At 35.9% G+C, this 144,179-nt stretch overlaps 6 protein-coding genes across 10 annotated transcripts; 5 read left to right on the top strand and 1 right to left on the bottom strand.

Moving 5' to 3' along the window:
- Positions 1-26,884: 26,884 nt before the first annotated feature.
- LOC132185353 (ankyrin repeat-containing protein BDA1-like) lies at positions 26,885-27,559 on the top strand. The gene has a single exon (XM_059599139.1). It carries the CDS (start codon positions 26,885-26,887, stop codon positions 27,557-27,559), a length of 675 nt encoding a protein of 224 aa, XP_059455122.1.
- Positions 27,560-49,019: 21,460 nt separating this feature from the next.
- On the top strand, positions 49,020-50,853 carry LOC132185352 (ankyrin repeat-containing protein ITN1-like). Its single transcript, XM_059599138.1, has 2 exons — positions 49,020-49,613; positions 49,948-50,853. Exons 1-2 carry the CDS (start codon positions 49,020-49,022, stop codon positions 50,851-50,853), a joined length of 1,500 nt encoding a protein of 499 aa, XP_059455121.1.
- Positions 50,854-62,770: 11,917 nt separating this feature from the next.
- LOC132184165 (probable protein phosphatase 2C 8) lies at positions 62,771-77,290 on the bottom strand. 3 transcript variants are annotated; one of them, XM_059597680.1, is made up of 11 exons: positions 77,135-77,290; positions 76,748-77,012; positions 76,319-76,427; positions 74,137-74,173; positions 73,958-74,002; positions 73,382-73,434; positions 70,628-70,789; positions 69,617-69,698; positions 64,005-64,096; positions 63,832-63,879; positions 62,771-63,206 (listed from the first exon to the last, which is right to left on the bottom strand). In XM_059597680.1, exons 2-11 carry the CDS (start codon positions 77,005-77,007, stop codon positions 63,096-63,098), a joined length of 999 nt encoding a protein of 332 aa, XP_059453663.1. In that variant the 5' UTR covers positions 77,008-77,012; positions 77,135-77,290; the 3' UTR covers positions 62,771-63,095. The 3 variants fall into 3 exon arrangements, with proteins under 3 accessions (XP_059453663.1, XP_059453665.1, XP_059453664.1); XM_059597682.1 differs by lacking the exon at positions 64,005-64,096 and having other exon boundaries at positions 63,832-63,881; XM_059597681.1 differs by lacking the exon at positions 74,137-74,173 and having other exon boundaries at positions 76,327-76,427.
- Positions 77,291-82,632: 5,342 nt separating this feature from the next.
- On the top strand, positions 82,633-96,322 carry LOC132184137 (2-oxoglutarate and iron-dependent oxygenase domain-containing protein CP2). Its single transcript, XM_059597650.1, has 9 exons — positions 82,633-83,200; positions 84,417-84,464; positions 84,928-85,104; positions 85,205-85,355; positions 85,459-85,545; positions 86,779-86,903; positions 89,145-89,263; positions 90,869-90,980; positions 95,959-96,322. The coding sequence occupies exons 1-9, from the start codon at positions 82,886-82,888 to the stop codon at positions 95,992-95,994; spliced, it is 1,170 nt and encodes a 389-aa protein (XP_059453633.1). The 5' UTR covers positions 82,633-82,885; the 3' UTR covers positions 95,995-96,322.
- A 3,702-nt stretch (positions 96,323-100,024) lies between these two features.
- On the top strand, positions 100,025-106,637 carry LOC132183768 (nuclear poly(A) polymerase 1). The gene is made up of 12 exons (XM_059597179.1): positions 100,025-100,770; positions 100,867-100,944; positions 101,222-101,329; positions 101,461-101,523; positions 101,620-101,781; positions 103,208-103,321; positions 103,425-103,487; positions 103,569-103,898; positions 104,127-104,291; positions 104,408-105,379; positions 106,029-106,096; positions 106,343-106,637. Exons 1-12 carry the CDS (start codon positions 100,654-100,656, stop codon positions 106,383-106,385), a joined length of 2,283 nt encoding a protein of 760 aa, XP_059453162.1. The 5' UTR covers positions 100,025-100,653; the 3' UTR covers positions 106,386-106,637.
- An 890-nt stretch (positions 106,638-107,527) lies between these two features.
- On the top strand, positions 107,528-110,877 carry LOC132183599 (uncharacterized). Of its 3 annotated transcripts, none has more exons than XM_059596952.1 (3): positions 107,528-107,789; positions 109,657-109,847; positions 110,509-110,877. In XM_059596952.1, exons 1-3 carry the CDS (start codon positions 107,628-107,630, stop codon positions 110,552-110,554), a joined length of 399 nt encoding a protein of 132 aa, XP_059452935.1. In that variant the 5' UTR covers positions 107,528-107,627; the 3' UTR covers positions 110,555-110,877. The 3 variants fall into 3 exon arrangements, with proteins under 3 accessions (XP_059452935.1, XP_059452934.1, XP_059452933.1); XM_059596951.1 differs by lacking the exon at positions 110,509-110,877 and adding an exon at positions 109,926-110,373 and having other exon boundaries at positions 107,529-107,789; XM_059596950.1 differs by lacking the exon at positions 110,509-110,877 and having other exon boundaries at positions 107,530-107,789; positions 109,657-110,373.
- Positions 110,878-144,179: the final 33,302 nt, after the last annotated feature.

The raw sequence follows: 144,179 nt of genomic DNA, 5'->3' as shown, positions 1-144,179 counted from the left end.
ATTGAATTTATAGGATTTACATGTAAGTCCTACAAATCTAATGGTGAATTTGAAAAAGAGATAGAATGGAAATGAGAAAAATGAGATGGTGCAATCTAACACAAAAATAATACATTCAAAATGGAGAAGATTAAATTGGCATCTCAAAATCTTAGTCTAAAAATTTCAATAGTCTTGAGCAGATGCTTGCTAGAAACATTTGAACACAAAGTATATATATATATATAGTCCATTCATCATACAAAGCATAAATCTTTTCCTTTACTCTGTTTTCAAGTAAGTTGGGCAAGGGCCTAGTCCTAGAGGACTAATTTAGGATATAATTAATATATGATTTTTTTTTTCTAAGCAATATTTAATTTATGAATATATTTGTTTCAATTATAGAACTCTTATGAAAGACGTGGAATGTTTCATGAACCTCTACAACAGCTACAGCAACAATTATATGCAATTCCACAAGATTTCCTCTTCTACCACATGAGAAATTAAACATGTGCTTTATATGTATTAAGAATAAAGGAAAGACAGTGAGATGGATCAAATAGTCTTTAATTTGTATAACTTATTATAATTAATGTAAGAGTTATGCCTCTTTTATCCTATAATGTCTACAGCATATATTTATTTCTCCCCTATGGTTATTGAAGAGTCTTGCAAGATCATAGCAATATTTATGTTTGAAATGGACTATGTAATTTGACTATTCCCATGAACAAAATAAGCCTTGAAATAAGCAAGATATTGCAAAATCAAGAAAATATTTAACAATGAAACTATTTTGAATCTCTCTCTTTCACTCTTCCCAAAAAAGAGAGGGCAATCCCCAAATGATGCTTAGGTTCATAGCAAAATGATGCTTGGTCAGTCCAATCCTCTCTTTGAGTTATGATTCTGACGCCGGATAGAATTAAGATTTTCGGGCGTAATTAAGAATTAAAGATTGAAAAGAGAACTCAGAAAGAGAAAATACTAAATAGGAAAGAAAAATAGTTTGACTTCTTAGTTAAGATACTATGTGCTTATAAAAGGTTCTCTACTACTGTGTATAACAATAAAATATGTTCATTATAGCATGAACTCGAGATGTATGAGGATTTGAGAAAGCATACCATGTAAGTAAATACTTACTAGCTAGTTCGATTTCTCAGTTAGGATCCTATGTGTTTATAATAGGTTCTCTACTATTGTGTCTAACGATAAACTATGTGATAGTAGGAACTCGAGATGTCTGAGGATTTGAGAGGACGTACGAGGTAAGTAAATATTTACGACGGCTTTCCATAAAAACGTAAGATATGTCAACTGACTGAGTACTCGTATGTTATGAGCACAATTACTTTTCATGTAACTGGGTAAATTCTTTATTAATTTATTAATAAGATGCATCGTATGACATGATACACCACTATGTGTGATATAATGGTCATGAGCTTACTATATGGACTTGATTCATTGGCCAATGTGTGTGTGTTTATATGGGCCTTATCCAATAGATGTTTGTGACTAGCGCACATATTTGATTGGTGTGTCACTACAAAACGTACATCATTAGTAGCGTGGGAAATCTGAGGTCAGACTCAGTAATATGGATGGTAGCATGCAATATTCGGGGCATCAATATTGTATTACATGTCACGCAGGACAGAGCCAACCTTGCTGAGAATGGGTAATATCTCGAATAAATCATGCATGATAGTTATGGCCTAATTATAACATTAGTTTGTTTGCATCAAAACTTACAAGCAATTGTAGGTAGGATTACACCTACGCTTTTTAAAAACCAAAACTATACTTTTATGGTGTAATGGCAAAGGCAACACCTATTATATTTGCGACCATGCACATTTACTTCTACATTATAATGGGAGCTCATTCCATAATCAACTATGAGATTTACTTACTAAGTCTTAGACTTATGCAGTATCTGTGGTTTGTCAAGTTATCTACTTTAAGAGGACTTTCTCGAATGAAAAATTCAGAAGTTTGTTTTGCAGTACCAGATTTGATTAAAATGACTATTTGGTTAGAAGCTCCAAGCCTATGATTGATGGAAACTCTTGCATACTTTATGATTTTTAGATATCTTTGATCTTTCATTTTCACCTTCCGCATGTATTTACTATGAGTTGGATAGACGGACAATTTCTTCATGAAATACGATTAACGACTCCAAACACACCTAGAGGGGGGGTGAATAGGTGTTTGCCAAATGTAATGTGGGATTAAAACTTAGATGGCAATAAGCATGCAATGACCAAACAATCAATCACCAAAATGAGCAAAGCATTAAAGTAAATGAACACAATGATTTTGGTGAAGAAGAGGAAATCTTGCAACAAGGAAAAACCTCTCCGAGGTAGCCAAACTTAGGATTATCACAAAGAGAAAACTACTCAAGAGATTACAGACACGAGACACTTACAACCCTAGCAAGTTCTTGGCTCTATAAGAATCAACAAGCAACCCACTTGTCTTCCAATGCTCACGAATCTTCTCTACAGTGATAAACCTTTACCAAACTCCTTTGGTTAGGCTTCTTCTTCTTCCCAAATGATTACACAAGTAAAGCTCTCAAATACAAATCATAAACACTCTAAGAGAGTATGGCTCCAACGCACATAAACAACAATCTCTCTTAGCTCACAATGAAGCAAACACTCAAGCTCTAAAGATCTCTCAATATACAGCTCAATATCATATGGTTTGCTTAACAAAATCGTGTGCCTAAGTCTTACTTAAGTAGGCACAAAAGAAAGGATTAAGACAGCATCAATAAGACAAATAATATAAGCTGTCAGACAGGGGACCGATCGATCAGTCAAGGGTGGGCGATCGATCGGTCGCTTCTGGTCGTGGCTGATCTGGCCCTCCATTCACTTCTACACGCGAGGGAAACTTCTCCAACGCGTTCCCCTGCACTATAGGACCACTCTTAAGTTGCCATATGTCCCTGATAAGCACCCATGTGCTCATGCCAAGCCCATGCTCCAAATAAACAATGAATAAAGAGCCCATGCTCAAATAAATGAATCTTCATGCTTCCACAAGCCCATGCCACATTAAATAAATCCCATACAACATAAAACATTATTTAAATGGGAATCCACAAGACCCAAGGCAGTCAGATAGCTCAGAATGGCAGATTAAACAATTCTGGCCGGGGACCGATTGATCGGTTAACACTGAGCATGTTTCAGGAATTCTTCACACATGGACCGATCGATCGGTCTTCGATCGCTCTTTGATTGGCCAACACTGACCTCTTTCGGAATTCTTCTCTATGCACTGATCGATCGATCGGGCTGCGATTGGTCAACACTGACCTCCATGCATTTTTCTTCTTTAAGCCAGGCGATCGATCGGACTTCGATCGGTCTTCGATCGGTGAACACTAACCTTCAAATTTGAGCACTTTTGGAACCGAATTCGACCAACACAAAATACCAACAAACTCCCCATTTGGCAATTCGGTGACAAAACATATTTAACCCGATCCGATCAAAGAGCAAGGGCAATCAGGTTTCTCCCCCAAATCAAATAAACAATTTCTCCCCTTTTTTTTCACAATTGACAAAGGACACCAATAAGTTCTCCATCCAATCCTGAACTTACTAACAAACACATTAAACGTATGGAGAATGGGAGAGTCCAATTTTACAAGAACTTATCAACAAAAAAATAGAAGCATGAAGCATACAAAGATACCAAAGGGCAATGCACAACAATGCAAGAAAAACAAAAACTCCCCCTCAAAATATGATATCAATGAAGATCATCAAAGTGTAAGGGCAAAGCTCCCCTTAGGGTATGACAACAAAAACAACAAGAGACATAAAACAAGGTTTCTCCCCCTCAAGAAGTCAACAACACACAAGATAAACACATCAAAGACTCATGTTTGAGAAGCAAGGAACAATCCAAGATATCCAAATATTCAAAATATACATGAGACTTGACAAGACAAGGACATTATCTTGTTTTACACAAGCAACGAAAAATGTTCCATTTTACAAGTGCTTGAGTGAGTGTGTGTATAAGCCAATCATTGAGCAAATACCAACTTACAAAAATGAGGAGTAAGCTCCATCAAAGAAGAGGTTTGAACAAGTAGATCACATCAAAAGTCAAACCTTATTATATTAGGGCCTAGCCACTCTCATCCAATACATCCCTTGTTTAAAACATAGAACAAGTTTTTGACGCGAGTGAACATTCCTTTGTAATATGATCTTTTGATCTTTTGGTTCACAAAAAAAACTCTCTTCGAGAAAGTGTCATTTTAAACAAAATATTTGGTGCTTACCACAATTGGAGGGATGGTAGAATTTTTAAGCTCTAGGTTCAACTAGCAAATGGTCAATTTGATAGATACAACTAGTTAAACCTCATCAAAAATAGTTACCATGCAACACTCACATTCAAGGTCAAGAATAGCTCAATTTAGGCTTAAGAGTGTGCAAAGATCAAGCATAAGTAAAATGTACCACATAAGCTTAGGCTTGAGGTAACCACAAAGCATGTCCACATCAACTGAACATCTCATGCATACTAGGAACATTCTAAGACATAATGAATCAAGAATGATACATGAGCAAGTAATGGACAATCAAGGTGCATATGACAACACAAGAGGGATGCACCTAAAAACAACATATTTTTAACATTAAGAATTTATGAAAACAGAAATGCAAAACCAAAAAAAAAAATGCAGAACAAAACAACACAAAAATAACACGCACTAGGATAAGTAAAACAATGCAAGAAGAGCAATTCTAGGCATGAGAGAGACTCACCTAACCGACGGTGAGCTCAAGACCACTCCTCCTCAATGGGTGAGTAGTATCAACCTTCTTAACCCAACATTGGGTCATCCTAGGTCCAGAATTTTGATTCTTTTCCTTCTCATCTAACCTAGAGAGAACTTTCTCCATCATAGAAAACAACCCATCATGATCTTTCCTAGAGTAGGAGTTCTCATTTTTATGCACATGGGGCTTAAGATGAAAACACTTGGGTTGAATGTGACCAACCTTTCCATAATGATGACATGTAGGCACAAACTTTTGAGAGGGTACATGTCTAGGATGATGCATAGCTCTAGGCTTACAGTAAGGTGCATGAGGCTTAACAAAAGTTGGCTTACCTTGCTTGCCTTGAGGAGTAGGAACAACTGCATTATTCACTTCAATTGAAGGTTCTTCTACATAAACTGGTTTAACAAAAACAGTCTTGGAAGTATAAGCAAAGTTAGAAGAACTAGCGGCAATTTTATCAAAACCAACTCCAGATTTATCACCAAAATTTTTCTGAGCATTCAACATATTATTAAGCTTAACACTAGAAATTTTTTTCAAGTGAAAGCTAGAAGCATTCAGCTCATTTTGAAGGCATTCAACTTTAGCATTTAACACATGGTTTTTAGATTTCAAAGAATTACAAATATCATGTGCATCATTCAAAGATTGAATCAATTCATCCCTTCCAAGCTTAAGAGACTCAATGGCCTTCAAATTTTTTGAGTTCTCTTTTCTCAACACAGAAAAATTATCACACAAATTATTGTATGAAGATTGACGATTTCTTTCCTTTTGAGATTCACTATCAGAGGAGAGCTGCAAATCAGAATCATCATCAGAAACGTAAGAGACACCAAAAGCCATATAGTTTTTATTTCCATTAAAAACAATTTCTTCCTCATCGAAGTCACTTAAGATGACATTGAAAGCTCTTTTTTTATTTTTAAGATTGGCACAATCCTTGCGCAAGTGTCCAAAGCCAGAGCATTCAAAACATTTAGGTCCATGAGAGTCTTCATTATCTTTTCTCTCATGAGCAACTTGCTTTTGCTTGCCAAACTTTTGGAGAATTCTAGGTTTATACTTATAATACCTTTTGGCAATAAACGCAAGTTCCTCATCATTTGGAGAATCCTCATCAGAAAAATTATCAAAACTTTTCTCAACAATTTTAAGAGCAAGAGATTTGTCTTTCTTAGGTTGAGACAAGTTCTGCCATTTTCATTGTTTCAAGGTCTTTACTCTCTTCAATGGCAGTGAGTTTCATTTTAAACCTCTCAGGAAGAGACCTCATGATTTTCTTAACCATCTTAGTGTTTGAAACTTTCTTTCCTGACTAATCATGGAATTTCAAATTTCAGTAAGTTTTCCATAATAATCATTAAAGGTCTCATCTTCAAGCATGTGTATAGACTCAAATTGAGATACAAGCATTTGAAGTTTAGAGGACTTAACAAGAAGCGTACCTTCATATGTTGTTTCAAGGATCTCCCACACTTCTTTGGCATTATCACAAGTTGAAATTCTGGAAAATTCTCCTTGTGAAACTCCACCACTCAAGGCATTCATCGCCTTGTCATTTACCTTGCCCGTTTGTCTTTCTAGAGGGGTCCATTTGGCAGTAGGCTTGGCTAGAGCTGTCCACCCTGATTCAATGACAAACCAAACTTCTATGGACTTTAAGAAAGTTGCATACGTGCCTTCCAATAGCCATAGTTAGTTCCATCAAATTGAGGCACGAGATTAACAGTTTGATTCATCAAAAAAAATGGAGTCTAAGATCACACTTAGGAGTTTAATCCTTTACGGAGTGAACCTACTCTAATAACAATTGAAAATGCGATTAACGACTCCAAACACACCTAGAGGGGGGGTGAATAGGTGTTTGCCAAATATAATGTGGAATTAAAAATTAGATGGCAATAAGCGTGCAATGACCAAACAATCAATCACCAAAATGAGCAAGGCATTAAAGTAAATGAACATAATGATTTTGGTGACGAAGAGGAAACCTTGCAACAAGGAAAAACCTCTCCGGGGCAGCTAAACCCAGGATTATCACAAAAAGAAAACTACTCAAGATATTATAGACACGAGACACTTACAACCCTAGCAAGTTCTTGGCTCTATAAGAATCAACAAGCAACCCGCTTGTCTTCCAACGCTCACGAATCTTCTCCACAGTGATAAACTTTTACCGAACTCCTTTCGGTAGGCTTCTTCTTCATCTCAAATGATTACACAAGTAAAGCTCTCAAATGCAAATCATAAACACTCTAAGAGAGTATGGCTCCAACGCACATAAACAACAATCTCTCTTAGCTCACAATGAAGCAAACACTCAAGCTCTAAGGCTCTCTCGATATGCAGCTCAATATCAGATGGTTTGCTTAACAAAATCATGTGCCTAAGTCTTACTTGAGTAGGCACAAAAGAAAGGATCAAGACAGCATTGAAAATTCTAAAACGACTCCAAACGACACCTATCCAAATGTCTAGGTGTTTCACAAAGAATATGCCAAAATAAATCTAACCTAGCAGTTAAAAATCAACCAAATACAAATATAAAATAAGCAATCAAGAACACAAATATTTGGTTACGAAGAGGAAACCATTTAGAGAACTCTCTCAATGTAAAACTTCTCCGGGGCAGCCAAACTCAAGAAATCAATCCACTATAAGAAGAATAAGGAATACAAGAAGAATTACAAAACCTTTGACTCTTCCTTGCACACGACAAGCGACCCACTTGACTTCTACCGCAGTAGCCCTTTCCAAAACATCTGGCACAATTCTTCTAAAAGATTTCCTTTCACCGGAACTCCGATTGGCTTCACGTATTTTCTTTTCTCAAATAATCTAGAACAGTATTTCTCACTCTAAGCACTCTAATTTTGTTCACCAAAATACGTACATATAAATGGCAAATTAGTTTGCTTAAATAGAAAATAAAACCTAATAAAGCAGCCATTTCCGGACAGGGATAATCAGGTGTCCGGACATGGCTAGGGTTACATGATCGTAACCACATGAGGACCGGACACCCAAGTCATGTGTCCGGACATGCTATTAAAAAATTGGCTTGGGGTCCGGACCCAGCTTCTGGCGGTCCGGACCTCCTCTTCGGAACATGGTTGCTGGATATGTGGTCCGGACCCAGCTTCTGACGATTCGGACCGGCCTTTCTAGAATCAGATTTCTTCACATGTTAAGATGCTTCATTTTCACCAACTTTACACACAAATCGAATGAGCCAAATCATAACCCAACAAACTCCCCCTTTTGGCCATTCGGGGACAAAAAATTAATGTGTACATGAAAATGACGCATCAAATCAACTCCCCCCTTTTTGTCTCGGAAGGACAAAAGGAAATATACAAAAACAAAATTCTAGAGTTTTAAACAAAGAAACCAACAACCCATGAAAAGTAAGTAAAACCATTCAACAAAAAAACAATTATTCTTGACAGAAAGAAAAAAAAAAAAAACAAAAACAAAAACACAAATAGGAGGAAAAAAATTATTCTTGCCAAAAGCTTTCCTTGATAGACTTCACATCTTTCTCCAAATTTTTTTAGGCAAGTGTTGATGGCTTCAATGCTTTGGCCTTGAGTTTGAAGTAAGTCAATTATTTTAGTTAATTGACTTGAAACATCTGATGATCCTGAGGAAGACGCAGCTGGAGGATCTTGAATAATTTGAGGCGCATGAGCAGCTGGAGCTTGAAGCCTAAGTTAGGCGTTGGACTTCATCATAGTAGCTTTGCCAAAATAACCTTCTGGAGCTTCCATATGTTCATTGGCAGCTATTTTTGGCAAGGTGGTGTGCAAGATCTTTGTGATGAGATCGCCATACCGTAAGGCAATTCATGAAGCTCGATCATAGTCAATACTAGATGAGTGCATAAACAAAACTCAACACGGTTAATGATGCCATAAATCATCATTGCTCGTTCTATAGTCACATGACTATGTCGAGATATGGGCCAAATATTCTGCAACACAATCCAAGTTAACAGCCTCTCTGGAGCCCGTACATAGCCAATCGGAATTTTGTTCAGGTCTTCATCCCATACAAGCTGCCGACTTGGATTAAGAACCGCCATGATTTCAGCTTTTGTTGGTTGGGGATCTTCTTCCAGAAATGGAAGCGGCTTCTCATTAGTCAATGGAATCCCAGTAACTTCACTGATCAACTCAGTAGTGATATTAAGCGTTTTCCCAAAGACCTTGGTCTTGAATGACGGGGGACCAACCAAGTCAATATCGTCGATGTTGTAGCAGAATTCCTGAACTAACCGAGTGTAGGCATTCACAGGAACAAACAAGGATGTCCATTGATTTGCTTGGAATATGTCATGAATGAAACGAAACGGTTCCACTCAAAGATCATTTTGCTCTACTCCACCTCGATCACAATTTTGCGAGTCAAAATCTTGTATTGTAAGACTGATTTTTCTTCTCGAGTGCGCTTCCTCCTTGATGTGGATTCCGAAATTGGATACACCATTTTCTGCATTCATACCCAAAAAAAAAAAATTGAAAAAAAATAAAAGCACATATGATGCATGGGAAACATCATTGGAACCAATATTTTGATATGCACTATGTTGAACCCACAATTGAGATAGATGCCACAAACACAAATTTTAAATGTTGATCATACCAATAAGAACCTTTTTGCAAGAAGATAAGAAATATAAATGAAAACAATTTCATTTAAGCATTCTATCAAACATGTAGTAGGTATTGAAATATTAATGATCACATGAAAAAAAATTTGCATGAATATTGAACATATCTCTCCTAGAAACTTCTCAACCATCATCTAAAGACCAAACACATTGGAATAAAACCATGTAATGTAAAGAAATTGAGAACAATCTCAAACCAGAGTCTTTGAGACATTGTAGCAAACACCTAGTATGCAGAAAAAAATTTAGGCATGAAAGATATATGTGAAGATGAGAAACCCATTCCTAAATACATGATTGTGTATGGATTTTGCACTAATGATAAGAAATAGAAAGAATGCACAATAAGAATCACAGAATCAAGTAAGTCTAAAAGGCAATATTAAACCCAAACATTCACGGTCGAGAATTGATTTTGAAAACAAAAATAAAAAGAAGAAGAAAAGAAAACATACCTAAGATGAGGGAATGTGGATACAGGACTGTGAACCAAAGAAATCAGATATAACACAAAGAAAACAAAAAAATTTTGAGAAAGAGATGGTGTGGCCGAGAGAGTAAGAGGAATGAAATTGGAAGAAATGCAGGGGTTTTAAAAAAATTGTCGATACAACCAATGCAATGGGCATGTTCGGACAGGTAAGTGTCGTGTCCGGACCACAACAAAAAATAATAAAAGACAAAAAAATAAATTCGTCATTTTTTATTTTTATTTTTTTTATATTTAAAAAAACAAAAAAAAAAAAACAAACTGAACTTGTTTTGATATCCAATAACCCATGTGTGTCCTTATGAATATCTTAACAATTCGGAGTGATCAAAAAATTACGTTTACACCATAAATGTACCATATGCAAGATACAACCTTGTTCTGTGAATTCAGTCAAGTAGGCAATAATCAGAAATCTCATGTGAAGGTGTAGTGTGTGAAAAACTCTCATTAAATAAGATTTCATTAGTGAAAGGTAAATCTAGGCAGACATTTTGTAAAGGAAGACAAACAATCTGATTCAAGCCACAGCAAAAGCTTATAATGTTAGGACCTAGATTCCCTCATCCGATATACTACCCCTGAGACTAATCATTCGCTTTTACCATGTCCTTTAGTAATCATCTATTTCAACAATGATTTGATCACTGATTCTTTCTTTAGGGACATATAGAAGCAGAACTAAGTCATCTGAGCTTATTTTATGCCCCCACTTTTTTTTTTTTTTTAAAAAGAAAATGTTTGAATTTTTAGGAGCTAGGTTCAACAAACGAGTTGGTCAAGTGGATAGAACTGACACTACTTATCTTCCAAACAAAATGTTTGCTCCAAATTCCCAAACACATAACAGAAATCTAAACCTAATGGGGGCAAAAAGTGCACAATTTCGAACATGAGAAAAACTTACTCTTACTCCCTTAACAATTTTCAAAAGAACAAGGTATATCAGAAACATATAGAGTAGTAGATGTAAATTGCAGAAAGATTGACCCCACTCATATGTAAAATATTCATTTGAACACAAGACATGAGAAACTGACTATCCAACAAATAAAAACAATTCCAAAAATAAAAGAATCAAAGAAAATAAAGATAAATCAAACAAAAACAATCAAAAACAAACAAAAATGCCCTAGAACAACTAGACAAATATCAATATGTTCAATTTCTAGGCATGTTCTATGTATACAATCATGAGAGATCGCATACACCAATAGCATTCCTAAGATACTCAAACCTAGATCCATCTAGGGGTTTTGTAAATAAGTCAGCTAATTGGTGTTCAGTAGGCATAAATTCAAGAGATACCACCTAGGTCTCTACCAAATCACAGATGAAATGATGACGAATGTCAATGTGTTTCGTGCGTGAATGTTGAACCGGATTCTTTGAGATGTTGATGGCACTCGTATTGTCACAGTAGACAATCCTTTTTCCTTGATCAAATCCATAGTCTGCAAGAAGTTGCTTCATCCAAATGAGTTGTGTGCAGCAGCTCCCAGCAGCTATATATTCGGCCTCAGTAGTAGAAAGAGAGATGGAGTTTTGTTTCTTACTCATCCAGGCAACCAAATTTGTTCCCACATAAAAGCATCCGCCTGATATACTCTTTCGATCATCAGCATTACCAGCCCAGTCAGCATCAGAATATCCTGCAAGTTCAAGATTTGTATTAGTAGCGAAATAAATTCCAAAATTGATTGTGCCATTGACATACCTGAGGATCCGTTTAACTGCTGTCAGATGAGATTCCTTTGGATTAGATTGGAATCGAGCACATACACCCACACTGAAAGATATATCTGGTCGACTAGCTGTAAGATAAAGGAGACAATCTATCATGCTTCTGTATAAGGTTTGGTCAACGGATTTCCCAGCCACATCTGCACTCAGCTTAATACTCGTATTCACGGGTGTGCGAGCATGACTTTTTCCATCCAACCCAAATCTCTTCACAAGATCTTTGGCATACTTTGGTTGAGACACAAAGATACCTTTTTTTGGATTGTTGAACTTGAAAACCTAGAAAATAGGTCAATTCACCAATCATACTCATTTCGAACTCTTGCTTCATTTCTGTAGAAAATTGATGAGCCTGTGAGTCGACCGTAGCGCCAAAGATAATGTCATCTACATAAATTTGGACAACGAGAAGTTGACTGCATTTCCTATGGATGAACAATGTACGGTCAGCCTGTCCTCTGATGAACCCATGTGCAAGAAGGTATGTTGTCAGACGTTCATACCAAGCTCTGAGAGCCTGTTTCAATCCATAAAGTGCCTTTTTCAACTTGTAAACATGATCCGGATAAGTTGGATCCTGAAACCCTTTTGGCTGAGCTACATATACTTCTTGTTAAAGAATGCCATTAAGAAAAGCACTCTTGACGTCCATCTGATACAATTTGATCTGGAGATGACATGAGATGCTCAACAAAATTCTGATAGATTCCAATCTAGCTACCGGTGCGAACGTCTCATCAAAATCCACTCCTTCAACTTGAGTGTATCCTTGAGCAACCAATCGAGCTTTGTTTCTTACCACTGTACCATGCTAGTCAGACTTATTCTTGAAGATCCATTTAGTGCCAATGATATTCTGATCTTTTGGTTTTGGAACCAAATTCCAAACATCATTCCTAACAAACTGATTGAGTTCATCATGCATAGCCGCAACCCAACTCTCATCTTCTAATGCCTCATTCACCTTCTTTGGCTCAAACTAAGAAAGATAGCACGAATAAGAGACTTGATTTACCACCCTATTTCGCAGTCATAACCCTTCATTAACATTTCCCAGCAAATTTTCTCTAGGGTGATTAAGTTTGACTCTGGAGGATGGTGCATGAGAGACCAAATTTGAAACTAGTGAAGGAGTCATGTCTTCTACAGCTGAAGGTATTGATGTACGGACTGCTAAAACATTCGGACTAGGAGGCTCATGAGTTTTATCAGACATATCAACTCGCTCCCCCTCAACCTGAGGTTCTTCTTCTGTAAAATGCTCCTTGGTAGTTTCATCATCAATGACAACATTTACTGATTCCATTACTGACTTGGTCCTTTTGTTATACACACGACTGGCTCGACTTGTATCGGAATATCCAAGAAAAATTCCTTCGTCACTCTTTGCATCAAACTTCCCCAAGTTCTCCCTATCACGAAGAATGTAACATATACTTCCAAACACTCGAAAATATTTGACAGTGGGTTTCTTGCCTCGCCATAGCTCATATAGTGTCTTAGTAGTTATTGGTCTGAGAAAAACTCGATTAATAATATGACATGCCGTATGGACTGCTTCTCCCCAAAAATGTTGTACCAAATCCTTAGCATGTATCATGACTCTAGCCATTTCTTGTATGACTCGATTTTTCTGTTCGACTACTCCATTTTGTTGAGGAGTTATGGGGGATGAGAATTCTTGTTTGATACCTTGCTAAGCACAATAATCTTCAAAACTTGAGTTCTCGAATTCTCTGCCATGATCGCTCCGGATTCACTTGATGAGACAGTCTTATTCATTTTGTATCTTATGAAACAAGGTCCGAGCTTGTTCAAAGGCTTCAAATTTCTCTCTTAACAAAATTACCCATGTGTATCGAGGAAAGTCATCTACAACCACCATAATGTATTTCTTGCCTCCCAAACTGGCTGTCCGTGTAGGGCCCATGAGATCCATGTGAAGAAGCTCTAAATTTCGAGAGGTAACAATACCTGAGATCTTTTTGTGAGGAGTTCTAGTTTGTTTCCCCAATTAACATGGGCCACACTTTCCTTTATCAGCCTGATGAATCTTGGGTAAATCAACTATGGCTTCTGTCTTTGAAATTCTGACCAGATCATGAAAATTCAAATGCCCCAGCCATTGATGCCACAATTCTCCAGTGTCCAAGGTTGCCTCATTGCAGTTTATTGGAGAAGTTTAGGAAAGACAATAGCAGTTGTCAACAGTGCGCTCTCCTCCCATCAACCATTTTCCTTGAGAATCAAAGATGCTGCATTCTTTCTTAGAAAACTGGACCACTAGATCATAATCACAAAATTGACTAATGCTCAATAAATTAGCCTAGAGTCCTTCAACATACATCACTTCTTGTAGAGTAGGAGCACCGAAAATTTCCACAATTCCTTGACCAATCACCTTCGATTTGCTGCCATCTCCATAAGTGATGCTTCCACCTCCTTTGCCTTCTTTAAGCTCTTTGAATAAAGACTTATCACCTGTCATATGTTTTGAACAACCACAATCCAAAAACCACAAACAAGAGTTAAGCACACTTAAGGCAGTATGAGCAACAAGGCATAGATGATCTTTCTTTTTAACCCAAACCTGTTCCTTTTGAGGAGGAATTTGCACATTCTTGTCAACCAAATTAGACATATCTTTTATATCAATAGAATTTGACAAAACAACTAACTTTTCACTAATAAGTTTCACTTGAGTAGTTAAAACTTTTAGTTGATTCCCAATTCCAGGTTCATCTAGTCTAAGGATATTCTTCTATGACCAAAGTTGTTTAGCCCTAATTTGAAAACAGTTTGGTCGAGTATGACCTTTGACACCACAGTGAAAACAAGTAGGGATGAAGTTAGTTCTTACCGGAACTTTGAATTTCAACTTATTTTTCTTGGTCACATCTTCTGAACTTTGTTGAGGTAAACAAGACTTCTCAATTGTCACATCTTTCATTTTAGATTTCACAAACATGATCTTAGGAGTGGTTGCAACATTTGAAGAAGATGAATTAACATGTTTATTAAAACCCAATCCAGTCCTATCATGTGAATGTTTCTGATTTCCTAACATTTGATTCAATTTATCATTAGAAAATTTCTTTAAATGATCATTCGAATCATTCAAGTCCTTTTCCAGAGATTTCACTTTAGCAATCAGCTTGAGGTTTTCAGAAGTCAAAGTGTTTCAAATAGCTAAACATTCATCCATAGATTTCATTAATCTTTCTTTCTCAAGTTCAGCTTCTTTCAGATTTTTCAGATTTTTCCTACTCAGCTTGTTCAATTTATCACATTCCACAAACAAGTTATCATAAGTAGTTTGTAAATCCACCTCATCATCAGATTCAACTTCAGATTCATTTATCATATGAGGTGAGTTAACAGTCTTATAATAATTATCATAAGAAGCAGTAAAAGCTAAATAATTCACTCCTCCTTCAACTTCTTCTTCGGGTTTTTCATCATCCGATTCATCACTCTGAGTGACATTGAAAGCATTACCTTTGGACTTTTTCAGATTAGCACATTCAATTCGAATATGACCCCGAACCCCACATTCATGACATTTTCGTCCACTAGTGAACTTATCCTTCAGATTAGTTTCTAAGTTCTCACGTGGATTACTTCTAAATTCACCTCTAGGTTTCACAGGAACTTTTGAGTCACGATTTTTAAGCTTTCCATTCACGGGTCTAAAGAATTTTCTAAATTTTTTAGCAAACAAGGCAAATTCTTCATTATCCCCAAAATCCTCATCAGACGAACCACAAGAATTGACTTTAATATTTTTTGCTTTAAGAGCATTGTTTTTAGTTTTCTTGAGTTTGGGGAGAATTAGCTCAAAGGTCTGAAGGGAACCTACAAGTTCTTCTACTCTCATAGTATCTAAGTCCTTGCTCTGTTGTATAGCAGCAATTTGGGGAATAAACCTCTCAGGCAAAGATCTTAAGATTTTTTTCACAACTTTAGCATCATCCATTTTCTTTCCCAAATTAATAGTAGAGTTTCTAATGGCACTAAGCTTTGAATAGAATTCATCAAAAGTTTCATCTTCCTACATTCTAATTTCCTCAAACTGAGAAACCAACATTTGAATTTTTGAAGTTCTAACAACCTTAGTTCCTTCATGTGTGATTTATAAAGTTTCCCAAGCTTCCTTAGCCATTTCACATCTAGAGATTCTAGAAAATTCCTCATTTGAAACAGAGATGTAAATAGCATTTATAGCTTTGTCATTTGCAGTAGCATTATTCTTTTCCTCCGTTGTCCATTCAGCTATTGCTTTATCTGGACGTGTCCATCTAGATTCAACAATATGCCAAACATTAATGGATTTAAAATATGCTCTCATACGAATTTCCCAAAGCGTATAATTTGTACCGTCAAAGATGGGAAGAGAATTAGGAGCAACAGTAAGAGACATTTGATATGGAGTCTTAGATCACACTCAGGAAAGAATTCCTTCACAGAGTGAACCCGCTCTGATACCAATTGAAAATTCTAAAACGACTCCAAACGACACCTATCCAAATGCCTAGGTGTTTCACAAAGAATATGCCGAAATAAATCTAACCTAGCAGTTAAAAATCAACCAAATACAAATATAAAATAAGCAATCAAGAACACAGATATTTGATTATGAAGAGGAAACCATTTAGAGAACTCTCTAAATGTAAAACCTCTCCAGAGCAGCCAAACCCAGGAAATCAATCCATTATAAGAAGAATAAGGAATACAAGAAGAATTACAAAACCTTTGACTCTTCCTTGCACATGACAAGCGACCCACTTGACTTCTACCGCAATAGCCCTTTCTAGAACATCTGGCATAATTCTTCTAAAAGATTTCCTTTCACCGGAACTCCGATTGGCTTCACGTATTTTCTTTTCTCAAATAATCTAGAACAGTATTTCTCACTCTAAGCACTCTAATTTTGTTCACCCAAAATATGTACATATAAATGGCAAATTAGTTTGCTTAAATAGAAAATAATACCTAATAAAGCAGCCATGTCCGGACAGGGATAATCAGGTGTCCGGACATGGCTAGGGTTACATGATCATAACCATAAGAGGTCCGGACACCCAAGTCATGTGTCCGGACATGCTATTAAAAAATTGGCTTTCTGGAAATGGGGTCTAGACCCAGCTTCTAGCAGTCTGGACCTCCTCTTCAGAACATGGTTGCTGGATATGTGGTTCGGACCCATCTTCTGACGGTCCGGACCGGCCCTTCTAGAATCAGATTTCTTCACATGTTAAGATGCTTCATTTTCACCAACTTTACACACAAACCGAATGAGCCAAATCATAACCCAACAAGCATCAATAAGACAAATAATATAAGCTGTCAGATAGAGGACCGATCGATCGGTCAAGGGTGGGCGATCGATCGGTCGCTTCTGGTCGTGGCTGATCTGGCACTCCACTCACTTCTACACGCAAGGGAAACTTCTCCAACACATTCCCCTGCACTGTAGGACCACTCCCAAGCTGCCATGTGTCCTTCATAAGCATCCATGTGCTCATGCCATGCCCATGATCCAAATAAACAATGAATAAGTAGCCCATGCTTAAATAAATCTCCATGCTTCCACAAGCCCATGCCACATTAAATAAATTCCATACAACATAAACAATTATTTGAATGGGAATCCACAAGACCTAAGGCAGTCAGATCGCTCAAAATGGCAGATTAAACAATTCTGGCCGGGGACCGATCGATCGGTTAACACTGAGCATGTTTCAGGAATTATTCACACATGGACCGATCGATCGCTCTTCGATCGATCAACACTGACCTCTTCTGAAATTCTTCTCTATACACTGGCCAATTGATCGGGCTTCGATCGGTCAACACTAACCTCCATGCATTTTCCTTCTTTAAGCTAGGCAGTCGATCAGACTTCGATTGGTCTTTGATCGGTGTACACTGACCTTCAAATTTGAGCACTTTTGGAACCAAATTCGGCCAACACAAAATACCAACACTTCAGTTAGTTACCAATTAACTAAACTTGAGAAATTGCTAGTAACGCTACCAAAATGATTTAGCTCAGTTTTGGGAGTGTTACACATAGTCAAGACCCGGTTGGACTCGCCAGGACCTAGCTTGAATATTATCTTAATTTAAAGTTTAATATGTGAAATCATTTTTCTACCCAAAAAAAAAAAAAAAAAAACATTTTATGTCGAAACAAACAGCGCCTTAATAAGTAACTTTTTATGAAAAGTCATCTAAATTAGTTATTTGTATGAACATGTGAAGAGTTTCAAACTAAAGCTCACAATGTATTAGATGGAACTACAATCACTAAAATGAAATTGTCCCTATGACCTTTGAAATGTGTGATTTCCTTTAATGTATTGTGGCCTTTTGATAGGCTTTTTGTACCTGTTCATACGTATACTAACCTTTGGAGTTTTGATGATTTTTTTTATATAAGTTATGTATTAATTAAATAATACCCTTTTTTTTAAGGTCATAACCCAAACTCTGGGACAATATTACTTTATACCATTCAAAAAATAAAAAATAAAAAGATGGCCAATTAACTTGTGATCTATCTTACCATATCAAAAGTTACTTTTTAAAAAAACAACTTTCCATTTAAATAAACGTTATTTTTGCAATGTCAAGTGATATGATATTTTTCATTGCTTTAAGTACTTTACATCCTTGATCAAATTGATTTACTATATTTAACTCAAATGTCTCTTTATCACTTACATAAGTCCTTATTTTTAAAAAAAAAAAAAAAAAAAAAATTATTTATTTCATGGAAGTACATAAATTAATATAATCATTACATTCTAAATATTCTAATATCCATATTTATTTTTATTTTCAAATCAATTTAAAATAATAATAATAATAAATTAAAAAAAAAAAAATTGAAAGGGTGTCTTGATGTAATTTATTGTGATTGAGGGATCATCTCTTTCTCTTACCTATTTGAAATAAATTAAGTTCTTACAAATACACATGTATTGTTAAAAACCACAAGTTAACATAAAAACTATTTCAAAACAAACCTTGAACTCCCATAAAAAGATATTACTTAATCCAAAAGGCACTTAACTAAAAAATGGTCATAATTCCAAAAGTCACAACTATTAAACAATTATTCTTTGAATAAAATTAATTTAAAAGTAAAAAAAAAAAATTGGTACACTATATAAGGGCAAAGCCTCAACATCTTTTGATTATACATCAAAATAAAAAGTTTCTAAAGTGAAGAAAATACATGGCTTGCAAATGTATTAGAAAACTAATGCTAGTGATGGTGGAGTTGCTAATCCTTTTTCTCCTAAAAGTGTATGCTAATGACTTTGCCCATATCTCTTTCCATCCCTCTTCACCTCCCACTCCAGTCCCTCATTTCTCTAAACTTGATAAAGTTCAAACTAATGACTTTCTATCTACCTCTTTTTCTCCTTCTCCACTTCCCATCTTGTATCCTTATTCCTCTAAACTTGATAAAGTTCAAGGAATAATGGGTACATGCATTGAAGATGAAATTAACATTTGTGATAAAACATTTTTAATTGAAAGTTTTTCTAAAGTTGACTGGCTTCTCTTTAAAAAGTGTCTTACTATTGGTTTTGCAAGATGCCTGGAGAAAAATACTCGACCTCAAATTGATTTCACTGCCCAACACTTTCATTGTGTAGAGAATTGCATAGAACATCGAAGTGATCTTGCGACTTGTTTAACAGAATGTTATGAAAAGCCTATCAACAAGCAATCAGATGTCATTTATGCACAGAATCCTAAGTGAAAGATCTGGTAATTATTTCTTAACTATTCTCCATACTCCTCTCTCTCTCTCTCTCTCTCTCTCTCTTTGCTATTTGTTGGTCTCCAATTGATTTCCTATAGTGCAAAGATGAAATTAAGTTTCTTAGAATGTTTATCAATTTTCATATATGATACAAAAGAAGAACTTTTAACTTTTATATATTTTTACGATATCAATAGAAGCAATTCTCAATTGTGCCTCATTTCAAATAATATTGTTTGAGTTTTGGAATAATGTTCATTAGGGATGTTGTACTACTTAGATTGATACATCTGTGTTTTTGAGATTTTAAGTTGGACCATTTTGGACCCTAAACTTTATCATTTGAGTGTTGAGTTTTATATGGGATTTGTGATCTTTTTTAATGTTTGGACATTTTAGATTTTCCAGGTGATGTAGTGAGACGTAAAAAATAATATATTGTTTGTATATGATACTATATAAATACTTGTTATTATTACTCTTGGGATCAACTAGTGCATCACATGCACAGCGGAATAGTACTAGAAATTCAATTACTTGAAAGAAAGAACAATGCTAGATCATGTGATGTGGTCTTTGTTTAAGTAAAAAGATATCAATAATAAATTACCACTCGCAATGGAACAAATCCTTGTAGGATAGGGCTATATAGAGGATGTCGAACCTCAAGAACTCCAATTAACCCATTAAGGGAGCGGGTAGTGAGCGAGCCACCCCCAAAGGTGGCTAGGAGTGGTTTGCCGCCTCCCTCAGCCCATGGGAATAGCACGTGGCCACACCCAGCCACCTCTAGGGTAGCTCGCATGCCACCCCTAAGGTCGGAATGGCCTTTGAGCCACCTTAGATCTAGTTGGGGGTTGGTTGAGTGCCACCCCAAAGGTGGCCGGGAGTGGTGTGTGGCCACCCCTAGCCAGTAAAGGCCACCCCAACTCAAGGGTAGCACGCGAGCCACACTAGAGGTGGCCGCACACCATGGTCGCCACCCCATAGGTCGAGGGTGGCGGCGAGCCACCCCATGCCACTTTTGGCCACCCCTTATTTTTCTTTTTTCTTTTTTCCTTTTTTTCTTCTTTAAAAAATTAATTTTTAAGTTTTTTTAAGTTTTATATATTTATTTTTTTTTTATTTGAAGGTATTTCTGTTTTTTAATAAGATTTAACGTCTAAAAGATAATATTCCATCCAATTTCACGAGGTTGAATGACAAAGGATGTGTTTGGTAAGTAAATTGCAAAATGTGGTCACGTGGTGAACGTGGTAGTTCATAGGATATATTGAAAGCATTGTAATTCATAGGGGAAAAGAGTAATTACCCGTAATATTTTTCTTTTTCACACTTCTTTTTTTTTTTTTTTATGGAGGCTATGCAATGCTTAATTCTAGGGCTGGCAAAACGAGTTCACATGTCGAGTTCGTGTCAACTCGGTTAACCCACCAACCCGTTTATGCCAACCCAAACATGACACGTTTATTAAACGTGACCCGTTAATGACACGAACCCATTTAACCTAAACCCTAACCCTAAAACTACATGTTGTGTTCGTGTCAGGTTTGTAGGTCGTGAGTTAAATTGTCAACTCTAAATTAAGTTAAACTTAAAATTTACTTTTGAAAAAAAAAAAATTTGTATAAATGTGTCAACTGCAAACCCATTTATGTCAAACCAAACATGACATATTTATTAAACAAGTCATAAACGGGTGACTCATTTATAACCCGAACCCATTTAACCTAAACCCTAACCCTAAAATTAGGTATCATGTTCAGGTCGGGTTCGAGGGTTTCGAGTTAAATTGTCTACCCTACTTAATTCCCTAAAGCATTCCAGTTGACCCATGTATCAAGTATTAAGCCAATGACTCTCAAACATTAGAGATATTGAGAACATACATAATTGGTTTTAGTTTTCATACCTCACAGATTATATCATGTGTTCATAACTTTAACCTCATCAATAAAATGCAAATCATAATTAAAGTTTAACAACATTCTCAAGAATAAGATAATCAAGAATTAAAAACAAAAAATTAATTAATTAATTAAAAAAAACAAAACAAAAACAAAACAAAACAAATTTAGAGCGGTATTGTTCCATACCCCCAAACTTAAATCACACATTGCCCTGAATGTGTAAATGAAAGAACTACTAGGATCGTGTTCTACCTCTAGCAACCAAATATTTCAAAATAAGAGACTAAGCAATTTCATCCAACACAAAAGGTGCACAGTGGAAATAAAAAGAACAATACAATCACAACACAAAATTTGTTTACAAAGTGGAAAACACTTGAACACCTCAAGGTAAAAATCACTCCGGTGTAGCCAAACCCAGAAAATCACTAAATGAATATTCATAGTTATAGAATAGACGATACTCACTCCCTTAAAGACCTCTAAACTTCGTAAGAACAACAAGCTTCCCAGGTTGTCTCCATCGTGACCATCTTCAAGCAGTGACTTTCCTTACCGACCCTTCGGTAGACTTCATTCACCAAGCATCCAAGTAGCAATCTTTATGTAGAAGAACGAACAAGGCAACAAGACAATCAAGAGAAAACAGCCGCTCCAAACTATAACATGTCTCCTCTTGCATAAAACGACACCACCGAGACACAGCTCCCATGGAGAAAAATTGAGACTTCAATGAAAGGATCTCACAAAAAATATTTCCAATGTCTGAAGAATGAACAGTGACAGAAATCCTTTTATAGTGAGACATTTCCGTCGTCAAGTCTTAACAGGAAACTTTCTCGTTATGACGTGAAGGCCAAATTCGTAGATCTGAAACAACCCAACAAGAAAGCAGTCCCTTCCTGACGTGAAGAAAAAATGTCTCATATCCATCACTTGTCTTGTCTTAACGCAACCGCTAATGAAAAAATAGTAGCTTCGGCTATGGTATCATTACATGTCCCATTCTAACGGGGTTCGAGACAAGAGAACAATAGCTTCAGCTTCACTCTCATTACATGTTCCGTCTTGACAAAGCTCCTAACGAGAAAACAGTAACTCCCCGTTAAATGTCTAGTCCTGACGGGAAACCAGTAACTCCTCATTTTATGTCTCATTCTGACTAGCCTTCTGACGGGAAAACAGAGACTTCTTCCACCAAGCTCGAAGAACCTAAACACTATTACCCAAATTTTTAAACACTCAAAAAAAGATAACAACAACGGAACATTACAAGACAAGTCATTGATTTAGGCCAACCTAAAACCTAACAGTAGATATAACTGAAAATATATATATATATATATATATATATATATATATATATATATAGAATACCTGATTTGGAAAGAAGGAGTGGCATACTAGGGCTGGCAATTTAATGTAATGCCCACAAATCTAGCGTTGACCAGTCTGATAAGGTTACTGGCAATTACCCCAATATAGCTAACTGGTAGCTAACTAGAAAACCACCCATCTAAGCATTATTACAGTTAATGCATAAGAAGATGAAATAAATCTGATTATTCTAATAACCATAAAAGAAGTATATATTATCTTTGAAATTTAGACACTGAGCAACTAGTAGAAATAATAAACTAATCAAAAACACTTGTCCTGAAAAATACAGTAATACTCTAACCAAAGAATAGTTAAATGCAACACACTATTGTCAAAACACAATAAATAATCCAATTTTAAAAGGGAACAACAATAGAGAAAATAAAACCAAGATGGAGATCCCATACCTTGGTCTGGGCAACTGCGCTCGAAAGAGCTGAGGCTACGCTAGTACGCTTAATCACAGTGGCCTGCTGGAGGGCTCAAGCACATAGGGCCTACGCTTAATCCCTTGAGTCTAGCTTGTTAATCTAGATCTGAGTTCCAAAGGATCTTTCCTCAATCCTTCAAAAGTCCAATCAATCCCTTCCAACCCCTCCTCTTCTGCACAATGTAACACTCCACAAGAAATAATACTCCCCTCATCACCACAGAACTGCTCTTATCGACTTGCACACTTTTGGGGTGGGATGCATAGAATTTCAGCTTCCCGGGACAATTCTCCATGCATATCTCCCAAAAGGGGTCAATGATCAACCTCTCCTCTATAATGTGTTCCACTGTAATGAAATCAACTTCATTAACATCTAAAGTAAAAACTTCTCCTTTGAGGCTTTCATTGGGCAGATGAGTACTTGAAGAGTGAGAGCATAGACACTACGCTGGGAGGAGTGTCATCAACAGATTCCACTACGCTGTCCCAGGAGAAACATTCACTCTCATGCGGTGGTTGATGTGCGACATTGAAGATGTTTAATTTGGCTTTTATATTCCCAAATGATAAAGCCATCACCCCAGTTCTATAGTTTATGTATGCAGCTAAGAAAGGTCCTCCAAGGATCACAGGAATGAGCTTGTGGGAATCTAGGATAGGTTATGTTTCGAGAACTATGAAGTCGACTAGAAAGTAGAACTTGTCCGTCTTAATGATGACATCTTCATTCATTGATTCCACGAGGATGCTTAGGAATATGACTCCTAATCTTGAGCTGCTAAGTGCACAAGTCCTTGAGTGTAGGAGGGAGTTTGCTTGATAGCATTAAGGAGAGGGAGGTTGATTTTGATTTGCTTGAAGACCTCCATCATGTCATGGGTCTTCTCTCCTTGTTGCCCAAACTGAGAAGACTCTTTGAGACATTACATACACACATCAATACAAACATATATAAAAACATGTGGCCTTAATTTCAGCACAAATGCATAAGGTAAACAAGAACATTACAATCTCCCCAAGAAAGAGATTTTCTGAGTCCTTTCTTTCCCTTTCCTGGTGTTTTAAAAAAAAAAAAAAACAACCACCGAATTAATGTTTGATAAAAATCCAAAAAAGAAAAACAAATGAAATTTTAGCCAAAGCAAATAATACCCAAAACAATTATTGTAACACAGAAGAAAATATCAATCAGAATACACAAAAAGAGTAGTGAAAATTAGAGCAATACGATTACCATCAAATTTATGCTTTTGTTGATGAGGCTGTAAATGAAGAATGCTGCCAAGCAAATGGATAATTGTGCAAACCGAAAGCGACCCAGTTTTAATTGGGTTCGGGCATATGCTGTAATGGGTTTTCGTCTTACAAGTTTCGGTCCCACTTCCAAATACCCATTGCCTATTGGTCCCTATAAAGATAGAAATAAAAAGAAAAATGAAAAATTAGCACTCTCTCTCTGTCTCTCTCTCTCTCTCTCAATATGTAGAGTGTTAGGTTTTTTGTGTTGACAAATTCAATATCAAACTAATGAGTTTGTAAGTTGATTATGAAGGTGTAAGTTGGTTATGGAATTAGAAATTTGTGTTGAAAATATCAATTCTAGATGCCTCCAGTCAATGCTCGGTCAATAGGCGGTCGAACGCAGGCATATTTCACTTCAAAGAAAAGAGGTTTTCTCACAATAGTGTTGTTGCACGATGACTTAGAGAATTAAGAAGTCTTCTCTTTTTTGTAAGAATAGATTTTGGTGTATTGGTCTTCCGGATTTTGAGTAGTTTTTTTTATACTACTCTTCATACTTTATTTTTTGATAGTGAATTTTCTTCTAGTCATATTTGCTTATAAATATGTAATTGAGTTATTTTTATTCTCCTCTTTTTACTTCTTTGGAGATCCTAAAATTATTTAATTTGTCACAATACCTACTACCTTCCAACTTGTCTAACTTGAAACAACATCTTTAATAATGTAGATAAGATTCTCAAATTCAGCCTTAGGTGGGGTAGTCTCTCTATTAAGCTCCCTGGACCTAAGCATATAACAATAAGGTTGAATGTGACTTACTCTACCACATTTGTGAAGATTATCTCCTAGGAGGGTTTACACCCTCAACAACAAAAGAAGAGAGCCTAAGGAAGAAGCGACCTACTGGTCTTTCGACCTTAACCCGAACGGAAGAAGTGACCCACTGGTTCCCAGTCTGGGACCAAGCCAGCTTATAAACCCTTGGTCGAAGACCCAAAGCTCGGTGATCCTAGCCACTTCTCAAACAGTCAAGATAAGGTCCACAACTGAAGAATAAGTGCTCTCTCTCCCTTCAACACATGCCTTACAAAACAAACAAATATGATGAGCTTGAACATTTGACCTTGATCGGAACAGTTAGATTGAGTTAGGGAGGAAGGTTGGGACTTCCATTTTCAACAATATAATATTTAAAAAATCCACATGAGAATAAGGAATTTTTTATTTTTTATTATTTAGCAAAGGTAGAATAAGCTTAATTATATAATTTACAACAGCGGTATGAACTTCGATTAGCAAGTAATTATTTCTTTAGATAGAAAGAAAAACAAAAGTAATTATTTTTCATAAACGACGGTGTTGATGGCGAAGTCCTTCAAAAGTATTTCTGGAAAAGATGGATCATATGATATGTACGGTTGATATTTAAGTTTTTATATTCAAGTTTGTTTAATATTTCCTTTTTAATTGATAATATAGTTAATCCATTTAATTTTTCTTGTGACATTGTTGATCTTAGCTAGGTAAGACTTTACCAATTTTAATTTTGAAAAACGTTTTTTTTTTTTTTTTTTTTTAAGCAACTATAACATGTATTGTCAATAATAAATCATGTGGATAGATAATACATGCACAAGTATAATAAGCTTAATTAAATAAGAGATACATGCATTTGAAAAATGACCAAATCTTTTTATATAATTTATGCATTTTGGCGAAGTCTTTCCATATTCACCTCACGATTCAGATTCACGATGGAGCACAATGTTGGAGACAAAGATTTTCCATGTTGACAATTTAATTGAATTGATGTTGCTACATTAGAGAAAGTTATGCACACTGAACTTTCATGAAAGTGGAAATGGAAAATTAAGTAAAAAATTTATATACATTGAAAAAATTTATGACGTTGGGGCTTTAATTATTTTATTTTATTGAAAAAGGGGTTCTAATTATTAACATGCATGGATAGTTCATTCTATATATATGTCAGTCACACACACACACACACACACACACACATATATATATATATATATATATATATATATATATATTAATTGGAGGTCTAAATTTATTGGGGGCTGTGGGCGAAGTTTCCTCCCTTTTTCCTGTTGTTTTGACTTGGCCATCGTATTATAATTTTTTTTTTTTTTGTAAGTTGTTATAATTTTAATTGAAGTTTCTTCTCTTTTACCACTTTTTTTATTATTATTATTATTGTTTGTTTCCAAGTTCCTACGGGGGCCACCATTGCTTTGACTTTCAAATGTCACATTTCCAAAGGTAACCCTTTTATATGTAGTGCATGCAAAGCACCAAACTCTAATAAGTTCAGAATTTCTTGTTGAGGTTATTCAATTCTCACATTCATTAAGGAAGGCTTAAACACTCTATGATGAATACAAGGCATGTTGAAGAAGACAAAATGCATGGTTGAAGAACTCTATGAATCCTCACAGAAGGGGTGTGCAAGCATTTTGACCACATTGATCCAAAGGGATGCACTCATTCTTCGTGAAGTTTCACTGACGTCCCTCAAGGATACTCCCTTACATATAGCAGCTTTGCATGGCCATCTTGAATTTTGTAGACTTCTTCTTAGCAAGAAACCTACATTTGCAAAAGATGTGGACGCGTTGGGGCGAACTCCTCTTCACTTGGCTTCTGCTGAGGGCCACATTAAAATAGTACAAGCATTGCTGCAAGAAAATACAGATGTTTGCTTAGCTTCTAATCGGGACGAGAGAATTCCTCTCCACTTAGCCGCAATAAGAGGACGAATAGAGATCGTAAAAGAGTTAATTTCTGCTCGACCAGAGTCTATCAAGGTGAATCTCAATGGAGAGAGTGTTTTACACTTGTGTGTTCAATATAATCAGTTGGATGCTCTAAAATTGTTAGTGGAATCGGCTAGTGGTGATGAATTATTCCTCAACTCCAAAGACCACAATGGCAACTCCAAATTGCATTTAGCTATGTTAACAATATATCTTCTACCCCATCATCAGACTCTAACACTATCTCAACAACCAAGCTGTAAGAGATTTGTTCTGTTACTTGATATATTGCAGTTGCTGATATAGTGCAGAAGATAATTATTCAAATATTATTGTTATAGTTTAAATTCAAATGTATATATAGCTAGAAATTATTTGATTCACTGTACGTGTATAAATATACACATTTGATTGTAATACAAATCATTCAATCTCAAAAGCTTTCATGGTATCAGAGCTACTAGCTCACGCAACTAAATAATTTTTTTCCGCTCCTTTCTTATTTTTATCTCTATGGCTTCTGCCTTTATTCCTCCTAATCTTGGTCAGCTTGTTACTACCAAGTTGGATGGTCCCAACTACTTAGTGTGGCTGAATAAGTTTTCACCTATTTTGAAAACTAATGATTCGATGGGCTTCGTGGATGGTTCTGAGCCGTGCCCACCAAAGTTCCTTCTGGATGTTGAAAGAAAGGTCCCTACTACTATCACTTCTGAGTTTCAGTTATGGACTAAGAAGGATCAATTCGTATTGAGTTGGCTCACTGCCACTCTGTCCGACAAGGTCATTCCTTCTGTTTTTGGTATCCATGCTGCTCATGAAGCCTAGTTGTCTCTCGCCAACCGTTATGCTTCTAATTCGACATCTCGTATCCAGCATCTCCGCCATCAACTTCAGAGTCTTCACCAAGGTTCTCAAAGTTGTACAAAATATGTTGAACATGCCAAGCATCTTGCTGCAGAACTTGGTGCAGTTGGTAAAGTCATTGACGATGATGACCTTATTGCATTTATGGTTAGTGGACTTACTCCAGTCTTCAACCCCTTTGTTACTTCCTTGTCCTTTGCAAGTTGCCATAAATCTTTATCCCTTGAAGATTTCCAAGCTGAGCTCTTATCCTTTGAGCTGCTCATGGAAAACCAGAATCAGTCCCTCTTGGTTCATAGCAACCAATTTGCTATGTTTTCCTCTAAATCACATTCACAACACTTCAATCGTAAACCAAAGTTCTCTAGAAAGTCCCAACCTCTCTCCTACTCCTCTCCACGGCCTGTTGTCCCTCACTCTCCACCAAAATCCACATCAGCTCCACTTGTCTCACATCCACCAAAGTCCCCCTGCCAAATTTGTGGTAAACCAAGCCACAAGGCCCTAGATTGCTTTCATCGCATGGATCATGCTTATCAAGGACGTCATCCTCCTGCTCAATTAGCTGCCATGGTTGCCCATACCAATCCCAATTATGAAGCAGATCCTTGGTATGCTGATAGTGGTGTTAACCAACACATAACATCAAGTTTGGAAAATCTCTCATTGCAGTAGCCATATATAGGTACTGATAATGTTGCAGTGGGAAATGGCTCAGGTTGGGGGATTCAAAATACTGGTTCTCTTACTTTTCACACTCCACATTCTACTTTACACCTTTCTAAAATATTCCATTGTCCTCAAGCTCTTGTTAATCTGTTATCTATTAACAAGTTTTGTCGTGATAATGCGTGTTTTTTTATTCTCACGGATTCTCACTATTTTGTTAAGGATTCTCAAATGGGGATGACTCTCTTGGAAGGAAAAACTGAAGGGGGTCTCTATCCTCTTCATCTCAGTTCTTTTTCAGCTAATAAACGGAATGCCTTGACTGCCCTCTTAGGTGTCAAAGCTTCTGCGGCTGTGTGGCATTTTAGATTGGGCCATGCATCCTCTCCAGTTGTCTCACACCTCCTGCATCAATTTTCTCTTCGTTTCTCCGGTATGAAGCAACTGGAAGTGGTCTGTGAACCTTGTCAACTTGGCAAAAGCAAACAGCTCAGTTTCCAACCTTCTAGCCGTGTTTCCTCTCATCCCTTGAAACTTTTTCATTCCGATGTCTGGTCTTGTTCTACCAAGTCGGTGGGAGGGTGTTTATATTATGTTTTATTTGTTGATGACTTCTCCAGATTTACCTGGTTGTATCCCATCCATAATAAATCAGATTTCTTTCCTGTTTTTTTGAAATTCAAGTCTCTTGTGGAAAATCAGTTTTCTTGTTTAATTAAGCAATTTAAATCTAATGGTGGTGGTCAGTTTGTTTCCAACGCTTTCAAACAATTTCTTGATACACATGGCATTCGTCATAGGATTTCCTACCCTCATACGCCACAACAAAATGGCTTGGCTAAAAGAAAACATAGACACATCGTCAAGATGGGTCTATCTCTTCTTGCTCAGTCCAACTTGGCTCCTTTGTTTTGGGTAGACGCATTTCTTACGTCGGTGTTCATTATAAATCGACTTTCCACCCATGTTTTGGACAATGTTTCACCGTAATATAAATTGTTTAACAAAAATCTTGATTACATGACATTTCGGTCCTTTGGCTGTGCATGTTTCCCCCTTTTACGACCATATACAAGTCACAAGTTGATGTTTAGAAATAAGCGTCGTATTTTTTGGGGGCATAGTTCAGTTCAGCAAGGGTACCATTGTTTAGATCCTATTTCTCGTCGTGTGTATATGTCTAGAAATGTAGTCTTCTTTGAAAATGTTTTCCCTGCTAAAGAAGGTGCTCTCATATCCTCTGTTCCATCTTCTACTGGATCATCTCTAAAATTTGTTATGCTTCAGTCCCCAATCTTCTCCTCTTCTCTCATTGAGTCTACTCCACCCGTGTCAATTGCATCTCCTGTTTCTCCTGCACTTCCTATGCTTTCTTCTGATTCTCTTATGTCTATATCAAAGTTTTCCTCTACTCAAATCCCTCACATGCCTCCAGATGCGTCATCCATAGTCTCTTCCCCATCCTCTGCTTCCATTGCCCCTTCATACGTCTTAATACCTGAAACAGCTCCTGCCATTCCAGCTTCTACCTCTATCAATGATATTCCTCCTACACACTCTATGGTCACCTGTTCACGTACTGGTCATCTCAGACCACGATCTTACCAAGGCTTTCAAACGTTTTACTCTTCCCACCATGCTGTTCTTGCCCCCACCAGTATTACGATTCCTCCTGAACCTACATGCTATTCTCAAGCTGCACTATCTCCTGATTGGTGTGCGGCAATGGGTGAGGAATTTCATGCACTTATTGCAAACAGTACATGGTCTCTCTGCTCTCCTCCTCCTAATCACAATATTATACGTAATAAGTGGGTGTACAAGGTAAAACAAAAGCAAGATCGTACTATTGATAGATTTAAAGCCCGGTTGGTGGCTAAGGGGTTTGATCAAGAGTCTGGGGTGGATTTTACTAATACATTTAGCCTAGTTGTTAAATGTTCAACAATTCGGGTTCTTTTGGCCTTGGCAGTGCAGTTTGATTGGGGTATTTGTCAATTGAATGTATCCAATGCATTTCTTCATAGCAATTTATTGGAGGAAGTATATATGGAGCAACCTCGGGGATTTGTGGATTCTCAATTTCCCAACCACGTGTGCCGATTACACTTGTCTTTGTATAGCCTCAAACAAGCACCCCGTGCATGGTTCACATGGTTATCTGAGGCTCTTACGGATATTGGGTTTGTCCAATCTTCAGTGGACTCATCCTTATTTATGTTCCATCATAATGACATTCACATTTTTATCCTGATTTATGTTGATGATATACTTGTTATGGGTACTCATCCATCTCATTTTTTTGGTGTTATTACTAAATTACAGCAAGTATTCAAGTTGAAGGATCTTGGTCCCTCGGGTTATTTTCTAGGTGTTCAGGCTCATCGCTCATCTTCAGGATTGCATTTTCACCAAGCTAAATACATCACTGATCTCTTGTCTAGGACGAAGATGTTGGGTGCCAAACCATGCTATTCCCCATGCCTTGCTGGTTTTAGATTGTCCACAACTGCTGGTGACCCGCTTTCTTCCATAGACATCACTGAATTCAGACGAACCGTGGGTGCCTTGCAATATTGTACAATGACAAGACCGGATATTGCATTTGTTGTTAATCAATTATGCCAACATATGCACAATCCCTCATCCCTTCATTGGACTGCTGCAAAACGTGTGCTTTGCTACCTTAAAGGGACTATTGATCACAGTTTATGGTATACAAAGGGTCATCTTTCTCTCCAAGCATTTTGTGGCTCCGATTGGGCCGGGGATCCTGATGATCAACGATCTACTATAGGTATTGGTGTTTTCTTGGGCTCTTGTCTTGTTTTGTGGATGGCAAAGAAGCAACTTGTCATTGCTAGATCGAGTACGGAAGCCGAATATCATGCTATGTCGATTGCTACTACTGACTTGTTTTGGTTACGCCTGTTATTCAAAGAAATTTGCATTCCATTATTTTCTGCACCCATCCTATGGTGTGATAATATTGGTGTTCTTGCTTTGGCTTCTAATCTGGTGTATCATGCGAGAACAAAACATATCGAGATCGATTATCACTTCATTCGAGATAAAGTGATTAATCGTGATATTTCAATTAAATTTATTAGCACTCACGATCAAATTGCCGATATATTTACTAAGGGTCTCAGTTCTGTCCGCTTTGGCATTCTACGTGACAAGCTTATGGTATGCTCTGCCCCCATGGACTTGCGGGGGGATGTTAACAATATATCTTCTACCCCATCATCAGACTCCAACACTATCTCAACAACCAAGCTGTCAGAGATTTGTTCTATTACTTGATATAGTGCAATTGCTGATATAGTGCAGAAGATAATTATTCAAATATTATTGTTATAGTTTAAATTCAAATGTATATATAGCTAGATATTATTTGATTTACTGTACGTGTATAAATGTACACATTTGATAGTAATACAAATCATTCAATCTCAAAAGCTTTCAAGCTGTGATGCTCAAGCAAACAAAGGTGCGTTAACAATGTATATGAATACCCTTTTAGAAGAGAAATTTCTTTCTAGTATATTTATAGATATAAAGTAGCATGTATTATCCATATCTTTGAAATGATTCTACGTACTTCTTGACCACGACTTTTAAACATCTTTTTATCCTTTCATTTTTCATAAGTTTGTCTTTGGTCATAAAGGAGGGATAGATTTTAAAATTAAAAGAATATATATTCGTACAAGAAAGAAGAAATTAATAGAAGAATCGCGATGTTTTTATTCAAACCCAACTAAAATAGGAAAATATCCCTTCTTTTGATACTGTTTTTATGATGATCATGCAAAAAAATAGAAAATGAGCCCAAGACAGATGTGTTTGAATTAAATTTATTGGTGTTTGCTTTATCAACGGCTTTTAGATTTTATTTTTAGCTATAATCGGATGAAACAGTAGATTGTTGTCTTTGTGCAGATCATAAAATATTTACATTCAGTACTGAAAATAATAACGGAGGTTAATGCCAAGAACAAGTTTGAAATCCAAGGCATTCTAAAGAAAGCCGGTGTTAAAAGATCTCTAGATCCAAATTCTTCCCGGCTAGAGACATCAAGCGCTATTGGTCTTAATGCAGCACAACCGACGCAGTCCGAACCACCAGCTCGATCAAGGTTTAAGAGGTGGTGGGCCTACTTTCTTTCGTCATCATTAGTTAACCAATTGAAGTACCAGGATAATTGGATGGAAGAGACACGTGGCACATTGATGGTAGTCGCTACTGTGATTGCAAGCATGGCTTTCCAAGCTGGAATCAGCCCACCAGGTGGCGTTTGGCAAGAAAGTAAAACAAAGGGTAGTTTCGATTGTACTCAAGATTTATGTCAAGCCGGCACAACCGTTTTAGCTTATGTCTATCCAAAAGACTACCTAAACTTCTTATTTCTCAACACCACCTCTTTCTTTGCATCTTTGTCCATCGTACTTTTGGTCATTAGTGGATTTCCTCTTACGAGCAAGGTAGCTACATGGTTTTTGACTTTAGCCATGTCTACCGCAGTCACGTAATTCATGGCACTTACCTATTTTTGGGCAGTGTGTTTGGTGGCCCCACATCATTTTTTTTAAATAGTTTATGGAAAGGCATAAATATAAAAAAGGAAAAAATATAAAACGCCCCTTAAATTATCAGTGATTTGTGATTTAACCCCTTAATATTTAAAATGTAATAAAGTAATTATAAAACTATCAATCAGTTGTAATTTGGTCGCTCCATTATTTATCACTGTCAAATAGGATGAAAAATTTTATACGACATTGTTTTTGCAAAGTTAAATTACTAAAATGCCTTTTTGAATAAATAAAAAAGATCGATTTAAAAAATGCCTCAAAAGATGTCGTTCGGCAAATCCTAAACAAAAATTAAAAAAATTAATTTTAAAAAAATAAACGACGTCGCTCGCCAATGCCCTCTGCAGATCCAAGCTCCTCTTCATCGCCACCAGACCCACCATCAGGGCTTCCCCACCACTATAACACCCCACTTGGGCCGCCTCTTCCACAACCTGACCAGGTGAACTCGGAATCAACTCGCCAGACTCACCTCCCTCGTCTTCAATTATTACAAATTCACCGCCAAACCGAACTTGTTTCACAGCTGAATCGTCGGTGGACTCGATTGGGCACACTGGGTCGAGTTTAAACCCGTCATCGTTGAAGCTCAACCCACAGACCCTTATCTCATCATCGCCATTGTTATTTGTCTTCAACTTGTTGATGGCCTGACTCCCTCAGTGTCTTCACAGCCAGGTACAAAACTTGAATCCTGAAACCAACAAAGCAGCACAGATGACAGAACTAAATTATATGCGAATGAATGCAACGAATTGGTCCAGAGGGTGAGGGAAATTTGAGTGTTACCATCCGGCGAAAACGGTCCAGTTATAGAGAGGTATAAGCGTCTGGCCAGGGACAAAAATCCTGCAATTGGAGAAGCATATAGTCTATATAGAGGACCAGAGAGAGATGAGCCACCCCCATGGCCTGGGGTGGCTCGCCGGCCACCCCATATGGTGGCCGACGAGCCACCCCTAAACCAACCCGTCTTCTATTTTTTTTAAATTAATTTTTTATGTTTTTTTTAAGTTTGCCAAATGAGGTCGTTTGGGAGTTATTAAAATTGATTTTTTTTTTTTTTCAAACGGGCATTTTAATAATTTAACCTTATCAAAACGACATTATATTAAATTTTTTATTTTATTTAACGGTGATGACTAATAAAGCGGTCAAATTACAATTAGTTAATAATTTATGAGCTATTTTATCACTTTTTAAGCATTAAAAAATTAAAATAAAAATAACTGATAATTTAAAAAGCTAAATTATATTTTTCCCTAAAAAAATATATTTGAATTTGACTGCTCGTGGTTGGTGTGATTCTCACAAATTCGCCTACTCTCTTGGGTGATGAACAACTTGCAAAATTTCAAATGCGGGTCAACAATGTGTCCATCTAAAGACGACCCGGCTATTGTCTAAGAGGGCTAAAAGGTTCATTTCAAATTGTGGTTCTTGTATATATGATAAATATCCATAAAAGTTGAAATGATTTGGATTTTCTTTTCTCTTTTATTTTCTTTATTCTCGTTCTATTACCTCCCATCTCTGTGACCTCTAGAGTTAATTTTCTTTATTCTCATTCTATTACCTCCCTTTTTTAGATATGGGACCTAAAAATTGATAGTTTGAGAGATATTGACACAATTAATAGTTTAAAAGTACATTAACAATGTAGTGGTAATTTGAGGGAATATATGTATACTTTTTTTTTCTAAGAGCACTACCAGCAAATACCCTATAGCCAACTTTCTTCACTATATTTAGGAAAAAAAAAAAAAATTTTTAAATATCACAAAACCTCACCGTTTCCTAAATTTAACCAATACCCTTTGGTAGCTACAGTATTTTCCAATGTGTAGGGAACCAAAAGTGATTTCCTATACATTATTTTAATGGGTAACTTCACTAAAAATCCTTGAATTTTTACCCGATTTAACAAACTCCAAACTTCAAAATCTCTCAATTTGGTCCCATGAACTTTCAATTGCTCTTAATGTGAACACCTCTATCAGATTTTAAACGTTACATGACGTTTATACCTCTGACTTTGGTATAAAATTTCAACTTTACCCTTAATTCCAAAACCTTTTTTATTTTTTTAAAAAAATAAAAATGAAAATTAGGGATATATTGGTTTTTTTTTGGTATTTCTAACGGCTAAAATTGACGGCGGGGTCCACATTAAGAGTAATTGAAAGTTCAAGGGTCCAAATTGAGAGATTTTGAAGTTTGGAGGATTTGTCAAATCGGGTAGAAGTTCAGAGGTTTTTAGTGAAGTTACCCCTTATTTTAATATACAAATTTCTATTTACTCTCATCTTTCATCTTTTTGTCTTTCATTGAGGATTGTGTTGGGATTTTGTAAAAAACGTGAGGGCCGGTAGGGAACTTATATTTTGTAAAGAAATAATATTTTAATGGTATATAAAAAGTGAAGCTATTGTGAAATATATTTTCATATGGAAGCAAAAAGTAGTTTTGTTTCCTAAACTTAGAAAAAACCAAAGGTGTTAGAATATAGGAAATATATAATATATTTTCCGTATATTCCATAATTATGTTGATATTAACTATTCTCTATTTATGAGCTGATTGTAATCAAATATTGGGATTGTAATCAAATCAAGGGGATTTGATTACTATATTTGTATTTAGACATTACCCAATAAATAGGAATATTTGTATTATAGACAAATCAAGTTAAGGAGCACAATGTAGCCCTTAGGGATATTTCGAGTGATGGACGTAAGTGTCTAACACCGAACCACCCGTAAAGTTCTTTGTATTTATTTTTTATATTGCTTCCGCTATAATTTTCGCATCATCATTATTTCAACATGGTATCAGAGCCACTTTCTTGTGGCCTTCAACGTCATTGACGTTTCTCATTGTTCCACTACACCCAAGTGTCACACTTCTCCAAGCGTCGCCACTAGTCATCCATCACCGCCTCTGGCCACCACGTGTCTCCCACACCTTCTGCCCATTCAGCCACATGCCACTAAGTTCATCCAAACACCTCACCGTTCCCACCATTCAAAGATCATACGCCATAGATTTCATAGCTGCCAAGATCAGCCAAAACGGACACTGCACGAGCTCCCATGCGCCACCTATCACTGTGCACGTGGGATTCACGCACCTCCACCCCGCAATTCAACTTGTACTGGAGTCACACAAGATCACAGCTCGCGAGTGCACATGAATGCGTTGCACTAGATTGCAGCCCACTATTCCACTTGCATTCAGCCATAGGGAATGCTTGCTCATCAGCCAAGCTCATAGTCCTATACTGCAACTGCCCACACCAAATCCGGATTCGAAAAAAAAAAAAAAAAAAAATTAACCACATCACACGCGCCACGTGCCGATCAGGTTTGGTGCGCCAATCTAATAACCACCCAAGTGGGCCCATGTTCTTTATTTTTTTGGCCCAAGTCGGCCCTAGCCCATAGTTAGCCATTTTTAAGTTTTGGCCCTAGTTGGCCTTGGCTCATTGTCAGCTCTGGCCCATTGTCGGCCCCTTTTGAATTTTGGCCTGTCGTCGGTCCCTTTTGAAGTTTTGTTCATTATTTGCCCTAGTCCATTATCGGCCCCCTTTTTTGAGTTTGGCCCGTTGTCGACCATTTTTAAATCTACATTCACCAGCCACCTGCCAATGTCGCTGGCCGCCCGCCACCGCCGAAATATTCCACTTTGAGTTCGAGGGGGATGTTAGTAGAAAATATTATATATTTTCCGTATATTCCATAATTATGTTGATATCAAATATTTTCTATTTATGGGCTAATTGTAATCAAATATTGAGATTATAATCAAATCAATGAGATTTAATTATTATACTTGTATTTAGACATTACCCTATAAATATGAACATTTGTATTATAGACAAATCAAGTTAATGAGCACAATGTAGCCCTTAGGGGTATTCCGAATGGTAGACATAGGTGTCAAACACCAAACCACCCGTAAAGCCTATTGTGTTTATTTTCTATATTGCTTTCGCTATAATTTCCACATCATCATTATTTCAACAAAATGGAAGCTGCTGCTAGTGATCTAATAAAAAACTATTTCTAATATGAATAGTGAATATGCTAAAGAGCCTATTTAATATTTATTGTTCACATTAGAAGAAAAAATGTTATTTTACCTATTCTGTTAGAGATAAATTTGACTATTACGAACCATTTGGCTACTTTCTTAGAGATGCTCTAACACGTTATAATTATATATTCATTGGAAATGCTTTCGCCCAACATTTTTTTTTCTTCATATTTTCCTCATTATTGATTGATGCGACTCACTAAACAGGATTGTTTGCCAACATAGATAAAATATTGATATGATTCTTCATTAATCAATTGACCTTGGATGTAACACCCATGCTCCAAATGGTATGATATTGTCCGCTTTGAGCCAAGCCCGCACAGTTTTTATTATTCGGTTTACCCCCAAAAGACCTCATACCATTTAAAGAGAGTATATTTCATATAAACACATCATCTTTTTCATGCCTAAGCAATGTGAGACGTCACAATCAGCCCCTCGTAGAACCAACGTCATCGCTAGCAACCCTCATGAGCTTGTGCACGCTCCTCCCATTTCAGGCTGGGCTATGGCTCTGATACCATATGTAACACATCTGCTCCAAGTGGTCCGCTTTGGGCCAAGCCCGCACAGTTTTATTGTTGGGCTTACCCCTAAAAGGCCTCATACCATTTAGAGAGAGTATATTCCAAATAAACACATCATCTTTTTCATGCCCAGACAATGTGGGACATCACAATTATGTAACACCCCTGCTCCAAGTGGTATGATATTGTCCGCTTTGGGCCAAGCCCGTACGGTTTTATTATTGGGTTTACCCCCAAAGGGCTCATACCATTTAGAGAGAGTATATTCCATATAAACACATCATATTTTCTATGCCCAGGCAATGTGAGATGTCACAATATGGTATGGTATCAAAGTCATAGCCCAGCCTGAGATGGGGGGAGCGTGCACAAGCCTATGAGGGTCGTCGTGAGGACGATGGGTCCTAAGAGGGGGTGATTGTGACGTCTTACATTGCTTGGGCATGAAAAATATGATGTGTTTATATGAAATATACTCTCTCTAAATAGTATGAGGTCTTTTGGGGGTAAACCGAATAATAAAAACTGTGCGGGCTTGACCCAAAGTGGACAATATCATACTAGTTGGAACAAGGGTGTTACATAATTGTGACGTCCCACATTGCCTGGGCATGGAAAAGATAGTGGGTTTATATGGAATATACTCTTTCTAAATGGTATGAGGCCTTTTGGGGGTAAACCCAATAATAAAAACCGTGCGGGCTTGCCCAAATCGGACAATATCATACCCACTTAGAGTAAGGGTGTTACATTGGAGCTTGGATATGTTAGAGTATATTTAGATTATCCTAAATTTAAGAATTTGATGAGAATTTAACTACCTAAATTAAGGCATTTGTTTCGATTTAAATAAATTTAAATTATTTGTAAGCTTTATAAATAGAATCTTTGTACACAATCATATTAAATAATAAAGGCAAGAATGTAGTCCTTTGAGCTCTTCTCTGATGGTATACGTAGGTGTCTAAAACCAAACCCCCTTCTAAAATCTCGTCTCAATTTATTCCACTTTATATGTAATTGTCCATTAAGTTATGTTATACCTTATCTTAAGATTCAAGCTATTAAGGTGAAGCCATTAGGTTGCGGCTAGGGATGTTCCCAAATTTTGACTTCTGCACTTGTACTTTTGTGTATGTGATCTTGAAATCTCATCTCTATAAACTATAAAGGACACAATAATTTTTTTTTTTTTTAATGAATGAGTAAAGAGAGGGCCCCTCATTCCAATAATCTCTCAAATTCTTTTAAAAATAAATAAATAAATTTTTAAAAAAATTAAAAACATTAAAAAAAAGGTAAATTAAATTAATTAAAAAAAAAAATTGTTTCGAAAAGGGAGTGGTCCAACCACACCCAAAGGGCCCATGAGCCACCACCAAGTTGCAAAATGGGGGTGGCCGAAACCACCCCCATGGCCCTTGGGGGTGGTCCAGCCACCTCCATGGCCCTTGGCGATGGTTCGGCCACTCCCATGGTCCTTGGTGGTAGTTCGGCCACCCCTAAAGGTCAACTCTATTTTTTTTTTTTTTCATTGGCCTTTTGGGGTTACCAAACCACCACAAGGTAGTTCAGCCACCCCAGATCTACCGGCATGGGGTGGCGGAAACCACCCAAGGCCAAGCAGGGTTGGCCGAGTGACCCCCAACAGCCTTGGGGGTAGTTTCGGCTACCCCCATTTTGCAACTTGGGGGTGGTTTGGCCACCCTAAAAAACGGCCCAGAAGCCACCCCTTTTCCAAACATTTTTTTTTTCAATTTAATTAAATTAAATTTTTAAAATTTTTATTTTTTTTAAATATATATATATATATATTACTTAGGTATATAGACACGTGTCAAGTTTTTAGGGGCGATCACGTGGATTTTCATCAAATTTTGTACGAAAGTTGGACAAAGGTACTATCTCCGTCTTTATGTATACCCGAAGTACCTCCGGTGATAAAAACTAAACCCTAAAGGGTAAAAAATAAAGTTATTAAACCACAAAAGGCAAAAAAGTATTGAACCCCTGTAATAAATGAAAACTCTTACAAATAGGGGACATGGGGAAAAGCCTACTGCACACAAACTATACTATTGCAGAAGGACCAACATTAATTCAAGCCTATTGCAGACAAAAGTGCATAACATAAGCCATAAAGAGAGTAAAGTCACCAACTACAAGCCTAAAATATTTAATTTCAGTTTAAATAACAGAAACACCTCTACCTAGGGCAGAAATCAAGATAACGAAGTGGAAGAAAAAAATTGTGATATATGTTGGGTTGGGTTTCCCTATTAAATGGAGGATGGCCCAAACTTGTGTGGCCCATGTGTGTTTTTTATTAAACCCATATAGAGAGGCCCATTCGGAATAGGGTTCGCTAAACCTAATATCATTTGTTGTTGCAAAGAGAGAATAATACGAAAAGAAAAAGATACAAGCAGCCGCCAGAGAAATAGAAGAAACGAGGTCCAAAAACCAATTTCAGAAAATTCCGTCCAGACTTGATCAACAGCTCTGATTGATAAGCGTTTGTGGTCCGATTGATCTGAAATTTTGCAGGGATGTTCATGACACATTACTCTTCATTTTGAATTGTGGAGATTAGATTCTAAGTATTCTGTTTCAGTTTTTTGAGCCGATAAACAGTAGCCTCTATTTGGGTGAGATCTTTCTTTATTTCTTGTAGAAGTTGATTTGTGCCAAGAAATTTTATTTCTTGAAGGATAGCTGCTGATTGTATGCCTCTAGTTGAGACTATAGAAGACTCATGTATTCCCGTTATTGTTGATAGTGAAATTGTTTGAGTGGACTACGGTCCCGTGGTTTTTCCTTCTCACACAGGGAAGTTTTTCCACGTAAAAACCGTGCGTCTTGTGCTTTGTGGTGTTTGGATATATATTTTCCACATATATATTGCTCTATTTTATAATTTCCTACAGATTCACACAAAGAAGGAGTTTGTGTATTGTTTTTTCTCCCAACAATATCTTATTCCCCCAATTTCCTCCCATCTAATCTCATCCATGTCTCAAAACCCTAAGCAAACAACACCAAAGTAAAACAAATTATGAAAACTAGAAAAGAAAATTTTCTTATTTGTATGAACTACTCTTTGGAAGATGGGTTCAGCCATATTTTTTATAAACCATGTGGGTTCAGCCATAATTTGTGTTAGTTTTTAGGTTGGTTAATTCGGTGTCCAAAAGTGTAATTTCTTCTCGATTGAAACTTCGTTTGCATGAGCGTTCACTAGTGTCCGAACGGCTACGTTTCCTATTGAAACCCGAGAGCTCTATTCACTACACGTTCACTGGGCCATCCAAACGTGGTGAGTTACATAGTAAAACCTGAGAGCTTCGTTCGCTGTATGTTCGCTAGTCCGTCAGAACATGATGAGTTACATAGTAAAACCCGAGAGCTTCGTTCGCTGCACATTCCCAAGCCCGTCCGAACGAAAGTATATTGTTGCCGCATTAGGGTTTTTCAAGTTCAACTTGGACTTCTATAAAACCCTAGGTCCATTCGAACGTGGCCACCAGTCCGCACGCTACTGTGGATTTTCCTTAATAATGTTTTCTTCTTTAGCAAGAAAACCTAATTCTCAATTGATAGAGCACTATTTTTCTAAGCAATTGAGATGGTAAATTCTATATTGTGCTAAGAGTGGATTATCAGTATTCAGGGCTTTAAAGCTATTTTCTCTTAAAGTGTTTCCGTGGTTGAGAAGTCGTTTTGTTCATCAACGATAAGAAGTCTATTGATGAGTATCAAATATTGCATATTTGAGCCTCTTAATTTACATTTCTTAATCTTTTAGCTGTGTTATAATCTGATGTCTTGTGCTAGTTTTGTTGTTTTAGTGTTTTGCAGGCTGCTAAGCAAAAACTACGGTTTTGATGTGAAAAATGCTAACTTTGGGAAAAAGCTACAAACAGAAGTGGGATCGAGCGCACAGCCCTACGCTCGATCGCATATGCGCTCGAGCCTAGCAAGAGCACGCTCGAGTGCACCCCCGCCTATGTCCAAGCAAGTAGCGCCCAAGCACTGCACTACAGGAGAAGATATCCATGCTCGAGTGCGATCGAGCGCACTCGTCTGACCTAGCACCGGTTTTTAGGTTAAAACCCTAGAAAACTCTAAGCAAAGCCCTATAAATAGAATAGACTTCAGAGAAATTTGTAAGAGGCAATAGAGTACGAAATTTCACAAAAGAAAGAAGAAAGTTTAGGGTCTGCCTAGCTTTTGGTGTTCTCAACTTTGCAATTTTTAATTTGTAAGCTTCTAAATTCTCCATGGATTCAATTACTCTTGTTCTATCTTTCAATTCTGTGAGAAGCTAAACCCTCAACTAAGCTTGAGGATGAAGCCTCACTTATGATTAGCAACATTAATTCTCATGTGATGTAATATTTTCCAATTTAATGAGTTTGATTTTCGAATTGTTTTACTTCAAATCAATTTGTGGAATGATTCTTGGATATCTTTTGTGATTCAAGGATACATTTGATGATTTGAGTTTATTTCACGTAATTGATTGCTTGGTTTTTATTTATAAAAAAATTGGATATCCTTTGTGATTTATTCTATGGATACAATTGATGTTATGGTTTAAATTGGATATCTTTTGTGATTTACGGATACACTTGATGATTTATTTTAAATTGGATTTCTTTTGTGATTTGTGCATGAATGGATACATGGGATGGTTTTGATTAATTCTTTAAAGCAAAAATAAAACTTACCTAAGATTTTGCTGTGAGAACTTTGAAAATATTATTGGTCATGGGAATATGTTGCTATGACTTTGTGAGTGCAGTTTCCGAAACCTTAGTGCTTTGTTAATTGATTAATCTCACTTTATTTTGTTTATGCTTTTGATTTTACATTCACAAAAACAATCTCTCACATTTTGGAACTAGGTTAGGATTTGATTAATTTAGACATAATAGCTTTTCAAGAACACAATTCCCTGTGAGATCGACCTCGCACTTGCAATCCTTTTATTTGCAAGTATTAAAATTTTCACAACATCTATCGGAGGATCCAACAAATGAGAATCACTTCAAGCAAATTGTCGACCTATGAAGACAAGCGAGAAGCTTGTTGACCTTACATAGCCTAAGAGTTGCAAAGGGTTGTAAGTGTCCTTGTGTCTGTAACCTAAATTTTCTTTTAGTGATTTCTTGTGTTTAGCTGCCCTGGAGATGTTTTACTTTTAGAAAGTTTTCTAAAATGTTTCCTCTTCATCACCAAAATCTCTATGTCTCTCTGATTTACTGCTTCAATCTGTTTGTTTGTTCCAAAAAAAAAAAAAAAAATTGCTATGTTGTTGATAAGTATGAGTTAAGCTGTTACTGTGATTTGCATTTCATTGGCTTGCTTAAAGTGCTGAACACATGATCCTTTCATTAGGTTTGAGAGTCCTTGGCCCAACACTTGGTACATGGGTCAATTAGAAAGATTAAGGGAGCTAAGCATTGCATAGCCTACGCAAAAAACAAAACAAAAAAGGAAGAAAAATGTACATCTTGCCTTGGTTGTTTCATCTAATAGGGATTCCTACAAATTTGGAGATACTGAACCATTTGTCTTGAGATTAAATTGAAGCCTCATGATTGTATGCTAATTTCACTCTGCACCTATCGGAACATATGATGTCTTAACTGTCCAATATGAGTGATTTGACTTTAATTGTCCTAAAGATTTTGAATATAGAGTTCATTTTTGTAAGCTTGCTCATGAATAAGAACCATTGTTTGTGTGAAACTTCATTCTTTTGAACAACATAGTGCTGACAATGTTTGTGGGTATCATTTCTGTTAAACCCTCAGGAGACTTTACTCGTCCACTAAGTATACCTAAGGGTTTAAAAGGCTTATTACATATGCCAAATGCAATCATATCTCCCACGACAGAGGATTTATGTTTCATGTTCTAATTTTATTCTTAGTTGTGTATTGCTATGGGACTAGCAATATGAAAGTTTGGGAGTATTTGTTGAGTGTCAAATATTACATATTTGAGCCCCTTAATTTGCATTTGTTAATCCTTTAGATGTATCCTAATTTGATGTTTTGTGTTAGTTCTGTGAGTTTAGTGTTTTGCAGGCTGCTAAGGGAAAATTGCGGACATAATGCAAAAAATGAAAAAGCTGAAAAAAGAGCCATCAACGGAAGTGGGATCGAGCGCATCTGCGCTCGAGCCCAACTAGTTCACGCTCGAGCGCACCCGCGCCCATGGACAAGCTAGCAATGTTTAAGCACTGTGCCGCATGAGAGGAAAGCGCATGCTCGAGCGCACCTAGTGTGCGATCGAGCGCATTTATCTGGCATAAATCCACCTAAGCGCCGACTTTAGGGTAAAAACCCTAAAAAAAAGCCCTATAAAAAGAAAAGACATCAAATAAAAATAGGAGGTTTTTTTAGTACGAAACTTCAAAGAAGAGAGAATAAAGTTTAAGGCTTTCCTAGCTTTTGGTGCTCTCAATTTGGGGTTTTTAATTTGTAAGCTTCTCAAACCTCCATGGATTCAATTACTCTTGTATTCTTTTTCAATTCCATGAGAGGCCAAACCCTCAACTAAGGTTAAGGATGAAGCCTCACTTATGGTTAGCAACACTATTTTCATGTGATGTAATACTTTCTAATTATATGAGTTTGATTTTCCAATTATTCTCTTTCAATTCAATTAGTTGAAGACGTTCATTTAATTGATTGCTTGGGTTTTTGTTGTCAAAAAAATTGGATATCCATTGTGATTCATTCTATGGATACATTTGATGATTTAATTTAAATTTGGTATCCTTATACATTGGATGATTTAATTTAAGTTGGATATCTTTTGCGATTTGCATATGAATTGATACATTGGATTGTTTTGATTAATTCTTTGAAGCAAAGTAAAACATACATGTGCCTTCAGAAATATTATTGCTCATGAGAATATGTTGCTATAATTTTGTGGGTGCGAATTCCGAAATCTTAGTGCTTCGTTAATTGATAACTTTCACTTTATTCAGTTTATGCTTTTGATTTTCTTTCAAAAATCTCTCACCTTTCAGAACTAAGTTAAGATTTAATTGGTTTAGATATAATTGTTTTTCATAAACACAATTCCCTGTGGGTTCGACCTCGCACTTGCAACGCTATATTATACAACGATTCGTACACTTAGGAATACAATAAAATTTCATAAGTTTTAGTAGTCGGCTACCAAGTCCTAATAATGATTGGAGAATAAAAGCCAGCTAAAAGATGAACTCTAAAACCAAGTAGGAAAAGAAACAAACGCCACATAAAGATGCTAAACCAATAGGCTTGGCCCCACGTGAAGGACTTGAGCTGGCAAAAGGGGTTGGCAGATCGACCTGTTTACGACCCATAATGACTCGCCACCCGTTTAGGGTAAACCTAAACACGACCCGTTTAGCTAAACGGTTCACCCACTCCAGACATGACACGACTATTTCACAAGTTCCTGGGGTGTGAAATTTCTAAAATGCCCTCATTTTTTAATAAAAAAATAATTTTTTTATTATTAAAAAAAAAAAAAAAAAACTCTTGACTTGTGGATTCACTCGTAGATTTAACCCACCCGCATTATGACCCATAGGTCATATTATTATAATATATAATGTACTTTATCAATGGCTAGTCAAGGGTGGCCGAACTACCCCCAATGGCCAAATATATATATATATATAGTTTAGGCCCGTTGGCTCTTGGGGGTGATTTGGCCACCTCAAGGGCCATGGGGGTTCCTTCGGTCACCCCAGACCGAACGAACCACCTCCAAGCTCAACAGAAGTGGCCGAGCTACTCCCAAAGCTCTTGGGTGCGGTTCAGCCACCTTCTTTTGCAAGTTGGGGGTGTCCAACCACCCCAATAAGCCATGAGGTGGTTTGGCCACTCCTAGCTGGGCTAAAATAGGGGTGGTTGGCCTCTCCTTATGGCCAAGATGGGGTAGCCGACCACCCCTTCTTTTTTTTTTTGGTTATGTTTTTATTTTAATTCTAAGTAATTTTTTTATTATTATTATTAATGAGACAAGTGTTCTATTTGTGCTCTTAAAAATTTTTTAGAGCCATTAACTAAAAAGGCTCGGGTTCCATAGAAACCGTTGTAAGAAACCTTTCTACGGAAAGTAGCATGCCATCCCCATCAAGACCTACCAAATCCCAATATACTTGTACTTATAAATAAAATAAAAATAAATCAAATCACAGTATACTTGGAACATGGCTTTGGTCAAAGTAAACTCAATTATACCCCGAATAAGTAGTTGGCTTGGACCACATTTGAAACGGGCATTGGCATTTGGCAATATTCTTTCAAAACTTACATCGTGCTGATTAAATATTTTTATTTATTTATTTTTAATTAAATAAATAAATAAAAAGAAAAGATTAAAGAATCATATTTTTTTATTTTAATTATTTATTTTTTAAAAGTGCTTATATTTGACTCAACATTTTAGTTATTAAATTTTTTATTTATTTAAAAGATTATTTATTTATTTTTCTTATTTCCAAATAAAAGAAAGAATAATTGAATTTTTTTTAATTATTATTAAATATTGATTGTTGAGCTACAGTGTTAAGTGCAACAGCTTAGGTCCTCAAAAAGTAGCTCAATTGGCTGTGGTCATGCTTAATTAAGCAGAAATCACTAATTCGAATTACCTTTTCCTTTTTGTACGAACATGTAAAAAAATAAAAAAATAAAAAGGTGCAACAGCCCAGCAAACTCTTAACCACTTTTACTAGCCTAATATAAATTTTTTATTTTTTTATTTTTTTCTGCGTGACTCGCAAGACTATTTTGTTTAGCGGATGTGAGTATTCTAACTCGTCAATTCAATTAACCCATGTTCGTAATTAGGAAAAAAATAATAATAAAAAACAAAAACTGACCCATGTTCGTACAGTTGTTGAGCAACTCCTCCCAATAGTGGAAGCACATGAGACCAGACTTTTGTCGAATCCAAGGAGGGAATCAAGGCTCCTGCCTCCTGGTAAGTCCCTTATGCCACGCTTAATTTTTATTTAGTTTGGGTATCACCATAAACTAAATATTGACACTTGAACCACAAATGCTTCTGAAAAATCAGGTATAAATTGAAGAAATAAATAATGTAGTATAATAAAGAAAATGAAAATAAAATATTTTACTTTAGTTTTGTCTACGATCTATGTCCATCGGATAAAACTAAAATAACTACATTTTGCTCTTATTGCTAAATGAATTTACAAAACAAAGAGTTCATATGTATAAGAAGGTGGAGAAATAGAAAAAGATATGATAAATTAAATCAAATCAAATTTGAATATATTCAAATTTAATTTGATTTGATTACAATAAATGTTAAAATTACATCTCATAAAATCCTATCTAAAAATATATTCTAAGATAAATATTTGCGAATATATATACAGAATTTTTAACCCTTCTCATATATATCTATATAGCAACTATAAATCTCCAAATTCCTCAAACTCTACTACTAATTCCTATAACTTTTTCCTTTAAACTACATGAATTTTTAATTTATTATTGTTAAGCAAAGGCACAATAAGCTTAATTATGTAATTTTAATATACAAGTTACAACAGCGGTATAATGATTTTCAATTAGCAAGTAGTTATTTCTTCAAAACTGGCCACGTGATGTGGATGACCAAGTCTTTTAAAACTATTTCTGCATTGGATCGATCATATGTACGTACTTGATGACATCTTCTATTCACATAATGCATGTGTCATTCTCCTAACAACTTGTTAATTAAGTAGACGAAAAGAGAAATAAGACGTTAATTTCTTGTCCTTTCCTTTGTTTTTTTTTTTTTTTTAAAGCTTAATTCATACACGTCTCGTAAAATAAAACTATTTAGTAAACTCTTATATTATTTTTATATAACTGTAATAATATGGCAGTAAAAAATAACATTTGGATGAAACCTCGCATTTCTTGCATGTACATATCAAACAAAGACACTCATATCAGCAGCCACAGAAGCTAACCATAGCTCTGATATTAATTGTTGAGGAGAGAAAAACACTAAAAGTAGTCAAATAAAAGTAAGTTAATATACATATTTGAACACCGGCCACTTCCAGCCCAAAAAGCCTAAGCTAATGAGCTTGGATCTACTTATGTATATTAACTACTCTTTTTCTTTATACTTTATTAATGTGGGACACAAACCTCACAAGTCCATGCACAACAAATCTTCACTCACGTGACTAAACTCGTCAAACCAAGACACTCATATCAGCGAAAGCTAACGATGGTTCTGATACCAATTGTTAGGGAGAGAAACACCATGGGTAGTCAAACAAGAGTACGTTAATATACATATTAGAACAAAAATTCTAGCCCAAAAAGCTTAAGCTAATAGGCTTGGATCCACTTAGATCTATTAACTACTCTTTTTCTTTATATTTTATCAATGCGTAACACAAACCTCACAAGTGAATGCACAACACCTCTTATATTCTTTTTCGTTTATGTGTAAAACAAAAATAAAAATTATTAAATCGCCCGATTGAACAATTGAACATAAAAGCCTGAGAAATTGGAGTTTTTTTATGCATGTGAAACATATATGCATATATATGTAGTACACCTTATCCATATTTTAATATTATACACATATATATAATTTCTGAAGTTTCCTCCCTTTTTCCTTTTGTTTTCTTTTAGCCCTTTTCACGCCCCACCATCATGTTCACTTCGCCATCGATCTTAGAGTAATAGAGTGTATAATTTATTGTTGAAGTTTCTTGTCTTTTATCGACTTTGTTTTCTTCTATACTCTGCCACCCACCATCCAGTTGACGTTTATTATTATTATTATTTGAAATTTCTTCTCTTTTTCTAATGTTGAAGTTTATTATAAAAGGTAATCCTTTTATAGCAGTTAACATGCAAAGAACCAATTAAGCTCTAGCAAGTTTATAATTTCTTGCTGAAGTTCTTCAACCGTCACATTCACTAGAGACGGCTTGAACTCTCTCTATAATGGATAGAAGGCAAGATGAAGAAGAGAATATGGCTGCTGTTTATGAAGCCTCACTGAATGGGTGTGTAATCACCCTGAAAAGATTGATCCAAAGGGATCCACTCATCCTTAATAAAGTTTCACTCACATCCTTAAGTGAGACCCCTTTACACATAGCAGCTTTGCTTGGCCACCTTGAATTTTGTAAAGTTCTTGTCAGCAAGAACCCTAAACTTGTAGAAGAGGCAGACTCGCTGGGACGAACCCCACTTCACTTGGCTTCTGCAGAGGGATACACTGACCTGGTACAAGCATTCTTGCAAGCAAATGCAGATGTTTGCTTAGTTCGTGATCAAGATGGGAGAATTCCTCTCCATTTAGCAGCAATGAGAGGACGAATAGAGATCATAGAAGAGTTAATTATTACTCGACAAGAGTCCATCCGAGTGAATCTCGATGGAGACAGTGTTTTGCACTTGTGTGTTCGATATAATCATCTGGATGCTCTAAAATTGTTAGTGGTATTAGCTAATTGTGAAGAATTATTCCTCAACTCCAAAGACCACGATGGAAACTCCATATTGCATTTAGCTGTGATCCTCAAGCAAATGAAGGTGCGTTAACAATATCTATGGCTACTCTTTTAAAGATTTATTTCTAGTGATATATAAAGTACCACACTATCCACGTCTACGAAATTATTTGACATCTACTTCTTGTTTCTCCTTCTCTTTTATGTTAGTTTGCTTGTATTCGTCCATATGTTCGCAGAAAAAGTAAAAACAATGGAAGAATATTCACAATGTTTTCATACATGCCCATCAAAAATAGAAGGATCCCTTCGTTTGATGCAGTTCTACTAAAAATCATGCAAAAAGTAGTAACTGACCCAAGAATGATCATTCAATGTGGTTGAATTAAATTTATTTTTTTGTTGTCTTTGTGCAGGCCGTAAAATACTTACTTTCAGTACCAGAAATAAAAACAGAGGCTAATGCCATGAACAAGATTGGTTACACAGCTTTGGATGTCTTAGACGTCTGTCCAAGAGATTTTAAATGTTTTGAAATCCAAAACATTCTAAAAGAAGCCGGTGTCAGAAGATCAACTGATCTAAATTCTTCCCTACCAACGACACCAACTGCTGATGAAGCACAACCAACTCAATCCGGAAAGCTAGCTCGATCAAGGTTTAGGAGATTGTGGGAGTGCGTTTATTCGTTCTTAGTTAAACACTGGACGCACCAGGGAAATTGGATGGAAGAAACACGTGGCACATTGATGGTAGTAGCCACTGTAATTGCAACCACGGCTTTCCAAGCTGGGATCAGCCCACCAGGTGGCGTTTGGCAACAAAATACAACCAACTCCACGGATGGTTTCTATTGTACGCAAGATAATATATGTGAAGGCGGCACAGCAGTTTTATCTTATTCCTATCCAGACGACTACCTATTGTTCTTATATTTCAATACCACCTCTTTCTTTGCATCTCTATGCGTCATACTTTTGGTCATTACTGGATATCCTCTTAGGAGCAAGTTCTTTATATGGCTTTTGACGTTAGCCATGACTATCTCAGTCGCGTTCATGACATTTACCTATATAAAAGCAGTGATTATGGTGACCCCAAATCATCTTCTTGATAAAGTTAGCTCATTGGCCCTAAAATTAGTAGATATTTGGATGGGAATCGTTTTGATTGCTGGGGTAATTCACATAATTCGGCTACTCTATTGGATAGCGAAGAAGTTGATTCGCATAATTCACCTACTCCATTGGATGGCGAAGAAGTTGTGTAATTTCATACACAAGTCAACAAGGGGTCCAACCGAAGACCAGGCTAAAGTCTAAGAGGAAAATTGTTATGATTTGAATTTCGGTTGATCAGAAAGAAGTTGTAAGGGGTAGGGTTAGGGTAATCTCGTTGTAATATTTATCTTTAAATTTAGTGCTAAGTTCATAATTAGTCATTGAATTCTATTAGGATTATAATTGGGCGATGTTATGCATAAATCAGTGATTTAATGATGAATAAAGCTTGGCTTTTAGAACTTGGAACTACCTTCTCTCTTGCGTAGATTCATTTTTTAAGCCATGCAAATTAAGAACTTGGCTTCGCCCATATCGAAACCTATTATTAGTGGTGATCATAAGGTTTTTTGGCCTTTCTCATTAAATCATAGTCTTTGTGTATGCTTGTTTCTACATCTTATTATATTTTTGACTATTTTATGAGACATTAACACAGAAGGCCGGATACTTAAAGAAGCTAGGAATATGTCATGGTGTCAAAGCACAAGATTCTCATATGAATTTACACACTCAGCTTCTTACCACGGCTGTTCACTCAAACGTTTCAAGTCCAAGTGATAAAGTTGCATATGTTCTGATGTTCATATTACTTAAACGTTACATTTGTTTATATAATTTATTACTTAGTAGTTGGGTTGGGTTACAATAACAAATATTGTTGCAGATATTACATAGCTGTTAATTTCTATAATAGACTTTTATTGTAATCCAACTTCGTTATATATATGTGATAGCCTACTCTTACTGAAGTAAGGTAGTTTCTCTTGTATGGTATCCGATAATAGCCTAAATGTGTCTATTTTATCTATTAAAATAAGTATTATCATAGATTCATGGGTTGTTATTTTCTAATTCTTATATTTTAGACTTAATTGTGAAGTATTGTTCAATCATTAAACTTGAGTTTAAATCATATATTAATGTAATAAATCATTCTTTTGTAGGAATTGTAGTAAGATGACTTATTGCGAATAAAGAAGAGAAAAAGAAAAATAAGAACCAACGTGGGAAGAGAAAACAAATTAGTTAGAAGAAAAGACAAAAATGAGAGAAGGACAAAATAAGTGAAAGAAAGCAAAAGTATGTGAAGAGGAGAAGGACTCTAGTAACATGTCAGACCTGACAGCAAACCGTGAAGGGCAGCAGAAAATAAAAGAAATTAAAGCAACAAGTGGGTCTCGTGCTTAGGAAGAGATGAGATAAAGTCAACAAATGAGACCAGAAAGAAGAGAGAAATCCTAAACAAAGAAGGAGAGAGCCCATGGAGTTCAACTAGAATAAGGACAAAAGAGAAGAAATGATTTTTCTGTCAAGTTTTGCAATCTAGGTCAAAGGAATGCAAAGAAGAAGGAAGGAAGAAGATAAGCATGAGAACAAGATAAAAAACAGAGTAGCAGGTTGAGAGAAGAAGAAAAGAATGAACTCTTATTCTCTGTATAATCAGCCTGATTACAAAACAATGAAGTAAATGGTTTATATACTTGGCCATAAGCATAATAAGCTTCTAACAACTAACTTCAACTAACTTCAACTGTACAAGAAACTGAAATAACAAACTTACAAATTGAAAAAAGTTCAGTTTTAATACTGAGTTGTCTGATACTCCCCCTAAGAAGGATGTCAAATGTCCTTGACAGACAGCTTGGAGAGTAAACAGTTGAAATCTTTGAAGCCAAGTCCCTTGGTGAAAATATCAGCCAACTGATGTTGGGAAGGAACATGTAAGGTTTTGATAAGACCAAGTTGAATCTTTTCTCTAATAAGATGGCAATCAATCTCTATATGTTTGGTTTTCTCGTGAAAAACATGACTTACAACAATATGGAGAGAAGATTGACTGTCAGAGAAAAGTAATGCAGCCTTTGGATGAGAGACGTGAAAATCTTTAAGTAAAGAGAACAACCACATTAGTTCACAACAAGTAGAAGTCATTGCTCGATACTCTGCCTTACCAGAGGATCTAGACACTGTCTGTTGGTTCTTAGATTTCCAAGAAATCAATGAACCACCAATGAATATGCAAAACCTAGTAATAGACTTTCGAGTATCAACACACCCTGCCCAATCAGAATCTGAAAAAGCCTTCAACAAAAAGTCTGATTTTGCTGGAAAGATTAGACCTTGTGCAGGAGAACTCTTAACATATCTCAAAACCCTTGTGGCAGCATCTAGATGTAATTGTCGTGGTTCACCCATAAACTGACTTGGGGTTTGCACTGAGTATGCTATATCAGGACTAGTGATGGTGAGGTATAGAAGTCAGCCAACCAACCTCCTATAAGAGGTAGAATCTGATAAAAGAAGACCTTCATCTTTTGATAATTTCAAATTCTGCTCAATTGGAAAACTAATAGGTTTAGAAGCTAGTAAACCTGAATCTTCAAGAATCTCGAAGGCACATTTTTTTTGACATACAGAAATACCTTCTGTGGATCTAGCAATCTCTAGTCCTAGAAAATATTTCAAAGGTCCTAAGTCTTTTAAACGAAACCTATCATTATAGAGAATGATGAAATCAAAAACTGCCTTTGGATCATTGCTAGCTATCGCTACATCATCAACATAGACTAGAAGAGCAATGTGAGAGAAACCTTTGAGCCTTGTGAATAGAGAATAACCAGCCTTGAATTGAACAAAACCAAGGTCAATTAAAGTTGCAGAAAATTTGGAGAACCATTGTCGGGATGCCTGCTTCAAACCATATAATGATTTAGTTAATCTACAAACTTTACTCTCCCCGTTGCTGCCAAAACCAGGAGGCAAAGTCAATATAGACTTCTTCATCTAAGTCCCCATGCAAAATAGCATTGTCCACATCCAATTGACGGAATATCCAACATTTAGTTGCTTCAAGAGCTAAGTGATAAGTATTGAATATTTCATATTCGAGCATCTTAATTCACATATGTTAGGCTCTTGGTTTTGTTATTATTTGATGTTTTGCTTTGTTTTTATGTTTTCTTATAGTTTTGAGGGTTTTGAAGAAAAGGAAGCATTTTCGGCAAGTTCCACATTTAAAAGACTTATTTGGAAGAGCTGAGATCGATCGCATGAAGCCTAAGCTTGAGCGTGCATGCGCTCAAGCACAAGTCAGCAAGGATCAAGCGCACTAGTGCTCAATTGCATATGAAGCTAGGATTGTGCTTGAGTGCCCAACACAAGGATCGATCACAAGCATGTGCAACCTCCTACAATCTTGTGCACTCGTGCGCTGGGCTGCAGTAGACGTGTTTTCACACGATTTCAACTTGGTTTCAAACTCTAAATCTAATTCCAACTCGACTTGTGAGTTGATTGGCTGCATATGAACATCCAACGCTGTTCCAAACCTTATAAATAGGCCCTCTCTTCCTCCAAATAGAAGGGAGAAGAAGGAGAATCAGACACAAGCTCGGGATAAAGAACTGAAGGCTAAATCAAGAAGAGTTTTGGGTTTTTCTTCTCTTCCCCAATTTATTTTATTATGTAGTTACTATTTTAATTATGGCTAGTCAGAAGCCCTAATCATATCTCTATAGGATTGCAATATTGGTACTTTTGCTACAATTATATTTTTAATATTTAACTTGATTATTTCCTGTTTAATTGAATTCTTCATATGAATGTGTTTGACAACCATACACATGTGTTTGGATTTGTTATTTGTGTCAATTTGGATGGCTGAGTCCTAGGCATAATAGACTGACAAAAGAACCCCATCATAAGTTCTTGGATTAATCAACATGGGGAACCGAAAGTAGATACCATGCCCTAAGTCGATTTCCATAGATTTATGCTCTCTAGAAGAACAACTTAGTGTAATGCTAAATCCTTTGGGAGAGAAAAGAACTAGAGTAGATAATATGTCTAATTCATTACTTAGATAAATCAAGAGCTTAAGGAGTAGATACCATCCCTTAGGTTGGCAAACATTGGGTATCTTGATATAATTGGAACGATTGCAAATTGTTTATCTTATTTGAGTATGATTAAGGTGGATTTCAAAACTCTAATCATTTTTAGTCTTAGTTAATCTTTTATTTTATTTTATTATTAAATTAAATCTGTGACATTTAGTTTAATTATGTTAATTAAATAGGAAATTACATTCTAAGCAAAATTACCAATCCTCGTGGGAATGATCTCGTATTTGTCTGCTATACTATCATTTTGATCTTGTGCACTTGCGAGTAAAACGTATCGAATATTGTCTATTAATATAGGTGGTATTTAGCACAACACTAAGAAGCTTCTCAATGTTGTCATCTTGGCTACAGGTGAAAAAGTTTCATGATAATCCAACCCTTCACATTGAGTGTGCCCTTTGGCTACTAACCTAGCCTTGTACCTTTCAATACTGCCATCAGATATATGCTTTATCTTATACACCCATTTGCACCCAATGGCCTTCTTGTTAGGAGGTAATTCAGTAACTATCCAAGTCTAGTTTGCCTCAAGTGCTAAGATTTCAGCCTACATAGCTTCACGCCAATGTACATCTTTGACAGCTTGATGGTAGAACTTAGGTTCAATATTGAGTGAAGTGTTAAGGCAAAAATATTTGTGAGATGAAGACAAACTATCATAAGAAACTAAAGAAGGCAATGGATAAGATCTACATGAATTAGTAGACATTGTAGGAGATGGGGTGGAGAAGAGGAAACCAATTGACAATGATAATCCTGCAAGTAACTAGGTCTAGTTTTGACCCTAGTGGATTTTCTAATGGGTGGACAAAGCAATTGACTAGAAATAGAAGAAGGATTAGAATTAGGTGAAGGATTTGGTTCAGGAAAAGAGAATTGATTGGAAGTCATTGGTTCAACATAAGGTGTTGAGTCTAATGAGGTATTAGGTTCAGAAGAAGATGAAATGATTGGCTGTGAGTGAGAATTTGATATGACTAGCTGTGGTTGAGGAATAGGAGATGGTATTGACTCTACTAGATTAGAAGGAAAATTTGATATATTATAAGTGTCGGAATTTGGAAAATGAATGGATGAAGGAATAGTTTCATCATGATTTGTAGATGAGGAATGATCTAAGTGAGAAGCAAATGGAAAAATGGTTTAATGAAAGATAGCATGTCTGGAAATGATGTCAGAATGATCATGAAGGCTAAAAAATTGATAACCTTTCATGCCATATGGATATCCAATGAAAATACATGGAACAGCTCTTTGATCAAACTTTCTTCTATTTCACAACCACTCACATTATAAACAAAATACCTACACCTCTTATTTCAAACAGATCACCTTATGAGCTGCTATATTCTACCAACCCATCATATTCTCATCTTAAAGTCTTTGGATGCTTAATGCTCTTGCAACATTTAGTAGATGTTGGTGTTTTCTCTCAACTATGGCATTTTGTTGTGGGGTTTCTACGCAACTAAGTTGATGAATGATGCCTTGATTAGAAAAATAATTTCTCATTTGAAATTCAGCACCATTATCTGATCTAAGACACTTGATTTTAGTTTTAAACTAAGTTTGGACAAGTTGAAAGAAAGATTTGATAATGGAACTAGTTTGAGACTTATGTTGCATCAAATGAACCCAAGTGAACCTTAAATAGTCATCCACAATTGTTAGAAAGAAAACAAAGCCATTTATTGACTTGGTGACCAAAAGACCTCAAATATCACAATGAATGAGATCAAATGGTGATAGAGATACAGAATTACTAATTGGAAATGGAAGCTTATGTTGTTTGGCCATTGGACATATTGAACAAATGCTATCTGATTTACATGGAATTTCAGGAACATATTCATGTAGTAGCCTTATTTTAGAAATGGAAGGGTGCCCTAGTCTATAGTGCCAAACATCATGTGATGGCTATTTGATGGAATTAAAATATGCATGTTGTTGAAAGGAAGGAAAGGAAGCAGCTTGAGCAGAAACCTTGTTCTCTTGCAACAAGTAAAAAAAACCAGCTTCTTCCTTACCCACCCCAGTCGTTCTCCAATGGTTCAAATTCTGTATAAAGCAATATCTAACAAAGAAGATGAGACAACATCTTAGATTTTTAATGAGTTTGCTAGCTGAAATGAGATTGAAGGTAAAAGATGGAACACACAAAACTCCAGTCAATGTAAGATTGCTTGAAAGTTTGACAGTGCCTATGTGTGTGACAAATGCTATAGATCCGTTAGGTAACTTCACGTGTTGAGACTATAGCTGTAATTGAAGTGAAAAGGGATGAGCAACTGATCAAGCAACTAATCATGTGATCAGTTGCACTAGTGTCCATAATCCAAGAAGTAGTTTTATGTTTCAATTGTGGCACAATATTAACAAACGAAGCAGAAAAAACAGAAAAATTGGGATTGCGGTTTTGAAAATAACCTGATGTGCTAGCAGCTGAATTTGCAGCAAAGGATTGAGGAGATTGGATGGGGTATTGTTTTAGCAATTCCATCAATTGCTGACATTGCTCAGAAATCATTGTCAATTGAAGAGGATTGTTCAATTGATGAAACTTAGTCAAATCAGTTCCCTGCACTTGATTTGATGATAATATTGTTTCAATTGTGGCACAATATTAACAAAAGAAGCAGAAAAATAGAAAATTTGGGATTGCAATTTTGAAAATAACTTGATGTGCTAGCAGCTGAATTTGCAGCAAAGGATTGAGGAGATTGGATGGGGTATTGTTTTAGCAATTCCATCAATTGCTGACACTGCTCAGAAATCATTGTCAATTGAAGAGGATTGTTCAATTGATGAAACTTAGTCAAATCAGTTCCCTGCACTTGATTTGATGATAATATTGTTTCAATTGTGGCACAATATTAACAAAAGAAGCAAAAAAATAGAAAATTTGGGATTGCAATTTTGAAAATAACTTGATGTGCTAGCAGCTGAATTTGCAGCAAAGGATTGAGGAGATTGGATGGGGTATTGTTTTAGCAATTCCATCAATTGCTGACACTGCTCAAAAATCATTGTCAACTGAGGAGGATTGTTCAATTGATGAAAATCAAACCAGTTCCCTGCACTTGATTTGATGATGTTGATCAAATTGATTGGGTTTAATTCGTGTGAACTTGAATCCAGGTGGATAGCCATGAACTTTGTAACATTTTTCAATGGTATAGCCAACTACTCCACAGTGAGAACATATAGGAAGATCTTTCCTAAAGTTCTGCTTAGCAAACCTAGGCCCTGGTGGTGTGGTTTTGGTCATGAATGCAATAGGCTCATGAGGGATTATGGATGAGGCAGCAGGGTTAGGCATGAGTGATTTAGTCATGAGTGCAAAAGAAGTATCATGACTAAGGGAACTTGCACTTATTTCCCTTTGTTTTTCCTCTTGAATAATGAGGGAAAAGACTTTGTTGATGGATGGAAGAAGCCAATAGTTATTGAGTTCTTCCCAAAGAGTTTGAATTCGAGTGAAGTATTGACTTACAGAGGAATTCTCCTGAGCAACCACTAAGATTGCCTTCTGCAGCTAGAAGACTCGAAGGCCATTTCTTTGCGAATATCGATCCTTAAGATCCTGCCACATAACTTTAGAAGATGTGATGTAGATGACAATAGGATAAATCTCCTTAGAAATGGAATTGAGAATCCATGAAACAACAAGGTCATTACAACGAACCCATGCATTGTAATAACTCTCAAACATTGAAGGTTTAGGAAAAGAACCAGTAATGAAACACATCTTGTTCTTTGCACTCAAAGCAACAAAGCATTGAGCGGCTCGAGGTACTGTAATTTTCTCCTGTCAATGGCTGAGGAACTAGCAAGATACCTGGATTATCACCACTGTGGAGAAAAAAAGGGTTTGATGGATCAATGGGACGAGTGTTTGCAAAAGGATTGAAAAAGTTGTTTGGAAGATTCTCCTCCAAATTGTTTGGAAGAGTGTGTGGATGATTTTCTGCCATTGAAGCTGAAAAATCATTTTGATGTGCATCTGGGGATGGAATGTTTGGATGAGCAGAAGATGATGGAATGTGTGCCATTGAAGGTGAACCAGAAATGCAGAGGAATCACAGTTGTGATTATGTCTTTGATACCATGTCAAGTTTTGCAATCTATGTCAAAGGAATGCAAAGAAGAAGGAAGAAGAAGAAGAAGATAAACATAAGAACAAGATGAAAAACAGAGAAGTAGGTTGAGAGAAGAAGAAAAGAATGAACTCTTATTCTTTGTATAATCAACCTGATTACAAAGCAATGAAGTAAATGGTTTATATACTTGGCCATAAGCATAACAAGCGTCTAACAAGTAACTGCAGCTAACACCTAGCTAACAACTTACTTCAACTATACAAGAAACTGAAATAACAAACTTACAAACTGAAAAAGTTCAGCTTTAATACATTCATATTTGTGCACGTGCAGACAACTCTCAATTGAGTTGTCTAATATTTTCTCCTGTAAATGTGACGTTGTAGGGACTAAAGAAAGGATTCGGAATTGTCTCTCAAACCAGCGCATGACTTCATTGGAGGCTGGATTTTCTCGTTCTCGCAGTAAGGCAGCAACAGACAGTTTATTTCTTTTATTGCTAGTTTTAATTTCTTTGTTTTAGTTAAAGTTTGATAATTACTACTTTGATTATGAAATTTATTTTTAAAGAAAACTTCACAAAAGACCCTGGAACTACCATACGTTTTGAGAAGACTCCCCTAAATTTTAAAAGCTTTCAATTTCACCCCTCGAATCTCGAATTTTTAGTTTGATGCAATTTATTCCCCTACAAAAGTTTGATATTTAGTACTCTCAATTTCCAATATACGTCCATACAATTAGGGTTTTCCTATATATATATATATGTGTGTGTGTGTGTGTGTTATAACCTTGAACCATTAATAGTAAAATATAATTGTACTCTCTGTGAACGTATGCACTTTGCCAAACCACATAAATATGTGTTTTGAAATTTATTTTTAAAGAAAACTTCACAAAAGACTCTGGAACTACCATATGTTTTGATAAGACTCCCCTAAATTTTAAAAGCTTTCAATTTCACCCCTCAAATCTCGAATTTTTAGTTTGATGCAATTTATTCCCGTACAAAAGTTTGACATTTAGTACTTTCAACTTTCAATATAAGTCCATACAATTAGGGTTTTCCTATATATATATATATATATATATATATGTGTGTGTGTGTGTGTTATAACCCTGAACCATTAATAGTAAAATATAATTGTACCCTCTGTGAACGTATGCACCTTGTCAAACCACATAAATATGTGTTTCGACCTGCTTTTAATCTCTTTCCAATTTGATATTATTTATAATTGTTATGCACAGTAACAACACTAAGGTTGATGAAGATATCTTGCATAGATCATATCTCCTTCTTTGATAAGGTTGTTCCAGGTAGGGGATGAAGGGTGATTCTTTGATGAAAACCAGGTAGAGAAGACTGGAGATTGATGGTGGCGCGAGTAGTGGGTCGTCCGCAGAAACTGGAAGGACGGCAGCTTGGTGCGGAACGGCTTGGATCTAGTGTTGGATCTGGTGCAGAACGGCTTGGGTCGTCGGCGGAAACTGGAAGGTTGGCGGCAGATGAAGAAAAAGGAGTACTCAGAGAGAGAGAGAGAGAGTCAAATGAAGAAACTAAAAAAGTGCAGATTAAGAAATAAGGTTCTAGTGGGAGATGCGCAGATGTAAAAAAAAAAAAAAAAAAAGTAAAAGAGAGAGAGAGAGGCGGGAGAGGAAGAAATAGTAGGAGAGAGAAATACTAAAATATTAAATGCATTGGTGAACAATGCCGCTAAGTGTAGCAGTATACTGCTCACAAATGGGTTAAAAATGCATGTTACATTTTTTTTTTATATAAGCTGATGTCAGGCATTTTTACTCATTTGCATAGCCATTTTGCATGGCTACTCCAATGTGAGCTCTTTAGTAGGCTTATTATAGTTATTTTGGTGAGCCAATTTGCTGAAAATTCTCAAAATGAGTAATAAGCTAATTCACCAATTTGGCGAGTGAACAATATTCACTATTCATCAAAAGAATAAAAAAAATATTATTTTTATTTCATTCTCTCCCCTCTTTTCTTTTTCCTTTTCTCTCACCCACTCACCTCTCCCTTCCTTTTATTTCTTTTTCACTCTCAACCCACCCAAACATCACGTTGGAAGAGTACCGGAAAGATCACCACGCCGTCTCTCATCTCACGCTGGAAGATCACCACGCCGTCGCTGTCAAGATTTATCGGTACCTCTCTCTCTCTCTCTGTCGCTCTCTAGTTTGGCCGAGCATGGTAATTTTGAGTTTGGATTTTTGTAGTTGTTAAACCCCATTTGATCTGATTTCTTCTTTCTTTATTTTGGTGTTGATGCTGATTTCTGACTCTGGTAATTTCTGTACTTATGAGAATGGTGATTTATGTAATTTGATGCCTTTAAACCCAATTTGATACTTGTGTTGATAATGGTTGTAAGTAGGGTTTTAATCGAGCCAAGTCGAGTTGAGCTTTTAGGATTTCAAGATTGCCTTGTTTACAAAGATGGTTATTCAAGCCAAACTATGAAATGTGTATTCCAGACTAACTCGTTGGAAGTTCAAGCAAGCTAGCTTGAACTCGTTGAGAATGTTATTCGAGCCGGGCTCAACTCAAGCTCGAGTTAAGCTATTAAATAATTATTTAATGTATAATCCGAAAAGAGTTCAAGCCCGAATATTGAAACATCTAGACATTTATCTATACTATAAATATATAATACATAACTATATAAGACATATTATACAATATAGCATATAACCATATTGTATGCTCTACTATATTGTATAACTATAAAGTTTGGTTATTATGTTGGAGATGAAAAATAGCTCTAGGAGATGCTCTACTAATATACATAAATTTATATAACTAATTTTTAGTAATATATTAATATATATGTGTATATATATATACAAGATATATGAACGGGCTACCTGCGATTATTTCGGTGGCAATTAACAATTAACCTGTACTCCAAAAATTTCGGTAGCAATGCCCGCACCATTTTACAACTTCTTATATCTATCTTGTAGTAATCTTATGCGTTAAATATTATTTGGGATGACACTGTAATATTGACCATAGCATCTACCATTGTAGAGTTAACATGTTGCTATTACCAGTATTTGTGTTTCTTTGATAATAGAAGGTGAATGAGCCATACTGACCATCAGTAGAACAGATATAAATGGTTATATTTATATTCGGCCAGATAAAACTCTGCTTTGATTTGGACAAGTGTTTTGATATATGCTTTTAGAATGGATTCCTACGAGCAAGGAAATATGTTCATGAATCTTTTAGAGGGAGATGCTAACATTGACAACTCATTTTTGAGTGAATCTCAGCAAGCTTCAATGTCAGTTGATCACTCTCAACACTAAGTTGTTATGGCTCGCACTAAGAAATCTCAACAAGGTTCCAAAATCCAACTTCTCTGTAGATGAAGTTTTTAAAAATATAATCGTCAGGAAAAATAAACAAATTCACAAAAATATGACTGGTAGGAAAATACAATTTTTATAAAATATAACCGTTAGAATAAGATAAATGACTTTTAGGAAATGACAAACATTCAAAAATATAAATGTTTAGACAAAGAATAAAAAAAAAAAAACTATTTAAAAATAATATTTAAATAAAATAGTGATAGTGAAATAGCTAAAATAGTAAGCTTTAAAAATTTTATAGCTAAAACGCGAAAAAAGTGGTTTTTGGCTAGTAAAATTTGATGAGTCTACCCTGTTGACCGCCATCTAAGCATAAAGAAATTTGAACATGATGACTTTTAACTCTATCACCGACCCAGACCATGTATAACTAATTGAACCATTCTTATTCGAAAGAGAAAAAAGGACAATACTATGCATGCATCTCTTTCTTGAAAGAGAGGGATACATTTGACTTGAAAATCAAGAATTATATCAAACGATTCCACTTATCCTGCACATTTTTGCGCACCAAAAGAATAGCAGAATTAGATACCAACAGTCAGGATATTAAGTTAATCTCAACAAATTATTTGAAGATCTAATGATTGTATTATACCCACCCATTTAAAGAGAAAAAAACTTAACTATTAAACACATCACTAGATATTTCAACTTTTTGAACAGTGGGGCATCTGCTTCATTCAACAGCATCCAAAGTCTAATTTTACCAACTCAGCATGCAAAACTGAGCAACTCATCAAAATATTTGACAATAATAGACAACCAAGAGCAGTCTGAGGAACTTACACAACCGGAGACGAAACAAAACATCAATGCAATCAACAGCCACCAGCAACATATTTCTACTAGAGCAAAGTTCATGCCTTCGGAATTACTTGTGCCTGAAAACAATGACAATTGCAGTGCAGTTGTCTTTACAGTGCCGCTCACGAACAGCTTCCTTTACAAGACGGCGGCATACTGCAGTGACCGGTAACCCCTCCTGTTAGACAAATGTAAAGCCTTCTAAGTAACCAACAAACATAAATAACTTGAGAGTTAAATAACAAAAATGGATTAGGAACAAGAAACAATGCATGGTAAGCAGTTCCAGGAAACATTTTCTCAAACCCACCCTGTAAATTATGTGGCTCCTAGTTTCACGGATAATTTCAACAGTATTTCGCTGGACAGATCATGACTAACAACACCCACTTGATATGTGGTCCACCAAAACAGTGGAAAACTGTGTATTTAGCAGGATAGTTCACTGATGAAACAAGTCAAACCACTTAAAGCAGTTTTGAACAGTGAATGGCTTCCAGCCTTCCACAGAAAAAGAGAAGCCTATAATCAAATTTTATATACGATAAACTCAAAAATACTTCTATCTCCAATGCAAATTGCATTAACCATCCGAAAAATAGACTTGGAAGAAGGAAGAAATAGAATCTAAGGAAGTCAGAAATAGAACCTAATATGCCATATATTAAATAAGCATAAAGAAAAACAAGTCCACTCAATCAGATGGGACCAATTACACAATAGACCAATTCAAGTTACACAGCAAGTCAAAATGCCACTTTACTAATGACTTGTCTGAAGGAAAATGCAAGGTGTGATCTTACCTTCAATAATTTGTGAACAAAATCAACAGCATCACTTGGTCCAAATACCTAAAACAAAATGAACATATCATTTGCTGTAATAACAGTAGAATCGAAATAAGAAGATCTAGCTATTGAAGTGAAAATAATAATCTAGAGGTGTCAAGATGAAGAACTATAAATTGAACACATACCCCCCAGAGGCCATCACAACCAAGAATAATGAAGTGCTCTCTGTCTGTAAGGTCAAAAGAATGAAAATCTGGGGTTGCAACAACCCCCACCTGCGATTCACAAAGTTTCCCCAATTCATTATACATGTTTAAGTGGATTCTGACGTGTGGGGAGAGAGAGAGAGAGAGAGAGAGAGAGAGAGAGCAGTTCAGGAGCCTACACAATGCATATTTTCTGGATCCATGCCAGGGGGGTTTTCAAAATCTACAGGAGCTGCTAGATTGGACCAGACAATGAAGTCTTCCATCCCATAAAAAAATCTTTAAACCCAAAGAACAAAAAACAGTTTCACTCAAATGAACAACCAAGGTTCTAACACCGATAATTACTCATTTCCACCATTAACTCCATTCTCTTCCATTTGATATATCTAAACAACACTCTATGAGCAGCAGATTCTTTATAAAGAATATTTTGATTCATTGTGAAACTAAAATTGATGTGCACTTCAACATTTCTTCAAGCTTGAAGAAGTTTGCCACTTCTTTAAATCTTTCCACAGCAAGTTCACATTCAACCTAGGTGCAGGGCAGGGCATTATAGACAAAAGTTCTAGAAAAGAAAGTATTCACACTATGTTTTAATACCAACTACTGCTCCACCCTATATGAACCTATGTGTGCAGAGGGGAGCGAGAGAGAGAGAGAGCAGTGCAGGAGCCTACACAATGCATATTTTCTGGATCCATGTGGGGGGCTTTTCAAAATCTACAGGAGCTGCTAGATTGGACCAGACAATGAAGTCTTCCATCCCATAAAAAAATATTTAAACCCAAAGAGCCAAAAAAAGTTTCACTCAAATGAACAACCAAGGTTCTGGAACACTGATAATTACTTATTTCCACCATTAACTCCATTCTCTTCCATTTGATATATCTAAACAACACTCTATGAGCAGCAGATTCTTTATAAAGAATATTTTGATTCATTGTGAAACTAAAATTGATGTGCACTTCAACATTTCTTCAAGCTTGAAGAAGTTTGCCACTTCTTTAAATCTTTCCACAGCAAGTTCACATTCAACCTAGGTGCAGGGCAGGGCATTATAGACAAAAGTGCTAGAAAAGAAAGTATTCACACTATGTTTAAATACCAACTACTGCTCCACCCTATACGAACCTATGTGTGCAAAGGGGAGGAAGGAGAGAGGGGGAGGGGAGGCCAATGCCTATCTAATAAAGAAAATCCTTTGAGCTAAGATACAAAATAAGGAATTATGAAACTACAAAATAATTTCCAGTGATCGCGGTTAGAGATTTGGTGCCTTGGGCTCTTGGTGATGGGATTCAGGAAGGTGCACAGGTTAGTGAGGGGCTGGGTATTCCTACGGACCAAGGATTCTTTGTGGGTTATTCTGGTTACTACCCCCCACTCAATGGGGTCCATACAAGTTTAGGACTCGAGTGTTTTGAAGATGTGGAGACACGTGAACCTGGACAGTCTGTTGGAGAGGAAGACAGGGTGGTCGAGACACGAGACGAAGTTCAGGTTCATTGCGATGTCGATGTGCCTTCTCCTTTGAATACGTATGGTCCTATTGCTGGGGGTGCTTCGGTCTATTCGGATTGGGTTATTCAATGTGCTAATGAGATTTATCCGATGTGGGGATTTCGTATACAGGTCATAAGCTGCAATTGCTAGCCCTGTTGACTTTTTTAGAAGAGGAACGAAGAAATAATGCTATGGTTATTAATACAAGCAACGACACCAAGGGCAGGAGAGAGAATAGGAATTTGGAGTGCTCGGTGAATTATTATGCTACAAGTGTGAGCTCTAGCCATGGCAACAGAAAGGGGAGGGGGCATGTAGTAGCCTTATGAAGCTAAGCATTCTATCTTGGAATGTGAGAGGATTGAACAAGAAGGACAAACGTTTGAGGGTGAGTAATATGCTCAGAGATTGGAAGCCAGATATTGTTTGTCTTCAAGAAACCAAGATTCAGGGTATGTCTCGCAATGTTGTCCGTAGCTTATGGGGGTGAAGTCATGTGGATTAGTGTTGTTTAGACTCTAGCGGGGCTTCGGGTGGTATTTTGATTATATGGGATAACAGGGTGGTGGAGAAGGTCGAAGTTTGGGTGGGGGCTTACACCATGTCGGTGTCTTTCAGAAATGTTGGGGATCATTCTGTTTGGGCTTTTGCTGGGGTTTATGGTCTGAAACTCAATAGGGATAGAAGGCTCCTTTGGAAGGAGTTGGCTGGAGTTATAAGTTGGTGGGACATGCCGTGGTGTATTGGGGGTGATTTTACTATCACTCGGTTCCCTAGCAAAAGATCAGGTGAAGCTCATCTAGATTCGGCAATGATGGAATTTTCTGACTTTATTTCTGAACAAGGGCTAATGGATCTTCCCCTGATTGGGGGTTCGTTTACTTGGTCGATTTCTAATGATCCCCCCTTGTGGTCAAGGATAGATCGGTTTCTTGTTTCCCCAGAGTTGGAGGACTGGTTTCCAGGGGTTTGGCAGAAGAGACTTTCCCACCTATGCTCGGATCATTTCCCAATCATTCTTGAGCTGGGGGATGTGTCAAAGGGGAAAAGGCCGTTCAAATTCAAAAATATGTGGCTGAAATCAGAAGGTTTTGTGGCCCTAGTGAAACAATGGTGGAATTCCTATGTGTTCCATGATACGCCGAGCTTTATTCTTGCTTGCAAGCTCAAGGCCCTAAAGTTGAATTTGAAGACATGGAATGAGGAGGTGTTTGGCAACATTGGTAGGAATAAGAGGATGCTTTTTGAAGAGCTTCGGTTGTTAGATGTGAATGAAGAAAGTAGGGCCTTGGATGCGGAGGAAGTTACAAGGAAGGCGGAGGTGGTTCGAGAGTTAGAGAATTGCACCCTTATGGAGGAAGTGAGTTGGAGGCAAAAATCCAGGATGATGTGGTTGAAGGAAGGCAATAAGTGTACTAAATTCTTTCACTCCATAGCCAACTCTAATAGAAGGCACAACTCTATAGATACTCTTATGATTGGAGATAATCCCTCTTCAAATCCGACCGAGATTAGCGAGCACATTGTTGAGTTCTATCAAAATCTTTTTACTGAGCAATGCCGTTGGAGGCCTATGGTGGATGGTATTTCCTTTGATTCCATTTCGGAGGTTGAGGCTAGCTGGTTGGAGAGAGACTTTGAAGAGGATGAGGTTAGAAAGGTAGTGTTTAAAATGAATGGCAATAAGGCGTCAGGCCCTGATGGGTTTTCTATGGCTCTCTTCCAAACTTGCAAAGAGGTTATGAAGGAGGATATTATGAAGGCGTTTAGTGCATTTCATGTAGGTGGGATGTTCGAGTAGAGCCTCAATGCATCTTTCATTTCGCTTATTCCAAAGGTTTCCAACGCTATCAATCTCAAAGACTTTCGGCTGATTAGCCTTGTGGGAGGTATCTACAAAATCATAGCCAAGGTTTTAGCAAATAGATTGAAGGTAGTCCCAGATAAGATCATATCCCAGTCACAAAGTGCTTTTATTAAGGGTAGGCAGATTCTAGATCCTATCTTGATTGCTAATGAATGCCTTGATAGTCGGTTGAGACCTGGGGAGCCGGGGGTCATTTGCAAAATGGATCTAGAAAAAGCTTATGATCATGTGAATTGGGATTTCTTGTTATATTTGCTAAAGAGGTGTAGATTTGGTGGGATTTGGTGCTCTTGGATAGAACATTGCATTTCTTCGATACGGTTCTCAATTCTAACAATGGTTCTCCTAATGGTTTTTTTAGCAGTTTCAGGGGTTTGAGACAAGGTGACCCCCTATCTCCTCTGTTGTTTGTTTTTGTTATGGAAGCCTTCAGCATGATGATTTCGGCGGCAGTTAATGGGGGGCTAATAGAAGGTTTCAAGGTCGGTAATATTACGTTATCTCATCTTTTGTTTGCTGATGATACCTTGATTTTTTGCAATGTTATACCCGCCCAGCTACGCTATTTGCGGAGTTTATTTTTGTTGTTTGAAGCTGCCTCCGATCTGAAGGTTAACTTGGCTAAGTCCGTGTTAATTCCAGTGGGGAATGTGGAGCAAGTGGGCAGGTTAGCCGGTATTCTAGGGTGTGGGGTTGCCTCTTTGCTCTTAAAGTACCTTGGTCTACCGCTGGGGGCCTCTTGTAAGGCTAAGCATATTTGGGATGGAGTTATCGAGAAGATAGAACGTCGGTTGGCCGGTTGGAAAAGGTTGTATTTGTCGAAGGGTGGAAGGTCACGCTTATCAAGAGCACTCTCGCCAACTTGCCTACTTACTATTTGTCTCTTTTCCCTATTCAGATTAGTGTTGCTAAGCGCATTGAGAAGCTACAGCGGGATTTTTTATGGGGTGGGCTAGGAGAAGAGTTCAAGTACCACCTGGTGAAGTGGTCGAAGGTTTGCACTCCGATTAAGGAGTGTGGATTGGGTATCAGGAACTTAATGGTATTCAATCACGCCTTGCTAGGGAAATGGTTGTGGCGTTATGGATCAGAGAGAGATGCTTGGTGTAGGGTTGTGGTGGATGCGAAGTTTGGAAGTTTATGGGGAGGGTGGTGCTCTATGGAGCCGGGATGAACTTTTGGGGTGAGGTTATGGAAGAACATTAGGAAAGGTTGGGACACTTTCAAAGGCTTTATGCGAATTGAGGTGGGGGATGGGACTAGGGTTCGCTTCTGGCATGATTTGTGGTGTGGTGTGGTGATACAGCTCTCAAGATAGCTTTTCCAGGTTTCTTCAGTATTGCTTGTGCGAAGGACGCCTCAGTTGCGGTTCATTTGGAGGTGCTGGGTGGCTCTCATCAGTGGAATATTAGTTTTTCTAGAGAGGCTCATGATTGGGAAGTGGATGTATTTGTCTCTTTTTTTCAGGTGTTACATTCTGCCCGAGTGAAACGAGGGTGTGAAGATAGGTTGTGGTGGATCTCTTCTAAAAGAGGTCGTTTCAAGGTCAAGCTTCTCTTTGTTTCCTTGGCAAGTACCGAAGGGAGGCGATTCCCTTGGAAGAGTGTGTGGCGAACACAAGCTCCTCCGAGGGCGATCTTCTTTGTGTGGTCGGCGGCTTTAGGCAAAATTTTGACCCTAGATAACCTCAAGAAGTGACATGTGATTGTGACGAACAGATGTTGTCTGTGCAAGAGGAGTGAGGAGACGGTAGATCATCTTCTCCTTCATTGCAAGGTAGCTTTTGTGTTGTGGAGTGCCTTTTTTGGTCGGTTTGGGTTGTCTTGGGTGATGCCGAGACGGGTTTCTAATTTTCTCGCCTGTTGGTGGTCTTCGAGTAGGAGGGGGAATGCCGCGGTTTGGAAGATGGTGCCTACTTGCTTTTTTTGGTGTTTATGGAGGGAGAGGAATAATAGGTGTTTTGAAAATTTGGAGGGGTCATTGGAAGACTTATTATCCTCTTGCTTTCATACTTTGTACCTTTGGATTGTTGCGCATGTCTTTCCGGTGTCGATTAGTTACGATGAGTTTCTTGGTTGCTTTTCCCTTTCTAGTTAGGTGATCATTTCGTATACTCCCAGTGTACTTTGGGGCGCCTTTACGCTTTTAATAAGACTGATTATTACTTATCAAAAAAAAATTAAAATAATTTTCTGAGAAGAGAAATCAAAAATCTTTTTGAAGTGACGATCTCCAAAGGCTCGTGAAACTTCAAGGCGCCCCTGTAATCGTCCATTTGAACTTATTGTACCACCAGCCTGAAATAGCAAAAGCATGTGTTATCAAAAGAGAAGATAATAGGAGTTCAAAGTAGATTCAGACATATACAAAATATAAATAGGTAACAATTCTCAATGTATTGACTGGAACCAGTCTTCTCTTCAAGTATCATATTATCATCCAGACGGTTGAACTTAGGATCACCCTTTTGCCCACTTGTGAACATTTTTTATCCTTTTAACTTAGTTTTTCATATTTCCAACAGGATAGAATAACAGGTATGAATATATCACAGCCCTCGAGGTATGAAAGTGAATATAGATAAGCCAATTTATTTACTTACCAATATAAAAAATAAAAGTAAGATATACGATCCATACACAACAAATGTTAAGAGTAAAAACTAGCCAGAATATTATATTCTTCCTTCAGAATTTATTTTAGTAAATCTTAGAAGCAGGTTATGAGCACTTAAAATCTAAGCAAAGAGGATAAAGGGTGAAAAGCTTCTCAACTAGCCAAGCTGAGCTGTTCATAATCAATTTGGAACCAACCCTATATCTTTGACTTTTTATTCAAATGAAGAAATATACGATAGTATATCTCACATAAATGTCAAAAGATGCTTATCCATCTGATTTCTCCATGTATTGCCAAACTACCATATTCATATGTCTATGATTTGGAAAGAAATGTCATTTAACCAACGCACACATCTCATAACTCTATAATCGCCCAATTTACTTAGTAGAGATACACATTAATTGGAAAATAATATATGAGGGCTGAAAAAACAAAGGAAAAAATGAAAGCGTTTGGGTGTCAAAAATATTTAACAATTTCTCTACAAAAGATGCAGAAGCTTTTGCAACTGTGTTTGGGTATTGCTGCAACTTTACTGCTAAATATATGTACTGCCATTTGCTTCTGAGAAGCCTGTACCTATCTGTGTGCATGCAGTCCTTACCTTCTGAATGCGAGCACGCTCCTGTGGATAGATGGCTTTGTGTTCCCTAGTCAAAACAATGGCCTTCAGTGGACTTACTCCATCCAACTGATTCTGTAATCCATCAACGGTAGATGATCGTGCTACCACTGCTTTTGCATCCCCAACATTAGCAACAAAAACCTAGACAACATCCAGCAGTATCATCAATTAAGAGATTCATGACATAAACAACTTTCTAAAGACACTTAGAAACAACTTTCATTTCTCATCTTTATGCCACAGCGAGAGCCTAGATAGAGAAAGAGTGCCTCATTAAGAGCCCAAAACTAGGCTTGTCTACAACCATCACAAAAACTTTGGTCCCAGAAAGTGCAGTAGTTGTTTGTGATCTCCAGCAACTCTATTTGTTGAGGCTTTACATATTTGAGATAATTTTGACTAGAAGTCAAACAAAGAGGCAAGTTAGTATAGTGTGAGCAAGGTTCACTTTATTATACTACCGAACAAAGTAATAATTTTTCCCCTTCTCGTTCTTTTAAAGGGGTTTGATCAATGGTTGTATTTGAAACTGTCCCATGTTTAGGCTACGATGTTTTTAATTTTGTCATTTGAGATGACAGCAGATAATTAAGACTTTACAACCTTGAATTTCAGTTTGGAGTATTATTTTAATAAAAGCTGTATTAAAAGAAGAAAGAATCAATACAGGATTTTTTTTTTTTTTTTTTGTTATGATGCGGAACCCTCCCCTCCTCCAAGGAAGGGTCACTTCGTGTATTCACCCCGGACCCGTGTAATGCACTCCAACCACACGGATCGATTAAATCTAGCTTTCGCCAAGAGTGTGGCTCCAAAGAATTGTTTATACTCAAGGGAATTTGAACCTTAGACCTGATGATTATGCCACCAAAGTCCAAGACTTTCACCACTTGAGCCAACCCCTTGGGGTTACACAAGATCATTATAATACACTCTCTCCCTAAAATAAAAGAGCATGAAATCCTAAAATTAATGGCAACATAAACTTCTCAAAGCATGCAACCAATCAAATAATAAGCATAAGAAAACAATTTAAAGTGAGTTTCCATTCAGCTCTACATGATTACTCCTCCCACGCTAGATTGTCTACATAATGCAAAGAGGAATTCTCCATCAGGTTTCACATTTCTTACAACAACCAAGTCTCTCTTTCCATCAGGTTTCACATTTCTCACAATGACTAAGTTCTCTTTCCAACTGGCAAACCTTTTTATCTCAGTATTTTTTTTTTTTTAAGTAATAAGCCAATCTCATTGAAAGTGTAAGGCACCCCTAAACTTCTATCTCAGTGGAAGTATGAAAAAGTACATATCATACTAAATTACAAAAAAATATCAGCCATCATAATGTGTACTATAAATATATTAAAGCAATGTATAAAGCAAGTTTCACTGCATGCCAATGAACACTTTTGCCATCAATAGGATGTCTTATGTCACAATAAAACAACTTTCTTTTATGCGTAATATAACTTGTACACTCACCTGTCATCCCATATTGGGGGGAAATGCCATTTGGTTGGAAAAACATTGCTACAATTCAAAGAACATACAAAAAAGTTTTTTTTTATAAGTAATCGATATATCATTAAAAGCATAAAGCGCCCCCCAGATATACAGAAAGTATACATAAGAAAACACCCAGCTCAAAAATTTAAAAAAAACAAAGAAAAAGGAAATCATAATAACTAATCACCAAGGGAAAAACAAACTGTCCAACGATACAAAGTATAGAAAACTAAAGACTAAATTTTCTCCAAAGGCCTCTCACAATCATCAAAACTTTTGTCATTCATTTCCTTCCGTAGACACCATAAAACGCATAAAAGCACCATCTTCTACATAACAGCATAACAGCACTTCAAGCACTACCAACAATCCACCAAGACGCATATAAGTCGACTAATCTACTAGAGAAAAAAAAAAAAAAAAAAAATCCCACAAGGCACTGACAACCTCGCAATGGAAAAGAAGATGGTTCAAAGACTCCCCATTCCTTTCACACATACAGCACCTATCAACCACAATGACGTATTGTTTCCTTAGATTGTTCATGATAAGGATCTTTTCTAAGGCCACCAACCAAGCAAAAAAAACCACCCTCAAAGGAACCTTTATCCGCCAAACATTCTCACAAGGGAAATGAAAGAAGACACTGTAGAAGGATCTAACAACGAAAAAAACTCTTTTGAAGGGGACCCACCAAAGTTTGTACAAAAACGTTATATAACACCAAAAAAAGGCACTAGCACAAAACTGAATTCTTTTATCAGATTAAAACGTGTCCAGGTTAAAAAGCAGACTGGGTTCAGTTTCATCAAATTAGAGGATACTGAAGGGTTGGACTAGCAAATACATGAAGTGCTCAAAACCAAATTGTGGTGTCAAATATATGCTTAATCGTACTTAAGAAAAAGGCTTAATTATAGAAGAGACTTTCAACGAATTGAAATAAGACTAAACCCACCAAAGATTATGCAAGCAAACTATGATGCAAAATTTAAAAAGCAATCCTTCTCATAGTGGCATAATAAAATAATTTTATACACCATAAATAATTATATCAAAGCAACCATAGGATAAATATGAGTCCTTGCAATTTAATGAAGTACAAAGGACTATATCTTACATAAAGAAAGACAACTTGCTAAACACTATCTGAAACAAAGATTTTATATTTAGTCATTTTAATTATTGCAGAACAGTAAAAGAAGATAAAGAATTGCAAACTAACCGTTTGTCCTAATACCCAAACACAAACAGCGGTGGCACCATCCTGCCATCCCCCTGATAAAATTGTATAAAGCACAAGAGGTAAGAATAAATTACCAAGTTAAACATTAGACAAACTTTGGCCCTAAAGTACACTAGAGTATTTAGTCAAATTGATTTAGCTAATTGGTTACTAGAACTTAGTGTAAATATTGAAAAAATTTCTACTTCACTCCAAGAGAAAAAGCTACAAGGGTTTTCTGACATTAATTAACCACAGATTTGATGCTTCATAGCCACTGGGAATTAACAAAGGTACTAGTTAGGCCACCTCACCTCTCTAAACTACTAAATACTGTTTCTAATTTAAAAATTGAGTTGCAGCAGTATGTATCTATAGATAGGTATAGCAAATTTAATCTCATAAAGCAGAATCCTTGCTTTGACTATTCCTTATTCTGAGAACATTACAAAACATTAAACTTTTAAGGACAAATCGTTTCAAAAGATTAAAAATTGACTTAATGTATTAAAGATATAAGTCATGTATCTAGTGAAAGAACGTTGAAGGGCTTAAGTTTTAAGTATTCATCTGTACCTGCAGCACTCTCTTGAAGAAGAGCTTCATCGGTTTTTCGAAAACCTAAATCAGAAAAAAATAAAGAATAAAAAAAATCCAAATAAGACCCCCCTAATAAGCAAGAGGATCTCATAAAATTTTACTGGGAAATTACTGATAGCTACTATCAAACAGAGATGTGTAAAATGATTTAATACCATCAAGTATAGCTCGCTTGGCTGCTTTTACATCCAACTGCAACACCATTGAACACAGAGATATGAATCGAGGAGAGAGTACAAACAATTACAATGAAACTGCAGTCTTTCAGGCAAATCAGATGACCAGGAATGTTGCTAAGATGCAAACATAGAGGAGAATTACATATTGGTGTTTCTTTTCTTTTTCCTTTCTTATCTTTCTTTTGGTTATTAATAACATCACATGAGGACGAAATAATCCAGAAAAAAAAAATGATAAACTCATTTTTTATAAGTAAACGAAATATAACTAAAAGTGCAAAATGTACAACTCAAGTACACAGGAAGCATACAGGAGAAACATCTAGCTACAATAAAGAGAACAAGTCAAGAAAATCATGAAAATTAAGCAAATTAAGATCTAAAACAGTCGTGCAATGGTAAAGAGTTTTGGAGGAAAGACTTAAGTTCCGTCACCCTCCTCTCGATGTCTTCAATACTTCTATCATTTTTTCACTCAAAAGGCAAGTCAAAACCATTTTTTAACATAGTTGTGCTCTAAGGACTGCCTCCCAACCTTCTGCAACAAGCAAAAAGGTCTATTACTCTCTTAGACATGACAAGCTAATCCAACACGACTGAAAATAACACTCCACAAGGCATTGACAATCTCATAATATAGAAGAACACGATCCACATGCTCCCCACTCCTCCTACACATACAACACCAGTCATCCATAATAATATGTCGTTTTCTTAGTTCATCCATAGTGAAGATCTTCCGTAGGGTGGTTGTCCAAGCAAAATACGCCGCTGTCAAGGTGGCCTTATTCCGCCAAATGATCTTCCAAGGGAAGCGGGTGCTATTATAAGGTAAAAAAACGTCATAAAAAGATCTAACGTCAAACTTCCCTCTCTTGGAGGGATCCCAATAAAACTTGTCTTCAAGTCCATGCCTCTACAAGTTTTTTTTTTTTTTTTTAATCATGAGCATCTCCGATAAAACTTAAATTTCACTAATGAGAATCATTGGATAACTCCAAGTAGCCTGCCACAGGAGCATCCTTCACACAAGCAATACCATACAAATCCGGGAAAATATCCTTAAGGTCTTGATCCCCATACCACTGGTCATGCCATAATCTAATTTTGGCAACATCTCCCACCTCAAATCTGTAATGAAGAGAAAACTCTCCCAACCCATCCTAATATTTTTCCACAAACTCACCCCATACGACCCATGAACCTCATTAGAACAACACCCGCCCCCGAGCTGCCATATTTGGCATCCACTACGACTCTCCACAAGGCCTCTCTTTCATGCACATAGCGCCACAATCATTTCCCCAAATGATAAAATCATGTCGGATAATTCTTTTTCAGATAAATGCTGCCAGATACTTCAAGATTCAACAAAATACAGCCCCCATATCAGAAACCTGTTTGCTTATAAATGATCAATAAATACCTTTTTTTTTTATATAAGTAATGTTGTATATATCAAAAAGCGCAGAGGGGTACAGCCCTAGTACATAGGAAGTATACAAGAGAACGCCTAAGACTAGGGAGAAAATAGAGAAAGGAAATCTGAATAGCAAATAACAAAAGGAGCTTAGTAAGCAAATGTCCAAGTGAATACGGAAGAAAAGAAATAGGACTTGAGCTCCTCCAAAGTCCTCTCAAGATTATCGAAATGCCTATTGTTTCTTTCCTTCCATATGCACCACATAAGGCAAAGAGGCACCATCTTCCAGACAACCGCACTCCTTGAATTACCCCCCAACCACCAGCAAGCCATTAAGTCCACCACATTGTTAGGCATAACCCAGGAAAGCCCAAATCAACTCAAAATAGCATTCCATAATGCGCAAGCCACCTCACAGTGGAGGAGGAGGTGATAAATGATCAATAAATACTTCTATTCAAGTTCAACTATAAGTGAAGACACGTGCTTTCCACAAGGCCAAAATTTAAAGAAAATGAAGGACAGAGAGGGAAAAAGTTCAGAATAAACTTTAACACCAAAAGTTATAGATAAAATATGAAAGCAACTTTTTCAGTAGCACCATGGTAGTAGAATTAGCCAGTTGTGATGAGTCAATGAATGTCAAAAAAATCAACCAGGTTAATAATCTCAATCTACTCTACACTAAGTGCATCAATACACAAAATGCATGAAAATTAGACCAAGCTAACACACCAACTCACGTGGTAATCCAGCTGAAAGAACATTTGCATGTAAGTGCTTTTGAGCATACTCTGCAGCCAACCGACCTCCATGTCCATCATAGATTGCAAAATGCGCACACCTAACAGAATAGGGAAAAAGAGAAAAATAAAACTCATATACCTACCAAAATTAAATTATGCGCTAATTACTGGGAACTTAGAGCAACTTCATGATGGTCCAACCCTAAATTCAAGAACAAACTTCCCGAGAGTGCTTGCACAAAGTCAATTATTATATTTTGAAGTATATTTAAGCTCCACATTCGCCGAGGCATGCAGAAAATCATATGTATTTAGACACATACGCACAGATACACACATTTGAATCCCAACACAAGCTAATGTATGATCGATACAGCTTAAATAAAAATAAAATAAAAATTAAGAAAATTTGAAGGACCTCAATTTGCCAGGAGAATCGGAGGCGGCGTCCAAAAGCACCACCCAGGCATCCTCCATGGTGTGCCTGGACCCCTTATCCTCCGCGGCATCCGCTTGTATCTCGAAAAAGGCCTCCTTTTTCGCCTTTTTTACAACGATGCCATCTGGCTGGTCCTCGGAATCGCTTCCGCGCTTCTGGTTCTGCTTAGGGTTAGGGTTAGGGTTAAGCTCAACCTTGGGACTCTCGTTGTCAGTGACTGAGTTGGTGTTCTCACTCATTGTACCTAAAAACAAATAAAAATCAAGAAAAAGTTGGTTTTCTTACAGTCACAGAGAAAATTGAAACCGCGAAGTTAAGATTTATGTATATATAGTAATGGAGGGAGAAAAGAAAGAATAGAGAAACCTGGGAGAAGGATGGATGGCTTTTCTGTGACAGGTAAGGGTGACGACGAAGGTCCGCCTATAAAGATGAAGAAACGGCGGTCAATGAAACCGTTGGAGGGGGATCGATTTCGATTGTATTTGTGCTTTGAATACTCAAAAATTATTGTTCATCATAAAGAAGTAATTAACATTTTCTTTTTTCTTTTTGTCTTCCCACCTTGGTTGTAGTTTAAATTCAATTCCTGCACGTGAGAATGCTACACTTACTCTCTTTTTCTACGCTTACTCTTTTTGTTTACATAATTTTTTTATATTTTAGATGATTTTTAAAATTAGTATTTGATCAAAATCTAATAAATATATATCTCATATTCAATAATAGTTTTAAAAACAACTTATAGGTGTGAACAAATTGTGTAAAGAAATGTGAGTAAGCGTAGCATTATTCTTTTACAAATGTGGGTATTCAAACGAGGCTGTTATAACTACCTTACAAACCGCTAACTGCTAACCACTTTGGTAAGCGGTTATTGTGATTAATGGTTTTAGTGGTAGGAAAAAGCAAATAATAACCGCTAACCACTCACCTTTAGAGCATTCCCAATGGAAGAGCCATATTTTTATATAAAATGGCTATTCAAAACTCGTTTTTATCTAGTTTAACTAAACCATTTTTAAATGTATCTACATCCGATTAGCTATATTTCTATCTATTCTATCAAAATATTATTAAAAGTGAGAAAAGTTTTGGGAAAAAGAGAACATGAAGAGAAAAAGTATGAAAAGATTTGGGAAAAAGAGAAAACATGTGAGAAAAACAATGAAAAATAAAATAGCTTCATTGAAAAATGCTGCTACATTTAGCTTTTTTTTAACTCTTCCAATCAAATATCTATTTTACTTTTTTTTTTTTTTTTTTTGGCTAATCCAATGTAGAGGTGTTTTAAACATTTGAAGAGCTATTTTAGATAAAAGTAACATTTGACTCTTCCATTGAGAATGTTCTTATATATAATAATATAAATATATGTATTATATATTTTATATTAATAATAATTAGAATATAACATCCAAAACGACGCCGTTTTGACCGTGTATGACTGTATGTATGTGAAATATAATGTGGTATGTGATATTTTTGGCCAGGTCTTATTCAAAAACATTGCCTAGCCCAAAAAATAGCATGTTCTTTTCAACTTTTTGTGAACACTTTGGCCCAAAACGTTTAAAATAAGCCAACAAAAAATAGGTCCAGTAATGGCCCAAAACACTTAAAAAGCCCAAAGGCTCATATAAAAAAAAACGGTTATGGAACCACCGCTTATGGTTTGAATAACCACTAACCGCCAATTATAAAATAACCGCTAACTACCTAGGTGGTTGCGGTTGCAGTTATTAAAAATCGATAACTACCCAAGGCGGATGTGGACCGTAACCGCCTGTTCAGCCCTACAAACGTCCATTGTAGTAAATAATATGTATCACAAATATCATATATGATAGATACGATCGAATCATGCTATTTAATAAATTATTATATGATTGTTATATAATTAAAATGATATAACAGTCATAATTAATTTTTAGATTTTTTTTTTTTTTTTTTAACGGCTAAACTAATTGCTTATTGTCACAACTACATTATCAAATTATATGGCAATAATATAACAATCTAATCCATTACATTACTCAAAGTTCTTGTTTAAATAAATAATTCAAACAAACCAGAATAACACCCGAATGAATAAAAGTAAAAAATAATCCATATACTCCTATTCTTTTTTTCTTTTTCTTTTTTTGACATGTTCGCATAAGGGGAATAAAAGGGGAAGGTGATTTGAAGTAGTAACTTTTGCTTCATAAGGCGTGATCCTTAGCCGATTGAGTTACTTCTTAGAAACCATAAACTTGCATTATTGGATTGACATCTCATGCAATTTGAACACTTGCTTAATTTGTTGTTAGGTTGTAGTGATTGCTTCTCAGGTATGAGAGAGTGAGAAAGTTTTCCCCACTATTGAGGTTGTGTTGCCTTATAGCACCGTGAATGAACTCCCTAAAATCCACTTTTAGTCAAAGTTCTGTTAAGTTTTACAAAAAGCAAGCTCTATCAAGTTTTCTATTCCTCTCTTTATTTTAGGCTTGTCAAACCTCTTCCCACATTTGAAGAACAAAATCTTTTCTCTACTCTATTTTTTTTGTTTTTATATTTTCCATCACACTTTCTCTCTCTCTCACCTTTATGGGTTTGTAGCTTTGTGTGATTATTTTAAGAATAAAAAATGAATGAAAATGGAATAAAAATTATATTTAAATGGAATATAGTAAAATTTAGAAAGTAAAACTAGAAAAAGTGAGTTTTTAAGCCAAATTTTAGCTAAATAAGAGATCATTGAGAATGCTCTTATATGACGAGTGATTCTTGGGCTTAGACGATGCTTAGGGGCTAAGTGACATCATCTACTCATATTGGACAATGATCGATGTGATAGGTAGGCGGAGGGAAAACAAGTTTTTTCAAAAATACTAATTTTTATTAAAACAAGCTTTTTGAGTGTTAAACACATTTTTAGCCTCTTCAAACGCACACTCAACATATGCCATTAGTTACTAGGTAAAATGGAGAGGATATTTTTCTCTTTTTATAAGTGATTCTAGGGAAGCTTCAAATTAACTAATTATTTTATGGTCATAGCGCGGAGTTGACTAACGCTTTTCTCCAGGCCATTATGAGACCGCAGTGTTACACATTATGAGACTTGTGGCATAGTTCTAGCTACCTATCCTTCATTATTGATTAGTGTTGCATGATCGTATGCTTACCAATTACTTGATGAGTCTTAATATAGGACCATGGCCGTTCATCAGTCAATTACCCAATATTATTTAGTCTGGAGTTCATGACTGTACAATGATCGATCAATTGCCCAATATAATTTGATTTGGGGATACATGATCAGTTTCCCAATCTATTATAGGGTATATGACCAATTTTCCATTGCAATATAATACTGAGTATATGGCCGCATGCTAGTCAATTGCTCAGTCTAATTGGGGTGCATGGCTGCGCACTTGGCCAATTGCCCAATGTATTATACGGTTCACGATCATATACTGATCAAATTTTCCAATGTAATATATTATACGATACATGGACATGTATTGATTAATTGTCCGGTATAATTTTCCTTGGGGTACAAGATCTTATGCTTGAGTAATTGCTCAATATAATACAAGCCGAAATTGTTGGCAACACTGCTTAGCGAGCCTAATTGCAAGTTTATTGATCATAATAGGCCATGAATTCACCGTGATTGGCTCATTTGAAGGGGTTGTGTCCATCAAAATGGCCCTTTGATGGTACATTGTTGATCCCTTATGCTTTCACAAAATGCGGTTCAATAGAGTCCATTCGTTCATATAATGCCCCAAAAAATTGATTAATTGTAATTAATTCCCTGGTTCACCTCCTAGCCTAATTCGATAAGGAATAAGACTCAAGGATCATGCACTCTCCAAGGAGAGCTTACAATGAAAAATCGTATCTCCATTACCAACAATTTTAGAGCATAGAGCCCTGATAACGTAATTGTAGCATCCTCATAGTTAAACCAATCAACTTTGATTAAGTGTTACAGGTGCTTTTTCCCATACCAATTAACGGATATCTGACTGGTGGTGTTGCCCTAAGGTCATCTAACTAACCAGAGAATGAATGTGCGGAAATAGAAATGAATAATCTAAAACAGTTTATCACGTGATCTTAAATAACATTGCGAACCATCATTATAGACTTAGATGCTTAGAGTTTCCAAATAGACATTTCTAACTTTAACAATTAGCCACTAACTAAGCAAACTTAACATTGTAAGTTGTTTCCTCGACATTTTCACCGTAGCAAATTTGTCACTACATCTTGTTAATCTACAAAACACCAAAATATTCAATAGGTGGAATAAGGTAATTACGTAAGTCTACTACTTAGTATATATACCAATATGAATCTAACCAATGTAATGAGTTTAAGTAAAAATTCATAACCTTTGAATACTAAACATGGGTATTTCGTAAAAGTACCGGTTGCTTACATTATTATACCGTTTAGGTAAAACAAAGTTTATTGTAGTATAATGGCATAATACCAATAACATGTCACATATATTTTAATGCAATATATATATATATATATATATATATATATATATATATATATATAAAATCACATACTTAAATATTAATCATAACTTTCTTTTGAATGTTTTATTCAAGCTTTAACCTCATTTTTTTTAGGGTTACCATTGTCTCAAAGGACCCGTAGTATAATACCAATACCTCGAATATTAGTCGCATATTGTCTTCTACTAGTAGACCGACTTAGTCCAACATTGGGTAATCTACGCAACTAGCATCATTAGCCTTTCAATTTCAAGGGTCTATTCCACGTCCCAAACGAGTCCTTAATGATTTTAACCTTCTCTTACTTTGGTCTAAATACATCTTGTCGTTGAATGGAAACATTCCTATTTGTTCATTTCCCTCCCCTCCTTTGTTATCTTCCCTTCTAATGATCTTAAACCTCATGAACTCGACACATTCTTCTCTCTCTTGTATCGTTTCCTTCTTGTATTGATTTTCCCAAAAATCCCTCTTGTTTATGTTGTGCAAAACATTTAGAGACCTGCTACTTAATCCACTTGGGTCCTTCTAAATAGATATTAATTAAGTCTTAAATATTTGAAAAAATGTTTTCTTGTAATCTTTCTCTCATCCTCCCATTTTGAAAATCGAATCTTTATGATCCCCGGACTTAATTAAGATCTATTTTTACTTCAATCGTTTTGGTACTTTTTTTTAGGCAATGTTAAGAAAAATAGGTAAGGGGAGACATAACACTAAGGTTCCGTTTGTTTCAATGTAAACTCATTTTTTTGGAATTTTTTTTTTTTTTAGGTGTTTGGTGTGACAAAAAATAAATAGTCGACGAAAAATATTTTCAGTTTGACCGAAAAAGCTTCTATAATTTCCAGAAAATATTGTCAATTTTAAAAATCTATAAACAATTTTCTGAATTTGAGCATCTCATTCTCAAATCGACATACCCAGCCGAGACGTCTCCGGGACCCCGCTAAGACCACATCGGGACACCACGCGGAACTAACCATGACTCGACCGAGAACCAGCCAAGACCTAATCAAGACCTAGGTGGGGCCTAACCGGGACCTCGCTAGGACCCAATCAGCACCTCATCGGGACCTACCAAAACCGGGTCAGAACCCAACCAAAACACCACTAGAGCTTGGTCGGGACCTCGCATGGACTCAATGAGGACCCGGTAAGACATCGCCAAGACTCGATCGAGACTCTGTTTGGACCCAGTCGTGACTCGCGGGACTCAGCCAGGTCACCGCTAGAACCCAATCGAATCATTTTTGTAATTTAAAGTTTAATATAATTAAATGAAAAAAGTATATATATATATATATATATATATATATATATATAGGAGATATAAAAACCTCGAGCGTCTAGTGTTGCTCTCTTTGTTTTCCCGTTAGCCGAGTCTGCCCTAAAAAATAACAACCCTAAAATGACAATAAAGAAATGCAAGAACTTCAAACCATGCCAAACCCTAATGGCAACAGGATGAACCCCATCATTCACGTCCTCAGCAAGTTAGCAACAGAAACACCCTAATTCCCTTTAAATCTTCCAAATGCTCCGCAAAAAATATCACCATTAGCGCTTGAATTTTCCGTTTTAATCTTGGATCATGTCGCTCCCCGCTGACCGCCGGGAAGGGCCGTCACCAGTGCCAGGGGGAGGAAACGACGTCTCGACGGGTGACGCTGGCCGGCCGGCGACGGTGGCTCAGGTGGTGGCGGCGAGCCAGAGGCTGAGGTTGAACCCAAACAAGGACCACAAACCTGAGAGCTATGAGGACCTGCAACTGGACTTCAGCCCCTCGATTTTCAGTTCCTTGGAGCCGTACTTGCCCCCGATCATGCTCGGAGTGCCCCGAGACGACAAGGTCAAGTTCATGAGGGAGATTCTGCACAAGTACTTGCCCATCGGAGAGCGCAACAGAGTATGTTTCTGAGAGCAATTTTCTTTCTTGTTTACACTCATTTTTGCTTTTGTTTTGTTTTGTTTTGTTTTGTTTTTTTTTTTTTTTTCAATTTTGGTGGTCTATTTGGTTTCTGAGAACTTGTGGGGGAAAGCAACGGAAAGTGGTATTTTTCTTTTCGGTTGTGCTTCTCTTGAGGATTTTTCGGAAGCCAAATGGGGTTTGTAATTGAAGGGCGTAATGCATTTTAGCAAAATCTAGGGTTTTGTTAGGGCTGAGGATGGTTCCAACGGGCAAGTGATTTACATCTGAAATGACGAAAATGCCCTCGGGCACTTCCGAGGATGATTCAGAGGGTGGTACAAACCTCCAAGTTCACAACTGAACAATCTACTTCAAAGCTGCCTTTTACATCTTCATGCAGGCTATTTATACATTCTTCTACAACTAACAGCTTCTAACTAACATCCCAACTAACTAACTAAATTATAATAGAAGTAACAGAGTTGATCCTTAACAGAATAGCTAACCACATTTCGGTTGCTTTCTGCAATACAATCAATACTAATTAAGTAAGATAACCAGCTGATCTTCAAGTATCTTCAATCCTTGCACTGCCACGTGGATCCTTGTGCAGCTGCCACCTCATTCTTCTTTGCATGGCACGTTACAGTCAGTCACTACTGGGATATTAGAATACTCATTTGCTTTGGTTTTGGAGTTTGTTAATTACCACCTTGGTGCTTATGGAGTCTTTCCATCTGAAAGGGTTGAGAGAAACTTGCTTAATTTTAGTTCTGGCTGTTACTAAATTTGTGTGCATGTAGACATGCTAATATGTGTCATTGAATTAATGCTGCTTTTTATTTATACAAATGAAGTCGTGGTGCCATAAATGAGTTTTAAATAGTTGCAAACATCAATAAAATCATTCCCACCTATTGTTCCCTGGGAAGCGAGTTTGTTCATTGCATTCAGGTTTTCTAAATTTTCTCTTGGATGAAGGGTAAATTGTTTAAATGCAACTTTGACCTTGTTTACTGAACATTGAAAGCTGCTGCATTCATGTTCTTTGTGCATTTATTTTCTTTTGCTGTGAAAGATTATGTAACTGTTTGATGAGACTTGACCAAAAAAAAAGAAGAATTCTTTGCCTGATATTAGATTATCTCAACCCTCAGCAAAAGCCATATGATGTTTATTTTCTTTTTTCTTCTTTTGTCGTGTTGTGTATCAGGTTCAGAAACATAGGGAATACAGGCAGAAGATAATATCAAATTATCAGGTATCAAGCACAGCTCTCTTGTACTTATTCATTTATTTTTGTGACTTAATGGTAACTCTCAATTGTTTTGTCCAATCTTAAGAACTATTGGGAGTGAAAGATTTGCGATTCTTTTTCAATTTGAAGTTTTCTGCTACAGAATAGATCTATGAGTGATTAACAATGATCACTTGTTATACTTTCCAGATAAATTGTCTCTCATGCATATAAGAATTTGCCGTAAAGTATCTTCTCTAGCATATTTATTTGTTGGCGTAGTATTCTCCTGGGTGTATACTTATCAAAAAAAAAAAAAAAAGTATTCTCCTGGGTGTATATGGCTTTCAAAAGAGTGAAGCTGGAAGTGTCCGTGTTTAGAATATGCTGTGATAAAATGATAACTTGGTGCAAAATTTCCCTTGCACTCCTTGTGTTATCTGTTTGATGGAATCAACACTTACTGCTGCTGTACCTACCTGTGCAGCCTTTACATAGAGAGTTATACACAATGCACCCGACAACGTTCTTTGTTCCGTCATTTCTAAAAGCAATCAGTGATAATTCGGAGGAAAGCTTTAGAAGTATAATGTCTGAACCCTCACCTGGTGTTTTTACATTTGAAATGCTTCAGCCACATTTCTGTGAATTATTGTTAGCTGAGGTATTGTCTATCGCTTTTCTTGGTCATTTGCTATGGTATATTTAACATCTCCTCGTTCTATTGTTTTCATACACTTTTATGTTGTATTTTGACTATCTAGGTGGAGAACTTCGAAAAGTGGGTTAATGAAGCAAAATTTCGAATCATGCGACCAAATACGATGAATAAGTATGGTGCTGTTCTCGATGATTTTGGTCTAGAAACCATGCTTGACAAGCTTATGGAGGGTTTTATTCGTCCTATATCTAAGGGTGATACATGTTTGCTCATAGTGAAGATGCCTATTTCATTAATTCACTAGAAGATAGCAACAGTGAAATGTGGCTAACACTTTCTTAAACTTAATCAATGCAGTGTTCTTTCCTGAAGTTGGTGGATCAACTCTGGATTCTCATCATGGATTTGTTGTTGAATATGGCAGAGATAGGGATGTTGACTTAGGTAGGTGCTTTAATGATGCATTCCTCTTGACATTAACACTTCTGCAGGTGCATGTTGTCACCAGTTTTTATTGCCTCAAGTAATTTGTGCAATAGCTTACAGACCGTATTACTGGACTCTTAACCATAGCTTTAACAATTGGTCTAGTTTAATGCTGGCATGTGGATGCCTTCTTATTTCTTGAGCAACTATGGTACCCTTCATTTGTAGATGACGTCTTTAGGATGTTAATAGATTCGTCTATATATATATATTTTCCAGTGGATATTACATTATGCTTTTTGTTTTTCCTTTCTAATTTGATGATAGGACAAACAGCTTTGGATGAACTTCAATTTTAATGATGTATATACCTATGTAGTCGTTGCAGAAAATTCAATAACGGTTTGATGTTTTCTTTGCACCTTTCTTCACCAAAATGGTTGAATTGATAACTTTCTTGGCTGAAAATTTCAAATGATCAAAGTAATGTGTGACTTGAGAACTTACAAAACTTATCCTTTGTCCCAAAATAGGTTAACATGGATATGACTAGAAGAGCTTTTGGTTTGGGCTCAGTAATTGGCTTAACAAGGCTTTTTTAAGCCCATGGAGTTTGTAGTGGATTGCCACTAAAATCTCAGGCTCCGATGTTCATTTTTTTGGAAGTTGAGTAATTTATCACCTTGCCCCTTGAGTACCAAAGGAGATATATGGAGAATTGCCTATACTTTTCTTGTTGGAAAGCTTTGTTTTTGAGGACTTTGGGACTTGGTTGAGAATATCAGTATATTTGCAAAATTATTTTGGGGCTGTTGATAAAAACAAAGACTTATGATAACATTAAACTCCAAGCTCTGGAATGTAGATCCAAGAAATTGATATCGAAATGCTCATTAAACTCCAAGGCCTCTGAAATTTAAATCCAAGAAATTGATATAGAAATGCTCCATTAACATATTGTGTTTAATGCAAGATTGATTTTCTGACAATAAAAAATGGAAATTTGTAGAAGACTGAGATATCTAGTTGATGATAATTCCTACAGTTCTCTAATGTTTCTACTGAGGTTTCAAACTCTGTACTGATGTTGGTTGTACATGAATCATCCTTGACTAAATTATCAGTGTGCTTCAGAAATAGTAATTCAACAGTACCATAATAGTATATCAGACAGGATTGACTTGTTTTTCATTGATTTCATTTTCTGTCGAAACTAATGTAATCTAATTTTAAATAATTTTATATTTGTAGGTTTTCATGTGGATGACTCAGAGGTAACTTTAAATGTGTGCTTGGGTAAGCAATTTGGTGGAGGAGAATTGTTTTTTCGTGGCACGCGATGTGATAAACATGTAAATACAGGAAGTCAGCCAGAGGTATGTTAGCCTTTTATAATGGAATAGTATCAATAAGTTTGTTGTAAGGCAGAGATAACACTCTAGTTTTTTTAATTTATCAATTTTAGGGCAAAAGGTTCTCTTTTTTGTCCTTACAGCTAGACTGTGCATTGGTTCCGACTATAGTTCCATATATTGGTATACCATAACCATGAGACAGATTCTTAAAATACATATTGAATTTGGGTCATAGAGACAATTTCAATAGTCAAATTAAACCAATATCCTTTTCAAAAAAAATGTTTTAAGGGTATTTTTTTAAGCTCTAGTTTCTTTGTCAAATGTTTTCTGCAGTACTTCATTTACTGAAATCCTTCTTGTATGCATTGATGTGCTTTTGTACCATGTGCCAGCCATGAGTTGTTGATTAGTCCAATTAAGCCCACATTGTCTTCTGTTTTCTAATTCCATCTGCACAAGTAGGTTATGCGCTTACCCTCTTGACTTATGCAAGACCTTTGTTATGTTTCTCTTTGAATTCTAACACAAAAAATCTTATTGATCCAGTCTTTCAATTTCAATTAAATTTTTTTTTGATTAGTAATCCAATTTCATGAAGAAGCGCAGAGTGGTGCGACCCATGTACATGGGAAGTATACAAGAGAAATACCAAATTAAGGAAAAGAAGAATACATTTAAAGAAATTATAAGAAATTAGAGAAACAAGAGCAATTGTAGGCACCCATCCAAACATAAAGAGATTTGAGCATAATGGCTTTTAGTTTTGTCACTGTCCTCTCACAAGCTTTGAAGTTTCAAGCATTATTTTCTCTCCAACATCAGATTATCTTGGTTAGAGCAAAAGCTGTTTGTTAAAAGTTAGGGCATTTGTTCATTTTAACAGTTGGTGGAGAAATGTTAAGAAAAAGCATTTTGTTTGGAGGTATCACTTCAAGAAATTGGGACAATATTATTTTTAAAAATATTTGAACTAAATTTGCATTTCCATGTATATCTGAACAAAATTAGTCTAAGGTGTTTGACATTTAAAGTTTCATGATTTTAAGAGTTATACTTTCTTGTGTACCTAGAGGCGCATTGCGCTTTTTTTGATATATACAATATTACTTATAAAAAAAAAGGAGTTTTTCGAAGCTTGAGCTTCTTTCTGAGATATGCAATTCAGGAACTACAACTTGAATGTTGAACTTTGTTCTCAAAAGCAGGTTTGGGTGTACTCGTAGGATATACAATCAACATGTAGTTTGCGATGTTCCAATGGTTTACATACTATTTTTCTTTTTTAGTTTTCTGCGTCACTCCTAAGTCTTAACAAGGATGAACACACCCTAGTCTATTTTTCTCCTCCCTCCAGAGGACATCTGGCAAGGCATTCAACTAAGGTGCCTTGGTGATGGTTCTAAAAGGTTTTTTTGTTTTTTTGTTTTTTTCATATGCGGCTTTGTTCTTGTTCCTGTTGGATTTGTTTCTCCTTTATTTTTTGTTCACTTTGGGCCTCTCTTTATTGTCATTCTTTAAAACAATCTTTTGATAATACATGATAAGCGTTATGAGTACAGATGTAAATTATAAAAAAAATTCTATATGGTTTGACTATAGATAATCGCTGTCAAACTAATTACTAGTCATTGCTTGAAAATTACATAATGTTGCTTACAAAATATACCAATCAAGGAAAAGGGGATTAAAGAAAGATGTTGGAAATTTCTCGTGAGGCATTGTACTTTTGGTAATTAAAAGGGATGATATCATCTTTGTACTTTTGGCATTTGAAAGTTGCCATGTTTTCTGTACCATGAGGTCTCCTGGTGCAGACACCTTTGGAAACCTAGCTTGCATGTCATTGGAACATATAGTAGCAACAATGGTTTCCTAGGAATAGTTTTTGGTAAACAAACAACTTCAATATAGCGAAAACAGAATTTGTCTTCTAGTAATTATTACTATTTGTTTGTATCAGAGTGTATTATTGTATTGTACCTTTTGTGTCAAGTATCGTGGCAGCTCGTAGAAATTAAAAAAAAGAAAAAAAAAGAAAAAGAATTGAGGTGTTTTAATTTTGTAATTCATGCTTTGTCTCTAGTGAATTTCATTTGTGTAGACTTCATCATGAGATAAATATGTTTTATCTCTTTTTATTCTTCCTTTATGCTTAGGGGCGCCTTCTCTTTTTATAAAATTTCGCTGATTAACTATAAAAAAAAATGTTTTATGTACTACTTTTAAAGTATTTTGATGGATTATGATATTCAAAAGCAGGAGATCTTTGATTATTCCCATGTCTCGGGGCGAGCTGTGCTTCATCGTGGTCGTCACCGCCATGGTGCACGAGCCACAACCTCTGGTCATCGTATCAACCTGCTTCTGTGGTGCAGAAGGTGCTTTCTAGTCATTTTACTTTTATAACTGGTTATGATCTTTGATAAAGTTCTGGTCAATTCTAACTTCAGAACTATAAATAAGAGAATCCACCTTTCAATTTATGTAGTGTGATCAGTTGGTTTTAATTTATATATTCTAGTACTAGATTACAATGTTTATGACAACTTTAACAAGATTTAATTTGTGACATGACCATTTAGTATTCTCTAAATTTTTTCTTCATTTGTGACTCCTACTTTTAGACCAGGGATATGTCAAAAAGGCCCCTAGCCATATATTTGATTCAGATATAGTTTTTAACATGCTCTTTTTTGGGTTTAAATTAATGAATTTTATTTGGGAGAAGTCTCTTAAAAGGCACATGTTGGAAGTATTAGCCTATTGGTATCATGCTACTAGTTCTTTTATGCTTTTCGTTATACTTCTACTGATTTCCCACAAGTATAACCAAATATTGGAGCCTTTTATTCTCAAACTAATCACCAGTTCCTTGTATCTTTTACAAAAATTTATCCTAATTTCCTAAATCCTAGAATCTCCACTTGACATCCTACATCACATGGGAGGGGTGGCTTCAATACCGTCTGACCTTTTAGGATTCGTTTGGTTCTCAGAATGCGTATTCCATTAGGAAAGAGAATAGAATAGAATAGAATAACTATTCATATTCCTTAGTTTGGTAATAACACACATACCCTAATTGGAATTTAATCAAAATTACGAAAAAATCCAATGCTATTTTTTTTTCAACTCATATTAAAAAAATAATAATAATAAAAAAAAGAAAATAAAGTGGGTTGCCTCTGGGGTGGCCGCAGCCACCCCTGATAAGCAACAGGGGTGGCTGCGTCCACCCCAGAGGACCCATGGGGGTGGCCGCGACCACCCCCGACGCCCTCAGGGGTGGCCGGCCACCCCTGAAGCAAATCAAAATGAAACGGGGGTGCTGTGGCCACCCCAAGCATCTTTTGTGGGTGGCCGACCACCCATTGGTTTTTATTTTTTTAAAGTTTAAAATAAAATAAAAAATAATCTTTGTGTTTTTTGAAAATGTATTCCATAGAGGAATAGCTATTCCTTTGTGTGTGGGATTAGTTATTCTCAGGGGAATAACTATTCCCAGGAATAGATCCTTACCAAACAAGAGAATGTCTATTCCATAAGAATAACCATTTCATTCCCAGGGTTTATTTCGCAAACCAAACGAGGCCTTAGCATTTGTGCGCGAAGTGAGCACTCTCAAGATTCAACCCACATACTTGTTATTGGTAGCACTATAGCTTTTTACCATTGCACCGACAATGGCCCGTTTGAGATTCCTTTGCATTTTTGTCGCATATATTGTGACTTTGTTGCTTCCTAAATGACTCCAAATTAGAAGACACTTTATGCCCTTTCTCTTGAAAGTGATACTTGACCTAAATTTTGGTTTTGCACCTATTTGTATGCAGGTTTCTTTAGTAAATCTTTACTTGTACTGTTATGGAGTAGAAATATTAGATACTGTCCAGATCTTCTTCCTTCTTCAAATATGATTTGTCTTGAGATTGTGATCGAGGACTAATTGCATCTATTTGCTCAAATTGCATATCTCTATGCAGTTCGGTCTTTAGAGAGATGAAGAAGTATCAAAAAGATTTCGCTAGCTGGTGTGGGGAATGCTTTCGTGAAAAGAAAGAGAGGCAACGCTTGTCGATTGCTACTACCAAATCGGTAATTTATATATAATTGCATTATTAATTACAAATTGTGTTTGGTGAATAACTGTTAGCACATGCACTCACTAAGATGATGCCTAAGCACTCTTAACACACTTAAATTTTTAGGTTGGTTATAAAATTCACAAAATAGTTATTGCGACTAGTAGGAGAAGAAACTTTTATTTTTTTAACTGAGGTTAAATAAAACATCTAAAGGTAGCTGTCTCATGTGGTGCCCTTATGTCTGTTGTTGTATTCGTGGAGGGAAATTCTAGAACTTTTGATGGCATTGAGATGACACTAACCTGTTGAAATTTCTGTTTTTGAGATTGCTTTTTGAGTAGATGAGGGCCTCTAATTGTTTATCATCTTCTCTTTTGGATTATAAGATATTTTGTAATCAGCAACCACACAAAAGAAGGAACAAAAACACATTTTACCTTCAATCTCTCATTCCTTTTCTAGCAACACAATTTGGAGGTCGAGATGGTTTCTCGTTGATTGGTCATTTCAAGAGGGTCCTCTTCGAAACGAAGTTCTTCGAGTTCGTGTTTGAGGAGGTTTTGGGTTTATAGGTTTTATGAAAGAAGTAGAGGTTTTGTGCTTTTAGTCTCCATGAAGTTAGTGTGATTTGGTTGTTGGCTACCATGGAGGCTCTGCTTCAAGCAAAAGGCTTGAAGGAAGTTGTGAAATCAACCAGGGTGGGTTCTAAAGCCTTCATCACCTAGCGTTGTTCGAATAAATATGGATGATTTTTGGTTGTCATAGATTATGGAGGTGGCAATTGAAGGGGCTTTGTGGTCATATCAGAATGTTTGTTTCAATATAAAATGTTTTTTTTTTTTCGTTGGAAAATGGGAGAAATCATTTTTTAGGAAAATGTTTTCTGCTGAAAACATTTTTCGGTGTTTGGCATGTACGGAAAGTCACAAATATTATTTATATTTTTGTTCAAATTATATTAACCTATAAAAATAATTTTTTATTCACAACATAAAAATATTAGTATAAAATAATTAAAACAATAAACCTAAAAATTTGAGTTTTGGCAGTGGTCCGATGATGGTCCGGCGGTGGTCTAGAGGTGGTTTTTTGGAAGCCTAGTGGTTTGAGAAGGAGAATCTCAAACTCGGAAAATGACTTACAAAATTTAAAAACGAAAAGTATTTTTTGAAACTGAAGAAGCTTTTTTGGTCAAATTGAAAATATATTTGGTCGCACCAAGCATTGGAAAATACGGAAAATATTTTATGCCGAAGCAATTGGAGCCTAAGGGAACCCTATTTTTGTTTCTCCTTTGATGAATATTTATCATGATTTTCTTGTTCTTTTTGCTCTTAGCTAGGTGGTGCTCTTGTATACTTCTTGTATACCTAGAAGCGCCTCATGTTTTTAATGATATTTTGATTACTGATAAAAAAAAAAATGAGGTTGTTTGTTGTATATGCTGAGATGTGGTTTTGGGGAGGAATGATGTAATTGGATAGTTCTGTATTTCTTCGGTGCATTTTTCTATATAGATGAACGGCATCCATGGCATTTTTCAATATCCTTGTGACCTAAGACAGGGGGGCCCTTTGTCTCTTTTCCCGTTTGTCATCATTATAGAGGCTTTAAGTAATATGATCTCTACTATAATGAATGAGGGTTTTTTTATCAGGCTTTTTTGTGGGGCCTAGGAATGTTGGTGGGCTTAAACATCTCTCATCTTCTGTTTGTGAGTGACACTTTGATATTCTGTGGGGGCAAAACAAGATCACTTTCGGTATTTGCGTTGCTTGTTCTTATGTTTCAAAGCTGCCTCAGGTTGGAAGATTAATTTGCCTAAATCAAATTAGTCCATGTTGGCAATGTTGATAATGTAGAAGGTTTGGCTCATATTCTTGGATTCAGGGCTTCTTCCCTTTGAAATATCTAGGTCTTTTGTTGGCAGCTTCTTTTAAAGCCAAATCTATTTAGGATTGCGCTATTAGGAAGATAGAGCGTCGTTTGGCAGGTTTGAAGTAGATGTACTTGTCTTCTAAGGGTGGTAGGATTTCTTTGATTAAGAGCTCCTTGTCTAATTTGCTACATATTTCATGCTCTTTTCCCCCTTATTGGCGTTACAATTGCATAGAGAAGTAATAGTGGGATTTCTTGTGGGGTGGTATTGGTGAAGAGTTCTAATTTCACTCGGTAAGGTTGTCCAATGTTTGTTCTCTAATTTCGGAGGAGAGTTTGGAGCTTTGAAATTTACTTCTGTTCAACCGAGCTCTTTTGGGAAAGAGGTTATGAAGTTATGCTTATGAGAGAGACCTTGTGGAGATTGGTACTAGATTTAAATATAGCAATTCCGTTGGGTTAATGGTTCCAAGATTAAATTTTAGCATGATGTGTGGTGTGGGGATCAAACCCTTAAGGTAGTTTTTCTAGAGATATTAAGGTTTCATTTGGTTCGCAGAATGTCTAGTCTATTGGAAAATGAATAGCTATTACTAGGAATAGAAGAGTGTGGAATAGAATAGTTATTCCTATTCCTTAGTTTGGTAACAACACATGCAAAAATTGGAATTGAATCAAAATTACGAAAAACTCCATTTTTGTTTCAAACTCATATTAAAAAAAAAAAAAAAAAAAAAAAAAAAAAAAAAAAAAAAAAAAAAAAAAAAAAAAACCTGAAATAAAAGCGGCTGGGGGTGGCTGCAGCCACCTCGATGAGCAACGGGGGTGGCCTCTGCCACCCAATAAGTCGCTTGTTGAGGTGGGTAGTTTGATAGTCTTCAAAGTGAAGCAGTTTGGAAGATGATTTCGTGTGCGCTTAATATTGTGTATTTGGAGAGAAAGAAATGATCGAAATTATAAAGATAGTAAGAGGATATTGATGGAATTAAAGGCATTTTTCTTCGAAAACCTTTTACCATTGGATGACTGCCTATGATTGTTTCCTTATTCCTAGTTTTCGTTGCCTTTATCTTTTATCTTTTTTTGGTTAGTTGTTTCTCTTGTATGCTTCATGTGTACTTGGGTTGCACTCTTATACATTTTAATGAACTTCACTTATAAAAAAAGAAGATATTTTGTAGTTTTAGGCATCTCTTTTTACCCATGAATTGGACAATGCCATTTATAGCTTTTAATGTGAATTCACTTAAAAAAAAAAAAAAAAAAAAACATTTTTATAGTTATTCTCCAAAACGGCTAACCTGAAAGCGCTCCTAAGAAGATAAAGATTCTAAGCCCTGAAAAATGAGGTGAAGCCCATTGGACATTAAGGAAACTTCCACCATTCCTGCCCAGCCTCTCACCATCGCAATCTTCTTGATGCCGCTTCAACTTTTTTACAACGTAAGGCTCCATTTGAAATGTGAAAAAAGCTAGGGGACACAAAATTAAAGTCAGTGCATTGCTTAGGAAATTGTGTTTCTTTTTCTTGAGTTCTTTCTTTCTGAAATCTGACTTGATAAGAAGTGATAACATTCTTACTTCCCAAGAAGAAAAGACAGGAGATATATATGAGAGTGAAGTTTAAAATAGGTGTAGTGGACTTATTAGTCTATGGGAATTCAGAATTTTCAAGAAATTGTGACGAAATTGAGGAAAACTAACAATATGGAAGCCCCCCTTCATCCCCCCTATACTCTGCTTTATTAAATTTGAAATTTTGGGAAATTTGACGAGCAATTTTCACCGCAAAGATGGGGAAAAACCTTCCTATATAGTGGATTTATTAGTCTATTAGTTCGCATTTGAAGGTTTTTGTATTGGTTTTTGTTTCAACACTTCAGCTAAATAGTATTATTTCCACAGCAGTCATGGGACACTATTACTTTATAATAAAGCTGCCTTCTTTTATATTAGTGCACATGTATATGGAGGATCCGGCTTAGGTGCGGTGGTTTAAAACTACTGCACCATGCTGTAGCCCAAAACGATGAGTCATTTTGGGCAATAAACGAATAGTTTTTTTTAAAGTAAAAGAAAAAGAAAAAGAAAAATATTAAAAAATTAAAACTACTAAAAAAATAAAAGAAAAAAAAAAAAAAAAAATCAAAGGGGTGGAGCCACCCCTTGGCCAAATTGGGGACCACCCCATTTTGGCCAAAATGGGGTAGTCCGGCCACCCCCAAAAGGCCAACAGAAAATAAAAAATAATAAAAAGGTTTGGGTTTTGGGGTGGCCGGACCACCCCAAGGACAATCGTTCCCAGACCACCGACCTTCGAAGAAACGCAGCGGTTCTCGCCTTTCTTTGCCTTCTCCTTCATTCAAAACCACCAAAGCTCTCTCCTCCTCTTGGTCTTTCTTCAAACGTATCTTCTCCTCCAATCCTTTCTAATCTCTATTTAAGAAGAATATTGAAATAAAGCTTAGGTGTATTTCTAAAGCTCTGTAGCTATTTGATTGAGATTTTTCCTTTGTTCTCACCCTCCAATCAGTCATGGCAGTGGCAGAAAAACAAACTGAAGCCCACCCGGATCTTGAGAACTCAATCCCCTGGCCATGCAAATTCGACGACCACATCCGCATGAGTCCCACTAAGAAAATCCTCCTAATTCTCTTTGCCGTTGTCATTGCCGGCTTTATCGTCTTGTACAGCTTCAGCCCCTCCAACCTCAAGATCCATGTCACCGACGCATCTCTCGTGCAGTTCAATCTCACCACCAACAATGCGCAGCTCAACATCCGCATCAGAAACCCCAACAAAAGGATTGGATTATACTACGACACCATTCCCAGACTGGCCATGCCCTTTGATTTTTCTTTTTCTTTTATTTTTTTTAATAGTTTTATTTTTTAAATTATTGATTTTTTTAATATTAAATGATTTTTTTATTATTTCTTTTAAAAACCTATTTTTTTATTGCCCAAAACGACCCCAAACTGGGTCATTTTGGGCTACAGCAAGGTGCGGTAGTTTTGAACTACCGCACCTAAGCCGGATCCGTATATGGAATACCTGATGATGCATGTTGAAGTATCAAATGGATATTTATTTGAGTTGATCTTCTGCAGGAGTTGCTTAGGAAGGAAGGCGAATCCACAACATGAGCTGCTGCAGTTATAACCTAATACTGGTTGATTGTTGAAATTGTGTAGCTCTCTAATTCTAGTTTAGACTCCATAGCATTCATGTTGGTGAAACTTGCAGTCAGTCTACCCCCCTTTTGTTTTTTGTTATGACTTCATCTTAACTCAGAGTGGGTGTATGTACAGAGTATGTGAAGGAAATGGAATTTCTGTGTAGAAGCATGCAAGAAATTTTTGTAAAAATTTCATGTGTTCGTCTAATCCCTTGAGGTCTAAAGACTGTTTAATTAGATGAATCTAGGATGTTTCAAACCACAATATCATAGTTAATAATAATAATAAAAATAATAATAATCGACTTGTCATGATTATCCTGTCAACTGAGAATGTATCCTTCCCTTTTATTTTATTTTTCCTTTTTTAGAGATGTTTATCTCACAGGTACAACTATTTTGCAACTTTTTTTTTAACTTTTGACAGTGTTAACATGCTATTGTAGATACATCACCCACAAAGAAACAAGTGTTCAGTCATAAAACATGAAGCACAAAGCTGTGGTAAACACCAATGAAAATACTTTTCTTGAGACTTTTCAGTTTTCTGCTTTATTTGAAATACTCAAAACTGAACTAGTTACTAGCTCTTTCTACTATGATGATCAAAACATTTAAACTACATATCGTACAAATAATGTACTGGCAAATAATAATAATAAGCAACATACTTAAAATAAAACCATTATTTGCAATTTAAATATGAATGTAACAACATTCTTGCATTATGGGCTTTAATCTTTCTTAAAGCGTTTTATTTGGTAAAAGTTTTATTTTTAAGCTTTTGTCAAAATTGTCTTTTGATCATTTTTAGGCCTTTTAGACCCTGAAAAGTGCTTTCAATTTTTTTTTGTCAAATTGATACTTTTTTTTTTTTCTAACGAATTTTTTGAGTGTTAAACACATTTTAAGTTTCTGAAACACACACCGAAACGGGCCTTACTTGTCTTAATGTTTTTTTTACCCATTTATTACACATCTATTATTGAAATAGGGTGATTTTTCTCATGATTGAGCACCTGATCAACATTATGGGAAAACTCGGTCACACCTTGATTGCTCACTAGATCTTCACCACATGTGACCCCACAATCGTGACCGTATATGAGAGATTGTTGCCATCGTATGGATCATGGTCGTCCTAATTCTCTGACTCAGTACCTGCATAAACATCTTTGTGATTGTGGACGAATTGGTAGTTTTATGGACTACCAATTCGTTCATAAAACTACCAAAGACGCGTGTGCTCCTAAAGATTTCTAAAATCCTTCAAAAACACTATTAAGTCCACGATTATCCCCTCATAGAGTCATAGTTCACTTTTCGTCTCCCAAATGGCTTTTTTCGTCCCTCAAAGGACAGGGTTTTTTTTTTTTTTTTTTTTTTTTTAAATCAAATAATCAAAGGACAGGTTGATGTCTACCCTAAGCCATATTCTTTCTTAGTTTATGATAAATGTGGTTTTTCACTGTACATTATGTGAATATATTTGGAAGTCAAATGTATAACAATAAAACTACATTTTTATTTTTATTTTTATTTATTTTTATTTTTTTCACACTACTCATACTGCACGTCATGTGCAATGTAACAAGAAATGAGTAATAAGGCTCTTTTTATTTTTATTTTTTTTTATATATGCATAGTAGTAACAATGCTTTTGAATATAAAAAGATTAATTAAGAGAATAAACATTCTCTTTCACTGCACAAGTTTTATTGTAAAAAAAAAAAAAAAAAAAAAAAATAATAATAATAATAATAATAGTTCTTAAAAGAGAATCACAAAAAAGCTGTCAATCCGAGAAAAAAAAAAATAAAAAATAAAGATGAACAGAGAGAAAGAAGGACGGTGTGCCTCCTGCACTGACAAACAATCTAGCACATCCTAGCCTTTGATGACCGACCCGTTCAGACACCAGCCAATCAACCACCATGGTTACTCTATATGAAATAAGTTTCTCTCATCAAATGTGTGCTTGTTTGCAAGTAGTCATATGAAAAAGTAGTCTCTACGAATTTGTTTGGAAAAAACTTTTATGTTTTTATTTTGTTATTTTCTTCCATTTGATTTAGGTTCACCCCCTATCAAAAAATTTATGATTCTGCCCTTAGACAGAATTTAGTTAAATGAATTAGACTTTTTAACCGTGACACAACCCATTTATATAAGCGGATGACACGATATGACCCGTTTGATATACATGTCGTGTTAATTGACCTGATCAGAGTAACCCGTTTATTAAATAGGTTGTGTTAGGACGGTATTTGAAAACTAACTCAAATAAATGAACAACCTTTGTTGACCCACTAGCTTGTTAGGGTTTTTTTATTATTATAAAAGAAAAAAAAATGATTTATAATTAGAATGGACGAACAGGTCACCCATGGGTTAAGTGGGTTAAATTGTTTATTAAATTGCTTAATTCAATACCTGAATTGATTCGAACTCGATTATATTAAATCTTAACTCATTAATTTTATGTTGGATTTCGTATCGAGTTTGTGGGTAATGTCAAAATTGCTAACCTTGCTTCTTACATGTTACATGAATACGTAAATGAAATAGATTTTAGGTCTTTATAGAACTTATACCTTAGATTCTTAGGAACTTAAACTTTTTAGATTTTGAGAAAATCTAAAAAAAATTTCAACATAAGGTTTGTAATTAATTTTATGATTCATTTTATTAAAATATCACACTTTAAATAGGAACATAATAACAACTTAGACTTTAGAGTAGAACTCCTACACCCACTTGGAGATAAACCCCTACAAAGATTACTGATGTAATGCTGACTCTAAAATAAATAACTAGATTGCAATACTGACTCTAACATAAATAACTAGATAATTGAAATAACTTATTTCTAATATAAAAATACTAATAACAAAACTAATCTTATATAAAACTTAATCCCTAACTTTACTTCTATAAGAACATTCCTTGCAGCCTCACCAAAACTATTGTTTAGTTATTTTGGTTAATTCCTTGTAGCCTCACCAAAACCATTTTTTGGTTATTTTGATGAGATAATTTAACAAAAGTGGCTTAAATCTTTACTTTTTATAGTCGCTACTTAAAAAAAAAAAAAGAAAAAGAAAAAAGAATTGAATAGTACTCACCAAATATAAAAAGTACTGTTCACTTATCTATTGATTAAATGACTCATTTTTCGCTCTTCCTTTTTGCTTTTCGTTTCTCTCTCTTTCTTTAATAGTTAAAAAAAGAATAAATAAATATTTGAAAAAGAATATTTAAATGAAATAGTGAAAGTTGATTGTTAAATAGTGAGGCTGCTGGGGTGTTATTAAAAAAGTGAGTTGTTAAAATAATAATAAAAAAAAAAGTACTTTTGGTTATTTTGGTAAATAAAATTTGGTGAGGTTACTAAAAATGGTTTTAACATTACCATTCTAACATTCATTTTAGATTTTCTCATCCTTTCTGAATTTGGCTTTAAGTGTGTGTGTGGATTTTTTTTTTTTTTGAAAATACAACTTATGTGTTTTAGTTTTTTCAATAGTTGAAATTTAATTGCAAACTTTTTATGAAACAACGAGAAAAAATGAAGTTAAATTTAAACCATTAAATGAGAGATGTTAGGTATTCTTCTAGTGTTTTTTTGGTGTTCTCTCAACTGTGATGTGACTTTTAAAATCACCGTTGAATTTAAGATTATCATTATTGACTTTTAATCTATTGGTAATTTTAAAAGCCACATCACAGTTAAAAAGACACTAAAAAAACACTAAAAAAACATTTAACATTTTTCTTAAAAATTTTACTGACACATGTATTCTAATGTTTTTTATTAATTAAAAAATTAATTGTCATGTAACTTAATTGAGAAAAAAATAAGAAGATTGAGGTAGAGAATCTGAGTTAAAAGAGAGAAATTCCCTGTAATCCCTCGCAGCGTTGCGTTATTATTGCTTTTGTGCCTAAAGAGGTTGGTTCGTTAACCTAACCGCAACACCTGTTGGGTTATCATATTATTTATTTCCTTCGCAACCCACTTTACCCCAAGAAAACACTCTCCTCTCTCTCTCTCTCCTCCTGAGATTTTTCGTTATCGCTTCATCGGTTATTTTGGGTTCGATATTTCGGACACTCGGTTGCTGAGCGTGGCCGAAGAGCCACCGCCATCCATACCCAAAGAGCTCGAAAAGGCGGGGGGAGACTATGGGCCTCTGATCTCGCTAGGCGGAATCTTTGTATTTTGTCTTCGGTGTGCTTGTTTGTTCTTCGTCTAGGGTTAGGGTTTCAATTACAGGCCCCAATTTTGCTATGTACTACGCTGTTCTGATGTCATCTTAGTATAAAAGATGTTAACTTTGGGGTTATCTACTTTGGTTGGTTTGTTATAGCTTTATGGTTCCCATTTGATTGTAGCTTTGGATTTTGTTTCCACCCAGTACTGTACAATCAAGGATTATTTCATTGTTATATTTTTTTTTTTGGTTTTTAATTTTATTTGTTTCTGATTTTATTTTCGTTGGAAAAAAAGGGAAAAATAAAAAAAAATCTGTGGAGCATTAAAAATAATTTGTTCATACCATCCCCGTATTGTCAAAAAAGAAAAAAGAAAGAATTAAAATTAGAGGCAGTTTATATATCTTTATAAATGGGGAGCCTTGGATTGATGAACCGGAATAATGGGCATCGGTTAGGCATTACAGAACCGATTTCTTTGGGTGGACCGACTGAGTACGATGTGATCAAGACCCGTGAACTCGAAAAGGTTCTATTTTCTTTGTTGTTAAATTCAATTTGACCCATTGATTGGTTTTGAATTTCATAGCTGAAAAATTGCTGAATTGGGGTTTTGGGTCTTCAGTATCTGCGAGACGCGGGACTGTATGAGAGCCAGGAAGAGGCTGTGGGTAGAGAGGAAGTGCTTGGCAGACTTGACCAGGTTTGATTTCTTAGTTAGTTGTTGCATTGCTACTTTGGTTGTTTGCTAAGAAAAGTGAGGAAAAGAAGATATTTAAGTTTTGTGTTGTATGTTGGTTTTAAGTTTATGAAAAAAAAAATGTTCTTATTCGAAATGAGCAATGTGATGTGAGCATGGTTCAGTTTTTCCACTGCATTTTTTTTTTTTTTTCAGACATGTTGTCGGCAATTTCATGAGAGCAACTATGAATTTGTTTTTCTGAATGCAATGCTGATGTTGTTGTTTAAAATTTAAATAGACTGTAAAGATTTGGGTCAAAACAATTAGCCGTGCTAAGGGGTTGAATGAACAACTCGTTCAAGAAGCGAACGCCAAGATTTTCACCTTTGGTTCCTATCGGCTAGGGGTATGCAACTCTTGCTCCTGTTATAAAAAGGGTTTCTTGTTTAAGTTTTATGTGTCGTTTACTCTTTGAATTATGGTTCATCCTACTTCCGTTTTGTACTTTTTTTTTTCTTCCCATTTTTGGTCTTTCAGGTGCATGGACCTGGTGCGGATATAGACACGCTTTGTGTGGGACCTAGACATGCTACAAGAGAAGTGCGATCAGTTGCCTATTTATGGTGCAACTATTTTTACTTTTCTTTTAGGTGGTATAGCCTTGTGAATTTAAAGAATTTCTTAAATTTGCTGTAGGAAGATTTCTTTGGTGAGCTACACAGAATGCTGTCTGAGATGCCTGAAGTAACAGAGTTGCACCCTGTGCCTGATGCTCATGTTCCAGTTATGAGATTTAAGTTCAATGGTGTTTCCATAGACCTTCTGTATGCAAAATTGTCACTCTGGGTTATTCCTGATGTAAGTGCTGGATTTATGCTGGCAGCCTCGGATCTGCGCCCTCTCCTTTTTATTTAAACTTTGGCTTATTGTTTTCTATCATTTGAGAAATTGTGAATGGAAGGAAAATCTTCATTTTGTAGGAACCATGCATATGTGTATAGTTTCTGATGTAATACAGAATATTTAGGAGAAAGATTTTAATTTGGATAATTTTTGAGTTCGTTGATATCTTTCTGTCATGGGGTAGTCCCTTCACTAAGATAATGTACAGAGCGCTATTTTGTGAATCCTCTTGATGAAGGTAACCAGTGGCCTGCCTGTTTGGCTTTAATGTATACCAATGCAGCCGGTTGATCCCTTTAGTAAATATTTTACGCTCACATAGTATTTCTTTGCTTGCCCAGAAAAAGATTTTCAACATATATGTCAATGCTAGTCCGTAGGTAATGTTTATTCTAATATACTTCTTAGTTAACGTAGCATTTGTTATGATGGCATAATGGCTAACATATTGTAGAAATCATTTGATCTTGTGCTCATGAGATAAGAAGGAAGAATTGCTTTTCCATGTACCAAAGTTTCCTTTATTCCAAGAAAAGTTATATCCTTATACTAGGTGCTTCTTTTCTTTCTTTTCCTACCTATCTTCTTTTTAGAATATTATCCGGTGTCAAAGTTTCAGTCGGAGCCTCACTCTATGCACTTAATTGCATATTTAGACCTATTATCTTGAAGAGTGTGCTAATATAAGCATTACTTATAGGCAATAGTTCTCATTCTTCATCTTGATATGAAACACCAAACCCTTTTCCCTCCTCTTTGTCCGCAAATTCTAGAGGCTAGAGGCTAATATAACTGTTGCTTTCTTCTATTGAGAAGGATTGGTGGAGTGCTAGAGACTAGAATAGAGGCCCAAATAGTATTAACTTTTCCTATAGTAGCACTATGATTAATGCATAGCACAGGGAAAATGTACCACACGTGATATGGTTAAAGATCTATTTTAGGATGAACTGAATTACGATTGTCTTTAGATGGTTGCTCCTCTGGAGACTGTGTTTAGGTAGTCTTACAAAGATATTGAATGTAGGGTGATTTCATCTTATGCAAGGTTAGACAAGGGATGTTATGATATAAATGCAAGGGTGCAGAGTGTTTTAGAATGCCCATTTGGAAAAGCTTCCCTTTTTTTGTCTGCAATCTGACAGTGGAGGTAGATCCTGAGGTTATTGTTGGTTGGGTAGAGGAGGAGAGGCTGCGAGGGATGCATTAAAATTATCAAACAGGTTTCTTACATGGTAGGATTGTCCAAATAACCTTGGAGTGGATCCAAAGGAACTAGTGTAATTTGATTTCTTGTTACCATGATGCCTAAAAGTCTGTATCTTGTGAGTTTACTTTGGTGTGTATGCATCTCTGTTTTTAACATATTACTCTGTTGCAGGACCTAGATATTTCACAGGATTCAATACTACAGAATGCAGATGAGCAGACAGTTCGTAGTCTTAATGGCTGTAGGGTCACTGACCAAATTTTGCGTTTGGTTCCAAATATTCAGGTGGTAACCGTTGCTTACCAAAATTACATGTACATATAAGTTTGAGTGTTGATTTTTCCATTACATTTATCTTCTCTAATTGCGCCTGTTTTCTGAAGTGCAGAATTTCCGCACAACTTTGAGGTGCATGAGGTTATGGGCTAAACGTCGCGGTGTTTACTCAAATGTAGGGTGTGATTTACTTTGGTTCTTATTTTCTTGCTATTTGTTCTCATTTATCAGAGTTTTTCCTCCTTGTCACGGGCAGGTTGCAGGGTTTCTTGGTGGTATAAACTGGGCATTGCTGGTTGCCCGCATCTGCCAGCTATATCCCAATGCGCTGCCCAATATGTTAATGTCTCGATTCTTCAGGGTCTATACTCAGTGGCGCTGGCCAAATCCAGTAATGCTATGTGCCAATGAAGAAGGATCTCTTGGACTTCAAGTTTGGGATCCTAGAAGAAATCCGAAAGATAGGTTCCATTTAATGCCTATCATAACTCCTGCTTACCCTTCCATGAACTCTAGCTACAATGTCTCATCAAGTACTTTGCGCATTATGTCAGAGGAGTTTCAAAGGGGGAGTGAGATTTGTGAGGTATGGTTCCATGATTTGATTGGTGATATGTAGTTTCTGCAACTCTGCTCACATGGAGGTCAGGATACAACAATTTCACATTATTTTGTCTGTTGATCAGATTGTGCACACACAAGCGTGCGCACATATTGTGATTTAAGTTGACCTCTTAGTTTAATCAACTTAAATTTCATAGTATTGTTCTTCTTGTTACTATTTTTGGCATTTGATGTTTGCTAGTGCTTGCAGGCTATGGAAGCAAACAAGGCGGATTGGGATACACTTTTTGAGCCTTACCCATTTTTTGAAGCGTATAAGCATTATCTACAAATAGACATTACTGCAGAAAATGATGATGATCTAAGAAAATGGAAAGGCTGGGTTGAATCTCGCCTTCGGCAGCTAACATTGAAGGTGAAAACTGTATTTTTTATGCTTGGTTATTTCAAGCTGTTTTGTTTTTGTTCTTTTATCCTGTTTCCTTTCCCAATATATGGATTCCTAATTCAGCTTATCGTTTGTAACTCTAGATTGAGAGGTATACTTATAACATGCTTCAATGCCATCCACACCCGGGGGATTTTTCAGACAGATCTAGACCTTTCCATTGCTGTTTCTTTATGGGTTTGCAGCGAAAACAAGGAGTTCCTGTGAATGAAGTTGAACAGTTTGATATAAGGTCAACTGTTGAGGAATTTAAAGGCAATGTCAACATGTACACTTTGTGGAAGCCTGGGATGGAGATCCGAGTATCCCATGTAAAACGCAGGGGTATTCCGAACTTTGTATTCCCTGGAGGGGTTCGACCTTCCCGCCCATCCAAAGTAACTTGGGTGAGTAGGAGTTCCGAACTGAAAGTTTCTGGTCATGCCCAAGATAATTCTCCTGAAGGTAAAGCAGTTTCAAATGGAGCAGATGATGGAAGGAAGAGAAAGCAGGTGGATGATAGTCTGGAGACTAACCTGAGAAATGCCAAGCGCTTAGCCGCTGTACCTCCATCTACGGGGGGAGTTCATGAAGGTAGCCCCCCTGTCAGCATTGCCAGCTCATGTTCTATGAAATTTGACAGTATGAATACCCACAGGTCAGAGGAATCGAGGACAGAGAAGTCTGAGAATAATTCACCTGACAGCTTAAAAAATATAAAAAATCTAGTGGAGGTTTCTTCTCAGAATTGTCAAGCTAATGGACCAGCAAAATGCAGTCCACCTAATGAAACTCCATCTGTTGCTGCTGATACAACAAGCTCTAGAGAAGCAGAGAATCTGGCAATTGAGAAGATTATGTCGGGTCCATATGTTTCCCACCAAGCTTTTCCAGAAGACCTTGATGAGCTTGAAGATGATTTTGAATCTAGAAATCAAGATAAAGATTCTAGAGGGAACAATAAAGGTAGCCCCATGGAGTCTTCAAAAGCAAATGCAGCAGTACCAGTTCCATCTACTAATGGATCTGCTTCTTCGAGCGGTTTATATGCGAATGGGAACTTAGAGGAGCTTGAGGTCTTATTCGCTAACCTTGTAACCTATTGTTTTGTCTGTAGTTGTCTCTATTTGGTTTTCCTGGTAGATCCTTTTTTCTGTTTTGTTTACATGTATGCTATTTCTGGTTATTGTAAATGGGTGAAACATGTTTTTTGATTGCTTAACCTCGAGGTAAAAAAAAGTTACAAGTAGAAAGTAGAACTCTACTATTTGGCTTATGCCAACTTGGATGAAAATCATTTGCTTTAATTTTTGGTGTTTCAAAGACTTGAGTTTCTAATGATATATGAACTCATTACCATTTGCAAAAGTTGTTTATAGAAATGAGCAGATTTTTTGGGCCCTGAGATTTTTCAAGTTAAATGACAAAATAAAGAAGATAAGCTTGTCAAAGTTTGATTTTGGTATCCAGACATCACCTTTCTGGTTTCAACTATTGGCAAATATAAGTATTATTCCATAAATTGCACTAGGTTATCTCTGGCTTCGTTTGATGTGGAGTCCTCACTGTTGTATATATGCTTATCCTGTCCCATTGTTGCTTTAGCCTTTTTTGGCTAATCTTGCCATTGCTAATTAGGTCTGCTCTTTTATGTTATATATATTCAGTGAAGCGGTTCTGACATTATTTACCATTTCTCTTTGCTTGTTTTTCCCCCCTTTAAAGCCCACTGAACTTGTGCCACCATTGTCAAATGTGACTCCTGCACCTGTGGTTCAAAAGCCACTAATCAGGTATCTTATTTTCAAAGCAATACTCAATAGCAATCTGTATCATGTGTGCCTATTCTTCAAAAATGTTATGCTTTTTATCTTAGCAGTGATTACCCTAGGTTCTTTTCAGTAACTTTAGTTTTCATTACTAAATCCAAGATACTCGAAAGTGAGTGCATTAGTGCTCAGGAGTGTATTTGTTACAACCTTTTCTTTATTGTGACGTCTTTATTTCATCTTCTTTCTTTTTGCCCCTCCTATTTGCAGGTTTAGCTTCACTTCCTTGAAAGCTACTGGCAAAAGCTCATAAAGGGATGCTGAGTGTTGGCTGGAGCTTAAGCCAGTGGAAATGTTTGATGTATATTAAGGAATTTTTTTTTTTTTTTTACTCCTTTTTGTAATAAAAATTATACAGTTAAATCTTGAGTTAGGCAAAGCCTCTTTTTACATGTATATGTACCTGACAATCTCAACCATTCCAGAGGGTAAAAGAATTTGAAAGCCTACTTGGTTAAGTTTATAATCCGCTGCCCAATGTCATGCTCTGAATTTCTTCCTTGTTTGCCTATTTTTTCTGCATAGTCTGTACGGATTTAGGTGTTGTTTATTTGTGAAGAGGTTTGCACTTCTTTTTATAGCAGCATCTGAAGAGTGGAGCTCTTTTAGTCTTTTTATTATTTCTTTATTGGACAATTGCCTGAATTATCTATATTTCACTTCTCATCACCATTTAGGGGTTCTGGTTTGATAAAATAAGTGAACTCAAGCCAAGCTTGTTGACATTACATTTAGTGTTGGTTGTGAACATCCTTCTTAAAACTTGTTCAATGTTAGAACCTTTTGCTAGGATTAGAAGACCTTTACTAGTTGCAAGAGGTCCAGCATATTCTTTCTTTAAATGATATAAGAGCTCACTTTATTGGGAGTTTTCTTGTCATACTACTGAATTCTTCTTAAACTGCACCGATACATTCTTGAATTCTTCAAAGCGCTTTTAGCTGTAATAAAAAGGCCTCCAGCAGAGTATTACCAATGTAGCGTTCAATAACCTATGTTTGGGCCTCTTAGGTTGTTGGACTAGGCCATGTAGAGAAGATGAATCATGAATTACAACCGGACTTTGATCCGCAGCCTCTTGTGGGCCATATACCTAAGAAAATATGATTTACTGATGAAGATTTTGTGATCCTTTTTTTAATAAAATTTTGGCCCAAAATCATGATTAAGTTTGAGTCAGAGTTGACCTCTAAAATCGTGCCACATGAACCTCTAAAACTATGAGCAAAAAATCAGCCCTACACACCCCCCTAGAGCCTAGAGGACATCCATTTGATATAAAGCCAAAATCTTAGGCTCAACTAAATAATTTAATAAGCCTAAATAAAAAGAGAATTTATTATTCTCCAACCGTCCAACGTTAGTAGACAGATTATCATGTCGGGTTTTGTCGCGTGCTGGCAAACGCCACTTGTTGTCTGCTGACTTCCTTGTCTTCTTTCTTTACTCTTTCCCCCATCTGCACTCTAGAGAGAGAGAGAGAGAGAGAGAGAGGATGGAAGAGGCACAGTTGGACTATGTTCTGGTGCCATTGGGTCTATTTGTGTTTGGGTTATACCACATCTGGCTTCTCTTCACCATTCACTTCTATCCCAGACGAACCGTCATTGGCCTCAATGCTGAGTCTCGCCACCAGTGGGTCTTTTCCATGATGACCGTTAAGTTCTTCTCTCTCTCTCTCTCTCTCTCTGTGTCTCTCTCTTGTGTGTGTAGTTTTAAGCTTTAATCGGTAGATGTGGTTTTTGTAGCTTTTTTGTAATTTTACAGGTTGTACAGCACCTTTAGAAATGATTTAAGCTGATAGTGAAATTGATGGCACACAAATATTTTGATAGATTGCTACCTTAATGGCATTATCCATGTATTGGGGTACCATAACATGGGTCCGCCATGCTTTATCTTATATTATTAAGAAAAAAAGATAAATACTTTAAAATAAATTTTTGTTATAAGGGAAGACCCATTTGTTGTTTAGCATATGATTGTGGCTATTATAAAGTGTGGAGATGTTTGCCTTTTTTTTTGGACTGTGGGCTATGATTCAGTGGTGATGCTTTCTCTTGAGGAGAGAGTTTGTTTGGCTTTAAAGGTGGCCTTGCAATTGTAGAAATTAATCTCAATTTGGATTATTTTAAGGCTGAGAACCATTAGAAAATATTGGTGAATGTGGGTCCTGCTAGTAGATGATTTTGGACCCATAGACTAGGCAGAAAGGAAGAAGCAAGCTTTGGAACCTCTCGTGATATTGTTATTGTGAGATTTGTAATCTGTCTCCCAGGAAAAAGAAGAAGAAGAAAGAATAAAGAGAGAAAAGCAAGAGTTATAAACCACCATATTTGGCATATGACATTCCCATAAGACCATATGCTGTAGCCTGCCAAGGACCAAAGAGGGTGTGCCCATTAATATCATATCCTGGTGGAGAAAGTCAGTAAACTGTTGCAGATAAAGAAGAAACATGAACTTAACTGTGACTCATTTGGAAGAGAAATTCTCATGTAGAAAGATAAGCAAAATCTGTCACAAGGGTGAGAATCTATGCTTGCAGCAGCAGCAGGAATTTCTGAAGGAAAAAAAGAAAAAAAGAAAAAAGTAAAAAAAAAAAGGAAAACTCTTTTTGGCCAATCTGATGTAAGAGTATCTTTTGAAATAGGAGTTTTTAAATGAGACTTCAATGGAATTTAACTGAGCTAGATGAATTATTCAATTGCTTTCACTGGACAGAGGTGAAAGGAAAACTTGACAACAAAAGAGAAAGAAAAAGGAATCTTCGTTAATAATTGAAGTTGGCAGAAAAAGAGGCAAATTTTAAATGCGGTTCTGTAAATCTTAATTTATATTCAGAAGATCTCAGAGCAGACCATTGGAGATGCATTTGCCTTCCAAAGCTATGCCGGTTGGAATAGTTTCTTTATGATTCTTGGATATGCTTGGCAAATTTGGAGGGACTATGTAGAGGCTAAGAAGTCATCTTAACTTAATGTCTTCAGAAAATTCTTAATTCTGGTTATTCATTGCAGTTTATGGTCGACTTATAATTCCTTGGATCTAATAGAGATAATTATTAAGATTATAAGGAAAAATATTGCAGAGGAACATTTTTTAAGAAGAGTGATAACTTGATTATTATCAAATAGAAATAGCTATAGCTAATGACAGACACTTTTAGTCACATGTAAATAACAGGAATCACATATCAAAATGATGCCTGAGGAGTGTAGGATCCCTTTTTGACTGTTTTTTATATGATCAAACTACATAGATGGTGATGATAGCTCTTGTATGACAGTTCTGAATGCATGTGTTCTCTTGGATGAATAATTTACAACTAAAATAATTTCTGGCTCCCATAAAGTACATCAGTTTCAACCTGATGATGTAAATATTGAATTCCAATACTTCTTCCGAAAGCTGACACTAATAACTCCATAGTAGTCCAAATAACTTGTTTAAGAATAATGGATGTTAGCATTCAAGCGTTTGCCCTTTAGTTTTGAGAATTGACTCCACTGCATTCTTCTCAGGACCCCTTGAAGAATGGTGTTTTGGTTGTTCAAACAATTCGCAACAACATAATGGCATCTACACTATTAGCAACAACAGCTATTACTCTCAGTTCACTAATCAGTGTTTTTGCAAGTAGTTCATCACAGTCTAGCAACACATCTTCACAATTAGTTTACGGCAATAAGACTTCCATCGTCTCTTCAATCAAGTACTTTTCTATCTTGCTCTGCTTCCTTATTGCCTTCCTTTTCAATGTTCAGTCTATAAGATACTATGCTCATGTTAGCTTCTTGGCCACTGTGCCTACGTGGAAAGACAATAAAGAGTCTATTGAGTATGTTGCAAGAAACTTGAATCGAGGAAGCCTCTTTTGGTCCCTTGGGTTGCGAGCATTCTACGTGTCATTCCCTCTCTTCCTCTGGATTTTTGGTCCCATACCCATGTTCGTTTGCTGTTGCATAATGTCATGTATACTCTATTTCTTGGACACCACTAGCAGTTTTACACAGCATCTTCACAGCCTCTCAATCAGACAGGTTACCAAAAGCGATGATGTGGAATTAGCCGCTGACTTATCGTAAGTTCTGCTGGATACTGCATAATAATGTTATAATTGGTAACTGATTGTTAAACTTTAAGAGACCAAATCATATATATATATATATATATATATATATTGCTTAAGAGACCAAATCATATATATATATATATAGAATTTCTGTAGGTTGTTTCAATAGATATGCCATGTGTGTGTTTGGATTCTTATTTTGGGAAATGTAGTTTGAAAATCTCTGTGGAACTCTTATTAAGTCTTGCATTAGTAATTTGAATTGTTTGGTTAACTATGCGTAACTTTTATTCATGCACAGAAGTGCAAATGCCAATATCCCAGAGAGAAACAACACAGTAAATTGAGATGTTGTTTTGGTAGTTGAGAGTATTTGTGCAACTTACCTGCTTTGGAAGTTTTTCTGGTAAAGAAAAGAATGTTAATGTAGGAATCCTTATCACCATGGCAAGCATTGGTAGCTTATAATTTTGGCTTAGCACATTAAACTATTGTTTTTGCTTTTGTAAGGACATGATAGAAGTGATAATCACCAGCAGTTATTTGAAGATACTGACAAGATAATGCATTATAGATATAATGTCTGCAATTACTTTCAATGTTTAAGAAGAGAATTAATTTTCTCTAGTGTGAATTCTATCGTTCGCTATGTGAGTTGTTGATTTCCTGATGATTGGCTATTTCACTTATGATTTCTACAATAGAAAGCACTTTAATTGAGTTATGCATTGATCTATATTAATTATATGACTTCTACTATCAATTGGCTTGTCAACGTATATTTTCAGCTGAAAACCATGCATCTTCGAAAACCATGCATCTTCAAAAAGTTTGTTACCAAATGATGTGCCATAATTCCATGAGATTTATTATTTTGGAAAATGTGTCACCAACTCATAGGATTGTGAGACATCATTTAAGAACCAACTTTTAGAGAGAAAATTTGAGAAGTATAGCATTTTTCATTGATAAGAGCTATTAATGTTGCCTATGTAATTTTCACGCCCTCTAGCCTCTCTAGGTGAGGAGCGATGGGCAGCCCTCCTCCTGTGCGAAATTTCCTTTCTTTTTACGATGTGAGGGTCGACAGTCCTCTAGGACTCGAAGGTTGCCCTCCATTTGGTAAGGGTGAAAACCCCTTTTTTAATCTTATTTTATCTTTTGTTTTTGTTTTTTTTAGTCAAAGGGTAAAACTATAATCTTACAATAGGCCGAGTCATCAGCTATTCCATGTGTCAATCAGCAATTTGTGTGGTATGGATCCACGAATGCATCTATTGGTTTCCTTGAAATGGCTGACTGTAGGGACCATTTTGGATGAATTACTTGCCCCAATGATTTTTAAGATACCTTTGACAACCTAATAATATTTCCTTGTTTTCTTCATTATTTTTATATAACTTTCAACTTGGTGTTAAAGCCCTATGGTCCAACAATGGCTGAAGGAATTCGTCTCTCACAACTCATGTAAGTAGCTCAACTCAAAGAAACTCCAGAGTCTCAATATAGGGTTCTCGAGGAACTAGTCCAGAACATGAGTAACTTGGCTTCAAGTTATGACTGTTTGGCTCACTTTACAAAGAAGAACCCACTTCGAGGATTTGTTAATTGGCAAGATATGGCCTTTTATTTATTTATTTATTTCAGGAAATAGGGTAATTCATACGCGCACTTTTCGTCTTGATTTTCCTAAGTGCTAAAGATAATTATTACAATGGATAAAGTACTAAAACATCAAAACATCAAAAACAAAAAAGTCTAACATCTAAGTCACAAAATCCTCAACGATTACAGAGTATTAGATACCACATATTGATAAATCCTATGGGGAGTACAACCCAACTCAAGACCACCGGTCTCCATGACAGCAACCAACTCAAGGTCATTATGAAGATCAATCTAGCTAGGTCATCCGAAGACATCCTCTTGCTCATTCGTCCAAGAACCATCCTCAGGGGTATAACCAGCTATAAAACAACATATGTTTTATAGGTGGAAATAAGTAAGCGTAAGTCCATGACTTAGTGAGTAATAATACACATGAATGGAACGTTATTCATGTAGTGAACCCAATTGTTTATCAAAAGTCTATAAATCACAAACAAGAATAAAGTAAGTCATCTTAGTTTCAAGATCACATGACATGAATATGCAGTATAAATATAGTACATTATAATTAAGAGAAGTATGCCATAGTTTAACTTTTATATAGTCTATACAAGCCCTTAACCTTTCTTGGTAGGATTGACGTTGTCTCGAGGGATCTATAATACAATAATAGTATTCCGAATAGTGTTGCGTGCCATCATATACTAGCAATCCGACCAAGTTCGACCCCGGGTGACCCATGCTACTAGCAAAACTGTAATGGTGACCACTAATCAAAGATGGTTGTGTCCGGTCACAAAATAACCATTGAATCCAAGACCAAATAATAAAAGTAAATAGATTTGACTATATGGCTAACCCTTATAATAATAGTAAGTCCATTGTGGTTAGCTTGCAGTTACCGGTGTATCATGTTATATGATGCAATTTAATTTACAGTTTTTATATGCATGCATTTTACAAACTAATCATTTTTATTATCTTGTTATTCATCAATCATTTTCACAAAAATATAGTTCACAATATTCTAAAATATATTTCATTTGAGTCGTAAAGAAGTACGTTTGATATATAAAATAATTATGCTGCAAAGCAAAGTAAATAACACGTATCCGTGTGAGTTTTACTCACCTTGGTCGTAAATGATCATTCTGGTGGATCAATGAATGTTCAGTTAATGTGTTGGTCATTCGAATTGAATTGAGCTTCAATTGTTCAGTAACCCTATAGAACGTTTGGTGATATTGCATAACCTCTATTTTCACTAAAGGTCCAAACTTTTCCTAGTCTAACACAACCTAAGGTTCTTCCAAGGCACTAATGAAATTATTGAAGGCACTAATGAAATTATTGGGAGATAAAGCGGTTATGAAGTTTGTTTTACAAAGAGTACATTAATATACATAATTGAACACAATTCTAGCCCAAAAGCCTAAGCTAATGGGCTAAGGTCCACTTAGATATATTAAGTACTATTTTCTTTTATATTTTCTCAATGTGGGACACAACACTCAAAAGTGCACTCACAACACAAATGATCTTAAACCACAATAGCACTTCCATGCATAGAAAAGTATATCTACAACCATCAACTAACTAACCCATCATTAACTTCATAATAAAGCTTAACACAACTCTAAAAATAAAAACCCATAACCTAGATCTACAAGATAAAGTTGTATAAACAGTACTAATAAAAACTTAACAAGTTGATAACATTAAACCAAATGAGTTTATGGTTAGAATATTACCTTTTGAAGAAGATAAGACCAAGATAACCCTTCTTATCTCTCTCAAACCTCCACTCCCTCTCACTCTTAGGTTATGAGGTGAAGAGGGCGACCAAAATGGGAGGTCTAGGCGTAGAGAGGAATTTCCTCTCATGGTAGTCCAATAGGTTGAGATGTTCAGGGTATAAAAATTAAAACTGTCAGACACGCGATCGAACCTTTGGGATACGACTGTCGAACGTTTGTCATCCCATTGGAACATTTGGGATCCCACTGGAACAGTTGGCGTCCCACTAGAATGTTCGGAGTCCAATGCGTTCGGACTCGAGTGTTCGATGTTCCAACCAAACATTTGGCATAGGAATTCCCTAAAAAGTCCCCAAAACTCCATTTTTCACACTCAACCAACACCAATATCAATTATACCAATTGTGAAATATTTAAACTAGGTTAAACATTGGGGGTATTACAAGACCATTACAAAGTTGAGAGAAACTACGTCAGTTGAAGAGTATAATTCTCAATTTTAGGTTTTTGCAAACCGGACTGAAGGTTTGTTGGAGGTCTTCATGATTAGTTGTCTCATAGATAGTCTTAGAGAAGACATCAGGCTTACAATGAAAGTTTTGAAACCTTCTACATTATCTACCGTTTTAGAATTGATAAGAATTCAAGAAGAAAACGTTTTAAGTAGGTGCAGGGACATTCAGATGGAGGGTAATGTATCAATTGCCACCTCTAATCCTATTGTTAATAACATACCCTTTGGAATTGTGGCTTAATTTGTTTTCTCTCCTTTCTTCTTCAATGACATGGCTAGATTAGGGTTATTGAACCTCTAAACCTTCTATCCACTTTCGTGATTGATAAGAGATCAAGAGTGTGGGCTCTCAAGTGGTGTCTATCAACTCTTGACAACAGTGTGCGCAAATAATGCGTACACAAGCTCCCTATTGAAAGTTGCTAGGACAAACCTTAATAACTTGTGTTAATTAGATTAAATTAAGTCAGCTTCGAGAGGGACTCAGAGGAAAATAAAAACTTGTTTGTTTTACAAGTAAAAAAGTAATTGCATAAGTCAACGACTTAGTAAGTGAGCCGGTTTTAACCAGAAATAACTAAAAGGAATTGGGTATTGTAAGTTAGCATGCATTTTGAATAAACTGTTGCCACTGTTATTACACAAGTAACCTTTAAAGAAAATGAGGTACATTTTGAGAAATATGTGAGATATAATTCCAGGGACAAGGCACATAGTATTTTAATGTAGAAATCATGTATACAATATACTAATCATTTATAGCTAGTAATTGTTCTCCTTATAGTCTATCCATGCCCTTCTCACTTCGTAGTAGGGTTTGTGCATCCCCAGGGACCTTTGGTACAACACCAATGCCTCGAGGAGGTACAATAGCAAGCCAATGCTAGTGGCCCAACTTGATACAACTTTGGGTTATCCATATCACTAGTAGTGCCGCAAAGTGTGACCATTGTTTGAATATGGCTACGCCGGTCACTGACAACCATTATATCCAAGGCCAACAACAATAAAAGTAAAGGTGGACAATATGCCTTTATACAAGTGTAACCACTATTTGTGCATGGTGTGACACATAATATATAGTTCACTTGAGAATATAAATAAGTTTAATAATAATCATCACATATGATTGAAATTGTAGAATAATCATTCATAAACGTTAGACTCATGACATAAGTTATAGAAGTAATGAGTATTAATTGCACAATTTATAGAAAAAATAGCCAAAGTATTTTGGCTGTTCTATGAGCGAAAACTTACCTTGAACGTTCGTTGTCAGTCTCGGACATCTCAAAAGATCAACTTCATGTCCGATAAGTTATACTTTAACATTAGACATATCTCTAAACAAAATCCTAATCCTACATGTGAAGACCCTAATCATGCACTTACTGCCCAAATCGATCGATCATTCGTAGGGATGGATCAATCATTCCCGACCGATTAATCGTTGCTAACCGATTGATCATTCCTTGAGTGGATTGATCATTCTTCTGCTAGAACATGATTTTCCCTAATACGTCCTATCAGATTTGCCCCCATGAACTGACAACCCTACTGCTCGATCCTATTAAACTACCATTTTGTGCCCAAAACTCACTTTCCGTCAGTCAAAGGTGTTAACACAGAAAGTCAACTCGTCATGTGCGCCCTACATGCCATCTTGAAATTTTTATCCCACATTTTTTCCCATCAACTACAACGCATTATCATTTTGCCCCCATAAAATACAATGCATTGTCATTTTAAGATGGCATGTGGGGCACACGTGATGGGTTGACCGTCTGAGTTAACACATTTGATTGATAGAAGGGTGGTTTTGGGCACAAAATGGTAGTTTGATAGGGTCGGGCGGTAAGGTTGTCAGTTCATGAAGGCAAAGTGACAATGCGTTGTATTTGATATTGGAAAAAGGTAATTACCCCAAATAAAAATGTATAGGCTGTGATTTTCATGAAAACTATGCACTAATATGCTTAATAGTGGAATAGATGTCACGTGGTCGAAAATCATTTCTATGCAATTATGCTGAAAATTTTATTATTCATATTTACTCCTCTTGATCCATATGACTATAGGTTAGACTCATCTAACGTTGGAATATTGAACCTTCTATTGCAATCCTAAAATGTATAAAATTCTTAAAAATGTTTTTTTTTTTTTGGTAATATGTGATAAAATTTATAGTGGAACAATATCTTCTTCATGGGTGTTTGGATTAATATAAAAAGAAGGAAAAAATATACTTTAACCCCCCAAAGTTTGAGCCAATTTTCAATTTGACCCCCAATGTTTCAATTTTTACAATGCACCCTCCAAGTTTAATTTTTTTTTTTTTCAATTCGACCCCAAATGTTTCAATTTTTACAATGCACTCCCAAAAGTTTAAATTTTTTCAATTGCGCCTATCAGTTAGTTGCTGCCGTTTTCTCTGAAGGAAATGTGATCACATGACTCGCATGTGATCACTTATGCGCCTGCCTTCCTCAAAATGCCCCCAACCCAGCCGTCTTCGGAGATGAACTCAGGCAGACGTGACGCCATTATGATATTGAACCTTTCCTCCCAACTGAGAACTGTTTTTGGCTCATCAAACAAGAACTTGTCTAAGCTCCCATTGGCCATAAAATCATACACAATAAGAAGATCGCCTCCTCTGCGACACCAACCCAATAACTGAACCAAATTCTGGTGGCGAAGTCGGCTGAAGCTAGCGATTTCGGAATTGAACTCGGGTAGACCCTGTTTGGAATCATGCGAGATTCTCTTAACCGCAACTTCGGTCTTCGAAGCGTCCCTTTGTAAACTTGACCAAATCCACCATGCCCGAGTAGCTCTTTGTCTTTGAAGCCATTGGTTGCTTTCTTTAGTTCTTCGTAAGAGTATTGATGCGGGCCTAGTTCGAGCTCCCAATCTTTGATTATGTTGGCGTTCTTTATCTTTCTGAAGATGTAAATGGCAACGACGATTGTAGCTAGTGCAAGAATAACCATTGCAACAGAAACTCCTACTGTTAGAGCTGTGTGGTTCTTCTTGGGTCATGGTAGAGAAGGCAGAGAAGAGAGATCAAGGGCTGGAGCTTGCCCGTTAATCTTGAAGCTCTATACCAAGTGGTGGTGTGAGCTGGCGAGCAAACCCGTTGAAGCAGAGAACCCAACGAACATAAATTTCTGGAGGATGGGTGAGAGATCTACAGGAAATGACAAGATTGGCTGTCTGGTTTTTGAAGAAGATGACGAACTCGAAGTCTTGGATAGTGTCGAATTCAATTGCGAAGGGATGGGTTTGGGGCATTTTGGGGAAGGCAGGCGCATAAGTGATCACGTGCAAGTCACGTGATCACATTTCTGTCAGAGAAAACGGTAGCGACTAACGGATAGGCGGAATTGAACTAATTTTAAACTTTGTGTGGTGCATTGTAAAAATTAAAACATTAGGGGTCGAGTTGAAAATCGGCTCAAATTTTGGGGGAGGAGGGTAAAGTGTAATTTTTCCTAAAAAGAAATTAAAGCCAGAGAAATAGTTGCAAACCTTTTACCAGACTCTCAGCTCAATGATTCTAGATATAGATATTTAATCCTTTTTTATGCTGTCTTCGTAGCAATTTACTAAACATGGTAAAAGAGGGAGGCCACACAATTTCCTTTCCTCGACACATAAACTTTCACACTTTGTCTTAATAATTTCATTTTCGCTGTGAATATCTCCATGATGCATTGGGTCCATAAAAAAGCATTCTAAAAGAAAACAAACAATACACACATTCTTATGTTTTACTAAATTTTGCACATCTCCACATACTTCAAGCGTTCTTTCAAGGCAAAAATGGATATGAGTCATATCATAATTATCAAGTTGGAAGGGAAGAAAACTAGTTGGTAGTGGAATGGGAGCATAAGAGAGAGGGGTAGGGTCGTTAGCATGCCCTTCGAGTATTATAAGGAGAATCAACTCCAGTATCACCAGCATAAGTTTTGTCATACATTTCCTTATCATCTTGTTTCTCCTACTTCAAAAATTCTCTTATTTGAATATTAAATACAAAAATTATTTATATGGATTACATTCTTAAATCATTATCCCTATGAAATAGCTTGACACCTTTGAAATACAAATATTCTATTTTGTATGTTGATTTACTCTTTAAAAAATTTCTTATTCAAAAAGAGTTATTGAGAAATCGTAGCTTTTGGAAATATGAAAATATAATCTTGGTTCAAGCAATGTCTTGGGCTAGAAGCAGAAGGTTTTATAAGACTTTTTTAAGTGAATAATAAGTGACTCTTGGTAAAAGAACTATATTAAAAAAAATACGTAAAAGAGCAAGCAAAGAGGTATCATCATCCAAGCTGAGGGATTTTTTTTTTTTATTTTTTTTTAATAAAATGAAAAAAAGAAAAGAAAAGAAGAGGTATCATCCATTAATATTCAAAACATATTAGATCAAAACCTTCATTGAAACAATATTTTGAAAGAAATTATTAGTTTAAAAGAAGTGGTAAGTATGCAATATTAGAGAGCATAGAGTGTACGTCATTATACTATTCTTTCAAGCAAATGGATTATAAATGGTGAAAGTTACAAATAATAGTAACTTGCGCATCTTTAATATAAGAGAATTAATAAAGAACAAACAAATGATCATTAAAATTATAAAGAGACATTTAAGAAAAAGAATCGACATACAACAGTAAAAAACAACACACATAAAAATAAAATATATAAAAACAAAAGTAGTAGTAATTTTCTAAAAATTACTAAAAATTAATCGGTAAGAGGGTTATTCAAAATAAAATTGATCATTTTCATATAATTGTCAAAGTGCCTTAATACCTCTATTTAATTGAATTCTCAATGGTCACAGTATATAATTCATAATATGTTACGAAATAAAGGTGGTAACTTTTATTTTTCAATTGTTTTTTCCTTTATATATACTTAGGGGTGGGCATGGGTCGGGTCAAGCCGGATATTGGGCATTTCGGATACCCGATCCGCATGTTGTGGGTATTGAAAACTAGACTTGAGATTTGGTTATAGTGAATAATATCTGTTGGTTCTCAGGTTTTGTGGGGGCTGGACGGGACGGGTTGCTTTTGTTAATTGGTTACAAATTTGCCATTGAGTACCTTATCATAATCGGAATAAAATGGGTGGTTTTCGTTCGTTGGTACCACTGCCTATATAGCATCCAACCCCATTTGTATTGTAGGGAATCCTACTACAAAATCCATGCGAATCTATTGCCCCCATTGGTGTTCTATGCTTAGGGAATTTTTTAAAAAGAAAAAGAAAAGAAAAAAAAAAACGGAAGAGGTATCATTCAATATTCACAAAATATTAGATCAAAACCTCCTTTGAATTTTGCATGGGATAGCAAATGTACTGTTTAACTTTTTAAACGTTTTTCGTACTATTTACCTCTACACAAGATAGGTTTGGCGCGCCCCAATGGACATTTATGTTTCTTCATTTGACCATATGATGGGCTAACTATTTAGGAAAAACCTTTATCGACCATTTCCAAGCACCAGACTGTCATCATGGAATTAAGATCTTCTTCATTTCAAATGAACTGGATAATATCCAGCTAGTTATAGTGGATGAGTATTTTTGTCCGCTCAAAAAGTAAAAAGACAAAAATATTCTTCCACTATAACTAACAGAATATTATCGAATTCATTTGAAACGGTGACTATCTGTTCCGTCATCATGGGTGACACATAATAAAGTAGAGTCCCCTATGGATAGCCTACTCAACTTGCTGTGTTACACTTGCTATCCTTTGATAAAACTTTGTACTATGAGTGTCGTAGGTCCGGCTCTTATATTGCACATGCAACTTTAAAATACTTTACTCTTTAAGTTTGACTTTCAAGGATCACTATTTGCATGTGCAGCTATTCTTTCTTTTTCATATTTCTTTAAAATGAAACATTATCATAAAACATTAAGTCATATATTTGAATAAGCAATTGTAAAAATCTACTCAAGTTTGTACAATGAAGGTGGATCTTATGAAGGCATAAGATTCAATCAATTGAGATTTTGCTCTTTATAGTCTTTGTTGTTTTGGTATGCCTGAAAAATTTATTTCCTTGGTTCGGGAGTGTATTACTTCTCCTCGATTTTTGGTGGCTGTAAAAGGTACTTTGGTTGGTTATTTTGAGGGGAAGAGAGGTTTTAGGCAAGGTGATCCTTTATCTTCTTATTTGTTTGTTTTGTTTATGAAAGTTTTGTCTAGTCTTTTGGCAGATTGTGTGGTTAAGAAGAAGGGATTTGGCTATCATCATCGCTGCTCTAAGGTTGGTCTCACTCATCTATGTTTTGTGGATGATCTTATTTTCTCAGAGGCTAGTGTATGTTCTGTTAGTGATATTCGGAAAGTTCTTAGTGAGTTTGAGTCTCTCTCTGGTCTGAAGGCAAATCCTAATAAGAGTACTTGTTTTTGTGCTGGGGTTTCTCCTTTGGTTCAATCTCAGTTTCTTTCTACGTTGAAGATTGGTGAAGGTAAGCTTCCAGTTTGTTATTTAGGTGTTCCCTTGATTTCTTCTCAGCTGTGTGCAGCTGATTGTGACACTCTTTTGGAGAAAATTACTGCAAGAATAAATTCTTGGCTTTCTAAGAATTTATCCTTTGCTGCAAGGTTGCAACTTATTTCTTCTGTGCTGTATAGTGTGCAGTTTATTGGAGTAGTATTTTCATTCTACCAAAGAGAATTATTAGAGCTATTGAACAAAAATTTAATAGATTTCTTTAGAATGGTAATGATGAAGGGAATGCTAGAGCTAAAGTTTATTGGAGTGTGCTTTCTATGCCAAAAAAAGAGGGGGAAGGTAGGCATTAAAAATCTTGAGGAATGGAACCGGGTTGCCATGATGAGGCATATTTGGAGTTTGTTTGCGAAAGTTGGATCCCTTTGGGTTGCATGGGTAAAGGAAAGTCTTCTAAAGGGAAAGAGCTTTTGGCAAGTTTCTATCCCTTAGATTTGCACTTGGAGTTGGAGAAAATTGTTAAAGCTTAGAGATGAAGCAAAACATTTTATCTCTTTTGATGTTGGTAATGAGAAGAATATTTATCTTTGGTTTGATGCTTGGCACCCAGATGGGGTGCTCTATGAGAAGTATGGGCATAGAGTCATCTATGATGCTCATAGTAAACTTGAGGCCCGGTTAGACTCTATCATCGAGAATGGTCAATGGTATAGGCCTGTTGCTCGTTCGGATCATCTTGTTAATATTCAAAGTAGCTAGGTTGTGTATGAATCCTATTGGTGATGAGGATAAGCCGAAGTGGAATGCTTCTAAAATTGGTAAGTTCTCTTGCTCAGATACTTGGGATTCAATTCGGGTTAAGGAAAATGTTATGGATTGGTGGGCTTTGGTTTGGTTTCCTTTTTCAATTCCTAAACAAGCTTTCATCACTTGGTTAGCAATGATGGATGCTTTGACCACTGGGAGGAAGTTGTTGATATGGGGGTTTCAAGGGGATGTGAAATTCATTTTTTGTAGACATGGAGATCATTTATTTTTTGCTTGTGGTTATAGTAGCAGAATTTGGCAGCAGGTTATGAGTTTATGTAGCGTGCTTAACCCGCCTACTTGCTGGGAAGATGTGGTTTCTTTTGGGTTCGAGAAGTGGAGGGACGAAACTATGAAGGCTTATTTGTGTCGGCTAGTTTTTACTTCTACAATATATAATATTTGGAGGAATCGTAATGCTTTGAGACATAACAATAATCCGTGCACTGAAGAAAAGCTTATTTAACGTATTAGAAGGGAGGTGAGGATCTGGTTTGCTACAAAAGATAGATTTAAAAAGACTAGAGGAAATGATATTCGTTGTAGTGCTTGAAGTGTAGATGGAATATTGGTTTAATCTTGTGGGGTTTTTTTTGCTTGTATAGGTGTTTTCAGCTTTAGCTAAGTGTTTTAGCTTTTCTTTGTAAAGTATTTAGTTGTTGGTTAATGAAAGTTACTCATTCATTAAAAAATAAAAAAATAAAAAAATAAAATAAAAATTGGCACACTTTTCATGAGAAAATAATTTCGCACATTTAATAAAATCTGATGCTTAATGGTGACTTTTTTTTTTTAATTTTTTTTTTATTTATAAAAATAAATGTCAATTTATTTTTATAAATTTTGTCTTTTCCACTTTCACTGAACCAACAACTCTTTCTTTTAACTCATGAACATGTCACTCTTCCTAAAGTACACCTACACGTGCATGCATCCAAAATGATAGGGTTTGAGTATTGGTATATTTGGATGATCAAAACACATATTGTAACTTTTTAAGTGTTCTGGTTGTAGATGTTACGATTTTCACATGCAGAAGTTTTACAACCTTTCTCTTTTAAAAGGATGTTATTAGGCAATTGGTGACTACCCTAAGCCTTCAAAAAGCTTAAACACTTTGCTTATGTATGTCAAGCGAGTTTTGTTTAAGAGCTTCCTTTGCCATCTCTTTTGGAGTTGTTGTTCAAGCTTGAAGTTTACCAGTAGGTTGGTAAGGATTCTATTTAAACAAGCTTTGCCAGTGAGGAGTTGGAGTTGCCATGGGCAAGAGGCAAGTGAGGAATTTGTCTGCGTAGACATTACTCATTATAAAGGGTTGTAAGTGTACTATGCTTATGCATTAAATCTTCTTTAGTGATTGGTTTTCTCAGATTGACTGCCCCAATTTGATTTTGCCTTTGATTTGTTGGTCAAAATGTTTCCACTTCAATTCTTCAACAAAATCCTTGTTTTGGCTGTGTGGTGATTGAACATATTCCATAATCAAAGAAATTTATTTCCTTTATTATGCATCAAAAAGAAAACTTACAAGTTCAAATATGTAGGAATCTAACATTTCAGACTCGGAATACTTTAGAAAACATTAGAAAATATATTGAGAAAAAACTAAAAACACCGTTTCATCTTTATGTGTTAACCATATCCTTTCTACATGCCAAATTAATTGTCACAAATTTTTTTAAGCGCTCACAAATCATGCGAAAAACTTAAAACAAAATTGTTGTGATGGAACCCCACAACTAATACTAGAAATATATTGATAATAATGACTCCTTTCGGGTAGGAGAGACCACAATAACTCCTTTCGGGTAGGAGAGACCATAAACTCCAATTAGGAATGGAGGAAAGCCACAATGCATGTTTATTAATCTCTTTATGAAAATAAACTTCCTATTTATAAGATAAGGAATCCAAGTAAAAGATGGACTGGAAAGACTAATTAATAAAGGACTCCAACATAAACTAGGACTCAGACTTAAACTTGGAATATAGACTCCTTATTGTACTAGTAGACCTTTCTCCTTGTCCTAAAATAACAAGTAGACAAGTCCCTTAATTGCCAACCCTCAATTGTCAGATGAATGAAAAATGGATCAAACTCTTTTGGAAAAAAATTATTAACCTAGCTAGTTTAATATATGAAAAAAAAAAACAAAAAAATCCCTAATCAATTTTAGGACTTTTTTAAAGCATCACAAAAAATTGTGATTATAGCAACTTTTGTTGTGAAAAATACAACAACACTGTTTTGAATGGTAGAAATAAGAAAAATAGCAAATGTACTCCAATTGACTTGAAGCATTCCAAATCAGGATAAATATCGTGTAGGACTGAGAACGATAAACAAAAATGGTTGGAGCCGTTGGAATTAATTAAAATCCAACACAGACAACATGCAATAGCTGACAAGCATAAAGAACATGTGTATAAGATCTAACCATGTTTTCTTGAAGTTGGTTTTTGATACCACTTGTTGAGATCATGCATATAAAAAATATACGCATAGAAAATAATCTCGTAGACCGTTTCATCAAGATATATTAACAAGGCTAAAGTATTAAAATTAATACCCAAATGAGTGTTATTTACATGAGTTTTTGGCCTCTCCTAGGCATGTTGGGCTATATAATTCTGATTGAAATTCTTCTTACATGTTTGATGATGCTAGATTTTTGTTCTTGAGGATTTGTTTGAGAGTTTATATTTTCTCTTTGATGACTGAATATGACTGTGAATATGGGTTTACAAATTACTCTCAAGTTTTTTGAGAACTAGATAGAAGCATAAACTAAGAAAATAATATTTTTGCTTCTTTCTCTGTATATTTTACAATTATCTCTCAATTGTTTATGCACACTCTTATACCTTGTCCTACTCTATGGTCCTCTATTTATAGACTTCTGAATACTTGGAGAGATAAGAAAAGCGCATTCTAGAATCCTAGGAGTTCTAGGATTTATGGTCACACTTGTGACCGTTACTCTCCCCATGTGCCTCCTAGGGCTAGGTTTAATCCTAGCCCCTTTTTCCTTTGGCTTGGGTTTTATTCCATTAGACCAATGATCTTTTAACTCCTTAAGCCTTTAGGAATTAAATCACTGAGCTCAATGTTCTTTTAACTGCTTAAGCCTTTAGGAATTAAATTCACAAGTCTATAAACTCCAAATAACAAGTCTTAAATAAATAACTAAGGTCTAAGGCCCAAAACCAAATAATGATTTTACATTAGTTCAAAGAAGGACCTAAAGAAAAAAAATACAACTAGCTCTAATAGGCCCGTGATATTTGTCATTCATGACTTGTCATATGTTACTACTAATTATAATTGATTCCACTAAACAAATGTGAATACTCTCTAATTCAAAATTTTGAATTTAATCAATTAATCCACGTGACTTGTTTATTTAATGCATAATACCCCTTCATGGAATATTTCGTAGTCTAATCAAAGCCAATAAATTGTCACTTTAATTCACTTCCTCTTGTTCTTGAGTATCCAATTTAATTACATGATTATTCTTTGTACTCTTGGAGACTCCATCTTACTATGTACACAAAAGTTTCAGTATCTCCCACCGAAACACTTAGGCTTGAGCTTTAAATAATCATTTCCATGAAATTTATTTCAAATAATATTCCTTATAATTTTGTTATATATAAATGATTTGGATTCCTTCTTGAAGAGGGCGTTTCTACAATGTTACATGCGATCATTGAGATTTGAATTGTAGGAAGGTCTCACTTCTTGATGAATCAAAGTGACCTACACTTTACATCTGAATTCACAATCTTCTCAGAATTTAGAGTAACTGTTATAAGCTGTTATGCATGTACATCATTCTTATGACAATGCTAAAAGAAGTGAAAACTTCACTTTAGACTCCTGAACTATCGTGCGTTTTGAAAAAACCTCTCTAAATTCAAAAACTCTCAATTTAACCCTATGAACTTTCAATATGAGTTAATTAACCCTCATCAGTTAGATTTTAAACATTAAAAATGATACAATGATGTTTATACCCCTGAATTTTTTTTTTATAAAATTCTAAATTTACGTTTAATTTCAAATTAAATTTTTTTTTTAAAAAAGTTATAAAAAAAAATTACCACAGTGACCTAGGCGGGTCTCGGCCAGAGACCCACCGTGGGTTTGTCCGCGACCCAGTGTGGGTCAGGAGACCCATGGTTGGGTCACAGTTGCAACTTAGCTTGGGTCTACTGGGTCACGACCAGTCGTGTGTCTTTTTGAATTTGGTCTTTTTAGGCATTTTAGTTCAAAGTTAACGGCTAAAACTAACGGACGATGGTAAATTGATTGAAATTGAAAGTTTATGGGTGTAAATTGAGAGTTTTTATAATTTTGGAAGGGTCTTCTCAAAATGTGCGGTAGTTTAGGGGTCTAAAGTGAAGTTTTTCCTTAAAAGAACGATCACTCACATGGTCGATTCGTTGCATAGAATCTCATTACTCCTATACCAACATATTAACCTGAAGTACACTTGATCAAGATAAATAATTAAGATTGATATTTATTGTCTATATGGATTCTTAGTTCCATTTACAACTACAAGGAGCAATTTATAAGTTATAAGGACCTATGCCTATGATCTTTTGTGTGATAATCCCTTAACACATACCATAGTCAAATACAATGCAACTTAATGACCTGACATGTACATGATAGGACAACACACACACACACACACACACACACATATATATATATATATATATATATATATATATACACATCAGTGTATATGCCCAATATTCAATTATAAAACCAGGGAATAAACAATATTATTTAATTACAAGCAAAATATCATTCAACCGATTAGAGTTTTGGAGACCGTCTCAACATTACCATCATGACACTCTGCTTCAAAGATAAGTACCGAGATGTACTAAAGAATAGCCATCATTAATGGGATTTTTGTTTAAGCTTGTTTGACTTACTCGTTGATAAAGGTGCCTTTTTTTTATTTTTTTATTTTTTTTTTCAATATGGGAGATGATTACAATAGAAGGAACTAAAAAAAAAAAAAAATGGTGGGCAACCCTAACAAAGATCCGTAATAAATTAGAAAAATAGCGAAAAAAAACAAAGAACCAAAAGCAAATAAATGACTCGGCTCATGATAAAGGTACTTGAACAATATAAATGTTCTCACTTTACGCTAATTTTTCTTGCAAACTGGCCAGGCTCAGAGTGAAGTACCCATTGGTTTTGCATAGCAGGCTTATCATTGACTGGATTGTTAGAAATATAATATAGCGGAAACATAAATATATATGGGTATCACCTGCATCAAAAACAAGATCTCATGTAGTTGTTCCTTGTGCTTTTGCCCTTGAGTCTCTAGCATTTTATCTCTGAGTGGTGTAACCGCTACTAGAGGGATACTTACAATATCAAATGTAACAACCAAGGAAAAAGCATTAAGCACATTTGCGTTATCACTCCAAAACAACTAGACAATTTGGAGCTTTGCGAAAATCATTTATAAAGCACAGTTTCACATAGTAAATAAACAATGTAGGACTAATTAGCACTTATAAGTGTCTTTATAAACCACTCACTCTATGTGAGCTGCTCATCTTCCCAATATGATATTGTGGTGTTACAGACTCTCATTTTAAATCTCTAACATTCAGAACCACATGCAGTGTTGACAATACCGCATGATATTACTAGGTGGCTAATACCATTTTACTAAGCTATCTTAAGCTTAGCTGTTGAATATATATGTGTTAGTGTAAAAAGATGAAGCCCCACATTGAAAAGATGTAAGAAGTGTGAGTGATTAATATAGCATTGCTGGGCCTAAACCTATAGGCTTAAGCTTTTGGATTCTATATATGGTGTCTCAATATGCTATATTATGGCTTACTAAAAAGACTTTCCAATGTATCAATCTCCCTAACTAGTGGCATAATAAGCTGATGGTGATGTACAATATGGTGGAGTGGCGCAAGCACAAACAAAAAGTTTCCCGGAGTACGGACAAAAAGGTGCAAAGTGCGAGCATGAATGAGCGTCCTTGGAGTGAAGGGAAAATGGTCATGGCATGAGCTTGACCATGGTTCATGGAGTAAGAACATGCGCATGCTATGAGCATGGAACAAGCGTCCCTAGAGAAGAAGTTCATGGCACAAGGCACACAACAAGAGTCCATGATGTAGGGAGTCGGGACAAAAGTGCATGGTGCAGACAAGAAAATAAAAAAAAAAAAAAAACTCACATAGCCCACAAGTAATCTTGGAGATGGACAAAAGGCTTCCAGTTTGAGGGGGAGTGTAGCAATGTGGTGATGGATTCGCACTAAAGGGGAGATTGTTGAATATATATATATGTGTGTGTGTATGTGAGTGTAAAAAGATAAAGTCTCACATTAGAAAGATGTAAGAAGTATGAGTAATTAATATAGAATTTTTGGGCCCAAACATATAGGTTTAAGCCTTTGGGTTGTGTGGTGTCTCAATATGCTATATTATGGCTCACTAAAAGACTCCTCAAAGTATCAATCTCCCTAACACCAACTAATCGGACCAGTACCTCTAAGCCCATCACCAAGGACTAATCTACAAACTAAGCTGGGATTTAAAGTATGAGTGTCACATTAACAATCTAAGTGCCTCACCACACTCTAAAAAACCAGAAAGGGAGATCATTATCCCACGTTGCAACATCCAGCCTAAGAACACTTTTTCTCCTTGTACATATAAAGCTTTCTCAAGCTCTCATTTTTAATACAGGTAACCAACATGATTTTAAGGCTGTAATGAATTGTGTGGAGGAACTTCCGAAATGTTATTGCACAAAACTAAATGTTGGGACGGCTGCCTCCACTTATTTCTACATGAACACAAAAGCACAGAGCTAGACAAAAAAAAACAAAACTAAATGTTGTGGTTGTTGATAAAAAAAACGGCTATTTTTTTTTTTTTTTTAAAAAAAAAAGACTCTGATGGCATCTAATGTGCACTCAAAAATGATTTTTGAAACAACAAATTTGAAAAATTATGACTTCTAAAACAGTCCATTGTGTCCAAATCACATAAACTTAGGTCGATCTGCAGGGAAATCAAAATCTGTCCAACTAGTGGACATGGGTTCTCCATGCATACCATGACTTTTGAGATATTTGGAATAGCTAGTCTTGAGAAAAGATCATAAATTAAAAAGGAAAAAAACAAGGAAGATCGGTGGATATATGTAGCCGAGATAAAATTTATTCAATTGGATTCCATATTTGGGACCAAAATGTGGAAAGTATGCACAATGCATGTTCTCATTGGGTAAATGAAAGAAGGAAACACATGTGGAGGGCCATAAAACTTATCAGCCACTGACCAAAAAGATGTATATTCACCAAATCTTTTCAGCAGCAGTCAATTCCTGCTAACAAATAATGTGCAACTTTGTTTATTTATTTATTCATTCTTATTAACCTGAGGTTACTTACTATATCTTTTATTGCAAATTTCATTACAGATTGAGGTGACAGTCCATAATTAATATAAAAAAAAATCTGAGCTTATAATACACCGAATATTTTTGGTAAATGATAATGAGATTGATGACATGGACCTAACCAGGGGAGCATATACGCAAAGTGGGAACTTTCTTATTTTGTGTTATTTCCATTGAAAGATAAAGTGGGGGTGAGCAAGTATGAAGCTTAAAGATGCGATTGGGTGGTTATAGCCTAATTGGGTGAGTTCTGTTCCCACTTGCCGCCAATATGGAGAATCTTCAACTTCCACCTCAACTGTAGCTCCACTAAATGGCCGATATTTTGAGGACCAACTCCGAAAGCTAATGAGTTTGTCTACTCTGAGCCATAGGTGGGGAGAAAAGTTGGCCCGGAATGGGATGGTCTTTTGACTACCTACAGGTCTACCTAATCAAGTAGAACGATTTATTATCATTATTATGATGTTAAACTTTTTCACTTGAGACCTATAAAAATAAAGATTATGATTATGGAATTCTATAATCATAAAAATAATCTCACTGGTTTGTATCGTATTGCTTTCTTAAAAATGCCGCAAACAACTAGCGGCTTTTTTCAAATCTAACGACACTATGTGCTGTCGAGAAATTTTAAGAGTCTCTTTTGTGTTATTTATGTGCTGTCAACTGTTCAGCATTTCCACTGAGGTGTATAGCCAATGCGCGGTCCTCTCTATAGAGGCCCCATGCATGTCCCACCCTATTTGTGGTGTTTAGATCCAGCTCTTCCCTTCAAAAGCTGAGACTCTTTTACAACTTTTTGAATTGATTGAAAGTGCAAATAGCTCCAATTGTGATGCTCCCAAAGTATTTAACTAATATATAGCCTTAAAGTGTTACTAGCAACGTCCCCATATTCATTTAACAAGTAAATGATACGGAAAGTTACCATAACTTCTAACACATTAGGTAAGTATGCAGCGGGAATGTATATATGTGTATATATATATATTTTAAGAATCACAATAGCTATAAGACTAAGAGCATGTTTGGGATTGTATTAGAAAAATAGAGTTTTTAAGACAAAAAATGTTTTTTTGGCAAAAACTTCATTTTTAAACTTTTGCTAAAAGTGCGTTTTGGCCATTTTTTGACCCTTAAAATCACTTTCATTTTTTTTTTTACCACAATGATACTTTTTTTTTTTCAAACGGACTTTTTGATTTGAGTGTAAAACACATTTTTAAGTCCTTCAAACGCACAGGCTCATGACACACCCAAACAGACCCTAAATCACAATTAGTATTATTAACTAGAGCAGCCACTAAACTGCAATATCACCAATTCTTATCAATTCTAATGACAATATGGCCACAGACCAGGCAAATAAGCTATGTCATTAGAAATAAAACAGACCCAATCATAAAATGTCAATGGTACATAAATAAGTTTATTTAGGAAATCATCATACGTCGTAGGACAGTCTATAGATAACAAGGAATCATATAGGAAATCCTCAAGAACCCTTAAAAAAGACTCTAAAATAGCATACATGAATGTCAGCCAAGGTCTCTTAATCTTCATTTGACGCTTCCTCCAGTAGGCACTCTACACTACCAAACAAAAAACACGCTAAGTCGTCTATAGTCACCCTCGAGAGTGGTACTCCCTAGGACCATACTTGATACTAGTCTTCTTTATAAAATAAGGATGTTTCCATAACTTATTGAGTAATATTTGGGGATTATGCCCTAAATACCAAAGATAACATATTAATGTTTGACATTCAGTGTTTGTAATGAATATAAGTTGTTATTCATTGATTAAGTTATTTAAGCATATGACATATAGTATTTTACATGCTTATTACAATTATATATGTTATGCATGTGAATGGTCCTTGGATTATATTGAATATGGTCTATGAGTGTGAGTAATGGGGTTATCACACAAGATCTTAGGCCTTGTTTGGTTCGCGGAATAGACCCCTGAAAAGAAATAGCTAATCCTATAATATAACTATTCTTTTGTTTGGTTACACACTATTCCTATGAATAGTTTATTCTCATGGGACTACTAATCTCATACACACATAATTAGCTAAGCCACTAAAAAATGAGTGGCTTAGCTAATCCTTAAGGAATGTAATACATTTTTCAAGAATACCCATATATATATATATATAAAAGTTTAAACTTAAAAAAAATAAAAAATAAAAAAATATTTAAAATAAAGTGGGTGGCTTGACCACCCATTGGGGTTGTCGACCACCCACAGAAGTGGTTGGGGGTGGTCGTTTCTATGGGTGGCCTACCATTTTATTTCAGGTTTTTTGTTTTTTTTTTTAATGAGTTTGAAAAAAAGAAGAAGGGGTTTTTCGTAATTTTGATTCAATTCCAATTTTTCCATGTCTGTTGTTACCAAACTAAGGAATATGAATAGCTATTCTATTCCATACTCTTTTATTCTTAGTAATAGCTATTACTTTTCCAATTGATTAGACATTCCGTGAACCAAACGAGGCTTTAGCTCATAATCCTTGTAGTCTTAAACTTTGAATAGTTCTTAGTTGGTTGAGTCTTGATGATATATCTTGATCAAGCGAAGTTGGAGACTTTGGGCTGATGTGTAGGTGTTATGCAGCGTGACGTCATGGGTGCGAAGACAAATAGCAATAGAAGGAACAAATATTGCTTAGAACCTTGAGTCTATCAAGGATCTAATAAATCTTTTTAAAACGCTAGAGTCTATCTAGGGTTTGAAGGAAAAATATGAAGAAACTCAACTCTGAACTTTCTTATTGATAAAAACTGAATAATAATCAAAAGCTACATTTTGGAGGCTATAAGCATGTATTTATTTACCCTAAACTCCTAACCCTAGTAGTAAATAGAAATTAAGTCGATTTAAAACTCTACGCTGTCCGTTCGAACGGAACATACCTCCGTTCGGATGGTCACAAAATAAAACTGAAATTAAGTACATAAACTGAAACAGAACATATGTGTTCGGACGACCTTCGAATGGGCTATCGAACGGACGTCTTGGGAATTACTATGGGTAATTTCCGATGTTGGCCATTCAAACGGCCTTCGAACGGGGCATCGAACGAATGTCTCGGGAATTACTATGGAGAACTCTCAGGAGTGGCCTGTTCACTAGACCATTTGGACGGGCTATCGAACGGCGGTCCCTACGATTGTTTTGCTAGTTCTTCTGCACAAGGCTGTGCTCTCGTCTTGAATCCTCTAGTTGGCATGGTTCCTTGGGGCCCCTTGACACTTACATCTGCACGAGTTTTCCTCATGAATTCCCAAGCATTCCGATCTACATCATTCTCTCCAGGTTGGAGAGAATTCGCCCTCAAATTCGCATCTTCGTCAGAAGAGTCGCTTGTGAAAGGAATGAGGTGCTTGACATTAAAGACATCAGACGTCTTAGTATGGTTAGGAAGCTTCAATTGATAGGCATTCAGATTAATCTTCTCAACAATGTCCACTGTACCAATATTGCGGGCAGCCAATTTGTTCTATTCATTGACAAAAAACCTATCTTTAGTCAAGATAGCCCACACAAATCCCCCTCCTTGAACTATAGAGCATGCCGTTTCTTGTTCGCATCCATCTTATACTTTGTTAGGTTTTAGATTGGCCTATTTCAATGACTATTCATGTAATGGTTATGTATTTAAAAATTTGAGTGTTTGTGTGTAAAACCTTAAGGGTTGTTTGAGGGGTAGTCTGTGTTGTTTTTAGGGTCTTCAAAGGAGTTTTCTATTTTCTCATCAGAACCCTCGTCAGAACGGGAAGTGTAATGAGACTGATTGAAGAGCTTCTAGTTTCCCATCAGAAGCCCATCAGAATGGAACATGTAACGGGAACAAATATTGGTCTCCTTATTTTTTCGTTAGGAAGCTCATCAAGACGAGCATGTGACGAGAGCATTTTTGGACTCCTTGGTTTTTCGTTAGGAACGGCGTTAGAACGAGGATGTGACGAGAGTAGAAGTTGTACTCCTTGGTTTCCCATCAGAAACTGCTTTAAGACGCTGATGTGATGAGAGCAAAGTTGGATTCCCTGATTTCTCGTTAGGAACCCTGTCAGGACGGGACATGTAACGGGACCAAAGTTGGATTCCATGGTTTCCCATCAGCTAGTTCGTCAAGACAGAACATGTGACGAAGCATAGGCATTTGCCTTCCCGTTAGAATGGGATCGCTGTCTCATTAAGACATGGAAATTTCCGATCTTCGAAATCTATTCTTCCCTAGATAACGAGAAAGTGTCCCATTATGACGTGACGAATGAAATGTTTCCTCTATAAGGGATTTCTGTCATTGTTCACTCTTTAGACTTTGGGATTTTATTTTGAGAGCTCTCTTTTCTCTGAAGTCTCATTTTCACCACTAGCACTAGTTCCTGGTGGTTTTGATTTTCAAGAGGGGATGTGATATAACTTGAAGCTGTCCTTTCTCTTAGTTGGCGTGTTAGCCTTTGGTGTATTGCCTTGCTCACTTGATGATGATGAAGCTGGAATCTTTGATGGGTGTTTGTTGAAGAAAGTCTACCGAAGGGTCGATAAAGGAAATTGCTTCTTGAAGATGGTCACGATGGAGACAAGTTGGGAGGTTTGTCGTTCTTACTAAGTTCAGAGGTACTCAGGGGTGTGGAATTGTCTGTTCTGTAACTGTAAATCTTCGTTTAGCGATTTCCAAGGTTTGGCTGTTCCGGAGTAATTTTTACCTTGAGGTACTCAAGGGTTTTCCACTTCGTAAACAAACCTTATGTTGTGGCTGTGTTCGTTTTTTACTTTCGCTGTGCATGTTATACGTTTAATAATATGGCTTAGTTATTTCCTGTTGAAATATTTGGTTGCTAGAGGTAGAACACGATCCTAGTAAACTTTCATACTTCGCCATTGACTGTTGTAAATTTTGGACGGTTAGCTTGTGGCCTTCTAGTATCTGAGCAATCAAGTCCTTAGCTTTAGCATGTGTTCTCTTCAAATTAGGAATAGGTTTCGAATCCAACGGCACATGAGAATTATGCCCATAGATGATGGTAAATGGGCTAAGGCCGGTACTCCGATTGGTTGACCAGTTAAAGGTGAACTCGGCTTGGTATAGCTTTTGATCCCACAAATTAAGATGCTCCCCCACCAAGCTCCGAAGTAAGGCCCCCATTGATCGATTGATGACCTCCGTTTGCCCATTAGTTTGCGGGTGGTAGGCACTGTTGAAGTCAAGTCTTGTGTGAGACAATTTCCATAAGCACCACCAAAAGTGGTTAAGGAACCGCGTGTCACGATCAAAGACTATGGACAATGGAAACCCGCAGAGTCAGTAGACCTCTTGGAAATACACTTGCGCCACATTCACGGCATCAGAGGTCTTGTTGCAAGAAATTAAATGAACCATCTTAGAAAATCAATCAACTACCACAAAGATGGAATCATTACCTTTTTGGGCCCTTGGCAAACCCAAAACGAAATCTATGCTCACGTTGGTCCTTGGCCTTTCCGGAATAGTAAGTGGCATATACAATCTGGCATTAGTAGCCATTCCCTTGGATACTTGGCATATCTGGTAGCCCCGCATAAACTTCTCCACCTCCCTCCTCATACTCGGCCAATAGAACTGATCCACTTTCAATTGGAGTGTCTTATCCCGCCCCATGTGACCTTTATTGTGACGCTCGAGGATAATCTTCAACCGTAAACTGCCTTTAGGAATGCATAGCTGAGTTCCTTTGAAGAGGAACGCATTATCCAGACCAAAGTCTCCCCTCGCTCTAGATGTCACATCACTAGCAATAGGACCAAAGAACAAGTCAATAGACAATGAATCTTGTAATAGCTCAAAATCAAGTACCTTCGTGTTCATCGTGGTCAAGAGCGTAGTCTTTCGGCTGAGGGTGTCGGCCACCTTGTTCAAAGCCCCTGACTTATGCTTGATGGTGAACGAAAATTGTTGCACGTACGCGGCCTACTTGGCATATCGAGATGAGAGCTTATCTTGACTATTGAGATGCTTCAACGCTTCATGGTCAGATTACAAGATAAATTCATTGTAGGCTAAGTACGATCTCCAATGCTTCAAGGATTACACCAATGCATAAAACTCCACATCATAGGTGCTATAATTAAGCCTCGACCCACTCAACTTCCTGCTTAAGTATTCCACCGGTTTTCCTCATTGACTTAGTACCGCTCCAATGCCCACCTTGGACGCGCCAAAAACTTGTTGTAGTGTCCCAGAATTTTCAAAGCTATTTAAATAGATTATTTTGATAATGATGTTATTTTAATATCCATTGTAGCTAAGGATTTTAATTCTTGGGAAATTTATGAGAGTGGTAATTAGAGAATGGTAATTGGTGAAATAATAGGATAGTACATATGTAGCACCTCAGATTTTGAAAGTCTTATTTTAGAGATATTAATTTGATGCTATGATTATATTCATATTAGGCAATGATGTTAATGCTTGAGAAATTTATGATATTGTATGAATGGTAATTGGAAATTGGTAGGTAGAATAGTAAGTGGTAGGTGGAATAGTAAGTGGTAGGTGAAATAGTAAGTGGTAGGTAGAATAGTAAGTGGTAGGTGGAATAGTAGGTGGTAGGTGAAATAGTAAGTGGTAGGTGAAATAGTAAGTGGTAGGTAGAATAGTAAGTGGTAGGTGGAATAGTAGGTGGTAGGTGAAATAGTAAGTGGTAGGTAGAATAGTAAGTGGTAGGTGGAATAGTAGGTGGTAGGTGAAATAGTAAAATGAGGGTATAATTGTAAATTGAAGGTAGAATAGTGTTTGATTTTCTCCTATAAATAGAGCTCTTCTCCTTCACAATTTTCACAACTCATCTCCTCTCCCATCTCTTGCATATATTCTTCCTTCTTCCGCTTTTTATTCGGTCTTTCTTCTTTCTAAGAGTATTTACTCAGAACAGAGAGAGAAAGGGCGAGACCAAGCGCTACAAGAAAGAAAGAACACAAGAGATAGCGGACTTTAGAAATTAGTTTCAAAAGACATACTAGTGGTGTTAGTCATATTGGAGCAACTAGATTCCTTCATACCACTTCTAGCTTCAGTCTAGAGGTAAGTAAATTCACTACCCCTTCTAAAGTTACTTCATGTCATGCTAATTATTCATTCTTGTATCAAACTGTAAATGATTATTTTATTTACGTATTATGAAGTTATGTTGCATGCATGAAGGATTTCTAAATGAATTATGTAGAAAGTTTCTATTTCTTTAAACGCTTTCTATGTACAACAAGTTTATATTTGGAAAAGTTTCCATTTTAAGAAAAGAAAGTTGAGAAATGATGATGATTATAAGAAAGAAAAATGATGATAAACCCTCCTGCATGTTGCCCTAAGATGCATCAAAAGAAGTACAAAGAAAAGTACAAGAAATGAGTTAAATGTTTATGAAATGAGGGCACATGTATGGAGGAGAGTATTTTTGGCCCCAAGATAGGTAAAGATGAGAGGAGTTCGGTACCGATACTCGGATGGAGGCGAAACCACTGAAGGAGGCTATGCCAGAAGGTGGTATTCCATCAACATGACCGTTGAGTGCACCAAGAAAAGAGTTAATTAACGGTCGGGCATGGCTGAGGCCACAGTTCAGTGCCATGGTCACAAGGACCCGCAACCCTCGTGCACAGGGGTAATAGTGTACATGGGCCTTATTATGAGAAAATGATACTATATTTTCAACGATAATATGCTATGATGATTTACAGAGATTATTTATAATGATGCATTATGATGATAATTTATAAAGATGATTTACAACGATGATCTATGCTATGATGATTTACAGAGATTATTTATAATGATGCATTATGATGATAATTTATAAAGATGATTTACAACGATGATCTATTACTAGATGTAATAGTATGTATATGTTACGGGAGATGCAACCGTACATACAGATATTATTATGGCTAGAATTATATTTATTTGCGAAAATAATTTTCAAAACTGAGAACAAGGAGTAAAACTATTTATGGTTGTGGATTTTACTTGCTGGGCCCCCTTTGGGCTCATTCAGTTTTATTTCTTGGTTTCAGGTAGAAATGATGCTGGAATAGGAGGCCGGAATGGGGATGGGAATAATTATTAATTTTCAAAGTCTTTTCATATCAGTGATTGTAATAATATGATATTCCGCAACTAAAGTTTAATGTTTTCTAATTTCACTTGTAATAAAAATCTCTTGAATAATGTTTTATACATTTTTCGTATCCTTTAAAATCAAGTACTCTGATAGACCTTATAGATCTTTGCAAGAACTTTTGTTGTAAAAGAAGAAAAGTGGCAAACTCAGTCTTAACGGGCTGGGGATGTTACAATTTTGGTATCAGAGCAAAGGTTATAAGGTTCTGGCAGATTTTTTTTTTTATTGAAAAAAAAAAAAAAAAAAAAAAAAATTGGGGTTAATGGGAAGCCACATTCCGGCCAAATAGAGTATGTGTTTTTGAGTGGTCTCTAATATATGATGCATGAGCATTTTCTAATGGTTAATTTTTTTGTTAAAAATCATCTTAGTGTGATTAATCTGGAGGATTTTATTATTGTGATCATGTTAATGACGGAGATGAATTTTTATTTTATAGATAGGTTGTGATCTATAGTATCTGCCTATTTGGATTTGCGGCAGTTTTCTAGAGTATCGATTGATAAGGGGATATTTTAAGGTGTCTCGAGGATTTAGAAAAGATTATTGATCATGATTTAAAAATCGTATGATGATTTTATAGATTTAGGTTGCGAGATGATTTGTGAAATTAACTTGGTGACAAAATGGTTTTATGGATTTAGGTTGTGAGACAAATTGTGTAAGTGATTTGGTAACGAATGGTCTTATGGATGTCGGTTGTGAAATGATTCTTGAACTGAATTAATGATATAAGAGTTTATATGAGTTTTTGGTAATGGCTAAGGTTTGGTCAATGACAATAATGATACTATGATTGATGTTATAATATATGGATTGATGAATAAGGATTACGTAGTGGCATGAAGTGAATGCCTAAGTATTGCAGGGATAAATGCAAATGAGGTATACCCTAGAATCTATAAGATATTTTGATATATAAAGTTGTGGTTTAAGGATTTTGATATTTTTGGATGATTGTGATGACTCTAAGGTACGATTCATGAAATCCTTGAGGTGATTCTTAGAATTTAAGGTGCTAGGTTTTCTGTAATCGAGGTAAAATATATTAAAGTGATGCTTAAAGTTTTGAGGATGAATTGATGCTCCTAGGTTGTGGATAATATTTAAATTTTGAGGCATTAGTGGATATGGAATTATGAGAAATTTTAGTTACATGCCAAAGCTTTTGATATAATTTTCTTTTACTAAGTAAGGATAATGAATTATTATTCTTGAGGTAAATTGAAGCATAAAGGTAAGAGTTGAAAGACAATATAATATAGTGACATGATCTAAATTTCTCTTATAAGATATATGTTCAATGATATTAAAGTATTTTAGAGGTTGATAACATGTCATGGTGCATACTTAGATGTTTTATTGAGTGATTAACTTGTTAAACATATTGTTTGTTTAAAGGAAGTTATTATAATGACAGGATGATTATATATTGAATGAGTACTGAATGATTACGAAAAGAAATGTTTGGAGAACAAGCTCCTTATAATATTACATACCAGAGTCCATCAAAAAAAAAAAGAAAAAAAAAGAAAAAGGAATTTGTTGCATAAAGAGACACGTGGTAATGATGAGCAGATGATTCCTCAGAGCTACTCCAGGAAAATTATTTCTGCATAGAGAAAACCTAGTATGAGCAGAATCATATATATTTATATAATTGAATTATCAAATGGAATATTTATTTCTAATGAGGTACCTGACTAGAGCGTGTGCGGAGAGACTTGCAACACCCCTGAACATCGACCAGAAGTTTATCGTACCGTCGCTGGAGATGTTTGGTATTCTTCTCCATTTCTAGCATCTTTGGTCCCATGTATTCCGCATAAGATAACACCATCTTTTTCAGCTGAGCATTCTCCTGCTTCAAATCTATGTGTTTTCGTTTGTAGTATTTGAGCAGTCGCTGTAAGACCCCGATTTGGTTTCTTGAGACTTTCAGCTCAACATTTCTGGCACTCAAACGTTGTGCCATGTCAGAAACTGAAGTAGCACCTTGGATACTGAATGCCAATGAGTTATTAATAGCATCAGTATCCGACCTATCAGCTAAGAACGTTTGATCCCGTGGAATTACGAAACCTTTGGCCACTGCTACAGCAGTAGAATCATGGAGCATGACAGAATCGTGAATAGTGATAGGACGATTGTCAAAGACAAAAGTTGGCTGCCATACGTTAGGATATGCAGCAGGTTCATTAGGGTGTGAAACAGGTACGACGGGATGTATAGCAGGCACTTCAGGGGGAACAACAGGCACATCCGGTTGCACGTCAGGCATAACAATGGGTTGTGCTGCAGGAGCAACATTCAAATCGAGGTTGTTAACGGATGATGATGATGCTCCCATATTTAGGAGAGTAAGGAAAAATAGTTGAGAATACGAAGAATTTGGGAGAGATGAAGTATTGAGAAGAGACTGAGCGTTCAGAAACTGAAGAGATTTTTTTTGAAGTTTCTGGAAGCAGCAGACGAGTGGCTTTAAAGAAATTTTTCACTTAAGTGAAATAAACAGTAAACAACAAAGCGTTAGGCGACCTCGGGCCGCGATGGAAATTTTGTCAAAAGATCCCGTGGAAGTAGGATCTTGTCTCCTGTCATAAATTCGACTGAGCTCATTTTTCAAACCCACTGTTCAATCAACGACTTCGAATACCATGCGTGGGCAACTAAATGAATTGTCATGCCAACGCGCACCACGCGCTCGTTCATTATCCAGAAACCCTTCATATAAATTCACACCTCTTTCTCCATTGCAACGCATGCCTTCTGATCATACTCCTTCACCTGAAATCTTCTAATGACCTTCCATACAATGAAAGCTCGACTTTTCCTCCTAGTTGCGCGTATCCTCAAGAGAAAAATGCAGCCTCACGACTTGATTCACAAACCCAACTCCTTATACTCTCAGTAGTAAACCATTGAAGCAAGATTATCCTTGATCATGCCTCTCAGGAAAAGCATCTCTCTTTTCTTCAAGTCTTCATACATGACAGAAGAGAGAGAGCTTCCGATGTGGGTATTTTGATAGTCTCAGAAGGAGTCACATGCACATCAGGTCCTGAAATGCTTATCAAATCTTCTTTTCTGGAAAACAACAGGACTATCAGTCTCTCTTTTTCTCTTCTTGACCTTGCAAGACCCAAGAGAGAGAGATTTTAGCATGTGTACTTTGGAACTTCCAGCTTGAAAACTTACCCATATCTTGCTTTGCTTGCTGATCAATTTAATTTCTAGAGCATAGCAAGGCACCACATGTATTAGTCAAGAATGGATGAGAATCTTGCATTTCAAATTGAGTTGGACTAATAATTTCAAGTTTCTTTTGCTGAGTTACGAGTTATCAAGTAAAGATGTAGTATAGAGAGATTTTGCTGATATTGTAACATCGACGCAAGATTTGGGATGAGAAAATAGAAATAAATTGTGTATTTAGAATGAATCGAATTATGATGTCACTTCTGAGGTATATTCATGTAATGATGTTTGAATGTTGGTGCTATTTACTTTTACAGGTTTATGATGGTGAGAAGTTGATAATTATTAGAGCATCATATTAAATTTCGTATGCATGATTTGGAATACTGAGATACTAAAGAGAATATAGGCAGAAATGATTTTTACACCTTTTTGATAAAATTGATTAAATTAGATCGAGAAAATTATTGCAGGCTTGAAATGAGGACTATGATGTTTGGAGGTATAAACTATTGATCACATGATTTATTAATTTGATGTTTAAACCTTGATTGTAGACTGTTGATGAATAACTCGATTGTTGTTATTGAGGTTGGAAAGAAACAATGGAAAAGATTTTGAGGTATGATTTTAGTGTGAACTAATGAATGATTGCAGAAATCGTGACTTTAGACTGTGAATAAGATTTACTCCTAGTAGAAGGAGATAAAATTTCAATATGATAAAAGAGAGTAGGCTTTGATGAAGGACTGAAAGGATTATTTAAATCTGAATTCCTCAACTTGAAGATTGGACGATAATATTATAGGTTTTAATTTCGAGGACGAAATTCTAATAAGGAGGGAAGATTGTAGTGCCCCAGAATTTTCAAAGCTATTTAAATAGATTATTCTGATGTTATTTTAATATCCATTGTAGCTAAGGGTTTTAATTCTTGGGAAATTTATGAGAGTGGTAATTAGAGAATGGTAATTGGTGAAATAATAGGATAGTAAATATGTAGCACCTCAGATTTTGAAAGTCTTATTTTTGAGATATTAATTTGATGCTATGATTATATTCATATTAGGCAATGATGTTAATTCTTGAGAAATTTATGATATTGTATGAATGGTAATTTGAAATTGGTAGGTAGAATAGTAAGTGGTAGGTGGAATAGTAAGTGGTAGGTGAAATAGTAAGTGGTAGGTAGAATAGTAAGTGGTAGGTGTAATAGTAGGTGGTAGGTGAAATAATAAGTGGTAGGTAGAATAGTAAGTGGTAGGTGGAATAGTAGGTGGTAGGTGAAATAGTAAGTGGTAGGTAGAATAGTAAGTGGTAGGTGGAATAGTAGGTGGTAGGTGAAATAGTAAGTGGTAGGTAGAATAGTAAGTGGTAGGTGGAATAGTAGGTGGTAGGTGAAATAGTAAGTGGTAGGTAGAATAGTAAGTGGTAGGTGGAATAATAGGTGGTAGGTGAAATAGTAAAATGAGGGTATAATTGTAAATTGAAGGTAGAATAGTGTTTGATTTTCTCCTATAAATAGAGCTCTTCTCCTTCACAATTTTCACAACTCATCTCCTCTCCCATCTCTTGCATATATTCTTCATTCTTCCGCTTTTTACTCGGTCTTTCTTCTTTCTAAGAGTGTTTACTCAGAACAGAGAGAGAAAGGGCGAGACCAAGCGCTACAAGAAAGAAAGAACACAAGAGATAGCGGACTTTAGAAATTAGTTTCAAAAAATATACTAGTGGTGTTAGTCATATTGGAGCAACTGGATTCCTTCATACCACTTTTAGCTTCAGTCTAGAGGTAAGTAAATTCACTACCCCTTCTAAAATTACTTCATGTCATGCTAATTATTCATTCTTTAGTAAATTGTAAATGATTATTTTATTTACGTATTATGAAGTTATGTTGCATGCATGAAGGATTTCTAAATGAATTATGTAGAAAGTTTCTATTTCTTTAAACGCTTTCTATGTACAACAAGTTTATATTTGGAAAAGTTTCAATTTTAAGAAAAGAAAGTTGAGAAATGATGATGATTATAAGAAAGAAAAATGATGATAAACCCTCCTACATGTTGCCCTAAGATGCATCAAAAGAAGTACAAAGAAAAGTACAAGAGATGAGATAAATGTTTATGAAATGAGGGCACATGTATGGAGGGGAGTATTTTTGGCCCCAAGATAAGATAAGATGAGAGTTCGGTACCGATACTCGGATGGAGGCGAAACCACTGAAGGAGGCTATGCCAGAAGGTGGTATTCCATCAACTAGACTGTTGAGTGCACCAAGAAAGAGTTAATTGACGGTCGGGCATGGCTGTGGCCACAGTTCAGTGCCATGGTCACAGGACCCGCAACCCTCGTGCACAGGGGTAATAGTGTACATGGGCCTTATTATGAGAAAATGATACTATATTTTCAACGATAATATGCTATGATGATTTACAGAGATTATTTATAATGATGCATTATGATGATAATTTATAAAGATGATTTACAACGATGATCTATGCTATGATGATTTACAGAGATTATTTATAATGATGCATTATGATGATAATTTATAAAGATGATTTACAACGATGATCTATTACTAGATGTAATAGTATGTATATGTTACGGGAGATGCAACCGTACATACAGATATTATTATGGCTAGAATTATATTTATTTGAGAAAATGATTTTCAAAACTGAGAACAAGGAGTAAAACTATTTATGGTTGTGGATTTTACTTGCTGGGCCCCTTTGGGCTCATTCAGTTTTATTTCTTGTTTTCAGGTAGAAATGATGCTGGAATAGGAGGCCGGAATGGGGATGGGAATAATTATTAATTTTCAAAGTCTTTTCATATCAGTGATTGTAATAATATGATATTCCGCAACTAAAGTTTAATGTTTTCTAATTTCACTTGTAATAAAAATCTCTTGAATAATGTTTTATACATTTTTCGTATCCTTTAAAATCAAGTACTCTGATAGACCTTATAGATCTTTGCAAGAACTTTTGTTGTAAAAGAAGAAAAGTGGCAAACTCAGCCTTAACGGGCTGGGGATGTTACACTTGTTGTGCTAAATGCTACATAAATTAATAGATAATATTTAGTACGTTTTGCATGCACAAGATCAAACGATAGTACAGTTACAAGTACGAGATCGATCCCACGAGGATTGTTGGTTTTATTTAGAATTGATTAAAAATATCAAGTTGTCACTAAATTGATAATATGAAAAAGAAATAGAAAGATATAAAGATAAAGTAAAGGTAAAGGTAGGGCTTTGATATCCATCACTAATCATGCTCAAATAATATAACAATATGTCAATGATCCAATCATATTATGAATATTTAATGTTTGCCAACCTAAGGGCATGAGTGTATACTCCTTAAATTATTGATTTCCCTAATCAATGAGTTAAGCATGAGTGTATATTCTAACCCTTTTCTTTCTCAAATGATTTAGCATGGGTGTATACTAAGTTGTTCTTTAAGAAAACATAAATATATGGAATTGATAAACACACGGAACCTAGGGCATGGGTGTATACTCCCGGTTTTTTATGTTTATTAACCCAAAAATCCAGTGTGAATTTCTTTTGTTACTCTTATTAAACCCAGGACTCGGTCATCCAAATTGATTTAATTAACTAGTCCATACCACATGCATATAATGGCCAATCACATACATATGAGGAATTAAAAAAAACAGAAATTAATCAAGTTAAGCAACATAATATGATTATCACAAATGCACCAATATTGAAATATTAAATAAGCATAATTAGGGCTTCAATCTAGCCCTCCTTTAGAGTTAGTTATACATAATGAAAATAAAACTAAAAAGAAAAGGGAAAGAAAGAACCAAAAACCGCTCCTAGAAGTAGCCTCCAATTCCTCTCCCCAAAGTTGTCTCCTTGAAATTGTGTTTTGAACTGTGAGGCTTAGAGGTCTATTTATAT

This window comes from Corylus avellana, chromosome ca6, assembly GCF_901000735.1.
Source record: "Corylus avellana chromosome ca6, CavTom2PMs-1.0".
Taxonomy (NCBI): Eukaryota; Viridiplantae; Streptophyta; class Magnoliopsida; order Fagales; family Betulaceae; genus Corylus; species Corylus avellana.
Note: the sequence above shows the minus strand (reverse complement) of the source record. Positions and strands in the feature narration are given on the sequence as shown.

Excerpts from the sequence above, each read along its gene's own strand:
- LOC132185353 (XM_059599139.1), top strand. The coding sequence starts at position 26,885 with ATGTTGAAGAAGACAAAATGCATGGTTGAAGAACTCTATGAATCCTCA.
- LOC132185352 (XM_059599138.1), top strand. The coding sequence starts at position 49,020 with ATGGATAGAAGGCAAGATGAAGAAGAGAATATGGCTGCTGTTTATGAA. Across the intron at positions 49,614-49,947 it reads TGATCCTCAAGCAAATGAAG|GCCGTAAAATACTTACTTTC; the intron begins GTGCGTTAACAA and ends GTCTTTGTGCAG.
- LOC132184165 (XM_059597680.1), bottom strand. The coding sequence starts at position 77,007 with ATGAGTGAGAACACCAACTCAGTCACTGACAACGAGAGTCCCAAGGTT. Across the intron at positions 73,435-73,957 it reads TCTTCAAGAGAGTGCTGCAG|GGGGATGGCAGGATGGTGCC; the intron begins GTACAGATGAAT and ends CAATTTTATCAG. Across the intron at positions 69,699-70,627 it reads AGCGTGCTCGCATTCAGAAG|GCTGGTGGTACAATAAGTTC; the intron begins GTAAGGACTGCA and ends TTGCTATTTCAG.
- LOC132184137 (XM_059597650.1), top strand. The coding sequence starts at position 82,886 with ATGTCGCTCCCCGCTGACCGCCGGGAAGGGCCGTCACCAGTGCCAGGG. Across the intron at positions 85,546-86,778 it reads AGATAGGGATGTTGACTTAG|GTTTTCATGTGGATGACTCA; the intron begins GTAGGTGCTTTA and ends TTATATTTGTAG. Across the intron at positions 86,904-89,144 it reads ATACAGGAAGTCAGCCAGAG|GAGATCTTTGATTATTCCCA; the intron begins GTATGTTAGCCT and ends ATTCAAAAGCAG.
- LOC132183768 (XM_059597179.1), top strand. The coding sequence starts at position 100,654 with ATGGGGAGCCTTGGATTGATGAACCGGAATAATGGGCATCGGTTAGGC. Across the intron at positions 104,292-104,407 it reads TTCGGCAGCTAACATTGAAG|ATTGAGAGGTATACTTATAA; the intron begins GTGAAAACTGTA and ends TTGTAACTCTAG. Across the intron at positions 106,097-106,342 it reads GTTCAAAAGCCACTAATCAG|GTTTAGCTTCACTTCCTTGA; the intron begins GTATCTTATTTT and ends TCCTATTTGCAG.
- LOC132183599 (XM_059596950.1), top strand. The coding sequence starts at position 107,628 with ATGGAAGAGGCACAGTTGGACTATGTTCTGGTGCCATTGGGTCTATTT. Across the intron at positions 107,790-109,656 it reads GGGTCTTTTCCATGATGACC|GACCCCTTGAAGAATGGTGT; the intron begins GTTAAGTTCTTC and ends CATTCTTCTCAG.